This window comes from Carcharhinus amblyrhynchos, chromosome 3 (genome assembly GCF_965287045.1).
Source record: "Carcharhinus amblyrhynchos chromosome 3, sCarAmb.v2.hapA, whole genome shotgun sequence".
NCBI classification, from domain to species: domain Eukaryota; kingdom Metazoa; phylum Chordata; class Chondrichthyes; order Carcharhiniformes; family Carcharhinidae; genus Carcharhinus; species Carcharhinus amblyrhynchos.
The window spans coordinates 19841753-19985931 of NC_137326.1; the positions used below are offsets into that span (position 1 = coordinate 19841753).

The window sequence follows — 144179 nt, forward strand, 5'->3', positions numbered from 1 at the left end:
TTAAATTGAGGAGTGATAGATATAGATCAGATATCAGAGGTAGGTACTTGACTCAGTGAGTAACAAGGGCGTGGAATGCCCTGCCTGCAGTGAGCCTGTAGTGGACTCACCAACGTTAAGGCATTTAAATGGTCATTGGATAAACATATGGACGATATTGGAATAGTGTAGGTTAGATGGGCTTTAGATTGGTTTTACAGGTCGGCACAACAGCGAGGACCGAAGGGCCTGTACTGCGCTGTAATGTTCTATGTTCTATTCATCGCCAAGGGTACATGGTGGCACAGTGGTCAGCATTGCTGCCTCACAGTGCCAGGGACTTGGGTTCAATTCTGGTTTCCAGTGTGGAGTTTGCACGTTCTCCCCGTGTCTGCCTGGGTTTCCTTTGGGCACTTCTGTTTTCTCACACAGTCCAAAGATGTGCAGGTTAAGTGGATTGGCCTTGCTAAATTGACACGAGTGCTGGGGGACTAGCAGGGTAAATGTGTCGGGTTGCGGGAATAGGGCCTGAGTGGGACTGTTGTTGGTACAGACACAATGGGCTCAATGGCCTCCTTCTGTACTGTAGGGATTCTTTTCTATGATATGGATTATGAATGATGAGGTAACCAGGGCTAAAAGATCAGTAGGCAGCTGAGAGTTTTACTTCTAGAGACTGTGCAATTGTGACACAAAGACCTTAAACATTGATGTTCACAAGTGGGTGACGCCAGCCAACAATGGAGGCAAATGGTGACCTGATCTTTGAACCAGTCTGTGCCACCATGATGAGCAGTGGTTACAGCAGCTTGGCAACAGGCGCCAACTCTGAAAACAACCACACCTGATAACCACTTGATATGCAAAACCTGTGGCAGGACCTGCCTCTCCTGGATCTGTCTCTTCAGCCGTTGGCACCGTGTGAAACTACCCCATCGCCAATGAATTTGCTGCAGGTTCATTGTCTGACATAGATGGAAGGGTTCAGTGACAGTGCCAATGATGTTGAGGGAGTCACGCCTTGAAACTCATCCCATTTTGACATCACCACATGGAGCATTGAGGAAATCCAGCTATCCGAATCCGCTGCGGTGTGGTGGGATGGTGGGAGAGAGGGGGGACGATGGGAGAAAGGGGGGGGGGGGGGTGGGGGGCTGATGAGGGGAGGGGGTGGGTGGTGGTAGTGGCAGGGAAAGGGGGTGTTGGAGGTGTAGTGGAGGAGTGATGGTAGGAAGGGAGATGGGAATGTGGGGGCCTTCGCTTAGAGGGTTGATATTTGTAGAATTGGCAACACAGTTTGGAAACTCTAAATCTTATCTATGGTTTCTTTGAAACCAGCTCCCTAAAGGCAACACAGTATCAATGATTATGTCCAGTCTAACCCTTTGCGCTGTTAACCTGGGTATAAATGTAGTTGGAATTTCTGGGTGCCTAAACTGAAACGCTGCTTTTATATTTTAAAAATGTGACCAATTCTTGGCTGGGGGCAGTTAAAATCTATTACAGTACACAAACTGGGAGCACTAGCAGAGTGAATGGGGTACATGTTACAGCTCCAGGCAACCTGTAGTATAACTTCCGTATTGTAGCTGTGAATCATTGTCCACAATTAGCGGTCATGTAGTATAAATACATCCCGAGATCCTTTCCATCATCTCATCCTCCAGTACCGTCTTTCCCAGGACCCCAGCACGGGGGATCTCCTTCACCTCTTACCCTCCAATTTTAAAAACCCCATGATTAACCTCGGCTAATAGTTATTTACCTTGCCGTATCTTCCAATCTGCCCAACATTGGATGATGTTCCACATTGCACATTTGGCACTTAATGCAGGTTTCTAAGGGATAAACATATATAAATAAGCAAGTGGTTCAAGGGCAGCATTGATAGAATCTTGAGAGCAGGATATCTGGCTGCTCTTTCAGTCCGGCGCTGGTATGTAGCCTGGGGCATCCAAGGAAGGAGAGAAAATAAATAATAAGGTTGGAAAATGAAAATCTTCTGATGACCTGATCTTCCAGAGTCCTGGATCCTTCACTTAAAAGAGGTAGGCGACTTAAAAATCCGTTAATTAAAATCATTGTTTTGTCATTATATTTTGCTTTACTCAAAAGGTCTGTTTTTGAAAGGAAGCAAGTAATTTGGAGAAAAATCCTACTCAGTTTACAATCGCCCGCTTTCAGTCACCTTACCTGGCAAGGTTGAAGTCACCACATTAATCGTAATACTTTACAGGAATAGGGAAAGTGATTTATTTCTTGCAAGATTTATTAAAGGGGAGTGTGCATAAACACATCAGACCTGCCCAATTCATATATTAGAGGAATAAAAACAATGTTTAATTCAAATATCAGATTTTTCATATATGTTTAAAGTCCACATAAGGAATCTGGGACATGTTAAATGCATTTTTGAAAGAGGAAAACTAGAACAGGTCAAAGATGTGCGGGTTAGGGTGATTGGCCATGCTCAATTGACCCTACTGTCAGAAGGATTAGCAGGGTGAAGGGGTGGCGTCAGGAGAATAGGGCCTGTTTGGGATTGTGGTCGATACAGAGTCGATGGGCTTCTGTACTGTAGGGATTCTATAATTCTATGACTATCAATCACGTTAAGAAAGCTTTTTATTTGCAAGGGAAAGATCGTACTGAAAGCTCTTCTGGAAATTCTGAAGTGTTTTTATATAAGGCTCGTCAGGTCAATGCCCTGATGGCAAGCTCTCAAACCTCCTTCATAGAGTTAATATATAACCCATTGTATCATGTATCAGTGTGAGCATTACTTCTGTCCATAGTGCAGAACCTCTTACTAACAATTGGAATCACACAATGCAATTATTCATTGCTGTAGATAAATCCACCACGAGGCTCTTTACAAACTGACAGGAAGTTGACTCATTTAGAAAACGCTCCCTCAGGGTTGTGGAAAATCTTGTTGACCATATCCGAGAGGGTTAAAAAAAAGCGAAAGAAAAAAATAGCTTAGCAGGAAATGGTGGCATGGTGGTTAGCACTGCAGCCCCACAGCACCAGGGACCAGGGTTCAATTCCGGCCTCAGGTCACTGTCTGTCTGGAATTTGCACATTCTCCCTGTGTCTGTGTGGGTTTCCTCTGGGTGCTCTGGTTTCCTCCCACAGTCCAAAGATGTGCAGGTTAGGGTGATTGGCCATGTTAATTTGACCCTAGTGTTAGGAGGATTAGCAGTGTAAATGGGGATAGGGCTTGGGTGGGATTGTTGCCGGTGCATACTCGATGGGCTGAATGGCCTCCTTCTGCACTGTAGGGATTCTATGATAAAGCAAGGGCAAGTGAAATGAGGTGCATGCTGAGTGCTCACAACATTGACTGTAAGAGCCGTGTGCTCCCTCTACATCCAATCAAAGTGCAAACATTTATTTTGTTCTTACCATTTGAAGTTGAGAGTTTTATTAACGTATAAATGATTTCCATAACTCGTTCTGAAATATTCATCATGTATTAAATCTATTCATTCTTACTCATGGGGTCACGGTTAATGCACATGACCGATTTCAATCTTGTGGCCATTGAGATGAAGGAAGGCTACTCATGCAACCCATTCATCAGCCTAGGCCGATAAATTAATGGGTTCCCGACATCGCAAATGTATTTCAAGTTCCAACAGTTGGTGAGGTAATGAAGTAAAGTTCCAATTCATTTCTGTCACAAATCTGGCTGATATTATCTGTGAGGGTCCCAACCTGGGACACCAGTTTGTAACAATGTATAGTTTTGTTACAGGAATGGCGTGGGGAACCATGGGCGAGATCCAGTGAGAACGGTAACCAGGCCTGCAGTAGTATAACATTTATTAAAGTCTTTTTATCACTATAAGGAAAGACACATGCACATGAACAGGACAATAATGATCTAGGACAGTTATGTATGAGGTCTACAAAACACATCAACACAGTTTAAGTAGGCATGATCCTTTTTTGGATCTGAAAGAAATCTGAACTCTTTTAGGACTTCCCTCTTCCTAAACAACATCCAGTCCATTATATCTATATGGAGAGGCCAGCTTATTGTTAACACATTGTATCCGATTGAGTAGTTTTTTTGGGGAACATCTCTTCTTGATTCTGTGAAGATATGGCTTTAACTGTCTTCACAAAGGTTTCTGCACTCTTGCATCTGGTCTGCCAGCTAGAACCAGCTTACAGGCTGCTCGATGGAAACTGTCTCCCTGCTTCCACAAAAAGGTTGCCAATTATACCATCGTTCCCCTTTGATGGTTCTCTCTGTGTATTTGCTGCCTGTCCCCTCAGCTGCTGTAGCTCTAAAAGATTAACACATGAATGCCTTCCCAGGATGGTGCAATCATCCACAGAAAGTATTTTCACTTAGCAGAAAGGTCAGTCTGCAACTATCCTCGTTACTAGGATTCACATCCTGTGGAATACCTTTTGAAATGCTGATTGCTTTGAACTTGCTAGTACAATCTCCAGTACAAACTAAAATTATCCATGTGTTTTTTACCAATGGGAGCAAGACTTCTCCAATTCTAACATTTTTTTGCTGTAAATGTTTTGGGTTCATTCGGCATGAACTCCCATTTCGCCAGTCCATGGTTCAAGCCCCGTTGGCTGTTGATATGACACATGGATTGCCTTATCTTTAACTACTGTGTTTTGACATAAAATTTGCCACTTCCTCAAAGCAACCATGTGCTCTGTGACTTTTTGGCATTGGATTTAACAGCACTTCAGTGTAATTTAGATAAAAAAAAACTTAGTCACAAGCATGAATGGCATGGTTTATGGCCACAGGAGCAAACTCCATGGTCCAGAGGTTCACACTATTTTGTTTGGCTGGTTGACCTCATGGAGGAACACCTTTGCGCTTGAACCAGTTTCCAGCTGTGCATTCAGATTATTTGAAGATATATCAGGAGTTTATGGCCTGTGCAATCAGTAGGAGGAAATAACGGTATCTGATAACTTTGCAGTAAGTCATGATTTTATTGCGGACAAGCAAACAGCAATAATTGTGCAATTAGAACCAGATTCGGAAGCATTAAACACAATGTGTAACTTGAAATGACCCCAAATAATGACTCTTCACTTGGTCATCTTTTATCTTGTTAAAATGGTCCTCTTATCATCGTTCCATGCAGAATATATGATGAGAAACAATGAAATAGTTCATAAGGCGGGATGGGAAATTTCAATTTCTTCAGATTCATTGGTGAAATAAGCAAATCTGTTGACACTTGTGTTCCAGGGGACAGCACAGTGGAGTGGCACATTGGTTAGCATTATTGTCTCACAGCACCAGGGACCCGGGCTTTATTCCCGGCAGAGTCTGCATGTTCTCCCCGTGTCTGTGTGCGTTGCCTCCGGGTGCTCCGGTTTCGTCCCACAATCCGAAAGACGTGCTGGTTAGGTGCATTTTCAGTACTAAATTCTCCCTCAGTGTACCCGATCAGGCACCAGAGTGTGGCGACTAGGGGATTTTCACAGTTCATTGCAGTGTTAATGTAAGCCTATTTGTGATGACTAATAAATAAATTTTAAACTTCAAAAACTTTTCTAACAGTTTCTGATACCTACACCGGGATTTTCCGGCCGCTTTTGATCCGAGACCGGAAAATCCTGCCCGGGATCAACTGACCTTTGCATGGTCCGTGACCTGCCCGCTATGTTTCCCGTGACGAGCGGGGCGGAAAAATTCCACCCCTAGGCTTTACGGATTGAACGTATGGCATTCTGTCTGATTGAATGTGTTCTTGTTTACCACTAGCTGACTGTGTCTAATCAGTAGCCTCTAAAGTTGAGTGGGCGGTTCGCACTGAGTGTATAACTGTCTGGTGCCTAGCCATCAGTGGTAGTCTGCGTATGCACTCGCCGCCACACCAGCTCTGATTAACAAATAAATAAATACTTTGGGAGGCTTTATGAAAAAATGCAAATATTCCAACATATTGATCATGTCCGTCAGTGTTCAACTTCCCACAGCTTAGAAAAAGCTGAAGGGGTCAGTAGATTTACAAAAGCCTGAGTTTTTCCAGTCCATTAATTTTTTTTAAAATTCATTTTTTTATTCATGACTTGTGCATCACTTGCTGGCCAGTATTTATTGCCCATCACCATTGCATCCTTCGAGGGCAGTGAAAGTCAATCACATTGCTGTGTGGCTCTGGAATCACACCTAGGTTAGACTGATTAAGGGCGGCAGATTTCCTTCCCTAAAGGACATTAGTGAACCTGGTGGGTTTTTCTGACAATCAACAATGGTTTCGTGGTCATCAGTAGATTTTTAATTCCAGATAGTTATATTGAATTCAAATTCCACCATTTGCCTTGGCGGGATTTGAACCTCGCTTCCCAAAACATTAGCTGAGTTTCTGGATTAATAGTCTAGCAATAATACCATTCGGTCATCACACTCAATTAACCTTCAAATGCCTCTCCCCCAACATTTTAAAATTTAATGTTTACTTATTAGTGTCACATGTAGGCTTACATTAACATGGCAATGAAGTTACTGTGAACGTCCCCCAGTTGCCACACTTAGGCACCTGTGAGGGAGAATTTAACATGGCCAATGCATCTAACCAGCGTATCTTTCAGACTGTGGGAGGAAAGCGGAGCACTTAGAAGAAACTCACACAGACACAGGGATGGAGCAGGTTCATGTGAGGTTACATTCCTAGTACATCATAATTCTATACAGGTTAACTGATACATTAATGACTTGAAGTTAACAATTTTGAAAAGAAATATCTCCCTTGCCTCCTAAAGAAAGTGCTTTGGGTGCGGCACGGTGGCACAGTGGTTAGCACTGCTGCCTCACAGCGCCAGGAACCTTGCAGACAGTGACTGAAGCTGGGAGTTGAATCTGGGTTCCTGGCGCTGTGAGGCAGCAGTGCTAACCACTGTGCCACCGTGCCGCACCCAAAGCACTTTCTTTAGGAGGCAAGGGAGATATTTCTTTTCAAAATTGTTAACTTCAAGTCATTAATGTATCAGTTAACCTGTATAGAATTATGATGTACTGGGAATGTAACCTCACATGAACCTGCTCCATACCTGACTGGCTTCTCTCGTTAAGAAATGGCTGCCTCTTCTCTAAGTTTAGCTCACAGTTTGAAGGTGAAGACTGCTGGGATAGTCGGATTGAGGAAGTTGACACAGTTTTCCCGTGTCAGCGGGAAAAGTGGAGGTGACACAGGAGTTTGATCAACTCAACTTAATGAAGTCTGCACTTGGCAAAAAGAGTGGCTCGAATATTAAGCAAAGGATCTGAATCATGAAAATAATAATGAACCGGATCACTGGTACAGACAAGCTGGTGTGAGTGGTTAAGAAATAGCAGCACCAAGTCATGATTAAGTGCTGGATGAAGCAGGAAGTGCAAAAATAAACAGCGGGGTGTAATTAATGGTACTTTCCAACATACTTCTGATGCAGCATGAGCAATGCTATGGGTGAATGCATTCATTTATTATCAGTTTCGCGGAGCTCGGCTTGCTTTGCTTGGTTACAAATGTACATTTATGCCATGTTCTGTGAGGAATGTTGTGGCTTTGCAATGATGCTGCAGTTAGAATCCAAACACTGCTTGAATCTTGAATGAAAGACTGACCTGACCTTGGAGTAGAGGAGGCTGCGATTTGCTAAATCGTAGAGTGCAGAAGTGGCCCTTCGGCCCATCGAGTCTACACCGGCATGCGAGAAACGCCATATGGGGTGGGAGCGCGCTTGCCCCAAGGCCGGATATTCCCGCCTAAAGTCAATGGTCCTTTGCATGGTCCGCCCCTCCCTGCTATGATTCCAGTGGTGGGCGGGATGGGAAAATTCTGGTGCTGAACTCCTATCCAATCCCATTTGCCAGCAATAGAAATGCAGGAATCTCATTTCACTTCACCACTAACTCTGATCCAGGCACCTAGTTTACTGTAGTATTGCTGCAATTTTAGCTGTCTTATTCCCTGACAATGGCAGCCAATGTTAAGATTCATAGAATCATAGAAACTCGAAAGTGCAGAAGGAGACCATTCAGCCCATTGAGTCTGCGCCAACAGCAATCCCACCCATGCCCTACCCCTGTAACCCCACATATTTACCCTGCTAATCCTTTTAACCTCCACATCCTGGGCCACTAACGGGCAATTTAGCATGGCCAATCACCTAACCTGCACAGCTTTAGACTGAGGGAGGAAAATGGAGCACCCAGAGGAAATCCACGCAGACACGGAGAGAACATACTAACTCCACGCAGGCAATGACCCAAACCAGGAATCAAACACGGGTCCCTGGAGCTACAAGGCAGCAGTGCTAACCACTGTGCCACCGTGCCGCCCCGGTGCTGGAATCTAAGCACATATCTGTATTTGAAATCATCTCCATGTCTAAAATTAATGCTGGAAGTGCTCAGTAGGTCTTGGCTGTGTGTGTGGAGAGAAGCAGGGGATTTTCCACGGGTTTCATGGCTGTGGAGCAGCCCGTCATTGGCCAGTGGCGTGATCTTCTTGTCCTGCCATTGTCACAGGAATGCACCCCCTCGCCAATGTGAAACCAACAGCAGGAGTGCGCCTTTGACTGGACTGCGTTGTTGGTTAGATCCCGCCACCATGAATGGCTAAAAAGTTCTGTCTGGTCAATAATCTTCCATCAGAACCGAAGATCCACCTTTGTTTTCTGAGCTAACATAGCCAAGAATTCATAAACTTTGTCTGGAACCCCACCTATGCTGAAACTCACTTTTCCCCTTGGGGTGTGGAAGTTAGAACAGAAATTGGGGGGTCCACTCACTCCTAGCCCTCACTGTCCCAGCGCATCTAATCAAGTGAAAGTTGGCCAGTCAATGGCCAGCCAGCCGGGAGGAAATCAATTAGAGGAGCAAGGCAGTCTCCTCAACCAATAGCTCAGTAGGCCATGGATAGGAAGGCAATCATAGCTAGAAATGGAAAGGTTACCGGCCCTCAGCTGTTTAGTTATATTGAAAGTACAAAAAGGATTTGAAAAAGTCATTAAAAAGACTGACTAACGCTGTCGCATCCCCCTTATGAACTTTGACAGTAGCCACAGCAGAAAAGGCTCTAAGGGCGAAATCTTACAAAAATTGACAGTGTTGGGTCCAGCACAAAAGCCAGAGGTCAATGGACATTTCCATCGTCCGCCCCTCGCCCGCTCCGATTCCGTGGTGGGCGGGGCAGTGGAATTCTGGCGAGAGTGTTTCACCTGATCGTTGACAGAATGTGGAGGTAGGGCGTCCCTGGGAATTAAGACTCAGAGCCCAGGATGTTGCTGAGCGCCTGCCCATTGATGTGTCCCGGGGCTCGGTTGTCTCACAGCTGCAAAGCCAGCATTGGGAGTCTCAGGAAGGATGACAGCAGCCCTCCTCGGAGTGCAAGGCCGATTGGAGGAATCCCATCACCTTCTATCCGAGGGATTGTCGTTACCACCACTGCAGTCCAATGAGGCCAACGCTGAAGGTGGAGACCTTGGTGCAGGACTGGCATTCCATGGCAGGAGGTGTCCACACCATGGTGCGGGCACTGGTAGGAATCCACCAGAGGATGGCAGGGCTTCTGGATGTCACTCCAACTGTACCTCCATCCCTGATGACCTGAAGGGAAGAGGATCATCAGGAGTCTGGCATGGGGCCCTCCAGCCAGGGGACACTGGGTACCTCCAGTCCATCTGACACCACCCCCCCCTCCCAGTGAGCGACACACCTCCCACCCCTGAGACTGAGGAGGAAAGCAGTCTAACATTTGTGCAGCCTGAAAGCAGACCTGGAGCCTCAAGAACCCAGCTACCCAGTGGACATCTACCAAAGTCATCTCGGCAAAGGATGTGGAAGTCAACAGGCCACCTTAACCTCAGCCATGGATCTTGGGGAGATACCGAGACATGATGGTATGGTGAAGAAGATTAAGCCGCCAGAGGCACTTAGTGGGCATGGGTGAATATATTATTGCAGTAATGTCACCATTTAGTTCTGAATGTTTATTAATAAATTTCACTTTGTTCACCCACAGATCCTCCATCTTGTCTATCTGTGCCACCAAACTGGAGATACCACCACATTTACCCATTGCCTCATTCTTGTGTAGTGCTGTGTCCCTACCACCCTCTTGCCAGTCCCCACTAAGGACGGGCACACCTGAAGTTGCCCATATGGACAGGAACCCAGGAAGGTAGGACACAGGAAGTTTAGCCTGCATAGCAGTCTTCACAATCCCTTTAGAGGAAGGGTCACCCCAACATGAAGGGTAGAGAAGGCCTGAAATATAGAACTGAAAAACATCAGCGGTAGGAAAATTATTGGAAAGGATTCTTCGAGACAGGATTTATTCCCACTTGGAAATAAGTGGACGTATTAGTGAGAGACAACATGGTTTTGTGAAGGGGAGGTCGTGTCTCATGAACTTGATCAAGTTTTACAAGGAAGTGACAAAGATGATTGATGAGGGTAGAACAGTGGATATTGTCTACATGGACTTCAGTAAGGCCTTTGACAAGGTCCCTCATGGCAGACTGGTGCAGAGGATGAAGTTGCATGAGATCAGAGATGAGCTGGCAAGGTGGACACAAAACTGGCTTGGTCAAAGAAGACAGAGTTTAGTAATGGAAGGGTGTGTTTCTGAATGGAGGGCTGTGACAAGTGGTGTTCCTCAGGGATCAGTGCTGGGACCTTTGCTGTTTGTAATATATATAAATGATTTGGAGGAAAGTGTAACTGGATTGATTAGTCAGTTTGCAGACGACGCAAAGGTTGATGGATTTGCGGATAGCGATGAGGACTTCAGAGGATACAACAGGATATAGATCAGTTGGAGACTTGGGCAGAGAGATAGCAGACAGAGTTTAATCTGGATAAATGTGAGGTAATGCATTTTGGAAGGTCTAATACAGATAGGAAATATACAGTAAATGGCAGAACTCTTAAGAATATTGATAGGCAAAGGGATCTGGGTGTACAGGTATACAAGTCACTGAAAGTGGCAATGCAGGTGGAGAAGGTAGTGAAGAAGCTATACGGCATGCTTGCCTTCATTGGCCGGGTTATTAAGTTTAAAAATTGGCAAGTCATGTTGCAGCTTTATAGAACCTTAGTTAGTCTGCACTTGGAATACAGTGTTCAATTCTGGTCACCACACTACCAGAAGGATATGGAGGCTTTGGAGAGGGTACAGAAAAGATTTACCAGGAAGTTGCCTGGTGTGGAGGGCATTAGTTATGAGGAGAGGTTGGAGAAACAATCCCATCCAGGCCCTATTCCCATAACCCCATATATTTACCCTGCTAATCCCCTTGACACTACGGTCAATTTAGCATGGCCAATCAATCTAACCTGCACATCTTTGGACTGTGGGAGGAAACCGGAGCACCCGAGGGAAACCCATGCAGACATGGACAGAACATGCAAACTCCGCACAGGCAGCGACCCGAGGCTGGAAATGAACCTAGGTCCCTGGCGCTATGAGGCAGCAGTGCAAACCACTGTGCCACCATGCCACCCCTAAGTGGAATGTCATTGTTACGCCAAGGGGGATAAATGATGGCTGTGCACACCAGCTTGTGATAAACTGGTTTCTCCACACCTGTCTTTCTTAAATGCCAAGCTCACAGATGTTGAGTGTGGTTGGACTATTGATTTTAAGTTTTGGTAGATACCCAGTCACTAGGCAGTTTAAAATCATAAGGGTTTTGTATTTGAACATCTTTTTGAGAGAACAAATTCCACCCAGAGTCATTTATATTTTAAGAACTTTCCAGAAACCTGAGCTAATTCCCTGTCCATGCGCGAATCACAGAGAATCACCTGACCTCTTATGCCTCTGTGCAGAACATTGTCTACTTTTTAAAATCAACTTTGAAAATTCCACCTTAACTAAAATCGGCTGAAAATTAGGAATCGGATATCTTTATTGGCCATGATGTGTGAAATCACGTATGGAAAGCAAATAAAGAGAGAGAAAGAAAGATTACATTGGGAGAGAGAGCAGATAACTGAAAAGTAAAAAAAAAATAATTTTTAAAAGAATCTTGACGAATAATTAAAAGCAGAATGAATTAGATGTCACACTTGCAAAAGCTAATTTTGAGTGGCAGAGAGATTGTTTGGTAATAATCAAAACTTAACTGCCACTGAAAGAAAGCTTCACTAAAATGAACAAGTCTTAATTTTCTGAGCTGAGTTTGTTCCGTATTTACCATGTAAATAGAACAAAGATCAAAGAAAGTACAGCACAAGAACAGGCCCGTCAGCCCTCCAAGCCTGTGCTGATAATGATCCCTTAACTAAACTAAAAACAAACCTTCTGCCCCTATTCGGACCATTTCCCTCTATTCCCTCCCTATTCATGTACCCATCCAGATGCCTCTTAAGTGTTGCTATTGTGCCTGCTTCCACCACCTCCTCTGGCAGCATGTTCTAGGCATCCACCACACACTGCGTGAAAAACTTCCTTTGCATTTCTTTCTTAAACTTTCCCCTCTCACCTTAAACCTGTACCCCCTTGTAATTGACACTTCCACCCTGGGAAAAAAGCCTCTGACTATCCACTCTGTCTGTGCCTCTTGTAATTTTGTAAACCTCTATCAGGTCTCCCCTCAGCCTCCATCTTTCCAGCGTAAACAATCCTAGTTTATTCAATCTCTCCTTATAATCTACACCCTCAAGACCAGGCAACATCCTGGTGAACCTTCTTTGCACTCTCTCTAAAGCTTCCCCATCCTTCTGGTTGTGTGGTGACCAGAACTGTATGCAATACTCCAAATGCGGCCTAACCAAGGTTTTATATAGCTGCAACATTATTTACCTGGCCAATGAAAGCATGCCATATGCTTTCTTAATCATCTTGGCTGCCTGTGTTGCCACTTTTAGGGATCTGTGGATCTGCACGCCCAGATCCCTCTGTATATTAATGTTTCTAAGGATTCTGCCATTGACAGTACAAGTCCAGCAACTTCACACCGTTTAATCATTTCCAGTAGGGGAGCAGTGTGATACAATTTTGGTGCAGCTTACACATGAGTAGGTTTTTTTGTATAATAACTTTCAGATGTTTGTGCTGACCTGTGCCACTGCCTCTTCCCGAATTTGCTGCCCATTTTACACATCGATGAGTGAGCAGTGTTAGCATCACTGCTGCCTTGGCAGTAATTTCTACCTTATAGCTGCTGTTATCCTCTCTCCGCAGATGCTAGCTGACATGCTGAGTGTTTCCAGCTTTGGCTGTTCTTATTCTGTTATCTTTGTGGGATGGGAAGGCAGTGGCATAGTGATATTGTCACCACATTAGAATTCAGAGACCCAGGGTAATCCTCTGGGGACACAGGTTTGAATCCCACCTTGGCAGGTGAACTCAATAAAAATCTGAAATTAAGAGTGACTATGAAAGCAATTGCCGATTGTTGTATGAATTCATCCGGTTCACTAATGTCCTTAAGAACAAAGAACAAAGAAAATTACAACATAGTAATAGGCCCTTTGGCCCTCCAAGCCTGCACTGACCAACCATTCTGCCTGACTTAACTAAAACCTCCTATCTTTCCGGGGGCCATATTCCTCTATTCCCATTCTATTCATGTATTTGTCCAGACATCCCTTAAAAGTCACTACTGTATCCACAAAGGCAAGGAAATCTGCTGTCCTTACCCAGTCTGGCTGACATGTGACTCCAGAGCCACAGCAATGATTCTCAACTGCCCTCGGGCAACTAGGAATGGGCAATAAATGCTGGCCAGCCAGTGATGCCCATATCCCGTAAAATGAATAGGAATGTTAAAAAATCCACAGTAAGCATTGCCTGTTTATGACTGAGCATGATGCCATGTCATAAAGTCATTCAATCATCCACGAAGATAACAATTCTTTTTAATTTAATGTACTGACTTGTTCAATGTTGAAATGATGACTGTACAAGCTCAATCAACTTAACTAGCTACGTGACATTTATGAGGTTCTTTTAAAAATTTCCTACGGTAAAACAATAATTTGCGTAATCCAGATTGTGACTTGCCATGCCGGTGACTGTTCCTTGCCTCACCTGCCATCTACCTAGGTCGTCAAAGGTTATATTTGCTGTTCAAAGTTTGCCAAGTTATGAGTCATTGACAAAAGTAGTGATCGCATCAAAGATAAAACTCACATTGTTTGGAAAACCAGTTTCCCAGCCTCGAAGGAGCCCTTTAAACTAACACCGACAGCTCCACTGCCTGTTAATACATTTGGCTGAATTTATTGTCGAGAGTTTTTCAGAGTGATGCTTTTATTGTTGTCGGGCTTCTGGTTTGGGTACAATCAATTATTGCCCCCAACATTTGTGTGTCTTCCCCCTACCCCCTTCATGTCATTTCAAAGTCATTTGCTGGACGATGCTAAAAGTTGCCATGGACCAGCGCAAATTAGGCAATGTCGTAAAACATAATGTTAAAAAAATTGCTTTGAGAATAATCCTTTCCATATGTTTGAGTGGTAACATGCTGATATTTGACTAATGGAGCTGAAGATTGGTTTATCATGAGAAAAAAGGTATTGTTAAGCACCGTGTCAATCCATATCCATGACTCACTCGATTCAAAATGAATGAAAAATAACTTTTTAAAAATATGCAGAGCAATTTGCTTGTGATATCGGTGTACAGTAGTTAGCAGACTGTTTGAATAGTCAAATTAACAGCCTGATACCAGAAGCCAAAGGATCACCTGAAATTGAGCCTCGGATCTCATTTTCATAATATAAATGCATGTCATGTCTCTAAAGGCAGCTTTTCGTAATGGGAAGTTATTCCGTGTTCTCCCCTGTGGCCAGCAGCCCTCAGGAATGTTCGAGGAATCCAATCCCATCATTGGTCTCTGCTCAGTTGGCCCATCCCTGTCAGGGTGGCCAGGTGCACAGTTGATAATGATAGCAAGTTAGAGTCACAGAATCCTACAGTGCAGAAGGAGGCCATGCGGCCCATCAAACCTGCACCAACAACAATCCCACCTAGCCCCTATCCTCAGAACTCCTTGCATTTATCCTGCTAACCTCCCTGACATCAAAGGGAAATCTAGCATGGTCAATCCACTTAACGTGCACACCTTTGGAGTGTGGGAGGAAACCAGAGCACCTGGAGGAAACCCATGCAGACACAGGGAGAATGTGCAAACTCAACACAGTGACTGAGGCCAGAATTGAACCCAGGTTGACTGGTGCTCTGAGACAGCAATGCTAACCACTGTGCCACTGTGCCGCCCTAAAAGTTCTTCACAGGCAAAGATCATGGTATGGCTTGTCTCTGGTGGTTGACATGATCCTTGGAGATTGAAGAGAATAATTTTTGTTGCACAAGCTCCTGAGCAATGGCAGCATTTGAACTCCTGATTTGGAAGTGTCTCGGCATAAGCAGCCTCCTTTTGTTAGCTGTGCGTTTTGTCAGCAGCCTCATGCCTTGTAAGTTGCTTTGCTGGTTGCTGTGTGACAGGTATCCCTGTTGGCACACTGCTTGGTTAATGTCAGTCAGAGAGAGAGAGCACTGCCCTTTCAGCTGGCCTTTGAAGCATTTGCGAGATGCATCATGGCCTTGCTTACCAGAGTGTAGTTCACCAAAAAGCACTGCTTTTGGCATTCTGGATCCTACATGTCTAACCCAGCACAACTGGTGTTGCAAGAAATTGCATTCATATTGGCAAGATTGGCTTTGTTGAGGGCTTCATTGTTTTTAATGTTGTCCTACCTTCTGATGTTCATAATGAATCATAAACTGTGTTGGTAACAGTGCATCTGTTTTCTGTAGAGATCACATGACGTGTAGCAGAGTGGTATTGTCACTGGACTTGTAATCCAGAGACCATGGGAACTGGGTTCAAACCCCACCACAGCAGACAGTGAAATTTGAATTGAATAGCAATCTGGAGTTAAAAGTCTAATGGTGATCATGAAACCATTGTCGATTGTTGTAAAAACCCATTGGGCTCACTAATGTCCTTTAGGGAAGGAAATCCGTAATCCTTACCTGGTCTGGCCTGCATGTGACTCCAGAGCCACAACCATGTGATTGATGCTTAAATGCCCCTCAAGAGCAACTTGGAATGGGTAATAAATGCTATCCCAGCCAGCGACATCAGCATCCCATAAAACATTTTTTTAAGGAGAGGGGGGCAGTGATAACTGCTTGAGTTTCTGACTTTGTGAGGCAAAAGCTGATTCTTCTGATTCTTTATCAGTGCCCACTTTTGAAAGAATGCGTAAGTGGGCACCAGTACCCCAAATTTCCTTGATGCATTTGGCATTTGGCTGTTTTCTTAGGAAGGGGAACTGGGGAGAGTTGGGGAGGAGTGGTGGGACCTAACTACATTGAGTCTCCAACCCTTTTTCCACCATTGTTAGAAAGCTAGAAAGCCCAATAGGAAATGACATTTGTCATATTATGTGAAGTTTTGCCCCCTGTGGTGCTGGCCATCAAATATGTCTGTGCGAGCTGGAATTAAGTGTTCCAAGGGCCTTGTTATTTTTTTAAGACCAAATTTCCTCTGTTGCAATGGATCTTTAATTCATTGTCTTGGTCCATTTAACCCCTGGCCAGACTTTGCTGCTAATTTTCTTCACCAGACATTCACCTGTTGTGCTTCGATAGGAATAAGTTTCAATTAATAGTTCAGAAATTCTTTTAACCTAATCATCTGGAACAGAAACTATGGAGGACAGGGTTTTAATTAGCCTCAGACCTGCCACAAGAGGCTTCTCTGGTGTCCATAGTCTTTAGGTGAGGATAGGATCAGGCTCAAATGTGACGGTCTTTCTTATCAGATACGATATTGGCACTCACTGACCAAAATCAAATGTGAAGATTGTCAACAAAAGCAAGGACCTGAATATCCCCAGTGCTTGTGGAGTTGAATCCCAGCCATCTAAAGAGAATAGATACAAGGTACGCCACAGTATCAGAAGGATGTGGGGACTTTGGAGAGGGTACAGAAAGGTTTACCAAGATAAAGTTTAATATTTGTTTATCAGTGTCACAAGTAGGCTTACATTAACACTGCAATGAAGTTGCTATGAAAATCCTCTAGTCGCCACACTCTGCTACCTTTTCAGGTACACTGAGGAAGAATTTAGCATGGCCTATCCATCTAACCAGCACATCTTTTGGACTGTGGGAGGAAACTGGCGCATCTGGGGGAAACCCATGCCGACACAGGGAGAACATGCAGACTTCACACAGATGGTGACCCAAGCTGGGAATCAAATCCAGGGCCGCTGGTGCTGTGAGGCAGCAGTGCTAACCAATGTACCACCCTGTTGCCTGGTTTGGAGGGTACTGGCTATGAGGAGAGATTGGACAAACTTGGTTTGTTTTCATTTGAACCTCGGAAGCTGAAGGGCAGCCTGACAGAAGTTTATAAAATCATGAATCCTCTGGGACCTCCCCTGTAGCCAGTGAGGATACAAAGCTTTCTCAAGACCCTAGCAATTTCCTCTCTTGCCCCGCTCAGTATTTGGGATATATCCCATCAGGTCCTGGGGACTTGTCTACCTTAATAAGAGAGGGGATTAAGGGTTATGGGGAGAAAGCGGGAAAGTGGAACTGAGCAGCGACAGATCAGCCATGATCTTATTGAATGGCGGGGCAGGCTCGAAGGGCTAGATGGCCTACTCCTGCTCCTATTTCTTATGTTCTTATGTTCTTATGAGGGGCACAGATAGAATGGATAATCGGAGTCTTTTTCCCAGGATAGAAATATCAATTACTAGGGGACGCAGATTGAAGGTAAAAGTTTAAAGGAAATGAGAAAGGCAACTTTTTTTACACAGAGGGTGTAAGTGCCTGGCATGTGCTGCCAAAGGAGGTGGTACTAGCAGATACAACAGCAATGTTTAAGATACATGAGTAGACAGGGAATAGAGGGAAATGGACTGCGTAGATGAAAAAGGCCTTTAGTTTAAAAGGTATCATGTGTTGCCACAGGCTTTGTGGACTGAAGGGCCTGTTCCTTTGCTGTACTGTTCTTTATTCTCTGAGGTTAAAAGAGGTATGGGCGGTGGAAGATATTTAGACTAACCAGTGGTCTGAATATTCTACCCCTTATCTAAAAAGATGGATACAGTAAGAAGTCTCACAACACCAGGTTAAAGTCTAACAGGTTTATTTGGAATCACAAACTTTCGGAGCACTGCTCCTTCATCATGTGAGTGAAGGAGCAGTGCTCCAAAAACTCTTGATTCCAAATAAACCTGTTGGACTTTAACCTGGTGTTGTGAGACTTTTTACTGTGTCTACCCCAGTCCAACGCTGGTGTCTCCACATCCTGAAGGGATGGGGTAAGGAGACTGCAGAATAAAAAAATTCCTGATCTCTGAATAATTCAGAGTTGTTAAAGCAGTGGAATTGGTAAGAATGCATGCTTCACAATAGGGTAGTGGGCAAATATGGCTGGCCAAACCAGCAGGGCTGTAAATACTTTACATGATGATGGCCAGAGCAGCATCAGAGAAACCACAGGTATTTAAGCCAGCCTTCGAGTTCCATATGAACCATAAAATACTGCTACGGTAATGGTTGAAACTCAACAATTTGAAGCAAATGTGGATCTCTCACACAACATTGTCATTGGGACTTCACTGCTATCAAGAGGTTTTTGAGGAAGAGCAGCATTTGCCGTTATGAAGAATCTGACACTCTTTGTTACTTTCCCAGGTCTTTGTTGGTACCTTATGTTAAGGAAAAGCATCTCAGCTGGCAGAGTGTATATGTGCCTTGATATGATGCACTTTCAGCTTATAGCTGTGACGCCACAGTGACTCCTTGATCTTACTAAAACAAATCACTGAACAGCTCTCTAGGAAGTCGAATTTTTGTTAAAACACATACACAATACTATGGGAGGTTAAATGAGAAGCAAATCACCCAATCTCATAATGTAGGATTTTTTTATTCATTCACAGGATGTGGACATCACTGATTGGACCAGCATTCATTGCCCATCCCTAACTGCCCTCCATTTCAGAGCATTTGAGAGTCAACCACATTGCTATGTGGTCTGGAGTCACATGAAGGCCAGACCGGGTAAGGACAGCAGATTTCCTTCCCTAAAGGGCATTAGCGAACCCCAGATGGATTTTTCCAATATTGGTTCCATGGTCATCATTAGACTTTCAATTCAAGAATTTTATTCAATTCAAATTTCGCCCTGGCAGGGTTTGAACCTGGGTCCCCAGATCTTGCCCTGGATCTCTGGAGTTAAGACTCGCATTCTAACTGTTATCTTGTAATTGAGTTTGTGTCTATATATGCCCTGTTTGTGAACCCGACTCCCACTCACCTGCTGCAGGAGCAATACTGCAACAGATTGTGCTACCTGTTGGACTTTAACCTGGTGTTGTGAGACTTCTTACTGTGCCTACCCCAGTCCAACATCGGCATCTCCACATCATGAATACCTATTGACAACAACCTATTGACAATATCACTGTGCCACCGCCTCCCCTAATTGACATGGAAGGCCATTAAACAGGAGAAGAGGAATTTAGAACTGCTAAAACATGAGTGAGTATGGTGAAAATCAGACCGAAAATGTATTTAGTGTAACTTTAACATTTAACACAATTTTTGAGCTGTAGCGTTCTGCTAAGCTGACTGCCCATTGAAGCCCTGCTTAATATGAAATGGCAAACCCCCGCCAGAGTTTGTTTCCAAACCAGACACAGGCCAACATTAGAGATAGCTCCTCTAAAATATTGTCAACAGAAATGGTTTCAGGTAGCAAAGTGACATCATTGGATTAGGCCCAGTATTGGATTAGTCAATAGTGACTGTCCCTTGAACCTTTGGGAATTAGATTAAGACTGGCTCAGGCTTCTGGGGATTGGCTGACACACTGATAACAATGTAGATTGTATTACCGTCAGCTTCCTCTGAGACAGGCAGAGAAATCATCTTCCGTTTGGTGATATTACATTAAATTTAATCACAATCCTCACTGGACTGATACAACACTTGGACGTGTCTTTGTCCTGATTATATGGATGGTCTGATAAGGATAATGTGTTTTTTTTGTACACAGTCTTGTCTTTCTTAGCAGCCGTCAGCAATTTTTCTGCACTTTGGCATTCTCTGTGATAGTGTCTAATTGGTACGATTTTCTTTTTAATGAACGCAGAGTTCTTATTAATTAAAACTTCAGCGAGATGTACGGGTGAAACCCATGTCTTCCGGAGTGATAGGAGAGGTGAATCATGTTGCCATAGCAACCGCTTCTGTTTCTCTTGTCATCTTAGCAACTTTGGCACTTTGTAGGACAGGGCTGTGCATAGCAATGAAAATCTTCGCGCAATAGATCATGTCATTGACTGATTAATTAGGGCATGAATTTATAAAGTGATTAATGTATATGATTTCTTGGCTGCTAACAATGCCATTAGTCACGTTAGGAATCTATGCCAGACGTCATTCATTAAATCATTACACGTGTAAACTTGTTTAAGTCAGATTTATCCTTGATCAATGATTGCATTGAAACACTATTTGTGGAGTGCTTGGGAGACAATTTCGCATTCATATTTTGAGATATAATCACTGGAATCCCACTGCCCCGCCCACCACAGAATCAGAGTTGGCGAGGAGTGGACAACAGAAATGTTCGTTGACCTTGGGCAGGAATTTCCAGTCTCACTTGAGCAAGACCATAAAATACCCCCCCATTGGGCAGCACAGTGGTTAGCACTGCTGCCTCACAGCTCCAGGGACCTGGGTTCAATTCCGGGTCTGTGTGGAGTTTGCACATTCTCCCCATGATGGCATAGGTTTCATCCAGGTGCTCCGGTTTCCTCCCACTGTCCAAAGATGTGCGAGTTAGGTTGATTGGTCATGCTAAAATTAATCCCAATGTCAGGGGGATTAATAGAGTAAACATGTGGGGTTGCGAGAATGGGGCCTGGATGGGATTATGGTCAATGCAGACTCGATGGGCTGAATGGCCTCCTTCTTGCACTGTCGGGATTCTATGGGTTTGGGTGCCAGATTAGAACCCCAAGGTATATAATGAAGCTAGATTAGATGTCAACAATTTCTCTATTTTGGTGTAAATGAGTACTGGATGTTTTGCTTCAGATGTGATTCTGCTCACAAACTTGGGAGCTTTTATCAAAACAAACTTTATTTAACAACACAGTGTAATTATAACAAATTAATTAGCTTAGCAGCTTCAACAGTTGAACAATACTTTTAATTTATCACTATGTCCGTTCCAATCAAGCAATATTATTCTTATAGACTTAAAACACATCTTCAACATAATTAACAAATCACAGGTTTACTTGCTTTAACCTTTGTTAATAGTCTTGGAGCTTTCAGAGAGAGAGAATGGTTTTCAGCAGCTTGAAGAAGACCTTCAACCAATTCCCAGCCGGAACTACACTTTAAAATTAATTAGCAAAGCATACTTGCTATGACTTGGGTTAACAGGTTTGGAACATTCAGACAACTTCTGGAGAGACTGAGACAGAGAGCTTCTTCTTTCTACCAGCTCCAGGCAGCAACTGCCCTTTAGTTTAAAATTAAAATGAAACAGTTTTTTCCTACATTTCTTACATTACGTGACTTTGTCCCTATATATCCAACTCACCTTCCTACTTTAATAAAAAAAACCTCATTAAGCTTTCTACTAAAGAAACACTTACATGAATAAAATGAGTAATTATCCTGCTTTTTTAGCATCTGCTGCATTCCGCCAGACAAACTGACTGCTTACAACAAAACACTGCCTCATAAAGAAATCCCCCTTAAACATAAAATATATTAATCATAAAATATCATCACAAATGTTACATCTTATTTCACATTAAGTGAAATAAATAAACCAAACATGTCTCAAGCAATGTAAGGACTTGTTGAACACATCAAGTCTTTATTCCTGTAATCTATCCCACAATGAAATAGGACTTATTACATAAGAACATCAGAAATAGGAGCAGGATTAGGCCATCTAGCCCTTCGAGCCTGCCCCGCCATTCAATAAGATCATGGCTGATCTGTCGTGGCTCAGTTCCACATTCCTGCCCTCTCCCCATAACCCTTAATCCCCTCTCTTATCAAAAACCCATCAACCCACTTCTTAAAAATATTTAGCGAGGTAGCCTCCACCACTTCAATGGGCAGAGGATTCCAGAGATTCACCACCCTTTGAGTGAAGAAATTCTTCCTCAACTCCGTTCTAAACCGCCCCCCCTTTATCTTGAGGCTGTGCCCCCTATTCCTACAGTCCTTTCTGAGCGGGAAGAGTCTCTCCACCTCTATCCTATCCATCCCATTTATCATCTTATACGTCTCAATGAGATCTCCCCTCATTCTTCTAAACTCTAACGAGTACAAGCCTAGTTTATTCAGCCTCTCCTCATAGCTCAACCCCCTCAACTCCGGCATCAGCCTAGTAAACCTCCTCTGCATTCCCTCCAAGGCCAAAATATCCTTGCGTAAGTACAGCGCCCAAAACTGCACACAGTACTCCAGCTGCGGCCTCACCAATGCCCTATACAGCCGCAGCAAGACCTCCCTACTTTTATGTTCAATCCCCCTCGCTATGAAGGCCAGCATCCCATTCACCTTCCTGACCACCTGCTGCACCTGCAAGCTGGGTTTTTGCGACTCATGCACAAGGACCCCGAGGTCCCTCTGCACTGTCGCCTGCTGCAGTTTTTCTCCACGTAAGTAATAATCCTTCCCACCATTATTCCTACCAAAGTGGACCACCTTGCACTTGCCAACATTAAATTCCATTTGCCAGTTCCTGGCCCATTCGCCCAGCCTATCTAGATCCTTCTGTAGACTCCCCACACCCTCCGCGCAATTTGCCGTTCCACCAATCTTGGTGTCATCAGCAAATTTCGACACCATACACTCGGTTCCCTCCTCCAGATCATCTATATAAATGGTAAATAGCTGAGGCCCCAGCACCGACCCCTGGGGCACTCCACTAGTCACCAACCACCAATCCGAATAGCACCCATTGACCCCCACTCTCTGCCTCCTATTTGACAACCAATCCTCTACCCATGCTAACACCCTACCCCCAACTCCATGTCCCCTGGCCTTCTGCAATAACCTCTTGTGAGGTACTTTGTCAAACGCCTTCTGAAAATCAAGAAAGACCACATCCACCGGCTCTCCTCTATCCACCGCCCTAGACACATCCTCATAGAACTCCAGTAAATTTGTCAGACACGACTTCCCCTTAACGAAACCGTGCTGCGTCTGCTCTATCAAGCAATTCCCCTCAAGATGCCTCGCTATTTCCTCCTTGATGACGGATTCTAACATTTTACCTACAACAGACGTTAAACTAACCGGCCTATAATTCCCTGCCTTTTGCCTGGCACCCTTCTTAAACAACGGCGTAACATTAGCCGTTTTCCAATCTTCTGGCACTTCCCCGGAATCCAGCGACGTCTGGAAAATAACCACCAAGGCATCCACTATCACCTCCGCCATTTCTTTCAGAACCCTCGGATGCATTCCATCCGGTCCTGGGGACTTGTCCACAATCAGCCCCTCCAGTCTGTCGAGCACCGCCTCTCTAGTAACAGTAATGTCACCAAGACCCTCCAGTCCTACCACCTTTCCATCTCTAACACCCGGCAAATTATTCACGTCCTCCTCCATGAAGACCGAAACAAAAAAGTTATTCAAGACCTCAGCCATATCCCCATCCCCTACCACTAAGTCCCCCTTCTCATCCTCTAAGGGTCCAACGTTCACCCTAGCCAGCCTCTTCCTTTTTATATATTTATAAAAACTCTTGCTATCCTTTTTTATATTAAGCGCTAGCCCAGCTTCATAGTTTCTCCTACCCTTCTTTATCAAATTCTTTGTCAATATTTGTTGACATTTAAACCTCTCCCAATCCTTTTCTCGCCCACTACTCTTAGCTACTCTAAACGCCTCCGCTTTTAATTTAACACTTTCCTTCACCTCCTTTGTTATCCACGGCTTATTACCTGTCCTCCTACGGTCCTTTTTGACCATCGGAATAAATTTCTGCTGAGCACCAAGAAAGATCTCCTTAAAGATCCTCCACTGCTCCTCAGCAGACCTACCTTCCAACGCACTCCCCCAGTCCACATTCGCCAATTCCTCTCTCATCCTACCGTACTCCTCTCTGTTCAAACAAAGGACGCGTGTCCGGGAGCCCACTTTCTCCTCCTCCATCTGCACCAGAAACTCCACCATACAATGATCACTCTCCCCAAGAGAATCCTTCACCACAAGTTCCCTAATTCTACCCGCCTCATTACATAGCACCAGATCCAAGATAGCTCGCTCCCTCGTCGGCTCCAACACACACTGTTCAAGGAAATTATCCCGGCAGCATTCCAAGAACTCCTCCTCGAGCCCACCGCGTCCAACATGGGTCGACCAATCAATATGTAGATTGAAATCCCCCATAATTACGGCCATTCCATTCCTGCACGCCGCACTTATTTGCGCGTTAACAGCCCGCCCCACCTCCAGATCATTATTCGGGGGCCTATAGACGACACCCACCAGCGTCTTCCTCCCTTTGCTGTTCCTAATCTCTACCCACAACGATTCCACTTTCTGCTCTTTGGTTCCTATATCATCCCTTGCTACCACCCTGATGCTATCCTTAATCAGCAGAGCTACGCCACCCCCTCTTTCCTCCCGCCTATCCTTCCTAAACACTTGATATCCCTGGACATTCAGCTCCCAGTCCCTGTCACCTTGCAGCCACGTCTCTGTAATGGCCACCAGATCATATCCATTTGTGCTGATCTGCGCCACCAGCTCATCCACTTTATTCCGAATGCTTCGTGCATTCAGATAAAGCGCTTTCATCCCAGCCTTCACCTGGACCCTATTTGCCGGAACGCCACCAACCATACTCACGCCCCCTACTCCCTTTATTATTGGGACATCCTCGGCCTCTACCCTTACCTGTACCCTCTCCTCAACTTTAGGCCTCGTAACGTCACCTACCCTCGCACCCTCCCCCCCCTCTAATTAGTTTAAAGCCCTGTCTACAGTCCTCTTTACACGATTCGCCAGGACTCTGGTCCCAGCACGGTTCAGACCAACCCCATCCCACCTGAACAGGTCCCACCTACCCCAATACTGATGCCAATGCCCCATAAATGCAAACCCATTCCTCCCACACCAATCCCTGAGCCACCCATTCACTTCCTTAATCCTGTCAACCCTACGCCCGTCTGCACTTGGTTCAGGCAGTAGCCCAGAGATAACCACCTTGTCGGTTCTACTTTTTAATTCCATTCCCAGCTTTTCATACTCCCTCCCCAGATCCTCACTTCGCATTTTGCCTACGTCGTTGGCACCCACATGTACCACAACGACCGGATTCTCACCCTCCCACTCCAGGTTCCTCTGCAGCCCAGATGCGACATCCCGGACCCGAGCACCAGGCAGAAAACACACCCTTCTGTGCACTTTGTCATTGTGACAAAGGACAGTGTCAATACCCTTCACCCCACTATCCCCAATCACTACTACATTCCTTTTCACCTTCTCTTTGCCTATGCCCTGCTGCATCACTGTACCGTGTGCAGTTTGCTCACCGACCTCACCTCCCTCGTTCTCGTCCAGACTGGAAGCAAGAACCTCAAACCTGTTATGCAGATTGAGAGGCTGAGGCCTCCGCTCCCCACCCTCCTTCCTCCTCTCAGCAGCCCCCTCTTGTTGCTGACCCTTAGAGTTAGCCAGTCCAGGGGGGATGGATGTCACTTGCACCCCATTGACAATGGCACCCTCTCTCCCCCTGATGAGCCTCAGTGTCTGTAGCTCAGAGGCCAGCTCGTCTACCTTGAGCTGGAGCTCCTCCAGCAACCTGCACTTACTGCAGACATGGTCACTGGGAAGGACCCTGGGGTCCACCAGTTCCCACATCATACAGAAACCACACATCACATGCCCCTCCATTATTCACTGTAGTAGTATTGAAAATTTCCACACGAACTTACCTGGCCCCTTTTCTCCCCAGCCCTTTTGATCTTAAGCCCTAGTAGCTCACTCTGCTTCCCTCTCACTCCGCTGCCCGCTCCGATGCTGCCCGCTGTCTATACCAGGCCTCCTTTTAAACCTGGCGCTGATTTAAAGCCTGCTGCCCCACAACTCCCTTCTAACCACTCCCTCAGAATTCTTAAAGCGGTAAATACAAAAAGCCCGCAAAAATGCTTTTAAATGATTTAAACAGTTCTACAAGGTAAGTTCTTACTACAAAGTGCTTTAAACTTATTTAAACAGGTTTTTAACAGGTAGTTTCTTATCTGGCTCTCTGCTCCTTCTCGTCTGCTCCAGCAAACAATGGAAGGCTTCACCGTGTCAACAATATTTGTATACTTGAACATTTTCTAAATGACATGTAACTTTCTTTTCATTGCCACGTGTCCGATTCATAAGGGGACCCCTATTAAGCCATCTGACCATGAATGCCCATAAATCAATAACCGTATGGAAAACTCTAGAAGTGGAGACCAATGGCCATTGCTGAGTCAACATCAAGCAGTCTTCACCCTGCTTTCTCAATGCTGAGTACATCAATAAACAAAAAAAAGACTAAAGAAGAAGCTTGGCAGAAGTATATTCGAACTGCAACAAGCTTTTTGACAGTAAAATCCAATATGCATATGGCAAATCTACTAGTAAGTAGCCAATGAGCAGTAAACTCTACAAAATTCTGTAGTGGGATATGTTCTGTGTACCTGCATTTGGATGCAAGGGGATGGCCAAGTGGTATTATCATGCGACTATTAATTGAGGAAACTCTGCTAATGTTCTGGGGACCTGGGTTTGAATCCTGCCATGGCAGGTGGTGGAATTTTAATTCAATAAAAAAAATCTGGAATTAAGAATCTACTGATGGCCATGAAACCATTGTTCATTGTCTGAAAAACCTGTCTGGTTTACTAATGCCCTTTAGGGAAAGAAATCTGCCATCCTTACCTAGTCTGGGCTATCTTTGATTCCAGAGCCACAGCAATGTGGTTGATTCACAATTGTCCTCGGGCAACTTAAGATGGGCAATAAATGCTGGCCAGCCAGCATGTCCCACCAATGAATACAAAACAATGATGGTGTAAAGCAAATACCCAGTGTAAAAGATTAAGCAGATTCACAGTTGTATTATGAGTGATATTCCAAGTACAAAGAACAAAGAAAATTACAACCCAGGAGCAGGCCCTTCGGCCCGCCAAGCCTTGCTGTCTGAGTGAACTAAAATCCCCTTCTGGGGACCATATCCCTCTATTCCCATCCTATACATGTATTTGTCCAGACGCCCCTTAAAAGTCATTATCATATCTGCTTCCACTATCTCCCCTGGCAGCAAGTTCCAGGCACCCACCACCCTCTGTGTAAAAAACTTGCCTCGTGCATCTCCTTTAAACATTGCCCCGCGCACCTTAAACCGATGCCACCTAGTAATTGACTCTTCCATCCTAGAAAAAAGCTTCTGATTATCCACTCTGTCCATGCCTCTCATAATCCTTTCGGCTTTTATGAGGTTGCCCCTCAGCCTCTGTAGTTCCAGTGAGAATAAGCCAAGCTTCTCCAACCTGTCCTCATAGTTAATGCCCTCCATACCAGGCAACATTTTGGCAAATCTTTTCTGTACCCTCTCCAAAACCTCCACGTCCTTCTGGTAGTGTGGCAACCAGAACTGAGCACTATATTCCAAGTGGGGCCTAACTAAGGTTCTATAAAGCTGCAACATGACTTGCCAATTTTTTAAACTCAATGCCTCAGCAGATGAAGGCAAGTATGCTGTATGCCTCCTTAACTACCTTCTCCACCTGCATTGCCACTTTCAGTGACCTGCGTACCTATACTCCCAGACCCCTCTGCCTGTCAATACTTTTAAGGGTTCTGCCATTTACTGTATATTTCCCATCTGTATTAGTCATTCCAAAATGCATGACCTCATATATTCTCAGTCTTTTATGCCTGACTATTGATCCCTGCCCTGAACGTATGTCAGTTTATTATAATGGCTTCATTCCCAAGCCAAAGAACTGTACATGTGGAGCTTTTGCAATTGTGTTGGTTCAAAATGGGTGTAAAATTTAGCCCAGAATTTTAAGCATTGTAAATGTTACTTTTCTGACGTATTTTATGAGCAATTCCTTTTAATTATCCTCGCTGACACCTGCATTGATTTTTGTGTTTCTGTCAATGTATTTTTTTTATAACGTCAGAAAAACGCACATTAAAATTTGGCAAGCCTCCATCACTATGTGGTGTTAAACATGCTGTATTTAACATTCATTAATGTTCATTATGTGGCTTTAATTTCAGTTTTCCTACGTAAAAATGCTATGAGTTTGACACTTCCCTTAGACTGCAATTGTCTGCACTGAGTTTTATTGTGTACACTCATTTTTACATTCCAGTGTACGTTCATGAGATTAGCAGGTACTTAACAAGTAAATAGATATTGGCAATATCGATACAATTTTTGCACATAACTTCTCAGTTATGGGAAATTCCATGTTGGTTGTAAGAACAAAGAACAAAAAAAATTACGGCACAGGAACAGGTCCTACGCCCTCCCAGCCAGCACCGACCATGCTGCCTGACTTAACTAAAATCCCCTATGCTTCTGGGGACTATATCTCTCTATTCCCAATTCATTCATGTACTTGTCAAGATGCCCCTTAAAAGTCACTACCGTATCCACTTCCACTACCCGCCCTGGCAATGAGTTCCAAGCACCCACCACTCTCTCTGTAAAAAATCTGCCTCGTACATCTCTTTTAAAACTTGGCCCTCACATCTTAAACCTATGTCCCCTAATAATTGACTCCCACTCGGGGGAAAAAGCTTCTAACTATCCATTCTGTCCACGCCTCTCATAATCTTGTAGACTTCTATCAGGTCTCCCCTCAACTTCCGTCGCTCCAGTGAGAACAAATCAAGTTTCTCATAGCTAATGCCCTCCATACCAGGCAACATCCTGGTAGATCTTTTCTGTACCCACTCCAAAGCCTCCACATCCTTCTGGTAATGTGGCAACCAGAATTGAACACTATATTCCAAGTGCGGCCTAATTAAGGTTCTATAAAGCAGCTGCATGACTTGCCAATTTTTAAACTCAGTACCCCAGCCAATGAAGGCAAGCATGCCATATGCCTTCTGGACTACCTTCTCTGTCTACTTTGCCACTTTCAGTGACCTGTGCACCTGTACACCCAGATCCCTTTACCTATCAATACTCTTAAGGGTTTTGCCATTTACTGTATATTTCCTATCTGTATTAGACCTTCCAAAATGCATTACCTCACATTTGTCTAGATTAAACTCCATCTGCCATCTCCCTGCCCAAGTCTCCAACTGATCAATATCCTGCTGTATCCTCTGATGGTCCTCATCGCTATCCACAAATCCACCAATCTTTGTGACGTCCGCAAACTTACTAATCAATCCAGTTACATTTTCCTTCAAATCATTTATATATATTACAAACAGCAAAGGTCCCAGCACTGATCCCTGAGGAACATCACTTGTCACAGCCCTCTGTTCAAAAACGCACCCTTCCACTGCTACCTTCTCTTTTCTTTGACTGAGCCAGTTTTGTATCCAGTTTTATAGTTGAAGAAGTCTGCTTATTAACACAATAGTTTAATTGTCAAGGGTTTAGAATCTGTGATAGTTCTGAGATCATACAATCATAGAATCATACAGCACAGAAGAGGCCCTTCGGCCCATCGAGTCCGCACCTACAAGTTAGAAACACCTGAACTCCCACCTACTCCCATCTACCAGCACTCGCCCCATAGCCCTGAATGTTATGACATGCCAAGTGTTCATCCAGGTATGTTTTAAAGGATGTGAAGCAGCCCGCCTGTACCACCCTCCCAGGCAGCGCCCTCACATCCTCCCGAAACCTCCTGCCCCTCTCCTTTAACATATGTCTCCTCATGACTGACCCTTCAACTCAGGGGAACAGCTGCTCCTTATCCACTTTGTCCATGTCCCTCATATCTTGTACACCTCGATCAGGCCACCCCTCTTCTCTGCTCCAACGAGAACAACACAAGCCTACAGAACCTGTCTTCATAACTTCAATCCCAGGCAGCATCCTGGTGAACCTTCTCTGCATCCTTTCCAGTGCAATTATATCCTTCCACTGCAACAAAGGTGTGAAGTTCGACCAGGAGGTGGAATGCGTGGGGAGGAGTGAAGGTTTGGCTGGTGGTAGCCCGATGAAAACAAGCAGGTAATGTTGAAGGAAGGCTGTGCAAAGAGAGTTTGGGGGGGGCAGGGGTTGGTGGTGATAAGGCGAGGGCTCACAATGGCAGGCAGAGGAGCAAGAAGATGGACGAGGAAGATGAAGAATAGAAGGCAGAGGGAAGATCAAGGGAATGGAAGGTGGACCTGACAAGGCTACATGAAAAGTTCACAAACAAGGGGGGTGGGGGGATGGGGAGTCAAAGGAATGACATATTGTTTATGGGAAGGGGATGAATGAAGACTCCAGACGCAGTGGGTAGAGGTCCAAGTTGGGCATTGGTGCCTCACAGGTGATGGCTTGGGGAGGGTTGGGGGCTGGTTGAATCGAGGAACAGACTTCTTCTTGAGGCTGCTAGCCTTTTCCCTCTGGGTTTCTGATATCCTGTACGATTTGGTGAAGATAGGTGGGCTGGGGATAGTGATACGAGTGTACAGGACTGGTATTTAAAGATGGCACTGGGACCTTTGAGCCCACTAGCTGAGGGCGGGTGGATTAATCAGTTGCTGGCTTAACAGGCGATTAGGAGGGGAACTCGCCTGTGTATAATTAATGATGTTGAATCTAGTGCCATTCAACATCATTCTGGTCAGCGTGACATGGCACATGGCCTCAAACTGGGAGAATTGTGCCCTTTGTCACAGCAAAATACATAATCCCAGCGCTGTCTAAGAGTAATTTTGTTGCATGCACTGTATATGGCCTCGTACTTCTCATTTTGTCTCAGATGCTACCAATCTCAAATTTTCAGTGAAGGAATATTAATCGGTTGACTAATCACCTTGTGGTTAAGCCAGGCAGTGTTATTATGGATCAAGTGTTTTAATAAACAAAATAGAATTAGTTTTTAATCTTTGGCCTTTTGTATACCTTTGTCCAAAGATACTTTGAGCTGGGATTTATTCAGTGTGATATTAGTACTAGATTTAATTAGAATCACAGAGCAATACAGCATGGAAACAGGCCCTTCGACCCAACCAGTCCACGCCAACCATGGTGCCCTCTCAGCTAGTCCCAATTGTCCGCATTTGGCCCATATCCCTCTAATCCTTTCCCATCCATGTACTTATCCAAATGCTTTTTAAATGTTGCTATTGAAGCTGCCTCAACCACTTTCCCTGGCAGCTCATTCCGTATACACACCTCCCTCGGACGTTGCCCCTCAGGTCTCTTTTAAATCTTTCCCCAAATCTATGCTCCGTAGTTTTCAATTCCCCTACTCTGGGATAAAGACTGTGTGAGTTCATCCTATCTGTGCCCCTCATGATTTTATACACTTCAATAAGGCCATTCTCCTATGGGAAGTTTAAGATTAAAAATAAATGAATGACAAAAAGGCCAGCCCAGCATATCATTTCCTGTCCTTTTCATCACTTGATGCTTTCTATCATGATATCCTATTTGCCCAGGGTTTCGCTTATTTTTTAGATTTTGGTACTGATTCTATTTGCTTCTCTCCTAAGTACTGATGTGGCATGTTCTACTTTAGATCCAGAGACAAACCTGCTAGAAATAGATTCCAATCAATTTCAAGTTACAATTGCATAGATTAATTAATGTAATGACCTAGAAATGATTCTCTTGACCTTTTCCAAGCAAGTCCACTATTGAAAGTAAATTCTGGCTATGAATTAGAAAGAAACCATTTGCATTTATTTTGAACTTTCCACCATCCTCAGAGCTCCCTGACAGATTTGAGACATGGGCCATGTTGAACAAAGGATAACGTTTTGTGCACAGCAAGATCTCACATGCACCAATGTAGTAGATGGCAAGGTAATCTGTTTTTGTAAGGATTGTATCGACTGTGGTTTAACCTAACCCTTTTGTCTCTTGTGTCAGCAGGTCATTGGATCAAGCTACACTCTGGAGACTTGAGCACATACTCTCAGCTGATGCCTTGGTTCAGTGATGGGGGAGCCCTGCATGGCTGGAGATGATCAGAGCAGAAGAGTGATGTTGTAGGAAAACCCAAGAGAATGCAGTGAGAAATCTGAGTGTGAGCTTTGAGCTTGGAACTCTGGAGGTGAGGTCAGGATTCAAAAGTGACATGGGGCACATGGAAACAACTGAATGAGCACTGTTGAGTAAGAATTTAGTATTTTATCACTTATAGTTTCTAAGGTCTTTATTTTGTCGTCTATAATTTCTAAGGGCCAGATTCTCTCATAACAAGAACCAAGGAAGAAGCACCCCAGAATTATTGATATTATTTGATTTTATGTATCTCCCAAAAGGTCTAATTAAAGGGACAGAAGAGTTCAAAGCCTTGGTATGCTCCTCCTGCTGTATGTGGGAAACCAGAAACATTTTCAGTGCCCCTGGCCAGCATGTGTGCAGGAAGTGTCTCCAGCTTCAGTCCCTCAAAGCCCAGGTTTCAGAGTTGGAGCGGTGGCTGGGGACACTGAGGTGCGAGAGACTGCGAGATGGAGAGTATGGTGGATGGAGAGTATTGTGGATAGCACATGTGGTCACACTTCAGGCTAATACTTCACAGGCAGTAAGGGAATAGGTGACCACTAGATAGAGCATGAGGACCAGGTAGGCAGTGCAGAAATTCCCTGTGGCCAATCCCCTGCAAAATAGGTACACTGCTTTGGATACTGTTGTGGGGGGCATGGCCTCAGCAGAAAGCTGTTGCAACGTGTAGGCTCTGCTGCACGGAAGAGGAGTAAAAAGTGTGGGAATGCAGTAGTTATAGGGGGCTTCAATTGTAGGGGGAATAGATAGGTGTTTCTGTGGCTGCAAATAAGACTCAAGGATCGTATGTTGCCTCCCTGGGCCAGAATCAAGTGGCAGCAGTGACTAATGGGGTACTGCAGGGATCAGTGCCAGAACCCTATTATTCACAGTGTATATAATGTATTTATTTATTAGTCACAAGTAGACTTACATTCATACTGCAACGAAGTTACTGTGAAAATCCCCTAGTCTCAACATTCTGGCGCCTGTTCAGGCATACTGAGGGAGAACTTAGCATGACCAATCCACCTAACCTGCACATCTTTGGACTGTGGGAGGAAACCAGAATACCTGGAGGAAACCCACGCAGACACAGTGAGAATGTGCAGGCTCCACACAGACAGTGACCCAAGCCGGGTATTGAACCTGGGTCCCTGGCGCTGTCAGGCAGCAGTGTTAACCACTATGCCAAAATGAGGGAATTAAATGTAATATCTCCAAAATTTCAGATGATGCAAAGCAGGATGGGAGGATGGGGTAGGAAGAGGAAGTAGAGATGCTTCAGTGTGACAAGCGAGTGGGAGAATGCATGCAGTACAATGTGGATAAATATGTTGTTATCCGCTTGGGAGCAAAAACAGGAAGGCAGATTATTGTCTGAATGGCTATAGATTGAAAGAGGGGAAAGTGCAGCAAGACCTGGGTGTCCTTGTACACCAGTCTCTGAAAGTAAGCATGCAGCTGCAGCAGGCAATGAAAAAGGCAAATGGTATGTTGGCCTTTGTGTTGAGAGGATTCAAGTACAGGAGCAGGGATAACTTCTGCAATTATACAGGGCCTTGGGGAGACCACACCTTAGTTTTGGTTTCCTTACCTGAGGAAGGATGTTCTTGCTACGAAGGGAGTGCAGCGAAGGTTTACCAGACTGATTCCTGGGACGATGAGACTAATGTATGAAGGAGATAGAGTTGGTTAATATATTTGGTGGATTTTAGAAGATTGAGGTGGGGACTTCATAGAAACCTATCAAATTCTAACAGGTCTAGACAGGGATGTTGCAGGAAGGATGTTCCTGACCATGGGAAAGTCTAGAATCAGGGGTCACAGTCTGAGGATACGGGGTAAATCATTTAGGACTGAGATGAGGAGAAATTTCTTTACCCAGAGAATGGTAAACTTGTAGAGTTCTTTACCACAGAAAGAATTTAAGGCCAAAACGTTGCATGTTTTCAAGAAGGAGTGAGATATAGTTTTTGAGTGAAAAGAAATCAAAGAATATAGGGGGGAAAATAGGAACAAGTTACTCAGTTTGATGATCAATTATGATCCTAATAAATGGCAAAGTAGGCTCAAAGGGCCAAATGGCTCATTCCTCCTCCCATTTTCTATGTTTAATAGGAAAATTTCCTTGCTCTTTTTCGAAAAAAGTATCATGAAGCCACTTGCATCCAGTTGAGAGTACAGATGGTTTAAGTTCTTATTAGAAAGTCTCCGGTAATGCCCCTCAGCAGAAACTCTGGATAAATAAAGGATATAAATAATTCACTTTTCCTATACAGCTGAACCAAGGTTGGCTTAAATAAGATAGAACAAATTAAACTGTATGTTAAAGAAATTTGATTTGATTTATTTATTATTGTCACATGTATTGGTAAACAGTGAATAGCATTGTTTCCTTGGTGCTATACAAAGCATACCACTCATAGAGTACATGGGGGGAAGAAAAGGAGAGAGTGCAGAATGTAGTCATAGTTAGGATGTAGAGAAAGATCAGCTTAATATAAGGTACGTCCATTCAAAACTCTGATGGCAGCAGGGAAAAAACTGTTCTTGAATCAGCTGGTACATGATCTTAGACTTTTGTACCTTTTTCCTGACAGAATGATGTGTGGGGTCCATGATTATGCTGGCTGCTTTTCCAAGGCAGCAGGAAGTGTAAACAGTGTCAATGGATGGGAAGTTGGTTTGCATGTTGGACTGGGCCAATAAGTATTATATTTGAATAGAAATATCGCGATTTCTTAAAGATATTAATCAGGAGTGATGACATGACAGTAAAGGTGCAAGAAATATTGGAATGAGAAGTGACCACTTTACCCATCTAGCCATGGTATCATAGACTTTGCACAATTCTTTCTATTTTAAATATATCCAATACTGAAAGATTCTGCACCCCATTCCTTTCCATCCCATTCACAAAAATAAAACAAGCTAAACTGCAACCAGGCCTGTACCCTGTTTTGATTTTGCACTTGAAAAGGAAATATATTCTGCATTCAATTTTATTATCTCAGCCTGTATTTTTGCTGCGAGAGTCCAATCCCATTCTGAGCCAGATATCTGACCAGTGTTCGTATTTTAAAATATGGGCCTTGTCCCCCGGCAGTCTTTTTTTAAAATCTGTAATGAAATAAAATTTTGTCTCGTAACTTTTTCCTTTTGAAATACAAAACTGTACACCGGATCCCAATGAGTGGTTGGGTTAAATTGTGCTCTAGGTTGCTAAGTTTAAGTTCATTTATCAGTGTCACAAGTAGGCTTATGTTAACACTGCAATGAAGTTACTGTGAAAGTCCCCTAGTTGTCACACTCCAGCGCCTGTTCAGGCACACTGAGGGGGAATTTAGCATGGCCAATGCAAGTAACCAGCACACCTTTCAGACCGTGGGAGGAAATCGGAGCACCCATGGGAAACCCAAGCAGACACGGGGAGAATGTGCAGACTCCACACAGCCAGTGACCCAAGCTGGAATTCAAACCCGGATCTCTGGCGCTGAGAGGCTGCAGTGCTAACCACTGTGCCACATCATAGAATTCATAGAATTCTATGCAGAAGGTGGCCATTCGGCCTATCGAGCTTGTACTGACAACGATCCCATCCAGGCCCTATCTCCATAATCCTAAGTATTTACGCTGCTAATCCCCCTGATACCAATGGCCAATTTAGCATGGCCAATCAACCTACCCCACACATCTTTGGAGTGTGGGGGGAAACCGGAGTGCCTGAGGGAAACCCACGCAGACATGGGTAGAATGTGCAAATTCCACACAGGCAGTGACCCGAGACCAGAATTGATCCCTGGCACTATGAGACAGCAGTGCTAACCATTGTGCCACCACGTCGCCCCCTCAAAGCCTAAAACAAGTTTTTTTTGGTGTGGTCCGATCCTGTAATATGAAATCCAGCAAGCAGACTCCAGTCTTTGGCATATTGTTCCTATTTAATTTGAATGCCAGACTCTTGCCCCATGTGACTGATTTATCACTTCCTCACTTTCTTCTTCAACAAACAGGGTGAGGTTGTTTGGCCCCGGGCATCAGCAAGACTAATGAAGGCAGATCCATCTCCAGTCCGCCTGTTGTGTGGTAAGACAAGCTGCTTGAGCAGTAAATTGGTTGTAAAATCAAATAGAAGAACAACTCAGGACAAATTGATGATATTTCACCAGCTCAATTTTGTAAATGTACTGTGCAAAATGTATAATGTGCACAGTTTATAGTTTTGATTGTGTTGACAGCAGACAGCAAGGATCAAGGTAGCTGTCAAATTAAGCGTTAAAAATATTTTCTATCTGATGGGGGATAAAGGATCATTGTAATTCCATTTTTGTGCCTTGAACTGACATTGTTGTTATGTTATTTGACTGGCAAATATTCTTCCTGTAACACAGAAGCCCCAGGACTACTTGACTGTAGCCACCTGGATCACCATTTGCTACCAATACTGTAAGCAGATGGAATATGTTGCTCAGATTTAACTATGGCCCTTTATTTTCCCAACTGATTATCAATGTTAAAATGATGTTCCCAAGGGAGAATGTGATTCTAAGCCTTACGGGGAAGACCCCTTGGGCAGAGGAACCAGGTCTGGCAGTTGGATTCAATAATTGTTAATGTTATTTTCTAGTGTTGGGTAGCAGACAGTCATCGCAGTTGGTGATAGACCAAAATTCAATAGCTTCTTGCACTACACATTGTGGCTCATTGTACTCAATGTCTTCTATAGGTTCAAGAAATCATGCCAGGTTTCTTGGAATTAGCAACCAAATAGATTAGATTAGTGAATTCAGAAAGGGCAATAACTGTTAACTGGAAAGACTGAACATAAGATTGATTAGAATCCAGAAACCTGTTACACTGGAGGTCATTGTAGAGCCTGACCTAAATTTGAAAATGAAATTGTGTGATAATTGTAGCCAACAGTGCTTAGTCCACCTTTATCGAATGGATTAACTTAAGCACTCTGTGCTTTGGTCAAAAGATAAATTGTTATTTGACCTAACAGCTTTGTAAGAGCATCAGCAACAAACATAAGTAACTTTGCATCAATCTCAGCCAGACCTGTAACCTTAAGAAGCGGAGGGAGCCTTAAGCTCCTTCTGTATAGCAGATGGATCGGTGAGTGAAGAGATAATCTGTGAACAGGCTGGAATGATGGAGAGGGGAAATCTGTAGCGCTCAGATGATGCAGAAACGTTAATTTCAGCGATCTTTGGTTTCATCAAAGGTTCTTAGACGGGCGATGGTCTGGTGATAATATTCAATGGCTGCAGTCAGTTGACAAAACTGAATGAAGAATGTCCCCAATATAACCAGGATTGGTATTTAGATGGTCAGAATACTAATAGTGCTAACAAATGTGCTGCTGTAAGATCTGACTTGGATTACTTTTTGGGCAAGTGAGTGTTTGCTTTCTAAGCACTGAACATTGCTGTCTAAATATTAAAATCCTCATTGAACCATGGAGTTGCCATGAAGGAAGACCTTCTCAACTCTGGAATTGCTGAGAGGCTGTCAAAGGCTTTGGAAAGTGCTTTAGGGTTAGAATGGATTTGTGCCTGATGACACAATAGGCTGAAGGACCTCTTACTATGCTGTAAAACTCTTATGATTTCCTTAGCAATCGTACAACCTGATGGGACTAGCCTGATAACTGTAATGTTCTGGTGCGATCAGGAGCTTCACTGGTCTATTCATTGCTTTCAGTGGTCCCTTGTCTCCAGTTGATGGGTAGCTGAGCCACGCACACACTCTCACCATGCAAAGTACCTTACCACAGCAAGGAAGATGAGGACTCCCCACCCAAAACCTTCTGCTGCCATTTTATGAGGCCTCTCATCATCCACTTTGTGTTCAGAGGGCTGGTAAAATCCAGCTCCATACTTTTGGGTTATTAATCCAGGCCTCTGGTTTACATGGTCACTCACAGGACCACTACACTGCCTCATCACGGTCTCATGTACTGAAGTCTCTGGAGTTCGGTTTGAACCAGTGACATGGAGAGGCCATGCCATGGTGGTGTTGTCACTGGACTAGTAATCCAGAGACCCGAGATAACACTCTGGGAACCCGGGTTCGAATCCCACCAAGGCAGATGGTGAAGTCTGAATTCAATAAAAAAATCTGGATTTAAAAGTTTGCTGATGACCATGAATCTGTTGTCGATTGTCGTAAAAACTCATCTTGTTCACTGATGGAAATCTGCTATCCTTACCTGGTCTGGCCTACGTGTGACTCAGCAATGTGATTGTTTCTGAAATGGCTGCACAAACCACTCAGTTCCAAGGCGATTAGGGTTGGGCAATATATCATACATCCCCCTGAATGAATCAAAAAAAGCACACTTAAACTCCTGAGTCAAATCCAACTACTTCTAAAACAAGATAAGATTTTGCTTTATTCACATTATAGCAAAAGGCCATTCAGCCCAACTGGTCTAGGCCACTGTTTATGCCTAATGTGGGGTTGTTTCCATGTTATTTCTCCTCAGCCTGGAAGCATGCCCCTTTTTTTTCTCATAGATTTACTCATTGACTTCCACTTAAAGGTATCTGTGTCATTTGCCTCAACTGGGGTGGCATGTTAGCAGAACGGTTTGCACTGCTGCCTCACAGCGCCAGGGACTCAGGTTCGATCCTCGGCTTGGGTCACTGTCTGTGCGGAGTCTGCACATTTTCCCCATGTCTGTGTGGGCTTCTTCCGGGTGCTCTGGTTTCTTACCCACAGTTTGAACGACGTGCTGGTTAGGTGCATCAGCTGTGCTAAGTTCTCCCTCAGTGTACCTGAACGGGCACCGGAATGTGGCGACCAGGGGATTTTCACAGTAACTTCATTGCAGTGTTAATATAAGCCTACTTGTGTCACTAATAAATAAACTTAAAAACTTAACAGCTCCATTTGTTAGCAAGTTCCATATTTTTACCACTTTTGGAGTAAAGATGTTTTTTCTTTAATTTCTAATTGAATTCATTAGTGACTATCTTATATTTGAGGACCAACGTTTTGGACTCCCCTACAAGTGGAAGTATCGCCTCTACATTGGCCTATTGCATCCTCTTCCTAATTTTTAAGGCCTCGGTTGGATCACTCCTCAGCTTTATCTTTTTTAGAGAGAAGCAATATGAAGAGCAGAACAACGAACAGCGTGCGTGGTCTAACCAAAGTTCTATAAGCGTTTAAAATCATGTATCTGCTTTTGAATTTTGTTCCTCATTCTATTTCTGAGACTGGGGGTGCAATCCTCCCAGCCTCACCAGGGTGGACTTAGAGGCAGGACCGAATTGGGAACATTTTGGGTTGGCTCGGTTCCCTGACTCATTCCCACCACCACCTGCATTCAGAGGGGACGAGCTCTGAGTGATCGCGGCTAAATATAAGGAAGGCCCAAAGTTCTCTGGTGACACAACCCCACAATGCTCCCCGTCCCCTGCCAGGGAATGGTCCCGGCACAGTCCAAAGGCCTTTGGGTTTGCAGTAGCGGCTATTACCCAGGTCAGGGTCAGTTAAGGATCAGTTTGGTGTCAAGGTTGAAATGTCGCTGGAACTTTCCTGGTGTCCAGCTGGCAGCTCCTCAGAGATGGCCAGAGGATCAACTGCCCCTCAGCCCACAGGCCCCATTATTAAACCATATGGATCCAAAGGCCTTTGACTGGGCTGTGACACTCCCAGTTGATGTGTGTGGGTGGGGGGTGGGATGGAATTTCCCTCCACATTGATGGATGGAGAACTGTGAGTCTTCCTATGTTTAAATGTTCAGCAGGCTTTCAAGGGTCCCTCTATACTGAGGTGCTCGTTCACTCTCCTATCTACCTACCTCAGGCCCCATCCCCATAATCCTATGCAGTTAACCCACCGATGCCCCCTAACCTACACATCTTGGCAATCTAGCATGACCAATCAACCTAACCGATACATCTTTGGACAGTGGGAGGAAACTGGAGCACCCGAAGAAATCCACGCAGACATGGGGAGAACGTGTGAACTCTGCACAGACAGTCATCCAAGGTTGGAATTGAGCCCGGTTCCCTGAGGCTGTGAGGCAGTCGCGTTAACCACTCTGCCACTACTATGCTGCACGGCTGTTGTCACACTCCTGATCTACATGGGGCACCACAGTGGCACCATGGCTAGCACTGCTGCCTCACAGCGCCAGGGACCCGAGTTTGATTCTTGGCTTGGGTCACTATCTGTGTGGAGTTTGCATGTTCTCCCTCTGTCTTGGTGGGTTTCCTCCGGGTACTCCGGTTTCCTCCCACAGTCCAAAGATGTGCAGGTCAGGTTGATTGGCCATGCTAAATTGATTCTATTGTCAGATGGATTAGCAGGGTAAATACATGGGGTTACGGGAACAGGGCCTAGATGGGATTGTGGTTGGTACAGACCCGATGGGCCAAATGGCCTCCTTCTGTACAGTAGGGATTCTATGGTTCCATGTGGGTGTCAGAACCCAGAAATGGTTCCAATCTCTGCCATTTATGATCTAGTTCCCAAAGATCAGAACAGTCCAAGGATGACTGGAGTGTCACACTGTTGGAGGTGCTGTTTTGAAGATTAGTTGTTAAACCAAGGCCCTGCCTGCCCATCAGGTTGATGTGAAAGATCCCAGGACAATATTATGTTGCTGTTTTAATACATGTCCAAAAAAAATCCCTCAACCTCTTTCTTCAGTTCCTTTGTGATTATTTTAAATGTGTCTTCTCTGGCTGACTTCCCTACTTACCAAAACTCTTAGAATTTTGACCACTTTAATCAGATTACTTCTTGCCATTCTCAATGGTAACAAAACAAGTTTCAGTTTTGTCTGCCTTTCTCTCGTCTATACCGAGTTGAATTCATTTGGCTATCAAGTGTGTTGTTACAATTAGCCACAGTGCCAGGATGTACAATTGGGACAATTCACACCCTTCTCACCCCGAGTGTCCTTTCAAAACTTATCATCTAACACTGCTTTTTCAAAGAGAATTAGATGGTTGCTTGCAGGAGGATATTAATCACTGTAGTAAGATGGTGTGGCTACCATGGGGAAAAATTGTGGCAACACTTGAGGGGATGGGGTTCAGATGTGATGCACTTCATGGTCAAATAGCTGCCAGCACTCACTCTTAAGACTGACATTTGATAATGGCCAATTGCCCCAAATAGTATTAACATTCCTTAGTGTGGGAATCATAGAATCCCTGCAGTGCAGCCGGAGGCCTATCAGCCCATCGAGTCTGCACTGATTCTTACCCCATAACTCCATGTACTTGCCCTGCTAATCCTCTTGCTCTATATATCTTGGGACACAACAGGGCAACTTAGCTTAGCCAATCAACCTAACCTGCACATCTTTGGAGTGGGGGAGGAAACCGGAGAACCTGGCGGAAACCCATGCAGACACGGGGAGAACGTGCAAATTGCACCCAAGGCCAGAATCAAACCCAGGTCCCTGGTGCTGTGAGGCAGCAATGCTAACCACTGTGCCACCGCGCCACCCTAAAGTTATCAGGAGATGACATAAAGGCAAAGAGGATATTAAAAAAACTTATATCAACAATATCATCATTAGAAAGAAGGTTAATGATTTAAATATACAATAATAAAAGAGAGATAGTAGCCTGGTACATTTTTGTGTTCAGCAGTGTGGCTGTATATTTTTAAGACAGCATTTTCACAAAGGACTGAAAAATAATCTTGGCGATTTAATATTTGCTGAAACTATTGTGTGCAAGTATCCATCTAGTCCTGTTTCTTTTCATTTCCTGCTGTGCCAGGATTATAGTTAATCCTGCGATTCACTGCTAAAGCCATTAGCACTACCTGGCCATCTCTGTAATAGATTTCAAAGCATTGACAATCGAGGATTAACGTTAATTCACAAATGTAAAATGAGGAGGAGCAAGAGATCTCTGTTCGTAATGGTTCCGTGCAGCTGAATTCGATCTGAAGTAAAACAGGCAAGTTTTTAATTTGGTTTTTAGCAAGTGCTCATGTGTTGATCGGATTAACAACATCAGAATGAAAGACAAATTCATCAGGGGATTGTTGGGCACGAGTTTGTAACTACGAAGAAAAAAGTGGCAAAGAGATAACTTTTTGTCCTACAGCTGTCATAGCAAACCGCGATGAAGAAGGGTTATTTATTTATTAATGTCACAAATAGGCTTACATTAACATTGCAATGAAGTTACTGTGAAAATCCCCTAGTCGCCTGCCTCAATGCACGAGGGACATGGGTTCAATCTCTGGCTTGGATCACTGTCTGTGTGGGGTTTGCATATCTTTCCCGTGTCTGCGTGGGTTTCCTCCGAGTCCTCTGGTTTCCTCCCACAATCCAAAGATGTGTTGGTTAAGTGCATTGGCCGTGCTAAATTCTCCCTCAGTGTACCCAAGCAGGCACCGGAGTGTGGTGACTAGGGGATTTTCACAGTGACTTCATTGCAGTGTTAATGTAGGTCTACTTGTGACACTAATAAATAGGCTTTAAAATATTGTGGAGTATCCTATTGGAACCACAGTGAGAATCTAAACTTCCCACTTTGGGATTCTGGGTTTCAGATTTTAGTTCTTCTTTTCATTCTGAGCAGTGTTTTTCGTGAACATCGCAGAGTCCAGTGCATCCATTTCATCTTGTTTTAGAAATGTGTTATCCGAAAAACCTAAGTGATTTATTTGACTGTGGTAAGTCTGAATTATTCCCAAAGAAGCATATTTTCACTCTTGCAAAGAATTATTAAATTGGACGAAAAATATGCTGATGTTATTTTGTCTTGATGTGATTTAAAACAATTACTGCTGATCTGAATGTTGAAATAACTACACTGCTGCCCATATCTGGTTTAGCTCTGTGTTATGAAGGGAACAGTGACAGTGTAGAATGAAAGATTTATTGGTCCATTCTGTTTGTGTACATTTTTTATGAATGACTCACCCCAATACAAGGGCAGCACTGGTTCTGTCAAATACTTTGAAACTGGGATACACTTAGGAATCAGCACTAGCCAGTAAAAACTACTGAATGCAAGATATACAGTTTAAGAGTTTGCAACTCTCCTAGAAGGGACCATAACTTAGGATGTTTTTGTGTTAACATCCTGAGACATGGAAGGTATGCAAAGGTGATCTACCCAGAAAATATAACCAGAAAAGAACATTCATTTTGAAGTGTAGCCTTATTTTAATCGTCATTGTATGACTCCATGTAAATGTGAATGACTCTATTTACAATAATATTGCAACTGCACATCGTAGTTTTCTTCTTTTGTTTTAAATTGTTTGTAGAACATGGGCGTCATTGGCTCGCCAGCATTTATTGCCCATCCTTGGAGTTGAGAGTCATAGAGGTTTACAGCATTGAAACAGGCCCTTCGGCCCAACCTGTCCATGCTGCCCTTTTTTTTAAAACCACTAAGCTAGCCCCAATTGCCCGTATTTGGCCCATATCCCTCTATACCCATCTTACCCATGTAATTGTCTAAATGCTTTTTAAAAGACAAAAATTGCACCCGCCTCTACTACTTCTGGCAGCTTGTTCCAGGTGCTCACCACCCTCTGTGTGAAACAATTGCCCCTCTGGACTCTTTTGTATCTCTGCCTCTCACCTTAAACCTATGGTCTCTAGTTTTAGACTTCCCTTTGGGAAAAAGTATTGACTATCTAGCTGATCTACATCCCTCATTATTTTATAGACCGCTATAAGTTCACCCTTCAGCCTTCTACGCTCCAGAGGAAAAAGTTCCAATCTATCCAGCTTCTCCTCATAACTCATACTATCAAGTCCCGGTAGCATCCTAGTAAATCTCTTCCGCACTTTTCCTAGTTTATTAATATCCTTTCTATAATAGGGTGACCAGAACTGCACGCAGTATTCCAAGTGTCAACCACATTGCTGTACTCTGGAATCACAAGTAGACCAGATTGGGTAAGGACTTCCCTAAAGATCATTTGTGAACCAGGAGGGTTTTTCCAACAATCAACAATGGTTTCTTGGTCATCAGTAGATTCTCAATTCCGGATTTTTTTTATTGAATTCAAATTCCCCTACCTGCCATAGCAGGATTTGAACCCAGGTCCCCAGCATACTAGCCAAGTTTCTGGATTAATAACAAAAACAGAAAATCCTGGAAGATCTCAAGGTTTAACAGTATCTGTGGAGAGAGATTAGAGCCAATGTTTCGAGTCTGGATAACCCTTCATCAGAGCTGCCATTCAAACTCAAAACATTCGCTCTATTCTCTCTCCACGGATACTGTTAGGCCTGGGGAGATTTTTCAGCATTTTCTGTTTTTGTTTTAGATTCCAGCATTCACAGTATTTTGCTTTTATCTTTTCTGGATATACCACTGGACCATCGCCTCCCCAAATCCTAATAAATCCTAATCTCTCCTGATAGATGCTGATAGGCTTGCTGAGATTTTCCAGCATCCTCTCTTCTTGTTGCACATAGCAGTATGCCTACGGAATCTTTTGAATCCTAGAATCATAGGAACGCTACAGTGCTGAAAGAGGCCATTTGGCCCATCGAGTCTGTACCAACCACAATCCCACCCAGGCCTTACCCCCCTATCCCTATATATTTACCCACTAATCCCTCTAACCTACACATCTCAGGACATTAGGGCAATTGTTTTAGCATGGCCAATCAACCTAACTTGCACATCTTTGGACTGTGGGAGGGAAATGGAGCACCCGAAGGAAACCTACGTAGACATGAGGAGAATGTGCAAACTCCACACAGACAGTGACCCAAGCCGGGAATTGAACCCAGGTCCCTGGAACTGTGAATCAGTAGTGCTAACCACTGTGTTACCATACTGTCCCACCACTGTGCTACTGTGCCACCCCATTAAGATCCATTAAGTTTCTCTTTGATTGATTAAAGAAGGACAAGTTTCTCAAAATGCATTGCGTGTGAGGAATGGAAAGGGCAGAGTTGTCTGTAAACAAGCTTTGCATATGAGGGGCAGAGTTCAATTCTGCCTCGGGTCACTCTCTGTGCAGAGTTTGCACATTCTTCCTGTGTCTACGTGGGTGCTCTGGTTTCCTCCCACACTCCAAAGACGTGCAGCTTAAGTGAATTGGCCAGGCTAAATTAGGTGGGCATGTAGCTTCGGTGAATTAGCCACGGGAAATGTGCAGGGATATGGAAATAGGCCGGAGGTCGGCCTTGGTAAGATGCTGTTTCAGGGAGTTGGTGCAGACTTGATGGGCTGAATGGCCTTCTTCTGCACAGAATCTATTGTTCTATGTCATGGTATGATCATGGACTTTATAGATTTATCTTTAATAGTAAGTAAAGCAACAAAGTCTGTTGTACAAAGAATACTTCAAGAACCTATTAGAATTCTTGGAGGATGTAACAGTTAGCAAGTAAGGACAAGGCAGTGAATACTCCATATTTAGAAAAACATAATAAGATAAGTAACCTCAAAGAAGATTTATCGCTAAAATGAAAACTAATGGGGTCCACAAATGAACTTGTGAACTGTATTTTTAATTGAATAAAGTGTAACTGAGGGTTGTCAACAATGGCAATAGCTGTAGCTGTGACTTAAGGGGTGGGATTTTCCAGCCTCGCTCACCCCGAAACTGGAAAATCCCACTCGAAGTCAACAAACCTTTCCATGGCCCGCTCCTCGCTCGCTACAATTCCCGAGGCAGGCGGAGCAGGAAAATTTGCCCCATGGCATCCCTCAAGGGAGAACGATGAGAACCTTGCTTTTAGGAGTATTTCAGTACATGAAGGAAGGTGGAATGCCTGCTGAAGACAGAACATGCTTAAGGGAGGAGAGCAGTGTTTAGGGGTGCCGAGGCGCTCAGAAATTGTGAGTGGACACATTGGGTGGAATTTTCCCATCCTGCCCACCACAGGAATCATAGCAGGCGGGGCTGGCCATGCAGAGGTCCGTTGACACCCGAGCGGGAACTTCCCGCCTTGGGACGCTCGCAACCGGAAAATCCCGCCCATTATACCCAAGTACAAAAATAATGCTCATTAAACTTCTTAATAGGCTAAAGAATCTCATTTTATTTTAAGGTAGCTTGTGTGAAAAGACAGAGGCAGATTCCTGAGAAGGCAATCATCCACAGTCATGCTGCTAGGAATTATAAGCCTTCTGGCTTGACATTTACTTGGAGAAGGTGTATTGTAAAAGAAACAATTCAAGGGAGCATGATGTCTCGTGTTCCCACACGTAACTACCATTGCCAGTAATTCCTGGCATTATTCTTACCTGAAAGAAAAGAATAATAATTATGGAGGTGTGTTAACCGAGCATTCATGGAAGTAATGAAAACTCTTTATTAAAACAGTAGGCTGCATAGTTGTAATATAGATCTTCCATTTCACCAGCCCTGGCTCTGTAAAGCTTGTTTTCTCACAAATGAGTAGGGACATTCATTTGAGTAGAGGCCTTCAGCTGCGGCCTTCCTTCACCTCATCTGGGATGGGGAGGCAGTGGTAAAGTGGTATTGCCGCTAGACTACAATTCAGAGACACAGGGTAATGCTCTGGGAACCCTGGTTTGAATCCCATCATGGTAGCTGGAGACATTTGAATTCAGTAAAAAAAACCTAAACTTAAAAAGTGATGATGGAATGGTTGTCGATTGTTCTATGAATTCATCTGGTTCACTACTGTCCTTGAGCGAAGGAAATCTGCTGTCCTTGGGCGTCACAGTGGCACAGTGGTCAGCACTGCTGTCTCACAGCGCCAGGGACCCGGGTTCAATTCCCAGCGTGGGTCATTGCCTATGTGGAGTTTGCACATTCTCCCGATATCTGTGTGTGTTTTCCCTCGGGTACTCCGGGATTTCCCCCCATAGTCCGGATAGAATCATAGAATCCTACAGTGCAGAAGGAGGCCATTCAGCCTAATGAGTCTGCACTGACCACAATCCCACTCTGGCCCCATCCCCACAACCCAATACATTTACCCTACTAGTCCCCCTGACACCAAGGGGCAATTTAGCACGGCAGATTCACCTAACCTGCACATCTTTGGACTGTGGGAGGAAACTGGAGCACCAGAAGGAAACCCATGCAGACATGGGGAGAATATGCAAACTCCACACAAACAGTGACCCAAGCCGGGAATCGAACTTGGGTCTCTGGTGCTGTGAAGCAGCAGTGTTAACCACTGTGTCACCCTGTGTGTTGGTCAGGTTGATTGGCCATGCTGAATTGCCCCTTAGTGTCAGAGGGACTAGCAGGGTAAATACGTGGGGCTATGGGGATAGAGGCTGGGTGGGATTGTGGTCAGTGCAGACTCGAAGGGCTGGATGGCCTCCTTCTGAACTGTAGGGATTCTATGATCTAAGTGATAATTCATCACAAATGTGGGGTTGGAGATGTATTAGATGGGGGATGATCAAGAGGTGTTTGGGAAATGGGCTGGGGTATTTGGATGGCTTTTCAACAGGTATGATGGGCTGAATGGCCTCCTTTCACACAGTTATTATTTGACAGGAACCTCGATGTTGTGACCTAAGGTATTCAATTGTCGAAGGCATCACAGCCGAGCCTGTCTCTGTCCTCACTGCATACATTATCAGCAAGGGACACCAGCAAGAGCTCAAGGAACCCCATGAGTGGTGGTTTCCCTTTCTTTCCTCCCCCCCTAAACCATACCAGGGGCATTAAGGTCAATTGTAGCATTCTTTTTTCTTTGGCCAGGCTGGGATAAGTTGAACCAACGAGACCAGGGACTGATCCAGGGAGTCCCCAAGCTATTTTGGTAACTTAGGTCAAATATTATTTTGTAGTGAACTCAATAGGAGTAACCAAAACAAAATGGACGAAACCCTATTAAAACTGCAAATGGATGGGCATAGGGTTGGTGCCCATCGCAGGAGAAAGACAATTCGGGTCTGAAGAAGTTGAAAGCTCAGCCCCATATGATGGGGCAAGCAAACTGAAGTGAATAATCTCTCCTGCCTCTTTAAAAACAGCAACAACTTTCCTTCATGTAGCACCTAGAAACATCATAAAATATTCCAGGTGCTTCACAGGAGTGTTGACAAACACATTTCCACAATGACGTGCGGAGATGCTCAGACAGATGACCAAAGGCTTGGTCACAGATGTAGGTTTTACAGAATGTCTTATAGGAGGTTAAAGAGGTAAAGATGGAGATCACAGTATCACAGAATACTATAATACAGAGGAGGCCCTTTGGCCCACCGAGTCTGCACCAACACATGAAAAGCCTTGACCCTCCCACCTAATCCCACTTGCCAGCACTTGGTCCATAGCCTTGAATGTTAACAGAATCACAACAGGATGATCACAGACATTTTGTGTGTGTGGAGGAAGGGAGTGGGGTGGAATTGTCAAATTTAGAACCTAGCCATCTGAAAGTATGGATGTCAATGCAGAAACCATTAAAATAGACAGTTGGAGGAGTGGTGAGAATTTAAGGAGCGCAGAGAGTGGGAGAAATGAGAGAGATAGAAATGGGAGGGGAAATTGAGATGTTTGAAAACAAGCAGGAGATTTAAAAATTGAAGACATTGCTGGGCCAGGAGCTGATAAAGGTCAGAGGGCAGGGGGTGACCAGGACGTGACAAGAATTAGGAAAAGGGCAGCAGAGCTTTGGGTGAACTCGGATTTATAGAGGGTGCGAGATGAAAGGATAACTCAAAAGAACATTGGAATGGTCAAATGTGGAGGTGAAGCCATAGATGAGGGTCTCAGCAAAGAGAGGTAAGAGTAGAGTTAGGCGATGTTAGGGAAGTGGAACTAAGTGGTCTTAATGATGGAATGGATCTGTAGTTGATAGTTCACCAAGGTGCGGCACAGTGGCATACAGTTAGCACTGCTGCTTCATAGTACCAGGTACCCAGTTCAATTCCAGCCTTGAGTGACTGTGTGGAATTCTAAAGTGAAGGAGATTCCAACTGGGATTTTTTTCAGTCTATACAATGAAAATTGTACTACTTTCTCAGGAGGCTAAGAAAATTTGGCTTGTCCGCTAAGATTCTCACCAACTTTTACAGATACACCAGAGAAAGCATCCTATTTGGATGTATGACAGCTTGGTAGTCTTCTGCTCTGACCAAGACTGCAAGAGACGACAAAAAGTTGTGAACGAAACCCAATCCATCACTCAAATCAGCCTCCCATCCATTGACTTCATCTACACTTTCTGCAGCCAGCATAATTAAGGATCCTAGGCACCCCGGACATACTCCCTTCCATTAGGAGAAAAATACAAAAGTCTGTACCAATCGACTCAAGAACAACTTCCTCCCTGCAGTCACCAGACTTTTGAATGGACCTACCTCTCATTAAATTGATCTTTCTCCACACCCTAACTATATCTGTAACATTACACTCTGCACTATAGTCTTTCTTTCCCTATTTTCAATATGCGTTGTCTGTGTAGTGCACAAGAAACAATACTTTTCACTGTCTACTAAAACAAGTAATAATAATAAATCAAATCAAGTTTTCTCAAGAACGCTTAGGATGGACAATAAATGTTGGCCTTGCCAGCAATGCCTACATGCTATGAATGATTAAGAGAAATGAGAGAAACATTTTTTGAGGAGTGAACAGTTTGTGAAGGGGAAGGAGGATGAGGGTGGAGTGAGATACAGGGAAGTGGTCAGGGGTAGTCTTTTCTGTGTTGGAATGATGGGAGTAAGGAGGCCAAGAGAAATGTCAAGGGCAAGATGATGGCCGTGATTGTGGATAGGGAGGTTTATATGGAGGGAGAGATTAAGGGAGAACAGAAAGTCAATGAACTCAAAGGAGAGCAAAAATGCTGAGTTGAGATGCACAGAAGTCAGAAATACAGATTGAAGTCAGCAAGGATAGGAAACCATCCAATACAGGGGCTAAGGAAGGAAAGCAGAGAAGGCATCTCGGTGAGAAAATTGGCTTGGCTCATAGATGGGCAGTACAGAACAAGGATTTTAAATGATTGGTGAGAAGAATGGAATATATTTTGATTTGGCTGGCCAGCATTTATTGCCCATCCCTAGTTGCTCAAGGGCAGTTAACAGCCAACCACATTGCTGTGGCCCTGGAGTCTCATATAGGCCAGACCACGAAAGGATGGAAGATTTCCTTCCCTAAAGGACATTAGTGAGTCAGATGGATTTTTCCAACAATCAACAATAGTTTCATGGTCATCAGTAGATTCTTAATTTCAGATTTTTTGTTATTGAATTCAAATTCCACCGCCCGCCATGGTGGGATTCAAACCCAAGTCTCCAGAACATTAGCAGAGTTTCTGAATGAATAATCTAGTGACAATACACTAGGGTCCATGATATATTCATATGTAAAATCTGGCTGAGATAAAATGAAACAAACACTTGTGTAACTCAAATCTTCTAAAAATATGTTGTTTTTACAGCAAAGATGAATACCATCTCTTGGCTTATTCATCATCTCAGTGTTGTTTCACTGCACCTTGAGAAGGATTACTGCCATTTAAATTTACCGCACTGTAAACAAGCTAATTGTGTAAAAGCAAATGCTATACATCGGAACTTGGGAACTGCTGAGTGGAAATGGACCAAGGTACAATGTTAACTGAGTAAATATTGTAACTAATCTCTATCCATTAGCCTGCAACATTCCCAGGCAGGATGTAAAGAAAAAGCCCCATTGGTGAGAAGCAGAGGTGCAGAGTCACCCATTCCTCCCAAGCATGCTACACTTATCACAAGTCATGTCTCAAATTACTCATCTGCATTGTGATGGAGCTGTGTAACATGGTCATTACTGCTTCATCACAAGATAAGAAGATGCAGACTCTCATTCAGAATTCATCAAGTAATGGTCAGGTACCCCAGGAGCGTGGATAAGCCCAGTGGCATGTGGGTTTGTGAACCAAGGGCAAAGAACAATACAACACAGGAACAGGCCCTTCGCCCATCAAGCCTGCGCCAATATGTAGTTTCTATCCCTCTTTTTGCCTCCTGTTCATGTGTCTGTCAAAGTACGCCTTGAACGTTGTTAATGTGCCTGCCTCCACTGGCAGTGTGTTCCAAGCACCCACCACCCTTTGTGTGAAAAACTTCCCCCGCGCATCTCCGCTAAACTTATCACCTCTCACCTTAAACCTGGGCCCTCTTGTAGTCGACCCTTCCACTCTGGGGTAAAAGCCTTTGACTATCCACACTATCTATGTCTCAACATAGAAGGTGCGGAACATTATCCTGAGTTTGTTATTGGGTGCACTTCCTGTTGAGCTGTGGACGTGTGGCTTTGGCCTTCTCATCCATTAACGTAGAGACACCCAGCAAAGTGGGAGAGAAAGAACTACACAGAGGAACTGGCCGCGATCAAAGCAATTCATCAGAACATTCACTATAATTACCTTTTCACTAGTCAAGTCAGGCTCTGTATGTTATTTACTTGGAACAGGAAAAAAAAATTGATATTAAAAATCAGTCCCTGGTGTTACTTTTCTCAAAGAAACAGGTGCTGTAAAATACCCTGTCACCAAAGAATGGTACTTAATCTCCATTCTTAACTCCACATTTTGTCTCACCTGTGCAGAGTATATCTTGTGAATGAAGAGTATGTGCTCATTCACAGCACTCAGACAGAATGCATGAATAATTGATAAAGTCATGAAGCAGACTCTCCAGCAATGCTTCAGCGGTGGAATTCTGCCTGTACTCCGGCTATGTGACTCACTGTAATATGATGCTAAAGCAATGCAAATTGTACAGTCCCTTCCTGAAGACACAGGAGAGCACCTGGGTTTCACAGCAACAGTCACACTCACGTCAAAATAACTCCAAATCTTTGTGCTCAAAAATGAATGCAGACTCGTTTATAAGTACCTGTTCTTGTGACAGGAGTATAATTAGTTGACTCGCAGGGTAGGATAGAATTCTTAATGCATATCAAAAGTAGAGGCACAGCTTAGTATCTAGTAATGTGTTTGCTAAGGCTTGTTGGCCTGGTTGTTCTTACAGTCTGCAGCAAATCTGAGCACAGATTTGTATTCCAGCACTGGGAGTAACACAAATTATTCACATAGAAAAAAAATAATCTACTGTTTAAGCCGGATGCAAAGCCACCATTGCCAGAGAAGATTGGAAATCCAAGATGTTGGTAAGTATGGGATTATACTGCAAAACGTCTCTCGATCCCAAATGCACAAATTCCTTTGTTGCAATGTCCTTCCTCGTGGTGTTTTGACAAGGCTGAAACCCAACCCCAGTGAGAACAGGACTCTAGCCATATCTAAAAGGGGAGACAGATGCCGTTTTAGAAAGAAGCAACTCTAACTCCGCAGAATGGAAATAAATTCTATTTCGGGCGGATTTTTGTCTCCAATGACTTATTTAAAATGTAAAATTAGGAGGTGATTAAATCCACCTCCCTGCTTCATGTTACTTTATTTCCAGGCTTGTGAAGATGTGTTTACGTGGTGATCGCTGCTATTGCTGGATAAAAATGCTTTAAATAAAACAGAGCAAGCGATTCATAGGCTTATACAGGACGTGCTAATCTTGTGCAAGGAGAAGGTGGCAGCTAATACCAGGCTGCTGACAACTTCTTCAGCTTTGTGATTTAGATATTGGCCGCTTCCTTTCATGAGGTTAACTCCAATTCTGCATCATTCCTATTATTAGCCACCTATTGAAAAGAGGCCTTTCTTTTCATAGCTTCCATAGACATTAATTTTTTTTTTAATTCAAAACATTTTGCCTCAGTTCTCTTGAAATTCCAGTTGAATTCAGACTATTCATTCATTCCACTAATGACATCTATGCTCTGCAGGGCAACTATTTTGGTCTGTGACGGAAGTTGAACATCCAGAATGTAATGACTGGGCTTGGGCTGGGTGTGGCTCATCTGTTGACAGTTGAACATCCGATCTTTCCAGGCCAATGAAAAGGCATGTTGTCTCTTTCTATAAGGTGGATGATAGATAACATATTATGTCAACTGGCCAACTTGAAAAAAAAACTTTATCAGTAAAAGTAAACAGTGACTACCCATAAGTTACAGCCATTCACAACAGAGGAGAATGCAAGTTATCAGCAAATTATACTTGAACTATTTCAAACTGCAATCTAAATAATTCCTTCGCTGCTTAGTGCTTGCTAAATTCATAAGCTCTTATACTGTAGGTTTTAGACTGTGTACAAAATGTTGTGGATTTCAAAAAAGGCCTTGAGTTGGTTTTCAGCCAATGAGCAAGACTGATGCAGCCAACAACATAAGTCCAGAATGCACACAAAGATCTGTAATTAATTTCTCAACTGTATTTCTCTAATTTCTAGAGCCATTTTTAGAAGCAAAAATAGGTCTGTAATGGAAGCAGAGAAGTATAATGATGAAGAATGTGGTCACACAATAGCTGCCAGACACATAAGTAAATCCTGTAAAATGAATCTATACATCGTCATATTTTAAGCTTAATGTTTATTTATTAGTGTCACAAGTAGGCTGCCGCGAAGTTACTGTGAAAATCCCCTAGTTGCCACACTCCTGCACCTGTTTGGGTACACTGAGGGAGAACTTATTATGGCCAATTCATCTAACCAGCATGTTATTTGGACAGTGGGAGGAAATCAGAACAACTGAGGAAACCTATGCAGACATGGGGAGAATATGCAGACACCACACAGACAGTGACCCGATCTGGGAATTGAACCCAGGTCCCTGGCACTGTGAGGCAGCAGTACTAACCACTGTGCCGCTCATCATTTACTGAAATGTAATTTTCAATAAATACTTGAAGGCAAATTACTTTACTGCTATTTATGTCCACTCATTTTGCATTTCTGAGTATCATTTCAGATTAATGACTGGGGCTGTCCCTGAGTCATAAGTTGTGGCCTGGATATTTTGTGCAGACAGAGAGGTTCTCAGTCCCACTCCCGAACTTAGCCCCCATTGTTTCAACGGGGGTAATAATGGGGGATCCGGAGGGTGGAAGTTTGAGGTTTGCCCATCCATCATTCATAGTGGCAACTGCACATGTTGAAGTGCAACAGAGTTCAGTCAGATCCAGGTTTGGCTAATGGACTTGTGCACTTTAGAACTATCAGGAGTAAGATAGCGGAGTTCTTTGGAGAGGTATAGGGTACCTGTTATGGAGGGTCAAACATTAAACTTCAGTTTCATCAACATCATAGAATAATAGAATTCCTACAGTGCAGAAGGAGACATTCGGCCCATTGAGTCTGTACCGACTTTTCAACAAAGCATCCTACCCAGGCCCTATCCCTGTAAACCCACATATTTATCCCAGTAATCCCCCTAAATCTATAGATCTTGGGACACTAAGGGGCAGTTTAGCATGGCTGATTCACCTAAGCTGCATATCTTTGGAGTGTGGGAGGAAACCAGAGCACCTGGAGGAAACCCACGCAGACATGGGGAGAATGTGCAAACTCCAAACATACAGTCACACAAGGGTGGAATTGAACCTGGGTCCCTGGGCACTGTGATTTCCTATCTGGAACATCTGGAAATTTTTAAAAGTAAGTTTCAACTGTCAAAACAAAGACACTGACTTAAGATGAATGCAAGAGGTTACCTGACATTTCTGCAGATGCAAGTTGGCCAAGCTTCTGGAAGCTTCCAATGTGGATTACACATAGGCAATCCTAGGTACTCCTCCCATGGAATTTCACACAGGCTAATGTCAATAATTACTTCAAGGATTGACTGAAACCTAAAATGGCTAACACAATATGCATTACTTTCCAGCTGCATTGTCAGGATAAGACAATGGAGGTGATGATATTTTCCTCCTAGCTCAACATCTGAGAAGAATGGACCATTCAGAATTGATTGCTTGGACTTTAATAAATATTATCTAGGTGGTCACACAATGGCCAATGTTAGCAACTGGAGACAGTTTTGAGCAAAATAACCATAAAATACTGAGGATACTGAAACCTGAAACAAAAGACAGAAAATGCTTAATACCTCAGCAGGTCTGACAGCACCTGTGGAGAGAGAGAATAGACCCAATACTTTGAGTCTGGGTGACCCTTTGTCAGAGCTAGTTGTATTTGTGGGTGTAAGTAATGAGTTATAGCTTTAACTTTATGTTTAATTTACATTTCTGCATTTTTGTATTAGGAAAGAGGGGAACCTGAGTCTTGGTTTCACTTTAAAGAGTTACCGGTGCTGTTGTTTGTGTACCCGCATTTTAATGAGGTTTTGTGACCCTTGAAGTCAAGAGCTGTGTCATCAAAAGGGAGTTGGTGGATTATTTAGTTGGCAAAAAAACTGAAAGTAGAACAGAACTGTGCCATTGCCAAGCAAGGGGAGGAATAAAACAGTTTTAATTCAGTCAGAAGCATGTGCAAGGAGGAGCTGGATACAGGAAAGGCAACTGCAGAAAGCACATTTCCCAGAAAAACAGGACGAAATCCCAGAAACCAGAGAGTAGGACAAAAACAAAGACCCAGGAAGATTCTTAAGTTAAGAAACAAAAAAAGGAACCTGAACAAGGTTCTGTTCGGTGAAGTTAAATGAAGGAACAGAGGAAAAGGCTCCAAATTAAAGAGAAAAAGCTGCAGAGGGCAGAATCAAGACAAAGGGAGCTTGGGAGACGCCAGATGATTAAAGGAGAGAGCCAAAGACCTGTGAAGTAGTGGTGTTCTGCTGGTATGGCTGAGTGTCTGAGAGTGTGCATGTTAGGCAAACCTTGAATGTGCATGGCAATCCAGGAGAGAGAAACATCAAGAGGAGAGGTTAAAACACTGGAGGTGGATCCTTGTTGAATATGTCCACGTGAATGCATGGCTTGGGAGGAAATTCCAAGGCAAGTTCTTCAAGAATGAAGATTGGAAATCTGAATTAAGAGACGGTGAACTTGGCTCACAGCATGACAAGTATCTGGGAAGAGTAGATGAGAAATCAGTACAGGTTGCTGTGGATGGCATCTGTCACTTGTTTTCAGAGTGTGGTTTAAATGGACTGTACTTACTGTGAGTATTACTCATTAATGTCCTTTCAGGTAGGAAATCTGCTGCCCTTTCCTGATCTGGCCTACATGCAAGTCCAGAGCCGCAGCAAAGTGGTTGACTCTCAACTGTCCTCCAAGGGCAATTAGAGATGAGCAATAAATGTTGGCAAGTCAGTGATGCCCATGTCTCATGAACGAATGAATAAAAAAAAAGTATTTGACTTTGTAACTCATGTTATCCTTATGAAACTGTATTTATCTGCAAAAGTATTTTTGGAGTGAAGTAATAATTCAATATATTGCTGGCTGGATAAAATGGGACTTTTTCCCTGGAGCGTAGGAGGCTTAGGGTTAATCTTATAGAGATCAATAAAATATTGAGGGACATAGATCAGCTAGATAGTCAACATTTTTTCCCAGAAATATGGGAGTCTAAATCCAGAAGACATAGATTAAAAGTGAGAGGGGAGAGATACAAAAGGATCCAGAGAGGCAAATTTTCACTCAGAGGGTGGTGAACGTTTAGAATGAGCTGCCAAAGGCAGTAATGTAGGCAGGTACAATTTTGTCTTTAAAAAGCAGTCCAACAGTTACAGTTGTAAAATGGGTATAGCGGGATATGAGTCACATGTGGGCAATTGGGACCAGCTTAGTGATTAAAAAAAAGGGCGGCATGGACAAGTTTGTCCAAAGAGCCTGTTCCATGCTGTAAAACTCTATGATTCTTAGACTCTATGAGGACTAGGGAAACCTTTGGGAGAGGTAACGTGCCCTTAATTGGTAAAAGTAGACATGAAAATATGTATAAAGTGGATAATTTCACTGAGACTGTCAAGGGAATTTCAAACTGTCAATGGAACTGTCAAGAGAGCTGCCAAAACTCTTTGGAGCCCACAAAGGATTTAAATCTCCTGGCCTTTAAATTTTAAAAAAGCAGTCTGCAGGTTAAGAAAATCATTGCTTGCTTTTTCATTATTGTTGACATAAGTTTGAGTGTTATCATTCTAGAATTTGTGCTGCATGACTGATTTAACAGTGATGTTCCTGCCAATTCATAGGTGATTAACAGCTCCAACTGCCTATCACACATTAAATATGGGGCTGTGAATATAAATGCTACTTGTTATAAGGGATTAAGTGATCAAAGGAATATAAATTTAATGAATATTTTTATCAATGTGAATGTATTTTTAATATGGTGAAATGTAGACACAAATATATTTTCTCTCAACATGACTCCTGGGATTTTCCCAAGGTGGATAATGGGTGAATTTGCATCGTGGGTGTAGGAGAAAGGATGATAGGTGGGGAGGTATGGATTAGCATGAATTGGTACTGGGTTGGTATAAGGGTCATAAAGGGCCATGGGGAGTTGACTGGAGGGGCAAGGTTGGCATGGAGCATATGAGACATGATGATCATGGGGGCATAGGTTGGCATAGAGCGTATGAGCGGCGATGAGGGGTGCTGGCAGGAGATTAAAGGTTAATGGTTTTAAAATTGGTTGGAGGGTATGAGGGTCCATGTGGTAGGTGGGAGGCACAAGAGACATGGAAGCGGCCTGGGGAGAGTGTGTGGGGTGACGGGACATGAGGGGTGAGGATTGGAGAGCTATTTCTTGTTTTATTGATTTTGCTTTGAAATTGGTGCAAAGTGACCTTTTGCCCAGCCCATTTCTGTACCCTGCCCTGTGCTACCTTTGTACTCATTCCAGAGGAGGCAGGTATGATCCCCATAAAAACCAGCTCCCGTCAGGAATGAGAACTGCAAGTCCTGGGGCACGTCAGATTCATGGGGCTGTGAATTCTCCCAGCTCTAGTCAAGCCTGTGGCTTTGAACACGTAATTTATGATAACACACGAGTGCCATACCACAGGATTGCTGCATTACTCGAGATGCTGGCTTTTAACTGAAATTATTAAGCTGGCGTCCCATCTGCCAGTTCAGATAGCTACGAAACATCATGTGACATAATTCAGAGGAAAGCGAGGGTGATCCCGTGACACTTCTTAATTCACTATTTTAAAACTATTTGTGAGATTCTCTTAACATGAAAAGCTCTATATAAATTCAAGCTTTTGCTCTTCATTCACGCATTAGACACCTGCTGTGATGTTGAATTTGACATCCCAACTCCCTTATTCATCATTTCTGCTAGATTACTTATCTAGGCATTCATTCCCCTGATGTAACATTGTTTTATGTCAATAATAACAGGGAGGTCAATTGGAGTGATACATATAGAAAGCACAAACAGGACATTATATCAGGCTGCTTTTTATTTCATTTTGGTAAACGTATACCAGCATAATAATGCTAAAGCACACCGAGATTGACGTAAAGAAATGAACATTGGGTGATTAATGAAGCACAAAGAATTGAGGCTGTAGAGTTGTGGTGAAGAATAAAGATACCTTGGACAAGTCACACAGCCAATGAAGAGGTGCAAGTAAAACCCCACACCAAAAGAACTCCACTGTCCCAAACCAGGAAGAAACAGTTGGAAATTTATGAGCACAGAATAAGAGGTCACGATTTAGAAAATGTGATGCTGATGGAGAAGATTGATGGTAAAAGAGAGCGAGGTAGGCAAGGAATGATCTTTTTGAAGAACCCAGCAAACTGGATGAATGCACCACACCTGATCCACACCTCCAGGACAAGATGGAGGTCTATTGCCAACAATGCCCTCTTTAGTGTCCATCTTCAGCCTTTTGCAATGTTTGGGTGAAGTCCAATAAACACTGACGGAACAGCATCTCATCTTCTGTCTGGGCACTTTATAGCCTTCCGGACTGAACATTGAGTTCAACAGCTTCAGAGAACAAATACCTTCCTCCACCTTCACCCCATTTCCATTTATTTTGTTTAATTTCTTCTTTTCATCGCATTCATTCATTTTTATTATTTCGTATTCTTATTTTTAGTTTTCCACTTCTGAAATTCCGTTCTCCATCTTGTCTTCCATCCCCCTCAGGGCTATCTGCCACATCCCTCAGGTTGTCCCTTGACAATCTGCATCCTTCCTCTGCCATTCACACATTCCCATCCTTAACGGACGCTCTTAGCACCTTTCTCAATCTTAATCATCATCATTTACATTCCCTTTATCCTAAGCCAGTCCCTGCCAAACCAACTGCCCCCCAATACCCTCATAGTATAAATTTCATCTGATTTTCTATGTTTTCAGCTCTGACAAAGGGTTATCCTGATTCAAAACGTTGGCTCTATTCTCTCTCCACAGATGCTGTCAAACCTGCTGAGCATTTCCAACATTGCGTCCCTCTTGCTACCTGAAGAGAGAGCAGGGGAGATGATATGAGGTTAATGAAGTTGTATGGAGCTTTAGTTTGGAATCCAGTTCTTTTGTGTCTTCAATACTGTAAAATGCCTACCGTGCAGAAGGCCATTCGGCCCATCAAGTCTGCACCAACAACAATCCCACCCAGGCTCAATCCCCGTAACGCCACATATTTACCCTGCTAATCCTCCTGACACTAAGGGGCTATTTATCATGGCCAATCAACCTAATCCACACATCTTTGGACTGTGGGAGGAAACCGGAGCACTCGGAAGAAATCCATGCAGGCACGGGGAAAAGGTGCAAACTCTACACAGGCAGCCACCCGAGGCCAGAATTGAACCTGAGTCCCTGGCGCTGTGAGGTAGCAGTGCTTGGAATTAAAGTTAAGAACGTGGACACAAACATTCTGGATCACTTTTGTTGAGTGAAATGTCCAGCAATGGAGACAAACACCTGAATTGTTTCAGGTTTTTAAACATCAGATATTTAAATATTGTAAAAATTTGTTTTTGGAAAAAAATCCAGCAATTAATTAAGTGGGGAGCCAGATCATTATTTTGAGCTACCTCAGTGGCAAATATCCACCTCCAGCAGGCTATAAGTAAGTAAGGATGGATGCAGACTGCAAAATCCAGTGTAACATTATCTCCTCCATTTAGGGAACCCTGGGAGGAATGCTAGTAATTAATGAAGAATGGATTGCATGGTGTTGTATTGATGGACAGTGGTTATTTTAAAATTGGGAAACGACCTCTTGTCTAAGCTCAGGCAGCCACTGGTTCCACAAGGAGATAACCAGGCAGCCTCAAACCAGCAATTCTCATTGCATGGGTTCCTTGTGGAAGTGGTACTGGTGAGTTAAAGAGAAATGTCAGTTTGAATCATGTGTAATTATTGTGTTCACTACATATCAATAATAATCACATTGTTTCTATACGTTGCTTGGTGCATTTCCACCTTTGTCAGCTCATAATGGATAGATACAGGATACAATACATTTTTCTTATTTATTTGTTCACGGGATATGGGCATTTGTAGTCCATTCCTGAGGACAGTTAAGAATCAAATCAAACACATTGCTGTGGGTCTGGAGTCGCATGTAGGCTAGTCCAGGAAAGAATGGCAGATTTCCTTCCAGAGAGGAGATTAGTGAATCAGATGGCCTTGTACAACAGCCGACAATCATGGTCATCATTAGACTTTTAATTCCAGATTTTTATGACAATCAAGTTTCATTATCTGCCATGGTGGGATTTGAACCCGGGTCCATTACCCTGGGTCTCTGGATTACTAGTCCAGCGACAATTACACTATGCCACTGTCTCCCCTAATCTGATAACCCCAATTACTCTCCTGGGTAATCTATTGGAAAACTCTGATCTTAATCTGTGAACTCTGAAACAAGACACCGATTTATCCCATGTTTGTAGTTGGATTTGAACCTACAGATTTTAATGAGCCTCTTAAAGATGAAAATTGCCTCTCTGGGTACCATTTTTTTTAAAGAGTCTGACTTCTGAAATCAAGATCACCCTGCACATGGACTTTAGTTTCACTTTAACCTACCGCTGCTGCTCAAGTTAATGAAATTATTCCCTGGCCCCCTTTGTAAAGGAGGAACAGGAACATACAAGCTGTCCACTTTGAATATTTTTATTTATTTATTAGTGTCCCAATAGCAGTTTCCACAGCTATGGAAGGTTTAGATAAGACAATGTTGAGAAAGGACATTACTACAGCTGCAGGAGTCCAAAAGCAGGGGACATAAATATAAGATAGGAGTCTTATCTTATATTTAATAATAATATTTAATTGGGAATAGTGGAGAAATCTCTTTACAGGAAGAGTGATTAGACTGTGGTGTTGTTGAAGTGAAAGTATAAATATATTGAAGGCAAGCTTGGTAAATGTTTGAGGGTGAGAGGACTTGAAGAATACACTGATAGGATGAGATGTATTGAAGTGGGAAGAGGCTCTTATGGCACACCAATAGGTGATGGACTAATGGCGTTATGGCTAGACTCTTCATCCAGAAACTCAGCTTATGTTCTGGAAGGTGGAATTTGAATTCCATAAAAAATATCTGGAATTAAGGATCTACTGAAATCATTGTTGATTGCCAGAAAAGCCGACATGGTTCATCGATGCCCTTTAGGGAAGTAAATCTGTCATCTTTACCTGATCTGACCTATACCTGCCTCCAGAGCCACAGCAATGTGGTTGACTCTCAACCGCCCTCCAAAAACAACAGGGGATGGGCTATAAATGCTGACCTGCTAGTGACACCCATGTCCCATGAATGAATAAAAAGAAATAGGCACGAACCAGTTGAGCCAACTGGTTTGTTTCTGCGCTATATACTCTATGTAAATTTTTTAGACAGCAGTTAAAGTGGGATGACTTTATTCGTAATAGCATCTGCCCTGTTCAGTCTTAATTTACAAGTTATTCATTTACTACTGTACACAATCGACAAGCTAGAATGTTTCTTTATTGGGAATGTTTGGCACTTTAGAATGAGCTTTGTGCATGCACCATCTTCAGAGCTGTTTCCATTTACTAATTGACATGGTAGGATAACAGAGACCAGGACTGTTCTTTTGGCTCAGCGCCTCACGTTTTACATGTGGTGCGGCACCAAGATTAGCAAAGGATAAGAGAGTACTTCCATTTGGTGTCTGCACCTCACATCAATAACAGTGAGTGTTGTTGAGAGCAATGAGAGTCAGGAAGGGATCCTTCCTGCTTTTAATTGCTGCTAATGTGCGCACGCTTTGAAACGGATGACTCACACAAATCCACTTCTACACAGGGATTGGCAGGACAATGGAAAATATTCAATTCTGTTTGCAACTGAAGCTGATGGAGGGTGTTCAAATAACATTACTCATCTTGTGTCTAATGTACGCAGGCTTTAGACTTCCACTGGTTTCTGTGTATAAATAAAGTACATTATCCTGGAGATTACAGCACTTTTATCTTTTAAATCCCAGTTAATTGCTCCTCTGTTTGTTATGACAACTGTGCTTTACAATTCACAGTTGTGTCCATCCCTGCTAAAAGTCATCTACCAAAGGCTATGTCGCTGTAGACCTTTTCCTATTTTAGGCAATGGTTGCCCGGTAAAAGCAACCTCCCACTTACAAGAGATTTACTTGTTAACCCTATTAAGAACTGCGGGGTGCCCTGTCAGTTCTGTTATCATTTTCCCAATTGCCCAGTGTTTTCGCAAAAAAATAATGACAAGGGACTTTTAATTCTTATTTTTTTTACCAACTTGTCTCACCCCAGGGATTGTTAATTATAGTGAGGTCTTTCTGTGTTGCCAGGTCTCACACGACAGACTTTAAGGTATTGTAACACATTTCAGCAGTCGTGCTGTTAATAAAAGTAGACCGGAGTCGAGCCATTATAATTACTGTACATTTTCCATGTCGTTTCAGCATGTCGTGACTGAATTCACTGAGCAATAGTGTTGTGTGGGTGTACAATGAGGAGGAAATAAATGGAAAATTGGCATTTGTTCCAGTGAATGTGTTGGCGGATGGCAGACAGCAAGGGTGATGCTATAGTGGGATAAATAACATAAAAGGAATCTCTTATCTTCTTGGACATGTTAAAGAGGGAATTGCAAAATCAGTAACTGGCCTGCATATGATAGCAGGGAAATCTGATGCTATAGTTACACACACACACACACACACACACACACACACACACACACACACACACACACACACACACACACACACACACACACACACACGTAACTTGATGCTTAATTGTGACAAGCAGGGCAGGATTTTACACCCTTGTTCATCCCGAAATCGTAAAATCCCACCTCAGGTTAATGGACCTTCCCATTGTCCGCCCCTCGCCCGCTCTGATTCCTGAGGAGGGGATATTTCCTTCAACTAAATGGAATGGCATTAAAATAAGAAAGAAAATTATTTCATTCTAAAGACAGTCAAAATAGAGAGTGGTTAATAATCAGGCCTTTTAGTCTGCGTGATGTTTCACTGGGTCCCAGACCTTGCTAATTTATCACACTTTGTGACACGCAAAAGCTAGATGGATAGCTTTATTCCATAAGTGAAAGACATGGTCATCAGTATCTTCTGTCATAAGCTTTTAGGAACAGGCAGTTACTAATGTCTCACTGCAGTTAATTACATGGATACGTTTAATTCATGTTTTTCACAGTGCGAATGGCAAAGCATGATTTACAAGGTGGAAAAATACAGATTTATTTATTGCGACCGAGCGTGATTCAATGTGGTTAATTTTGGTATGACTTAAAAATACTCGAAAAAAACCAGTGAAATTGTGACGGTGTGCCGAGAGTGATGGTACATTAGGGATTAAATGATAGACAGATTTGGAAGAGGCGATGATATTATTTCCTGCTGAATATCTTGCAGCGTTATTGATCACCCATGGGGTGCTACAGGGACAGTTCACACTAACCCAATACCACACATAAAAGCACAGAACATAAAAACCAATATATCCTGCTGTGCTCAAGACCGCAAAAAACTACAAAAGGTCGTGAACACAGCCCAATCCATCATGCAAACTAGCCTCCCATTCACTGGCTCTGTCTACACTTCCCGCTGTCTCGGCAAAGCAGCCAGCATAATCAAGGACCTCACATACCCTGGACATTCTCCCTTCCACCTTCTTCCATCGGGTAAATGATACAAAAGTCTAGGGTCACGTACCACCTGACTCAAGAACAACTTCTTTCCTGCTGTCACCCGACTTTTGAATGGACCTACCTTGCATTAAGTTGATCTTTTTCTACACCCTAACTATGACTGTAACACTGCATTATACACTCTCTCCTTCTCTATGAATGGTATGCTTTGTCTGCACAGCACGAGAGAAACAATATTTTTCACTGTATACTAATACATGTGGTTAATATATGTGACAATAATAGATCAAATCAAGCTATGTTACAGTGGTCAGGTCTCAGCCTTTGTGCTGCTTGATGCCTTGTGCCACGGATGTTTTACAAATGGAGCAAAGCCCCCTGAGCGTCGGTTTCACTGATGGCAGGGTTTGGACTGCTGTGTGACTTGTGAAGGTTTTCAGAGCTGGCACAGTGGTTCATTTGCCTGGCCTTACAGAAACCAGCTGTGTGAGCACTCCTGCACCTGCTTTATCCCCAGTGTTGCCTTTTTCAATTTCTGTGACTAGTTGATAGAAAAAGCTGAAGACTATTAATAGGGCCATTCTTCTGGGCTCCATCACCTTCCCTGTGTTTCCCTTCTTAATGTGCCCATTGTTGTATTTTTATATCAAGCTAAGGACACTAATTGCTTATGGTTGGCACGGTGGCACTGTGGTTGGCATTGCTGGCAATTCCAGCTTGGGGTGACTGTCTGCGTGGAGTTTGTGTGGCTGCGTGGGTTTCCCCCGGGTGCTCCGGTTTCTTCCCATGTCCAAAGATGTGCAGGTTAGGTTGATTGGCCATGCTAAATTGCCTCTTAGTGTCAGGTGGATGGCAGGGCAAATACATGGGGTAATGGGGATCGGGCCTGAATGGGATTGTTGTCGATGGGTCAAATGGCCTCCTGTATTATAGGAATTCTATGAATAGGGATTGTGTAAACTCATTGTGAATTCATTCATTTAAACTAGCCACATGACAACAGTTATACAAGAAGGGAAAACTTGAAGAACTATGCTATGTCTGCTGTATCCTGCTCATTGGCTAGAGTGAAACGGAGATGGATTACAAGACACACTTCCCTTCAAGTGATGATTCGCTGCTATCTCTTAAAGGCTTATGATATCACCATTTTTAAATCATTTTGATTTACTGATCTAATCCTCTGGCCAGCTTTCTCTCTGGATCTGATCTCAGGGCAGAAAGTTTCATGGTGTTGAATGATCTCCTGGATGCACTGAATACTTTTTTCATTCTGGGAAGGTTGTAAGCAGTGTGTGCATTTTTCAAGCAGTTTACATGTGCGGATGTGAGCTCGGTGGCAAGTGTCACATTATAATATACATCTTTCAGCGTGGATTCCCTTTATTTGTAGCACCTCTTCTTTCTGTAGTGAGTGTCAAACACTGGATTAGCAGAGGCAATCAGTTTAACTTCGAAACAGAGCAGTCAACCTGACACACGCCTCCATACAGAGAACAGGATGAGGCAGAACTTGAACCATACACGTGTGGTTCTTTGGTCTGCAGTTGCAAAACACCATAAGATCATAAGATATAGGAGCAGAATTAGGCCATTCAACCCATGAGTCTGCTCTGCCATTGAATTATGGCTGATATGATTCTCATCCCCACTCTCCTGCCTTCTCCTCATAACCTTTGATCCCCTTATTGATCAAGAAGCTAGCTATCTCTGTCTTAAAGACACGCTATAATCTGGCCTTCACAGCCTTCTGCAGCAATGAGTTCCACAGATTCACCACTCTCTGGCTGAAGAAATTTCTCCTCATCTCAGTTTTAAAGGAGCTTCCCTTCACTCTGAGGTTGTGCCCTTGAATTCTAGCCCCTCCCACTGGTGGAAACATCTTCTCCACATCCACTCTATCTTGGCCTCTCAGTATCCTGTAAGCTTCAACTATCCCCTCATCCTTCTAAACTCCACCGAGTAGAGGCCCAGACTCTTCAACCGCCCCCTCATATGACAAACCCTTCATTCCTGGGATCTTTCTTGTGAATCTCCTCTGGATCCAAGGCTGGTTCTCAAGATCTCAGAGGCCAGTTCCCTCACCATCACTGGGTCAAAGGGAGCAGCAGCAGAGCTCAGAAGAAGCATCACACTTTGCAAGTGCACGTATGTCCACCAGCACAATAGACTCGCCTCGGTAGACCCTCACGTGCCATTAGATAGGATAGCACAGGGTGGGAAGGACAGCACTAGTGTGCAGGGAGAGGTGACAGTGGCAGAGGCAGGTTCTCCACAGGAGTAGAACTGAAACAGGCCTGTTCAGCTGGACACAACTGTAGGGCTTCAGGAATCACTGGATGGAATGCTCCAGCTGGACCAGTACATGGCAGAACAAAGGTGCGGAGAGTAGGAATGACAGACAGCCCTAGCATGGTGCTTCATTGGAACATTGCAAAAGGCCAAAGTCAGATATGTGTACAGGAGAGCAAGGTGGTGTGTTGAAATGGCAAGCAACAGGAAGGTCTGGGTCCTGCTTGCGGACGGACCAAAGGTGTTCTTCAAAGTGGTCACCCAGTCTAGGTTTGGTCTCTCCGATGTAAAGTAGACCACATAGGGAGCAGTGAATGCAACTCCTAAACTGGTTGAGGTGGATCTGGCTTACCTGTTGAGCCTGACCGGATAGAATAACTCCTCTTCCAGACCCACATACATTGGAAGATTCTAAGGGATTTGACCCTTCACCCAGCTGCTTGGCTTCTTGAAGCCTGGGAAACATAATCTATAGGTATTAATCCTAAAAATGACATTAAAATGAAGGCAGGCTGCCTCCTTAAATTTAAGAATTGTCCCCACCTATTGAATGTGGGCTGATCACCTTCCCCTCAATCCACCTTTATTAACACTTGAGTGTGGGATGGAGGTGGAATGGGATTGGGTTACCCACTTACTTTTAATCTTCCAGCTACACTGGGGGGAGTTGGGGGTGGGGGGGGGGGGGGAGTGTGCGTTAAGTGACGCCTTTTCTCCCTTGGCTCTGGATTCCTTTATAAAGGGATTCAGGGATTTATGGCAAGGGGTTATTCTGGCTCAACTATGGAGATACACAATGTTGTACACAATTTGATTTTTGCAGGAAAGCTTTTCCATTTACTACTGTTGTTTCTGCTGCAGCTTCAGGTCTGTAAAATTGTCATTTTCTCCATGGCAACCCTTCCTATGTCCATAGCTAGTAAGTTAAAGTTGCCATTCTTGAAGCATCTTGGTACCTTTGACCTTGAAGTACTTGACCTATGTAGTGCCACTTTTGATGATAAGCATGCAGCAGAATAGTATATTGGGGGAGGGGGGTGGGTACATTACTGCCATATGAAATCTGAGACACCATCTGGTGTACTGGGAGATGTGTTGGGCACCATCCCATGGGTAGAATGTATTGGCTTTTGAGGGAGTGTAGGCTAAATTTACCCAAATAATAATATGGGACTTCAAGGGGTAAATTACAAGGAGAGATTACAAAAACCTGGATTATATTACTTGGAGTTGGAAAAATTAAGCAGTGATTTGATCAGACATTAAGGGGGAACATGTAGGGTGTTTAGAGAGAAACTATTTCTGTTTGTTAGGGAACAAAGACGAAGACATATAATCTAAAACTTAGAGCCAAAGCTTTTAGGGGCGAAATGAGGGAAATACTTCTGCATACAAAGAGAAGTTTGGAAGTCTCCTCTGCAAATTAATGCTTGTTCAGCTGTTGACTTCACATCTGAGATGATTACATTTTTGTTAATCAAAATATTAAATGGTTAGGGGCAAAGATCGTCTCTGGCAAGTGTTAAGTTACAGTTCAACCATGACCTTCCTGAATTGTGGAACAGGATTAATGATTTGATTTGATTTATTATTGTTAGATGTATTTGTATAGAGTGAAAAGTATTGTTTCCTGCACGCTATACAGACAAAGCATACCGCGCATAGAGAAGGAAATGAGAGAGTGCAGAATGTGGTGTCACAGTCATAACTAGGGTGTAGAGAAAGATCAACACATATTAAGCTGATCTTTCTCTACACCCAAGCTATGACTGTAACATTACATTCTGCACTCTCTCCTTTCCTTCTCTATGAATGGTATGCTTTGTCTGTATAGCGTGCAAGAAACAATACTGTTCACTCTATACTAATACATCTGACAATAATAAATCAAAGTATGGTTAAATTATCCAGGTATGGGGCCTAATGGGTTAAATGCCTCCTATTCTTGTGTTCCAGTGAATGCACCACTCGCCTTCATATATTGTGGATAAGACACAAGGGGGCAAATTTTACTGTCCAGGAATCATAGCTGGTGAGGGGCAGACCATGGGAAGGTCCTTTGACCTCAAGCGGGATTTCCTGGTTTCAGATCGAACAAAACCAGAAAATCCTGCCCAAAGTTCCTTGGCATCAATTTGAGTGAGAATGGATAAACTCCGTGGGCGGGATTTTATGGCCTCGCTCATCCCAAAACCGTAAAATCCCGCCTGAGGTCAACAGACCTTCCCATGCTCCGCCCCTCGCACCCACTTATTCCTATGGCAGGCGGGATGGTAACATTCCGGCCAGCGTGTTTTGGTCTGAAACTGGAAAGGTAGGTGGGACTAGCCGAATAGCTTTTACAGAGAGCACAGTGATGGATGTGATCGACTGAAAATCCTTCCTTTTGTAACTTGGAAAAATGAGGCAGAATTGGACAGAGTTCGCACCTGGCAAACAGTGGGAGAATCAGACCGAGCCTGCATGGATTTATGAAAGGGAAATCATGCTTGACAAATCTACTGGGATTCTTCGAGGATGTAACTAGCGGAGTTGATTAAGGGGAGCCAGTGGATGTGGCTTATTTGGACTTTCGACATGGTGCCACATAAGAGATTAGTGTACAGAATTAAAGCGTATGAGATTGGGGGTATTCGAAAGAGATGGATGGAAAACTGGTTGGCATACAGGAAACGAAGAGTAGGAGTTAATGGGTTGTTTTCTGAATGGCAGGCAGTGACGAGTGGGGCGCCACTGCGATCCCCGCTATTCACAATATATATTAATGATTTTGATGAGAGAACAAAATGTACGGGGTGAGTCTCTTAAAAGATTCTAAGTGTTGAATTCACGTAAAAGCTGGAGTCAATCCCTCTGTTTTCAGTGGGACTTTAAAAACGAATCTCTCAAATTCTGTGTACTGCAGAGTGCACTAGCGTGAATCCTGTTAAAATTCAGTGAGTGGGGCCAATTCACACTGGAGACGCCAGCAGCATAGCGCTGAGCGAGCTACTGCACATGTGCCGATCTGTCATCACTGAGACTGATGCATGCACAGGAGACCCACATTGATAGCTTCCCCCATTTCTGGCCAGACGTGCCACCGCCTATCACTGCCCCCCCCCCAACAAGGTCCCCTTCGCTGGCCCCCCAAACATGCCTCGTCTACCCCTGCCCCCACACCTCAGCACCGATCTCCTGATTTCCCCCCCAATTTCTCTTTTCCAGCGGCAGTCCCAATCGTACACCCCCCCTCCAGCCCCCAGCAGTCTTGACCCCTCCAAGCAGGCCAGACCCTCTCCATTCCGATGGCCAGCCGCAATCGCTGGACTCCCTTCCTCTGTCGCTCAGCTTGAATGAAGAGTGGCAGCGGGAAGCCCCATCCCATCAAGCCCCGACCCCTTGGCATTACTTGATGCCTTGTAGGCAATGCCTAAGTGCCTCCTGAGCATTGGTACTTTGCCTCTTGGGTAGTGCCAGGTGGCGATGCCCAAGGGGCACCCTCCCCCAGTGGCTGATCCTATGGGGGGCCCTTCACTCCAGTGGGGTCAGGCCACCAGCTCTCTGTTAGTGGGGAGCTATAGTAAACTCCATTGGAGTGACTACTCCTGGCATGGGGGGAGAGGCGAGGGGGCCTGGAGATTTCAGAGCCAGGTCCGCTCATGCTATTTAAAATATATTTAAATTAGAAGCTGAATACATTATGCAGCATTGACGGTGCCGGAAATCCAGCACTGTGAGATGTGCGGAGGCCCAGACACCCAGCCCAAATGGTGTGAATTGGCCACCACCAGAAGCTCACGGCCCCCTGCACTGAAAACACAGTGCAGCAGGATTGGAGAATTGAGCCCGTAATATCTCCAAATTTGCTGATGATACAAGGCTGGGTGGGAGGGTGAGCTGTGGGGAGGATGCAGAAATGCTTCACTATGACTTGGGCAAGCCAAATGAGTGGGCAAGTACCTGGCAAATGCAGTATAATGTGGATTTAACTCGCCATTTAGATTGGTTCCACTGGTCGGCACAACATTGAGGGCCGAAGGGCCTGTGCTGCGCTGTAATGTTCTATGTTCTATCAGTGAGAGTGTGGTATTCCTCCCTGTGGTTCTGAGTGTTTGGCTTCAAAGCTTTGACTAAAGAAAATTTATATTTGGCGCCTTCATGAATCCTTTAAATGACATTAAGAGCAGTGAAATGAATGGTACTAAAAATTTAATGCAATAAGCTCCAGAACTTTACTTATCACTGATGACATGATCATTTAACTCGTGTGTAGTTTAATACTTAAATATCCAATATTTTCTGGTGAATGAAAAAGAACATTAAACCAGTGATAAACTTGTATAATAGTTTCGTTAAAGACAGCATGTCGCTCTGGTCAAGGTGTAAATATATCCCAACTGATGTTTTCATGATGTTGTTATGCTTGACCCCAGAACAACTCTTTCCTCATTGTGTAGCTGACTGATTTTTATTTGTTTACACTGTACCACCCATTTACTGCAGGACAGAAACTAGGCCAAAGATCTTTAAACAAATAAGATAAAGACTGTTTGCAGTTTATTCAACTATCCTTACCTGATAAGGCACACGACATGCATTTTTTTCTATTCATTTTTCACTTTGTCATGCTAGATATTCGTCATAAGTTTGTATCAATGATATTTTGATGCTGTTGTTCCTGATTGCGTAGGATTTTTCATTGGTGTACTCCAGACTGGAAGATGTGATGGTTAGATGCATTGGCCATGCTAAATTCTCCCCAACAGGTGCCGGAGTGTGGTGACTAGGAGATTTTCACAGTAACTTCTTTATAGTGTTAATGTAAGACTATTTGTGACACTGATAAATAAATAAATTAATTAATTAACCAGCCATCTTGTGTAGGGGCGGCACGGTGGCACAGTGGTTAGCACTGCTGCCTCACAGCCCCAGGGACTTGTGTTCAATTCCAGCCTCCGATCACTGTGTGCAGTTCAAAGAACAAAGAACAAAGATTTAATCCTAGCGCCAAACCCTTTTTTGCCTGACACCTGATTCTCCAGGTCATCGTGATTCTAGCCAACAGTTGGCAGGCCAGTGAATCCTTTCCCCGTAGTAGGTCAGCATTTACAAAGAACAAAGAACAAAAACAGCCTGGGAAACAGGCCCTTTGGCCCAACGAGCCCGCGCCGCCGTTTTAACATTACCCCCTCCACCCATGACCCTTATCTATTGTTTGCACATTCTCTTCCGCGTCTGCTTGGGTTTCCTCTGGGTGCTCTGGTTTCCTCCCACAATCCAAAAATGTGCGTGTTAGGTTGATTGGACATGCTAAATTGACCCTAATATCAGGAGATTAGCAGGGTAAATATGTGGGGCTGGGTGGAGGGGCCCTGGGTGTGATTGTGGTCGGTGCAGACACTGTGGGCAGAAGGTCTCCTTCTGCACTGTAGGGATTCTATGAATAATCTGCAAATGGGAAGAATGACATGAATTGAAGGGACAATGTTAGTTTTTACATGAATGCTGATGACTCTACCTCACCACTGCCTCTCCCTACCCTGCTACTCTTGCTAAACTATCAGACTGTTTATCTGATATCCAGTACTGGATCTGCAGAAATTTCCTCCAGTTAAATATTGGGGAGACTGAAGCCATTGTTTTCAGCCCCTACTCCAAACTCAATTCCCTATATCAATTCCATCTGTCTCCCTGGTAATACTCTGAGATTAGGCCAAATCTATGTACAAATTTGGTGACACCTTTGATCCTGAGATGAGATTCCGACCACACCTTCACACCATCATCTAGTTCCCCTTCCACAATATCACCCACTTTGCTCCTGTTTTCGCTAATTTGTAGCTGACACTCTCATCCCTGCCTTTGTTACCTCTGAACTCAATTTCCTCAATACCTTCTTGGCTGGTCTTACACATTCTAACCTCCATACCTTTGACATCAACCAAAGATCTGCTGCCTGTGTCTTAACATAAGAACATAAGAACATAAGAAATAGGAGCAGGAGTAGGCCATCTAGCCCTTCGAGCCTGCCCCGCCATTCAATAAGATCATGGCTGATCTGTCGTGGCTCAGTTCCACATTCCCGCCCTCTCCCCATAACCCTTAATCCCCTCTCTTATCAAAAACCCATCAACCCGCGTCTTAAAAATATTTAGCGAGGCAGCCTCCACCACTTCAACGGGCAGAGAATTCCAGAGATTCACCACCCTTTGAGTGAAGAAGTTCCTCCTCAACTCCGTTCTAAACCGCCCCCCCTTTATCTTGAGGCTGTGCCCCCTAGTCCTATTATCCTTTCTGAGCGGGAAGAGTCTCTCCACCTCTATCCTATCCATCCCATTCATCATCTTATACGTCTCAATGAGATCTCCCCTCATTCTTCTAAACTCTAACGAGTACAAGCCTAGTTTATTCAGCCTCTCCTCATAGCTCAAACCCCTCAACTCCGGTATCAGCCTAGTAAACCTCCTCTGCACTCCCTCCAAGGCCAAAATATCCTTGCGTAAGTACGGCGCCCAAAACTGCACACAGTACTCCAGCTGCGGCCTCACCAATGCCCTATACAGCTGCAGCAAGACCTCCCTACTTTTATATCGCTATGACCTCGCTATGAAGGCCAGCATCCCATTCGCCTTCCTGATCACCTGCTGCACCTGCAGACTGGGTTTTTGCGACTCATACACAAGGACCCCGAGGTCCCTCTGCACCGTCGCCTGTTGCAGTTTTTCGCCACGTAAGTGATAACCCTTCCTACCATTATTCCTACCAAAGTGGACCACCTTGCACTTGCCAACATTAAATTCCATTTGCCATTTCCTGGCCCGTTCGCCCAGCCTATCTAGATCCTTCTGTAGACTCTCCACACCCTCCGCACAATTTGCCTTTCCTCCAATCTTGGTGTCATCAGCAAATTTCGACACCCTACACTCGGTTCCCTCCTCCAAATCATCTATATAAATGGTAAATAGCTGAGGCCCCAGCACCGACCCCTGGGGCACTCCACTAGTCACCATCCGCCAATCCGAATAGCACCCATTGACCCCCACTCTCTGCCTCCTATTTGACAACCAGTCCTCTATCCACGCTAACACCCTACCCCCAACTCCATGCCCCCTGACCTTCTGTAATAACCTCTTGAGAGGTACCTTGTCAAACGCCTTCTGAAAATCAAGAAAGACCACATCCACCAGCTCTCCTCTATCCACCGCCATAGACACATCCTCATAGAACTCCAGTAAATTTGTCAGACACGACTTCCCTTTAAGGAAACCGTGCTGCGTCTGCTCTATCAAGCAATTCCCCTCAAGATGCCTCGCTATTTCCTCCTTGATGACGGATTCTAACATTTTACCTACAACAGACGTTAAACTAACAGGCCTATAATTCCCAGCCTTTTGCCTGGCACCCTTCTTAAACAATGGCGTAACATTAGCCGCTTTCCAATCTTCCGGCACTTCCTCGGAATCCAGCGACGTCTGGAAAATAACCACCAAGGCATCCACTATCACCTCCGCCATTTCTTTCAGAACCCTCGGATGCATTCCATCCGGTCCTGGGGACTTGTCCACGATCAGTCCCTCCAGTCTGTCGAGCACCTCCTGTCGAGTCACAGTCATGTCATCCAGACCCTCCAGTCCTACCACCTTTCCATTGCTAACACCCGGCAAATTATTCACGTCCTCCTCCGTGAAGACAGAAACAAAAAAGTTATTCAGGACCTCAGCCATATTCCCATCCCCTACCACTAAGTCCCCCTTCTCATCTTCAAACATGGTGGCACAGTGGCTAGCATTGCTGTTCCACAAAGCCAGGAGCCCAGGTCCGATTCCTGGCTCGGGTCACTGTTTGTGCAGAATCTGCACATTCTCCCCGTTTCTGCATGCGTTTCCTGAGGGGGCTCCAGTTTCCTCCCACAGCACTGGTTAGGTGGATTGGCCATGCTAAATTCTCCCTTAGTGTACCTGAACAGATGCTGGAGTGTGGCAACGAGGGGTTTTCACAGTAACTTCATTGTTAATAAAAGCCTACTTGTGACACAAATAAATAAAATAATAATAAATTCTGTTCAAATATTCCCCCTGTGCTCACTGACATACGTTGGCTCTTGGTAAAGCAAAACCTTGAGTGTAAGATTCTCATCCATTTTTTTCAAGTCCGTCTGTTGCTTTGTCCTTCACTGTTTCTGTAATCTCCTCCAACCCCACAACCCTCCAGGATATCCGTGCACTCTAAATCTGGTCTCCTAAATATTAATAAATATTTAATTGCTACACCATTGGTGGCTGTGCCTTTGGTTGACCTGGCTCCAAGCTTTGGAATGCTTTCATGATACCAACGTTTAAAGATGTACCATAGAAAGCATCCGTTCCGGATGCACCACAGGTTGGTCTGGTTCCTGCTCCAACCAAAACCGCAAGAAACGACAAAGGGTTATAAATGAAGCCCAGTCCATCTCGCAAACCAGCCTCCCATCCATTGACTCCACCTACACTTCCCACTGCCTCGGAAAAGCAGCCAGCATAATCAAGGACTCCACACACCCTGAATATACTCCCTTCACCTTCCTCTGGTGGAAAAAAGGTACAAAAATCTGAGATTGCCTACCAACTGACTCAAGAACAGTTTCTTCCCTGCTGCCATCAGACTTTTGAATGGACCTACCTTATACTCAGCTGACGTCTCACTGCATCCTATCGATGACTGTAACAGCATATGCTGCACCCTCTCATTTCCTTCTCTCCGATGTACTTGATGAACAATATGTTTTGTTTGTATAGCGTGCAAGAAGCAATACTTTTCACTCCATCCCAATACATGTGATAATAATCAATCAAATCAAATATACTTTCCTACCTTGCTTTTCTCCTTTGACACACTCCTTCAAGCCCACCTCTTTGAAAAAGCTTTTGGTCACTTGATCTAATATCTCTATAATTGGCTGTGTGTCATATTTTCTTTTATTCTGCTCTTGTGAAGCACTTTGGGACGTTTCATTACATTAAAGGCACTATCTAAGTATAAGTTGTTACAGTTTCTGAACCTGGATAGACAATCAGGGGCTATGTTGGTGAAATAAAATGACTGGTGGCATGTCTATGAAGATGCTCACTCCAGTCATTTCAGGCTAATTCTGCGACAGGTGGACATGGCATTTGGCACTGTTTCACTTTGCCATAGTTGGAAGCTCAAGAGTGAAGAATCTCTCATTTCAGGAGGAAAAAAAATCCCTCTTGCCTGTCGACATTAATAGCTAAAGCATTTCCCTTTCCTGGTAATTCACAGGCCTCCCCTCAAGTCAGAGTCAAATGTGAACCATTAAACTCTGTGTTCCCAATGGCAAAGTGAAAACCTGGCTCAACTCCAAGCTTGATCTAACTGTTCATTATTTTCAACATTTGATTCTATGACATCTGTGGAATGCAGCAAGGGTTTACTAGTGTTGGGTTGATATCTTGGAGATTTTTTTGCTTGTTTTCATAGATGAGGAAAAAATTCAAATATTTATTTTTGGATTTGATATCTGTGGCTGTTTATCATTATCGTGAACATACGTACAAATAAACATACATCTGAACATACATACAAACAAGTCACAAGGTGATTCAATACCTAAAGCCTGCTCTGCCATTTGATAAGAACGTAAGAACATAAGAACTCGAAGCAGGAGTAGGCCATTTGGCCCCTCGAGCCTGCTCTGCCATTCAATAAGATCATGGCTGATCTTTTCATGGCTCAACTCCTCTTACCTGCCTGATCACCATAACCCTTTATTCCTTTACTGTTCAAAAATCTATCTTTGCCTTAAAAACATTCAATGAGGTAGCCTTAATTGCTTCACTAGGCGGGGAATTCCACATATTCACAACCCTTTGGGTGATGAAGTTCCTTTTCAGCTCAGTCCTAAATCTGCTCCCCTTATTTTGAGGCTTAGTTCCCCCTTAGTTCCAGTTTCACTGGCCAGTGGAAACAACCTCCCTGCTTCTATCTTATCTATTCCCTTCATAATTGTAGCAGTTTCTATAAGATCTCCCCTGAATTCTAATGAATATAGTACCAGTCTACTCAGTCTGTCCTTATAACCCAACTGTCTCAACTCTGGAATCAACCTAGTGAATCTCCTCTGCACCCCCTCCAGTGCCAGTACATCCATTCTCAAGTCAGGAGACCAAAACTGTACACTGTACTCCAGGTGTGGCCCCACCAGCACGTTATACAGCTGCAACATAACCTCCCTGTTTTTAAACTCCGTTCCTCTAGTAATGAAGACAAAATTCCATTTGTCTTCTTAATTACCTGCTGCACCTGCAAATCAACTTCTTATGATTCATGCACAAGGACACCCAGGTCCCTCTGCACAGCAGCATGTTGCAATTTTTTACCATTTAAATAATACTCCATTTTGCCGTTATTCCTACCAAAATGGTTGACCTCACATTTACAATAAGATTGTGCCTGACCCAATACTTTCCAGCCTACGCACTATTCCCTTGGACTCCTTGGTCAATTAAAAAACTGCCAGACTCAGTCTAAAAATAGTCAATGACTCAACCTTCACTGCTGCCTGTGGAAGAGAATTTCTGATTAACGACTCTGAGGGAAAGAAAATCTCATCTCTGTCTTTAATGAGGGATCCCTTAACTTTAAATTGTGTCCTCTAAGTCTCTCCCATAAGGGGAATCACCCTCAGGATCTTTTACGTTTCAAATGATAGCCTCATTCCTCTCAACTCCAATAGGTACAGGCCCAATTTGTCCAAACATTCCCCATAAGAATGTTCCCGTTGAAAAGGAATTGGAATCTTCCATTCCGGTATTAGCCAATGTATTCCAGCAGGAACACAGGCTGTTGTATTTTTTTTTCAGGCCAATTCCACATTTCAAAAGATACTACATTGTGCAGAGGGTGGCACAGTGGTTAGCATTGCTGCCTCACAGCGCCAGGGACCCGGTTCGATTCCTGGCTTGGTCAATCTCTGAGTGAAGTTTGCACGTTCTCCCCCTGTCTGGGTGGGTTTCCTCCCACAATCCAAAAAATGTGCTAGTTAGGTGCATTGGCCATGCTAAATTCTCCTGCAGTGTACTCGAACGAGCGCTGGAATGTGGCGTCTGGGGGATTTTCACAGTAACTTGATTGCAGTGTAAATGTAGGCTTACTTGTGACTAATAAATAATAAATGAGAAATATAAGCAATATTGCATTGAATGCCTGTTATCGAGTCTATGAACTGATATTCAATTCCGTTGACTTCAATTGAATTGAACGTTGGGCGTGTCATATCACTAATGAGCAAGCACAATTCTGTCTGTTCTATAATCCTGGCAAGGTCTAATTTCATCCCTACTGTCTTCAATTCTTCATTCACTCTTTACAACAAAAAGCAATCCAGTTCCCGCCTTGAATTTATTAAGACTCTGGCTGCGGTGCTTTTTTTTCCTGGATTGTTTATTCTGCACATCCCTCATACATTTGACGATCAGACTTGAGGTTCAGAATGGCTGGCGCAGTGGCACAGTGATTAGCACTGCCACTTCAGAGCGCCAGAGACCCAGGTTCAATTCCAGCCTTGGGTCACTGCCTGTGTGGAGCACGTTCTCCCCGTGCCTGCGTGGGGTTTCCTCCAGGTGCTCCCATTTCCTCCCAGACCCAAAGATGTGGACTGGCCAAGCTGAATTGACCCTTAGTGTCCTAAGATGCATAGGTTAGGGGATTAGTGGGTCAATATTTGGGGATAGGGCCTGCATGGGATGCTCTGTTGGAGGGCAAAATTCAATGGCAAAATCTTAGCCTATACTTTCCATCAGGTTAGTTTTGTATCCAATCCTAGGCAAATCATTTTTCTACCAAGCTGACCAACTTTGGGTTACACATCTTCAGTGGTCTATGATTTATCGCACACTGCAACTCCAGACTGGCTATAAGAACCTTTCCGAGTTCATACTGTTGGCTCCCCTAAAAAAAAATGACCAGTTCTATCTCCGTTATTGTCAAGGAGCTCCAGTGGACTTTACTCATTGATCTTCCTCGGAACCAGGGACGAGCAAGTCTTCTTATATCCAGCCTGTGTCACCTGACATTTTGATGGCAAGGTGAAATTTGAAACTTAGATGGGTGAACTTGACACTCTCATTAAGGCAGAATACTTTCTTCTCTCTTCCCTTCTCATCTGCCTTCTCAAGAAATCATTTTGGATTGAAAAGGTTGTTTTCAAATTTTGCTGATAGGTATTTTAGCGGTTGGTTAATGTCTCAGCAGTGATTGCAGATTGGTGTTGGAATCTGCGACCTGCTGTGCTGTGCAGTAAGTGACAATGTTTCGAAACCGGACAGTCCCTGATGTTTTGCTCATTTGATTTGTTTGAAACAGAGATCAGCTCATTAAAAAGGAGACGAGTTTCCATCAAAGTTCGTAGATTTTTTTTTCGATGACAATGATCTAATAGGAAGTCATTTATCAATTTTATAATTTCCCTGTACTTGTAGCGTTCAAAAGTGAACTTCTTGCCACCTGGTTACTGGCTAAGCTTGTGTCCTCATTTGTGGATTAAATGAGGGATAGTTCCCCAGTGGCAGTAAGTTTACAGAGGCTCTTTTCATGAATGTGCGACACCAATTATTCTGCAATCTTTCACAAAATCTGGAGAATAATTGGAGCTCATCGCCAGTGGTGGCACATTCTATTTGCTGTCTGCAAGAGTGCAGCTCTGACAGACTTTAACCAGATACTTAAAGAGAAAATGTATTCAACTGAATTGTTACATACCTGGGTGTTTCTCAGCATTTTTGGCCTTTCCACGGTGAGTGACTCCACGTGTCCCTTCTCCCCCCAATCTTCCCAGCAGATCATAGAATCCAAACCATGCAGAAGGAGGTGATTCAGCCCATCATGTCAGCACCAACAACTATTTCACCCAGAACTCTTCCACACAAATTCACTCTGCTAGTCCCCCTGACACTAAGGGGCAATTAAGCATGGCCAATCAACCTAACCTGCACACTTTTAGACGGTAAGAGGAAACCGCAGCACCTGGAGGAAACCCACGCCGACATGGAGAGTCTGCAAACTCCACACAGTCACCCAAAGCTAGAATTGAACTCGGGTCCCTGGCGCTGTAAGGCAGCAGTGCTAAACTCTGTTCCGCTGTGCTGCCTAGGTTTCATGTGGGTTATTTAGGTTACCACTTACTTCCGTGGGACTATAATACTCTGTTGGGCAGGAAGAGTGGTAAAATCCTGACCCATGATCTAAAACAGTGGACTCATGGTGATGTGTGACATCATGGTGTTCTGTCCCAATAACATCAAAACTGGGAATAATGGATCTTGGACAACACTCTTCATTTAAATGGCACTGGAGTTTTGGGTTGAATTGAATTGAATTGACTCATTATTATCACATTTATAGGGACACAGTGAAAAGTATTGTTTCTTGTGAGCTATACAGACAAAACTTACTGTTCCTAGAATACATGGGGGAGAAGGAAAGGAGAGGGTTCAGAAGGAAAAGACAGGGTGCAGAATGTGAGTTGCATACAACAAACATTGCTTCTGGCTAGCTTCCAACCAGCAGTTGTGATGCATAATAAGAGGCTCCAGGAAATTTAAGGGTTTTTTTTCGCAATATATAAAACTAACAGGGCATGAAGGAAGGAAGTTTTAACAGAATACAAATGAAGCAATGAGGACAAGTTGTGAAGTTAGTTAAGTCACCTTGCCACTCACAACAGTAACATTGAAAAAAACTTTAAAAATATGGGTTCTAGCAATTATTGTGGCATTCTTTCTCAGCTTAGACAGCTTTGGTGAAGGATGTTCCTCAGGAATCTACTGTGGAACTATCTGATTCCATACCAGTCTGACGTGCGCTCCCAATGCATGTGAAATGCTATGAAGCAGATCTCCTTTCCCTAAGCACCTGCTGGCTAATTCCAACATAACATGATCCCTTAAAATAAATTCTAAATGGTTAAGTGAAGGTCAGTCACTGCAACCCAATATAACCATGGCTAAAAGCACGTGGTTTGTTTATGCTTTCAAGATAAGGAAATGCTACTGGGCCCATGAGTGCTTAGTGTTCTTTTTCAGATTTTTTTAACACCCAGCCTCCCACCTCCCCCACTCATCTCACTCCTGGAATAATATTGTGAGCAAGTGCAGCAATTCTCTGGAAAAAACAATTTTTTTACTCCCTCATAATCGGTAATGCAAGACTCTCACCTCCCGTACAAAGCTATCATTTGTGTTTTTTTAGAATTCCATCTAACCCCTTTTGCAAGGATTTCAGAAAGAAGTGTGCACTACCTCTGTTCCACAAGTTGATCACCCCTTGAGTAAAGTACTATCCCTGGACATCCAGCATCACATGTAGACAACCTTATCATAACGTATCAAATAGCTTGGTGGCATGGTGGGCAGCACAACAGTCCAGTAGTTTGCACTACTGCCTTACAGCACCAGGGACTCAGGTTCAATTCCAGTCTTGGGTCACTGTCTATGCAGAGCCTACACATTCTCCCTGTGTCTGTGTGGGTTTCCTTTGGGTGCTCCAGTTTCGTCCCAACTCCGAAGATTTGCAGGTTAAGTGCATTGGCCATGCTAAATTGCCCCTTAGTGTTCTAAGATCTGTATGTTAGATGGATTAACCATGATGAATATGTGGGGCTAAGAGGATAGGCTGAGGAAGAGACTTGATTGGCCAAATGGCCTCCTTCTTCACTGTAGGGATCTTATGATCCAATGAGTTGCATGATGCTATTAATCATTAAATATCTGGATCACATTCTCTTTATACATATCTGTCGGCTCACTGCATACAAACTCTATATTTCTTCATTTTATTCATCGATGGGACATGGGCATCACTGGCTGGCCAGTATTTTTTGCCCATCCTTACTTACCCAAGGGCACTTGAGAATCAACCACATTGCTATAGCTCTGGAATCACACGTTGGCCAGGTCAGATAAGGATTTCCTTCTCTAAAGGTATTAGTGAACCAGAAAGGTTTTTCTGACAATTGACAATGGTTTCACGGTCATCAGTAGGTTCTTAAGTCCAGAATTTTTTTGACTGAATTCAAATTTCATCATCTGTTGTGGTTGGATTCGAACCTGGGTTAGTTGAGTTTCTCGATTAATAGTCTAACGATAATACTGCCAGGCCAACATCTCCACTGTGCTGTGAATAATCTTGGTGCCCTATCTTGAAACCTTGCCAAAGTCATCATGTTCTTGCTGAGTTGGTGGTGGTGGTAAGAACAGGATTATGAATAAGTTTAAACCAGATCCTTATGTAACCTTATTATTGTAGTCCTTCCTGTTTAATGAATAATCTGGTTACTAGCTTCTCAATAATGAATTTGAATCTTGACAGAACAATAACTCCAAAAGCTTCCCTTCTCCCACATTATCTTTACTCACCATTAATCTGCCACACACGGTGTTTTTATTCTTAGCACTTAGAAACAATCTCTCAGTGGCCAGCATACCAAGCCACCTCAGATTTTTGAAGGTTTTAGTGAGATTGCCTCTTGTTCGACAAAATTCCCATGAATATGGACCCAACTTACTCAATCTCTTACCATAGGGCAATCCCCTCAGTCCAGGGATCAACTTAGCGAACCATCACTGCACTGTCTGCAATGCAAGTATATCCTTCTGAAATGAAGTGACCAAAACTGCACAGTATTCCAGATGTGGGGCAGGATTCTTCAGCTGCGCATATCCCAAGACCAGAAATTGCCATCTTTGAATGGTCCACTATGACTCCCGTGGTGGGCAATGCAGGACAATTCCGACCATGGTCTCACCAAAGCCCAATACAACTACAGCAAGACTTCCTTTGTCTTTGTATTCCAATACTTTTGCAATAAAGGCCAACATACTATTTGTTTCAATAAATATTAATGACAACTATTTAGCTATGAAAGGCACATCAATTGCCATTGTTTATTCCATTTTATAGTTGCTATCTTAACCTTTTCATGTGACTTATTAAATGAGTTTCTCATCATTTAAAAAAATTCTGCTTTTTATTCTTACAACCAAAGTGAATAACTTCGCATTTCCCTAAATCGTACCATAGTTGAGAATCCTGATTAATTCTAAATACCCAACATGGGAACAATTAGCAGCTAATGTTTTAGTATGTGGTTTGAGAATAATACAAAATATGTAAGTAACATCTTAATAATGTCTCTAAGAACATGCTATTAAAATAAAAGATGTATTAGTGGAAGATATCAGCACAAGTCAGGGCACAAACAATACAACAAAGTAAATTACCCAAGCATATCTAGGCAGGTGGAATAAATCCGATAGATAAAGGTGCCTTCAATAGTTTAAACTGGTTAGACAAATGCTGAATCATGAGAAGCCATTTTTGGGAGAGAGCTTCCGTAAAACGGACAAATGAATGACAGATCAATATTTGAAGGTGTCAAAATATGATTGATTAAAGGACATGCCATTGTTAGATTGACAGAACAGCGAATGAATGAAATTGCTTTTAATTAAGTGCTGGGCTGATTCATCTGATAACGAAAACTATAACCAATTCTTCTCTTGGCATGAAATCTGAGATCTTTTGTGAAAGCCTGCTAGCACATTAGCTGCGTTGTCTTGTCCTAATTGTATCTTTGTCTGAATATTGCTAATTTGTAATGTTTTTGACTCTAGCATTTCAATGTTTTAATAACAACTAGTTTAATTGAATAATTTCATTGAACTGAATAAACTTTTTTTGCTTTTGTGAAATGAAATGTTTAATGAAGCCTTAAAATTAATCAAGCCATCTAAAAGAATTTCTCACGCCACAAAAACTATCTGCCATCTTGTTGTCTACTCACCTAACCTGATTATACCTCTTTGCGGCCTCCGTCTATCCTCCCCACAGCTTACCTTTCCACCCAGCTTGATATCATCAGCAAACTTGGAGACATTACTCTCAGGGGGGCAATTTTTCCTGCCGTTTATGCCACACTCGCGCTTCAGCTAAGTCGGAGAATTTAACGGCCAGCCCAATCGCCGTTCATTGCGGCAGGATGGGACAATCCAGCTAGCGTGAACAGTGGTAAGATTCTGGCCTCAGACTCTGCACCCACGTTATTGGATGGTGTGGTTGTCACAGTTGAACAGTGTGTATGTGTAAGGTGTGAGATTTGGGTGTGAAGTTGATACCAGTAGTTAATGTTTAAGGATGAGGATAAACTATAAGAGTGAGATAAAGTCATGTTAATATAGACAATACTGGTGGCTGAGTGGGTGGGTGGTGGATTGAGCCTTGCACATGGCTAATGTTTCAGTTGTAACGATGTGGCATTTCACGATGAATTCACTGACCTTGACCGCTCCAATCTTTTAGCCAAAGGATTTTGTAAATTTTAGCGACTGAAAGAACGTAATCATACGTTTGCTGACAGAAGCTGTCTTGCCATTTATCCTTTTATGAAAACCGCACACTTCAAAAGAGATATGAAGTAATCCATTTCATTGTTTTGTGTTCTCGGCTAAAGCTTCAACATATACTTTAAGATGTGACATCACTGGTTCAGTAATAAACATGTGTACAAAGAATGTGTGTACCGTGTTACAATAAAGGGCAAATCTCCTTCACCCCACTGCTGAAAGCAGAAAAGACAGTGAGTGTTATGCTTAATGTTATCTAATGAATTCTGACATATTGGGCGAACTTTTCCCAAATAAAGTGTCACCAAAGTCTGATAACTGGAGTGTTTCACTCTGTTCTTTCTAGGGAGCTACCCACGCAATTTTCCCACACTCTTGTCATTATTTTTGAAATTAGGAGTTTCACACTGGCAAGGTGAGGGGAGGAGAGGGGGTGCACGGGGGACTAACTTCGCTGTGGAAGGCAGCTATAGAGTGCTAGGCATGCATGCTGATCAGTAACTGCTCAGTAACCCCGACCTCCAATCGGTGGTCCCAACCCTGATCCCCCATCCCCCAATGCATAGAATCATAGAACGCTACAGTGCAGATACAGGCCCTTTGGCCTATCGAGTCTACACTGACCACAATCTCACCCAGGCCCCTACCCCCCTATCCCTATATATTTTACCCACTAATCCCTCTAACCTATATACCTCAGGACACTAAGGGGCAATTTTAACATGGCCAATCAACCTAACCCACTCATCTTTGGACTGTGGGAGGAAACTGGAGCACCTGGAGGAAGCCCACGCAGACACGAGGAGAATGTGCAAACTCCACACAGACAGTGACCCGAGTCAGGAATCGAACCCAGGTCCCTGGAGCTGTGAAACAGCAGTGCTAACCGCTGTGCTACTATGTTGCCCATTGTGCTACCGTGCCGCCCCTTCCTTCTCCTCCTACTGATCTCCCCATCTTCCTTGCGTGGGTCAGCCCCTAAGAGGTCCCAGCCCTCAGATCCCACCCCCTTGGCACTGCTTGGTGCCCGGTGGGCATTGCCGAAGTGTCTAGTGGGCAGTGCCAGGATGCCTTGTTCACACTGTCCAAGGGGCACTGTCTCCTCTGCTGTTATATGTACTGTCTGACGCCAGAACTCTCCATTCACCTAACGAAGAGGGGAACCGCGAAAGCTTGTGAGTTTACTATCAAATAAATTGGTTGGACTTAAACCTGGTGTTGTCAGACTTCTTACTGTGTTCATTCATGTTGACGGCTCAAGTATTTAATACTGATCAAAATTCACTTCTTTTCACCAAATCGTGCAAACCTAAGCAGAGGGATTAGTAAAACTGTAACTCTTCTGGAATTTTCTTACATCTGATGCGCAGCTAATTCTGCCAACCAGGCTGCCATCCAGGTGGGTAACCTGGAAAAAAAAACACATGCCCGGGAGTTAAAATTCCCACTTCTGTGTAGCTTGAACATAACGTGTCCTTAAGCTCACCACAGTGGGACAGTGGTTAGCACTGCTGCTTCACAGCGCCAGGGACCTGGGTTCGATTCCTGGCTTGGGTCACTATCTGTGCGGACTTTACACATTCTCCTCATGTCTGCGTGGGTTTCCTCCGGGTGCTGCTGTTTCCTGCTACAGTCTGAAAGACATGCTGAACAGGGGCAGGAATGTGGTGACTAGGGGAATTTCACAGTAACTTCATTGCAGTGTTAATATAAGCCTTACTTGTGACTAATAATAAATAAATAATCCCCCAACTCTGCACCCCTCTACTCCATACCAATTCCAAGACCCTGCTTCACTACATATTGGGTCCAATGTAGTTTCTTTTCATTCATTCATGAGGCACGGTGTGATTGGCTGGGCCAGCATTTATTGCCTATCCCTAGTTGCCCTTGAGAAGGTGGTGGTGAGCTGCCTTCTTGAATCACTGCAGTCCACAAGCAGTGGCTAGACTCACAGTGCCATTAGGGATGGAATTCCACGGCTTTGACCCAACGACTGCGAAGAAATGGTGATATATTTCCAAGTCAGGACGGTGAATGGCTTGGAGGGGAATTTGCAGATGGTGGCATTCCCATGAATCTGCCGCTCGTCCTTTTAGATGGAAGTGGGTTTGGAAGGTGAAAAGCTGTAACTAATATTCAATCAGGAAAGGCCTAAAAAATATTTGTTATTCAAAAAAAAACTCTGAATTGTTTTTTTGAAACCGTAGCTATTTGCATAACATCTTTGAAGGAGCAAAATCTCCAAAGGTGCTTTACATGGGCACAATTAGAGGAAAATTGACAAACTGTCATTAAACTTAATGAAGAGGCTCCAATGTTGTTTGCCAAGAAAGCTTGGCTACATGGATTCTGTTCGATGTTATTTCCGCCTGCTTAGAAGCAGTTCAGTTGAATATAATTTACAATATAGTGATTAAAAAGAAATTAGACTGCTTTAAGCTGGTCCTTTCTCTGATTGCTTCAGCCGTCTCTTGGGCCATTGTCTTCTACAAATTAGTACATCATTTGTGAAGATCCTGGCTTTAGTTCCCGCATGCTGAAGAATATGCCTGCCAGGAGGCAATATCTGTTTACAGGGGGAGATATGGTTCGGTCACAGAAATGCATTAATCACAAATGTTACAATTTAAGAAGATAGATATTAATCACTTTTAGTTCAAAACATTTTCATTCCTTACTTAGTTGCTCTACAATTTGCATTTTTAACTCTTGCTGACCTCCAGATGTGACTGCAGAATGATCCTGTCAAAGTGAGCAGAGGGGACTGACACAGTGGTCAGCACTGCTGCCTCACTGCGCCAGGGATCCGGATTCGATTCTTGGCTTGAGTCACTGTCTGTGCAGAATCTGCATATTCTCCCCATGTCTGTGTGGGTTTCCTCCAGGTGCACTGGTTTCCTCCCACAGTCTGAAAGACGTGCTGGTTAGGCGCACTGGCTGTGCTAAATTCTCCCTCAATGGACCTGAACAGATGCCAGAGTGTGGTGACTAGGGGATTTTCACAGTAGCTTCATTGCAGTGTTAATGTAAGCCTACTTGTGACTCAAATAAATAAACCTCCTCCAGCAACATGAGGTTGCCCTCGTTTGCAATTGGTACTAACTACAGGAGTTGATATAATATTTATAGTGCTGTATCTTTAGTCAGTCTCCGCTGACGTTACATATGGGGCAGGTTATTTTCAGGTTTAGTAGCAATAATACAAAGGTGACAACAATCGGATGGCACTCAGAGCAATTAGCCTCTAACTGATCCAGGAAGGGACATGAACTACATCTTGTTGCCTTCAAAGGGACATGCCGTGGGTGTGACCTGAAAGTTAAAGCTCAAAATGCATCCATTTTCATGCCCGTTCCTGCAACTCATAAAACGAACAGAAACAAATTGGAGTCAGCCATTTGACCTATTTTGATTTGATTTGATTTGATTTATCATTGTCACATGTATTGGTATATAGTGAAAAGTATTGTTTCTTGCACACTATACAGACAAAGTATGCTGTACATAAACGAAGGAAAGGAGAGGGTGCAGAATGTAGTGTTACAATCATACTAGGATGTAGATAAAGATCAATTTAGTGCAAGGTAGGTCCATTCAAAAGTCTGATGGCAGCAGGGAGGAAGCTCTTCTTGAGCCAGTTAATACGTGACCTCAGACTTTTGTATCTTTTTCCCGACGGAGGAAGTTGGAAGAAAGTATGTCCTGAGTGCGTGGGGTCCTTGATTATGCTGGCTGCTTTTCCGGAGCAGCAGGAAGTGTAGACAGAGTCAATGGATGGGAGGCTGGTTTGCGTGATGGACTGGGTTTCATTTATGACCCTCTGTGGTTTCTTTGGCCTTGGACAAAGCAGGAGCCATACCGACCTGTGATACAACCAGAAAGAATGCTTTCTATGGTGCACCTGTAAAAGTTGGTGAGATTCATTTCTACCATTTGAAAAGGTCAAGGGTGATCTGACTGAGGTCAAAAGTCCACTTTCCCCTCATAATTCCCCCGTGGCTCACTTGTCAATCATAGATTTGTCCAGTCTGCAGAAACTAACAACCATCCGAGGGAGAGAAAATATCCGTCTTAATGGGAGACCTCTTATTTTTAAATCGTGCCCCCCCAGTTCTAGATTCCCCCACAATAAGGAACTCCCTTCAATTCTCATTAAAATATGCTTGAATGTAACATTGACTTTGATAGATGTGAGCAATCAGGACCCAAGAAAAGTGCTCAAAGCACACTGTCTGTGGGGAGTTTGCATGTTCTCTCCATATCTGCATGGGTTTTCTCTGGGTGCTCTGGTTTCCTCCCACGTTCCAAAAATGTGTGGGTTAGGCGGATTGGCCATACTAAATTGCCCCTTGGTGTAAGGGGGGCTAATAGGGTAAATATATGAGGTTATGGGGATAGGGCCTGGGTGGGTTTGTTGTTGGTGCAGACTCGATGGGCCAAATCGCACTGTAGGACTTCTGTGAATCTATATTTCTCCATAGAAGCATGAGAATTAAAATTTCAATGAATTTAACAATGTGGTCATTAACATCAGGCAAAGCATCTTTATGAATCTGCTACTGGGAAAGTTTTCAATTATTACCATGACTTCTACCATGAAGTGCATTCTAACGAACAGAAATCTCAGTGAAGATTTTGTTCTGATGTTCCAGCAATTGCTTTCGGAAGCTGACTTTATTTTTGGCTGCAACTGGAATATCTGATCTTAAATTGAAGTGTGTCCCTAAAAAAAATCCACGTGCAGGAAAATTAAATATGAGTCTGTAACCTTCAGGCAGAAGGATTGATTTCTGATAGGTTTATTCATCTTCTCTCCGATCCCTCAATCATATTTCTTACCATAATCACATCTCATTGTCCCTATGACCTGTAGCCTAACCCAATAGCATTCTCTAACCATTCATTCTATAAGCCAGCTGACACTTCTGGATGGGACTTTCTGGTCGAAAACATGCCCAAAAACTGGATATTTCCATCCCAGGTCAACCGATCTTTAGATGGTCCGTCACATTTTCTGTCCTACCTGCTACGATTCCCGCGGCAGGGGAGATGGGAAATTTTCACCTTCAATTTCTCTTTCAATCCCAACTGGCTAATTTTTCAAATTATGTTCACGATATTGGAATACTTTATCTCCTTAAACAACGTGCTTGAATTGGACTTGTCAGTATCTGTTACTGGGTGGGATTTTCCTGCCCTTTCCACCTGTGGGATCTTCCTCTCCTGTTAGCGGAGTTACCCTGCTGTGGCTTTCCTGGCGACAGAAGGGGAAGGGGTTGGATTTAATGGGAAACCCCATTGATAGCGGCGGGACTGGACGATGGTGAGACACCTCCCGCCACCAGTAAGCTCGCTGCAGTCGGGGCAAGTTAACCCCAGAAAATTTGTTTCAGATCATCCCACTGTCTCTCCTTTTACAAATAAAGCAAGCTGAGTCCACCTTATCCTTCCCTCGTAATGGAACTCCTCGTACTTAAACTCAGATTTGTTGCTCACACCTGCGAGCTTTCAAAGTGTGGGTGGCACGGTGCCACAGTAGTGCCAGGGACCCTGGTTCAGTTCCAGCCTCAGGTCACTGATTGTGTGGAGTCTGCACATTCTCCCCTTGACTGCATGAGTTTCGTTCGGATGCCCCAGTTTTCTCTCACACTCCAAAGATATGTGGGTAAGGTGGATTGGCCATGGCAAATTTCCCGTTAAGGCCAGGGAGACTAACAGGATAAATACATTTAAGTTTGTTTATTAGTGTTACGGATAGGCTTACATTAACACTGCAATGAAGTTACTGTGAAAATCCTCGAGGTGCCACACTCTGACGCCCGTTCGGGTACACTGAGGGGGAATTTAGCTTGGCCAATCCACCCAAACAGCATGTCTTTCGGATTGTGGGAGGAAACGCACACAGCCATGGGAAGAAGGTGCAGACTCCACACAGACAGCGACCCAAGCCGGCAATCGAATCCTGGCGCTGTGAGGCAGCAGTGCTAACCACTGTGCCACCGTGCCGCCCCTGCCTGTGCCACCATGACGCAGCATTATGAGTAGGATTGTTTTTGGTTCAGGCTTACTGGGCCGAATGGCCTCCATCTGCGCTGTAGGGATTATATGAAAGTTGACCATATCCTTTTAATGAATTAGAATTACACAACATGCTCCAGATGGGATTTTGCTTTGCGTAGCGTAACAATTGTATAAGGACACTAAAACGCTAAATTCATTACAAATGTACGGAAAATAGGAAATCAGACGATACTCAAAGGGACATCCAGTGGGATTGGTATCATTTTGTTTTGGAACACTTTCTCTATGCAGCCACCGAGGAGAAAAAATAGCTCTTTAAATTCCTGAAATCTGTCAACACATCCGCCCTGAAGTACTCAGCTATAATTTTAACAAATGCATGACAGCGCTGAGCAAATGATTTTTCTTTGTGCCACAATGCACAAAATTATACTAATGTTAGCGCTGGTATAAATGACATGAATATAATTTATTCCATAGTACGACCATTGAATGAAAGCCAAGCACCTTGCAAGAAGGTCTTATCCGTCTACTACTGTATATCGATAGCTCATTTCCTTGGTCTCATATTGATGTTACAGTAATCCTCCCTGCTGTTGGTATCAGGTTCTAGAATCCACTCTGAAAATAGCAACATCATTAAAATTCAAGATGTCAACAAGCCATTTCCTGCCAGTGAGGCCCTTAGTGCTGTGTTGCAGAAAATAATTCTCTGAGGGAAATTGGGCTGTACAGTGCACTTCTAATGGGCTGCAAATCCCATAATCACTCATTCCTCGTGGGTTGCACACAATGCTTTATTTAATTGTCTCAGATGTTAACTGACTTAATACATTTTGTGACATCCATTAGCATCTGTTTCTAATTTAATAAGAGTTAACTTTTGCACTGATTTCTCAGCGCACGTCAGACATCCGATGGCTTAATTATTAAAATAACATGGAGGAGATGGATATAGAATATCTGTGGATCAACAAATTGAACGTAACGCTGGCAATTTATGCTGCAGATGGTTACTTTTTGAGGTGGTCATTGGCCATTTCGTGGTGTATGAAATCCATTTGCTGAGGCATCCAGCAGACTTATCAATAAATAATGATTGTCTTAAGTGGGTGATGGGCATGCTACATTTTCCGAATTAATTGGATGTCCAGTAATGCTGATAATTTCAGGAAAATGTAATTTTCTCCACTCAAACATGGTTTTAACAAATTAAGGGTTTGGGCAGCCCTCCAGTGGAAACTTGCAATTCCCTTCAAGAAGGCAATGGATAAACATTAGGCAAGTCAACTGGGGCCTGTGTGGAAATCCTGGCAATGTGTGCTTTTTGATGACCCTTTCTGTGCTCTGAGGAGGAGGGAGTTTCTCATGGGATAATTTTGTGGTGAAATTTATTGTCTTCTTGAAGTGCGCAGGACAGGCAACTACTGGTATTATCACTAGGTTATTAATCCAGAAACTCAGCTCATGTTGTGGGGAACTTGGCTTCGAATCTCACCACAGCAGATGGTGGGACTGGAGTTAGACAAAAAAAAACCTGGAATTAAGAATCTATTGGTGACTGTGAAACCTTTGTCCATTGTTGGAAAAACCCATCTGTTTCACTAATGTCCTTCAGGAAAGGAAATCTGCCATCCTTACATGGTCTGGCCTACATGTGACGTTGACTCTTAACTGTCCTCCGGCAATTAGGGATGGGCAATAAATGCTGCTCAGCCAGCAATGCCCATGTCCCATGAATGAATAATAATAAAAAAATGACAAGACCTTTGAATTTCTGTGAAAAAATAATTGTGTAAATTCATTTGAGTTTAGGTTACTGTGTAGAAGGAGTGTCGCTTGTGGTGGCACGGTGGCACAGAGGTTAGCACTGCTGCCTCACAGCACCAGGGATCTGGGTTCGATTCCTGGTTGGATCACTGTCCATGCAGAGTTTGCACCTTGTCCCCGTGTCTGTGTGCGTTCCTCCGGGTGCTCCGGTTTCCTCCCACAGTCCAAAAGATGAATTGGTTAGGTGCATTGGCCGTGCTAAATTCTCCCTCAGTGTACCTGAACAGGCACTGGAGCGTGGCGACTAGGGAATTTTCACAGTAACTTCATTGCAGTGTTAATGTAAGCCTTACTTGTGATGCTAATAAATAAACCTTAAAACTTTTATGAACAAGTGCTCAGCAAATCTGTTTTTGCCTGGAAGCCTTAGATGTGTGTCATATGAAAACGCTTCACACATTAAAAGTGTATGATGGAGCCTGATTAATCTCCGAGGTTGCGTTTCTGTAACTCAATGCCTCACTGGCAGGTCTTGCTGATATCTTCAGTTTTAATGATGTTGTATGGTATCACTGTGGTGAAATGGATGTGTGGCATTTCTGGCTAACCGAAATAATAAGCTTTGCAGGGCAGGTGTTGCCTTATCCTGAAGCATAGCACTTGAGCTCACAGTGTCAAGAATAAATGAACCAAATTGTTCTCTTCAGGTTTCTGCTGCTAATGTACTGTGCTGTTAAATAATCCTCCGTTCTCATTTCAGATTTTTAGCAGCCACAGTTTTCATTTTACTTCCAACAAATGCGTGAGCATCTGCTAAGAGAATTCTGGCTTTGCAAGCCAGGGCTTACTCAAGACGTTTGCAAAAGAGAAAAAATAACTAAGCATGCATCGCAAGACTTGAAAAGAAAAATGAAGAACAGGTTGGTTTCTCATATAGGTATTTTACGATTTAATTTGATTTGATTCATTATTGTCACATGTATTGGTATATGGTGAAAAGTATTCTCTCTTGCGCGCCATTCAGACAAAGCATACCGTTCATAGTGTATATAGAGGAGAAGGAAAGGAGACGGTGCAGAATATAGTGTTATAATCAGAGTTAGCTTTGTGTATCAGGCAGCAGTCTACAATTTGGATGCTTTGCTATATTTTGGTAATCACTTCTCTTCTACCCCGATCAATAATTATATTAACAATAACGTGTGTTAATATCGCACCTTAAATGTACCAAAATACTTAACAATGGTGTGATCATTACAAAAGATGTGAATGTTAAATTACAGAAATAGGGTGGAATTTTCCCATTTTTTTCAGTGTCAGGATCTAACTGAATACCAGTAACTGTCCAGAAGCGCAGATCAGATTTTCAGGCATTCTAGAAATAAAGTGGCTGGGGTTTTCACCATCATTCTGGTGGAGTCTGACAGAGCTAGCAAGGCAGCTCCACTGAAATCAGGATGCCATCTCTAAAGGCATCCTGAGCAGAACACGAGCTAAATGTGCCACCCCCCATGTCCCCTCCCACATCACGGACTCGGAGGAACCCTCTCACAAGCACTGGGGACTCCCTTGACCACACCATCCGCACCCCCCCCCACCCCCAACTTACCCCTATCTTCCTACAACAGCAATAATGCCAACACCAGGGTCTACCCCGTGCCCAACAACGAGGCACTGCCTCACCACAACAGCAACATTGCCCCCCACCCACGCACAGTCACAGGCATCAGGTCTCTCCCCTTTCCCATTTGCAGGCATTGGGGAACCCCCTCCCCAGCCCAACGCAGTCTCGGGGACACTCTCTCCCTTTCCCACTCTCTCCCCCTCCCCACCACCCCCCTCTCCCCCCCCCCTCCAACTTCCACCACCATTAGGGGAACTCTCCACCTTCAAAGGAATCAGTCCTCCCCAACATACACAATGGGAACCCCTCACATGGGACTGCCCAGAAGGCTGACCGCTCCTCCAAAGGTGTAAATCTATATATGGAAAATTCTAGAAATGCAGCCAATCGGTGAGAGGGGTCAACATTCTGCAGACCACTCTGAGTAGAGGCTCAATTGACCCTGGAAGTATTAACCTTTTCGCTTTGGCTCTTATTCCTACACCCCATTCCTCGACCCATCCATGCAAATGTTCAGCCCTCATCAAACCCTGGCCCTTTATACCCTCCAAAGCAACTTAATGCCACCCCATGCCCCCCAGTCATCCCTATAGTCCCTCATAGGTCCAGTTCAACTGAATGCCAACTCATGTACCTACTGACCTTGCCCTTGCACCCTCCATGCCAACTCAGCACATACCTGCCAAGGAAAGACCTCAGCGTGTTGTGATGGAATAAAATAAAGTTCTACACATCTAATCACTTTTACTATATTAAAAATGTGTCATTCATGAAAACCAATTCAAAGCATTTAAATCCCCTCAAATACTTAAAGCTCTATAAAAACAGATAGCCTTGGGGCAAATGGGATCAAAGGTAATGGGGAAAAAGCAGGATTAGGCTATTGAGTTGGGTGATCAGCCATGATCGTGATGAATGGTGGAGCAGGTTCGAAGGACCAAATGGCCTCCTCCTGCTCCTATCTTCCATGTTTCTATGTATTCATAACCTCACAACAAAGATAGCTAGCTCATCCTTCAATACTATCTTTTAACTGTAAGTCAAACTTAGGATTCCCTAAAGATAATAGATTGTGAAAATCAGCCATAAATTAATAACGACATATTGATAGCCCTTAGAATAATGTTAATAAGTAATTATTGTAATTTTTAGAACAAATTAATTTTCAATTCTCACTGACAGACAGCCTGTTTTTTAAACGGTCAGGGATTTAAACAAATTCACAGCTTGATTCTTTCTTTTGTCATTGACACAGGCAGGCTGATTCTTTCAAGTTTTACAGGACTGGGGTTTTAAATAACTTCTCAGCTTGACAGCTGCCTTTCAAGACCATTTGTGACTACTCTAAAAATCTATGACTCCCACACTGTACATTAATGGCCTAGCAACAGTGAAAATAGTGTCTTGCTTGAACGTGGCACTAAACTCAAATGTACTTGTGGAGTTTGGGTTTCTCTCGTGTGTGAGTCATGCCCTGCATCCTTTCCTTTGTCAACAAAAATGAAGCCTGTTGGAAATGGTGGGAGGCTTCTGACTCGGGGGCTTGTCCACAATTTCTAAAAGTCTCACTCTAAGCTTTGGTCCAGTGCTAGAATGAAATGTTAAACTGAAATCCTAATTCCCCCTCTCAAATGGGATATAAAAGCTCCCCTGCTCTATTCAAAGAGCAAGATAGTTCTCCCGGTATTCTGGCCAACATTTTCTTCAAACTATCATCACTAAAAAAGTTACCTGGTGATTTATTTTATTACATCTGTCTCTCAGCTAAACTGGTGAACTGAGGCCATGTCTCCCTCTCAGGTTTGTGTGAAAGATCCCACGGCACTATTCTGAAGGAAAACAGGAGAGCTATCCCTAGTGTCCTGGCCAATACTTATCCCTCCTCAATCAATGTCTGGTCACGATTGCACTGCTGTTTGTGGACAATTTGACTGCTTGCAGTGCATGCGTTGGCTGTTGGGTTCCCAACATGACATCAGAAGTGTAAAGCGCTTTGGAATGTCTTGTGGTGATGAAAGGTGCTATACGGAATGACCAGCTGAAAAGAGCGAGGTCTGGTCTAAAACTGGACATATGATGACTCTAATTGAAGAAGCCCACTAATACTCTTTGGGGGATTGTCAGAATTGTTACAGTACAGGAGGCCATTCGGATCCCAGCTAAAGCAACACATGGGCTGGATTTCTCTGGCCATTCATGCCGGTGGGATTCTCCCATCCCGTCGGCAGTGCACCCCCTCCCGTGGGATTCCCGCCAGCGTGGGGTGACGTCAGTGGGAATTTTCATTGACAGCGGTAGGACCAGAGAATTCTGCCGCTAACAAACAACCCACCACTTCCCGCTGGTGGGAAACATGCAGTTCGGGGGCTGGAGAATGTCACCCACCAAATCCCACTCCCCCACCCTCGGCTCGGCCCTCCCCCTCTACCCACCCTTCACCCTGGAACACTACAACTTTTTTGTCTTTTCCAAGAATTGTCCTATTCTCTTTTGAGGAGCACAGTTAAATCCTCTTCCATCACTCTCAGGCAGTGCATTCCAGATCATAGAATCATAGAATCCTACAGTGCACAAGGAGGCCATTCGGTCCATCAAACCTGCACCGACCACAATCCCACGTAGACCCCATCCCCATAACCCCATGCATTTACCCGAGCTAGTCCCCCTGATACTAACGGGCAATTTAGCATGGCCAATCCACCTAACCCACACATCTTTGGACTGTGGGAGGAAACCGGAGCACCCGGAGGAAACCCACGCAGACACGGGGAGAATGTGCAAACTCTGCACAGACAGTGACCCAAGCTGGGAATCGAACCCGGTTGCCTGGCGCTGTGAGGCATAAGAACATAAGAAATAGGAGCAGGAGTAGGCCATCTAGCCCTTCGAGCCTGCCCCGCCATTCAATAAGATCATGGCTGATCTGTCGTGGCTCAGTTCCACTTTCCCGCCCTCTCCCCATAACCCTTAATCCCCTCGCTTATCAAAAACCCATCAACCCGCGTCTTAAAAATATTTAGCGAGGCAGCCTCCACCACTTCAACGGGCAGAGAATTCCAGAGATTCACCACCCTTTGAGTGAAGAAGTTCCTCCTCAACTCCGTTCTAAACCGCCCCCCGCTTTATCTTGAGGCTGTGCCCCCTAGTCCTACTGTCCTTTCTGAGCGGGAAGAGTCTCTCCACCTCTATCCTATCCATCCCATTCATCATCTTATATGTCTCAGTGAGATCTCCCCTCATTCTTCTAAACTCTAACGAGTACAAGCCTAGTTTATTCAGCCTCTCCTCATAGCTCAACCCCCTCAACTCCAGAATCAGCCTAGTAAACCTCCTCTGCACTCCCTCCAAGGCCAAAATATCCTTGCGTAGGTGCGGCGACCAAAACTGCACACAGTACTCCAGCTGCGGCCTCACCAATGCCCTATACAGCTGCAGCAAGACCTCCCTACTTTTATATTCAATCTCCCTCGCTATGAAGGCCAGCATCCCATTAGCCTTCCTGACCACCTGCTGCACCTGCAGGCTGGGTTTTTGCGACTCATGCACAAGGACCCCAAGGTCCCTCTGCACCGTCGCCTGCTGCAGTTTTTCGCCCCGTAAGTAATAGTCCTTCCTACCATTATTCCTACCAAAGTGGACCACCTTGCACTTGCCAACATTAAATTCCATTTGCCAGTTCCTGGCCCATTCGCCCAGCCTATCTAGATTGTTCTGCAGACTCTCCACACCCTCCGCACAATTTGCTGTTCCACCAACCTTGGTGTCATCAGCAAATTTCGACACCGTACACTCGGTTCCCTCCTCCAGATCATCTATATAAATGGTAAATAGCTGAGGCCCCAGCACCGACCCCTGGGGCACTCCACTAGTCACCAACCGCCAATCCGAATAGCACCCATTGACCCCCACTCTCTGCCTCCTATTTGACAACCAATCCTCTATCCACACTAACACCCTACCCCCAACTCCATGCCCTCTTGTGAGGCACTTTGTCAAACGCCTTCTGAAAATCAAGAAAGACCACATCCACCGGCTCTCCTCTATCCACCGCCATAGACACATCCTCATAGAACTCCAGTAAATTTGTCAGACACGACTTCCCCTTAACGAAACCGTGCTGCGTCTGCTCTATCAAGCAATTCCCCTCAAGATGCCTCGTTATTTCCTCCTTGATGATGGATTCTAACATCGTGGCAGCATCGTGCCATCCCACTCCTAACCACTCGCTGTGTAAAATAACTTTACCATTGCTTCTTTTGCCCATCACCTTAAGTCAGTGGCCCCTGGACAAAAATGCTGGACAATCCTTTAACTGTGTGATGAAAGAAAACCTCCTCAGCAAAACAATTGGCTTGGGTCATCCAGCGCATTCACCATTTCAAAGAGATGGCTGAACTATCTGACAGATGGATGTTAGCCTTGTATAGTCCTTGTATATTAAAGAATGGCTTTTTTCACCAGTTCTGTTTAGGTGAACAAAATTAGTGTTCCAGAGCTGTTGGGAAAGACAGTCATTCTTTGTCCTGTTCAGTTTCATCTCATATTTTGAATAATTTCCAAAGAGCCTATTTTTCACTTACAACAAAAAGAAAAATCAATGTGTCTTCCCTGTTTTTGTTTCAGACTGACATTTTCACACTTCATTCTCAGGGCTAATTTTCATTTCTGCTTCATGTCCCCATTTAAGTGACTGAAGGATTATTGTTGCATCAGTTAGAGTTATTAGACAGCTTTTATCGCTACTGTTTGTATAAGTGCCTTTATCGACATCAGGAGTTGAGGACAGCATTACTAATCCATGCTACCATAGGAATAAAATGAGCGCATTGGTCTTTTAGCCTCTTTCTGTTGCTGAAATAGTAAAAAGAATTGCTCATCGAAATTGTTCGCCGTGTGGGGTGTTGGGTGATTTGGACAGCACGGTAGCACAGTGGTTAGCACTGCTGCCTCACAATTCCGGCCTTGGGTGGCTGTGCAGAACCTGCACGTTCTCATCATTTTCCCGTGGGTTTCCTCCAGGTGCTCTGGCTTCGTCCCACAATCCAGAAATGTGAAGATTAGGGAGATTGGCCATGCTAAATTGCCCCTTAATGTCCAAAACTGTGCAAGTTAGGTGGATTGGCCGGGTTAAATTGCCCCTTAGTATCCAAAGATGTGCAGGTTACAAAGATTGGACAGGTTAAATTGCCCTTTGATATCCAAAGATGTGCAAGTTAGGTGGATTGGCCATGTTAAATTGCCGCTTAGTATCCAAAGATGTGCAAGTCACGTGGATTGGCCAGGTTAAATTGTCCTTTAATATCCACAGGTGTGCAAGTTAGGTGGATTGGCCATGTTAAATTGCCCCTTAATGTCCAATGGTGTGCACGTTAGATGGATTGACCATGTTAAATTGCCCTTAGTGTCCAACGATGTGCATGTTAGGTGGATCGGCCATGCTAAATTGTCCCTTAGTGTCAGAGGGATTAGTGGGGTAAATATGGGAGGTTACAGAGATTGTTGTTGATGCAGGCTCGATGGGCCAAAAGGCCTCCTTCTGCATTGTAGTGTTTGATGCCTCTATTTTTCTATGATTCTATTTTCTTGGTACTGAATTGCCTCTCAGTTCTGACAAATTCAAAGCAATCCAGATAACACTTAGCTTTCAGGAGATCCCTAAAACGGAGAAATTTGGTAAACATTTGGCTTGGCGTGACTTTCCAATGAAGAACATACTGTACAGTCACAGAAAAACATGCATTCTTCAGCTATTTGGATGAATCGTAAGAGAACAATTAAAAATAATTGAGGAAGACTGAGCCACTCAGAGATAATGACCCACATTCATAGAGTCATGGAATCATGCAGCGCAGAAAAGGCCCTTCAGTCCATCGATCCTGCACCAACAATATCTAAAACTAAAGCATGCTGATCCCATTTTCCTGCACTTGTCCCATATCCTTGACTATTATGATATTTGAAATACCCATCCAAATATTTTTTAAAGATTGTAAGGTTTCCAGCCTTCCCAGACAATGCATTCCAGATTCCCATCACCCTCTGAGCGAAAAAGTTTTTTCCCAAATCTCCTCTGAATCTCCTGCTCCTTACCCTAAAACCCTTGTGATTGACCCCTCAACTAAGAGGAACATTGCATTAAATGTTTTTCTTTCATCTTTTAATGGTGCTTCTATTCACAGGGTTGGCGGCCCTCCTGAAAACCTCCGGTGTCTGAAGGTCGATTGATCTCGCAGTCGCTGCTGCCAGTCATCTTGGAGAAAAGGACTTTTGCATTCCTGTTTGCGCCTCTGATGGCTTAAACCTGTGCCCTGTGTAAAATCTATTGAATGCTCATGTGACAGCACTCTCAAAAAGCCAGGGCAATTCATGGGTCCAGGATGAATGGTATCCACAGGAAGGGTTTCTTTAGCTGTCTTGCTCTCTTTTGAGCAGTAGACAACACCTAAATGGTCCAAGAATAAGTGAAATATTTGGAAAGATTGGCATTATTGTTTTCCATGGGGCGTAAAACACTTCCTCAATTCTTTGGGAACCCAATGTTTCAAATTCTCTCTCCGTCCCTCTGAAAGAAAACTCATTTTTTTGAATGTAATGGCCTAGCATCTCCCAATGTCATGTGTTTTGTGGTTTGCGTGCTGAAGATTACCTGCTGGTGGCACGATGGCACAGTGGTTAGCATTGCTGCCTCATAGCATTAGGGACCCAGATTCGATTTCTGTCTCGGGTCACTGCCTGTGCCAAGTCTGCAAGTTCTCCCTGTGTCTCCGTGGGGTTCCTGCAGGTGCTCTGGTTTCCCCCCACTGTCTGAAAGATGTGCTGGTTAGGTGCATTGGCCGTGCTAAATTCTCCCTCAGTGTACCCGAACAGGTGCCGGAGTATGGCGACTGCAGGATTTTCACAGTGTCTTCATTGTAGTGTTAATGTAAGCCTACTTGTGATACTAATAAATAGACTTAACTTACTTAAGATTAGCCTGTGTTTGTGCCTGCCACTGCCACAATTAGCATTGACTCTGGTCATCCCATTCTTATTCTTGCCGGAGGGAAAGCTGAAATTGAACCCATTCTTGTCACCTACCCATTGATGATCAAAGCAATTAGATACCTGACTTTTATTACTGATCACGAGGACAGCACGTTAGCGCAGTGGTTAGCACCGCTGCTTCACAGCTCCAGGGACCTAGGTTCGATTCCTAGCTTGGGTCACTGTGGTATTTGCACATTCTCCTCGTGTCTGCATGGGTTTCCTCTGGGTGCTCCAGTTTCCCTCCACAGTCCAAAGATGTGCGGGTTAGATTGATTTGCCATGCTAAAAATGCCCTTCAGTGTCCTGAGATGCGTAGGTTAGAGGGATTAGTGGGTAAAATATGTAGGGATATGGGGGTAGGGCCTGGGTGGGATTGTGGTTGGTGCACAGTGGCCTCTTCCTGTACTGTAGGGTTTCTATGGTTCTATGATTATGTACAAGACATTTGAAACATTCTGATCCAATGATCTCAGCTGTATATGATCCAATCACTGGAAATACATTGTCAACATCATCTGTAGCTGCTTCATTTGCCAAGCATGATGCAAGTAATGATTCAAGGCTGATTAAATAGATTAACAGATATTAAAACACTGATAGGAAGTGCCACTGCGCATGCTCAATTGATAATATAATTACAGCATCCTATTTTAGAAGTCAATAGTGCTCCAACATCTCCATACATTTTTATCTAAATCATCATTATTGTTCTATGAGTGCTTAGTGCAAGCAGTGTGGTTCACAGGTATTAAATACTGCATTGTATATATATTTTAATGAATAAGAAGTCCATGTAATCAAACCGCTTTACTCAGGATTAATTGGAGGTGCAGATTTATATCGATAAGTTGTTCCTCTGGCCCAACTTGTTACAGAAGCAGAAAATGCTGGAAACCTCAAAGCTCTGACGAAAGGTCATCCACGTTCGAAATGTTGGGGAGAATTCTGCCATCTTGCTTGCCCACCACAGGAACAATAGCAGGTAGGGGGATAGACCATGCAAAGGTCCATTGACCTCAGACGGGATTCTCCAGTTTTAGGGTGAGCAGGGCCAGAGAATCCCATTGGTTGGCTCTATTCTCTCTCCACAGATGCTGTCAGACCTGCTGAGATTTTCCAGTATTTTCTGGTTTTGTTTCCGACTCCAACAACCGCAGAACTTTATTTTTATCTTATTTTTTAAGTTGGTGTTTTCCTTATATTTTATGCACTATTTTCTACTTGGCTTTTCTCTCTTAACTTGTCTAAAAGATATCCTTGCCATTGCATAAAGTGTGGACATATTCCTTCTGTCTGCGAAGGACAGGGCCAGGCCATTTTTCAGCTGAATGAAAGCTTAGGAGGTGGGGCGGGCTGTTAACGCGCAAATAAGTGCGGTGTGCAGGAATGGGACGGCCGTAGTTATGGGGGATTTCAATCTGCATATTGATTGGTCGACCCATGTTGGACGCGGTGGGCTCGAGGAGGAGTTCTTGGAATGCTGCCGGGATAGTTTCCTGGAACAGTGTGTGTTGGAGCCGACAAGGGAGCGAGCTATCTTGGATCTGGTGCTATGTAATGAGGCGGGTAGAATTAGGGAACTTGCGGTGAAGGATCCTCTTGGGGAGAGTGATCATTGTATGGTAGAGTTTCTGGTGCAGATGGAGGAGGAGAAAGTGGGTTCCCAGACACGCGTCCTTTGTTTGAACAGAGGGGAGTACGGTAGGATGAGAGAGGAATTGGCGAATGTGGACTGGGGGAGCGCGTTGGAGGGAGGGTCTGCTGAGGAGCAGTGGAGGATCTTTAAGGAGATCTTTCTTGGTGCTCAGCGGAAATTTATTCCGATGGTCAAAAAGGACTGTAGGAGGAGAGGTGGATAACGAAGGAGGTGAAGGAAAGTGTTAAATTAAAAGCAGAGGCGTTTAGAGTAGCTAAGAGTAGTGGGCGAGAAGAGGATTGGGAGAGGTTTAAATGTCAACAAAGATTGACAAAGAAGTTGATAAAGGAGGGTAGGAGAAACTATGAAGCTGGGCTAGCGCTTAATATAAAAAAGGGTAGCAAGAGTTTTTATAAATATATAAAAAGGAAGAGGCTGGCTAGGGTGAACGTTGGTCCCTTAGAGGATGAGAAGGGAGACTTAGTGGTAGGGGTTGGGGATATGGCTGAGGTCTTGAATAACTTTTTTGTTTCGGTCTTCACAGAGGAGGACGTGAATAATTTGCCGGATGTTAGAGATGGAAAGGTGGTAGGACTGGAGGGTCTCAGTGACATTACCGTTACTAGAGAGGTGGTGCTTGACAGACTGGAGGGGCTGATTGTGGACAAGTCCCCAGGACCGGATGGAATGCATCCGAGGGTCCTGAAAGAAATGGCGGAGGTGATAGTGGATGCCTTGGTGGTTATTTTCCAGACGTCGCTGGATTCCGGGGAAGTGCCGGAAGATTGGAAAACGGCTAATGTTACACCATTGTTTAAGAAGGGTGCCAGGCAAAAGGCGGGGAATTATAGGCCTGTTAGTTTAACGTCTGTTGTAGGTAAAATGTTAGAATCCGTCATCAAGGAGGAAATAGCGAGGCATCTTGAGGGGAATTGCTTGATAGAGCAGACGCAGCACGGTTTCGTTAAAGGGAAGTCGTGTCTGACAAATTTACTGGAGTTCTATGAGGATGTGTCTATGGCGGTGGATAGAGGAGAGCCGGTGGATGTGGTCTTTCTTGATTTTCAGAAGGCGTTTGACAAGGTACCTCTCAAGAGGTTATTACAGAAGGTCAGGGGGCATGGAGTTGGGGGTAGGGTGTTAGCGTGGATAGAGGACTGGTTGTCAAATAGGAGGCAGAGAGTGGGGGTCAATGGGTGCTATTCGGATTGGCGGATGGTGACTAGTGGAGTGCCCCAGGGGTCGGTGCTGGGGCCTCAGCTATTTACCATTTATATAGATGATCTGGAGGAGGGAACCGAGTGTAGGGTGTCGAAATTTGCTGATGACACCAAAATTGGTGGAAAGGCAAATTGTGCGGAGGGTGGGGAGAGTCTACAGAAGGATCTAGATAGGCTGGGCGAATGGGCCAGGAAATGGCAAATGGAATTTAATGTTGGCAAGTGCGAGGTGGTCCACTTTGGTAGGAATAATGGTAGGAAGGATTATTGCTTACGTGGAGAAAAACTGCAGCAGGCAATGGTGCAGAGGGACCTCGGGGTCCTTGTGCATGAGTCGCAAAAACCCAGCTTGCAGGTGCAGCAGGTGATCAGGAAGGCGAATGGGATGCTGGCCTTCATCGCGAGGGGGATTGAATATAAAAGTAGGGAGGTCTTGCTGCGGCTGTATAGGGCATTGGTGAGGCCGCAGCTGGAGTACTGTGTGCAGTTTTGGGCGCCGTACTTACGCAAGGATATTTTGGCCTTGGAGGGAGTGCAGAGGAGGTTTACTAGGCTGATGCCGGAGTTGAGGGGGTTGAGCTATGAGGAGATGCTGAATAAACTAGGCTTGTACTCGTTAGAGTTTAGAAGAATGAGGGGAGATCTCATTGAGACGTATAAGATGATGAATGGGATGGATAGGATAGAGGTGGAGAGACTCTTCTCGCTCAGAAAGGATAGTAGGACTAGGGGGCATAGCCTCAAGATAAAGGGGGGGGCGGTTTAGAACAGAGTTGAGGAGGAACTTCTTCACTCAAAGGGTGGTGAATCTCTGGAATTCTCTGCCCGTTGAAGTGGTGGAGGCTACCTCGCTAAATATTTTTAAGACACGGGTTGATGGGTTTTTGATGAGAGAGGGGATTAAGGGTTATGGGGAGAGGGCGGGAATGTGGAACTGAGCCACGACAGATCAGCCATGATCTTATTGAATGGCAGGGCAGGCTCGAAGGGCTAGTTGGCCTACTCCTGCTCCTATTTCTTGTGTTTTTATGTTCTTAGGGAACAGCCTGGTTTATTCCCTAGGAAAATGCCTTGACCAATCAGATTTGGCCTACCCAATTTGAACTAAAGCTGAGTACTTAACAGTTCAATGCTGCACTTGGCATGGCAATGCCTCCACCAATCAGAGCCCACTTGCCCATCGATCAGCACTGTCTTCTCATGCAGGATACTTTGTTCTACTATTACAATTGTTCATCCATTGTGAGGTGTCCTGATGAGTGCAATACAAAAAACTTTGATGGCATGTCTCTTTTTTAAAGCAATGTTTAATATGTCTTCAATTGTTGCACAAAATATGCTTTATTATATATTTCCATTGGGGAATCACAAAGGAACCCTTCATAGAATGATGATGTTAAAGTGTTTGGCATATAAGAGCATTCGTATAGAGGGTTTGAAATTGAAAGAACTGAATTTACATTTTCTAGGTCTGGACTAGCTGGAGCTGATTAAATATTCCACTCTGTGAGGGGGAGGGGGAAAAGGGAGTGTTGGAATCAGATAAAAGCTCTTCAAAAATATGCATTAGGTGAATGATATGGACTATTCTCGTGAGCACAGTAATAGCATTACATATTGAGTTTTGACACCAGGTTCAGAAAACCGGAACATTTTGAGTCATCCAAAGTCAGACATGAAGCCAAGATTAACCTGAATGTTAACTGTATCAAAAAAAAGCCACAACTCTTGCTTTCTAGAGAATTGCTGCAGAGGTTTCAATAAACCACACATGACAGCCAACCTGTCACTATAACGTTCCTGACAACTCTGACATTTTGACTTGAAAAGGTAAAAGTGATAGAAACCGGGGTCTCTGGTGAAAATGAATTCATCATTCAGAAAGGAAGTGGTGTTGCACCATTACAAAGTCTGCAGCGGTACTTTCCACTGCAGTGCTGTTGAGATGCAGAAACAGTGAGATAAAAATCTAAAGTGGCAGGGCAACTCTGGAGCCAGACTCATGATTTGACTGTATGGCACAATAAGAGAGAATAATTGTGACCTACAGTTTGTTTGGAGTCCCCACCCTAAATACTAACCGACAATCAGCAGTAAAATTCCAGTGTTCTGAAACTCAGGTGTACTATTTCAATTGGTTGAATTTGCCAGTGGCGCGGTGGCACAGTGGTTAGCACTGGTGCCTCACAGCTCCAAGGACCCAGGTTCGATTCCTGGCTTGGGTCGCTGTCTGTGTAGCCTGCATGTTCTCCCCATATCTGCATGGGTTTCCTCCAGGTGCTCCGGTTTCCTCTCAGTCTGAAAGACGTGCTTGTTGGTTGCATTGGCCATGATAAATTCTGCCTCAGTGTACCCAAACAGGCACTGGAGTGTGGCGACAAGGGGAGTTTCACAGTAACTTCACTGCAGTGTTAATGTAAGCCTACTTGTGACACTAATAAATAAACTAACTAAAAACAAATTAAACTGAAAAAAGGCTAAAAACTATCTGCAGGAGAAGTGGAAGGATCCACCAGCAAGTTAAAAATTGCTTGTTTGACCAGAATCTTAATTCAGTTTTCACTTTCACTTTCGCTGCATGCATTCAGTGTGATATGCACAGGTACACACAGAGTGGAAATGTGTTCATATGTTAAAGCTCAATGTGCTCCTGTGCAGATCAAGGAGTAGAACAGCTATGGAATCACTGAAATCTTAAACTTCTGAGTAACTATAAAGTTCAGGTTTGTGCGATATTACGGTGAGATACCAGGAAATGTTGGTATTCAGAGGCGACTCGCTTTCCTTTACATGAATGCAGGTTCGGCAAGCAATTAATAAAGCAAATGGTATGTTAACCTTGATTACAATCACAGAATTGTTATGGCTCAGAAAGACATTATTTGGCCGATTGTGTCTGCATTGGGATTAGAATGAAAAGATCTTATAACAACTGTACAGTCAAAAGGTAAGACTATGTTTTGATTGCTGTGTACAGTTTTCCCAGAGTCATAGAATTCTGACAGTACAGAAGGAGGCCATTTGGCCCATTGGGTCTATACTGACTCTCCGACAGAACATCCCACCCAGACCCTATCCCTGCAGCCCCACACATTTACCCTGCTAATCCTCCTATCTTACATATCGTTGGACACGAAGGGACAATTTAGCAAGGCCAATCCACCTAAACCTGCACACCTTTGGACAATGGGAGGCAACCGGAGCACCTGGAGAAAACCCACACAGACATGTGCAAAATTCACACAAACAGTCACACAAGAATTGAACCCGGGTCCCTGGCGCTGTGAGGCTCCAGTGCTGATCACTGCTCCGCTAGTCTGCCAATCTTGGTAGGCATGCAAAAAACGTTCACTAGACTAGTTCCTGGTATGAGAGGATTGCTCTTTAAGGAATGATGGAACAGACTGGGAGTATATTCCCTGGAATTTAGAAGCATGAGAGATAGGCTCATTGAAATATGTAAAATTCTCAATGAGATTGACATGGTAGATGCTGAAATGGCCTATCTCTGTGCCCTGTAGTCTATGTCATGTTATTTACTATAATAGATGCAGGAGTTGGCCATTTGATCCTTCAAGCCTACACTACTGTTCAATACAACCATGCCTAAATGTCTACATCAGTTCCACCTTACCACCTTACTCTTATAGCTTTCCTTCCTCTTCAGGTGGCATGTTATACAATATTAATGATAATCGCTCCCCAACTTTCATGGTCTTTGATAATGGTCACGACATTGATGTTTTCTCAAATTTTCTACTCACTTGCCTTCTGAAGACACTGGTGTATTTCCTCCGTTGTGTCCTTCCAGCTCTGCTGACTTTAGTTTTACCAGTTGCCAACAGATGTTTCTGCTTCTTTCTGCTAAGTATATTCCCGAGGAATTGTAGTTGTCTCTTGGTGATCAGTTGTTAGAGTTCTTGTGTGACTGCTTTCCCCAAAACCTCTTCATTCATTGCAGCCTCATTACCCAGACCTGTTGGTGGGCAGGCTTCAGGCCATGTGACTGTTTTAATTTTAATCTAACTTTAAAGACAGAAGTATAATAATCTAATAAAACTCATAACATTACAGGGCACTGAATCTAAAGTGATATTTCTGGGAATCCCACTCTGGGAGAGGAGAAGGAGGAGGAAGAAGAGGAGGAGGGAAAGGGGGAGGAGAGAATGAGCAGAGCCAAGGTTGGAAGGAGAACAAGTCTGATGAATATGCGCTCAGAAAATTCCTTCGTTTCTCAGCTGTATTTCTGGGCCCAGGACAACTTACCTTCAAGTCTCTGAGGGACAGTATACAAGGCAGTTCACTTCAACAGGGAGGGATTGACAGACTTGCGTCACATCATAAGTTGAAATCAGTTGTATTGCCTGTGGCGGTGAAGATTACTGCAGCGCTAATTTTGTTTTATTCGTTCTTGGGACATGGGTGTTGCTGGCTGGCCAGCATTTACTGCCCATTCCCAGTTGGCCATAAACTGAGTGGTTTGCTAGGCTATTTTAGAGGCAATTAAAGGTCAACCACGTTACTGTGGTTCTGGAGTCACATGTAGGCCAAACCAAGTAAGGACAGCAGATTTCCTTCCCTAAAAGACATTAGGTGAAGTAGATGGGTTTTTCCGACAATTGACAATGATTTCATGGTTATCAGGAGATTCTTAATTCCAGCTATTTTGTGCTGAATTCAAATGCCACAATTTGCTGTGCTGGGATTTGAACTCAGGTCCCAGAACATTAGCTGAGTATCTGGATTAATAGTCTTGTGATAATAGCACTAGATCATCGCCTCTTCTGGCCTTTCTCACCTTTTAACTTACTGGAGTTCCCAAGCTCCAGGAAGCCTGGTCTCCATGGGTTAACAAGGAGGTATGAAGTCACCTTAAAAGAACTCAGTAGCCAATCCAATTCCTCAGAGTGGATTTCTCACCTATCGCTCGACCTGACTTTGTTAAAACTGGAAGGCAGAGGGTTGTTGGTTTGATGTTTGACTTTTTTTAACATCTGACCTCTTTATTGGGAGTTAACTGCCCCCTCCCCCTCCTTCTCCCTCCATGATTAAACATGTGTTGCCATGCAGGTTGTTTCAAATGCAAGGATTCCACTCTTCAGTGCAGTTGGTGTGTGATGCACAACAGAGTATGAGAAAGATCTTTACCCACTTTTCTAGCACTGCAACTAACATTCAAATGAACTCTGGTATATATGAAGCTACATAAACGCCTGAGAAAGAAAGTCATTGTAACTCCCGCTGAGAGGCTTGGATGAAAGGAGTTGGAAGGAGGCTCATGTGGAGCTTAGGCCCAGCATAGATCAATAATGCCAGAAGGCCTGCTCTTGGATGGTATATTCTATGTAATTTCAGATACGATTATAGTATTCAGAGGAGCAGAACAGACGGTTAAATAAGCACTGCATCAGGCCTGTTCTAAGTGCACAACAGATTCAAACATTAAAACAATTCAATGCAACCCCATTGCAGATGGTTTTTAAGAACCTATGCATGTGCAGATGAGCCAGACACCGATGCAAGTACAAGTAATGTAATGATTAGCAATAGAACCATGGGGCAGAGTTTAATGGGATCCCCCATAGGTTGGTCTGCTGATGGGGAAACCAATAAATTTCTATGGTGACTCTCCCATGACCTAACCACCCTGCAACACGGTGACACAGTGGTTAACACTGCTGACTCACAGTGCCAGGAATCCAGGTTCACTTCTCAGCTTGGGTCACTATCTGTGCGGAGTCTGCACATTCTCCCCGTGTCTGTGTGGGTTTCCTTCAGGTGCTCCAGTTTCCTTCCACAGTCCAAAAGATGTGCTGGTTAGGTGCATTGGCCATGCTAAATTCTCCCTCGGTGTACCTGAACAGGGTGCCAGAGTGTGGTGACTCGTGGATTTTCACAGTAACTTCATTGCAGTGTTAACGTAACACTAATAAATAAATACACTTAAAACTTTAACTGGATCCTGATCCTCAGAATGTTAAATGGCACCATCTGGAAGTGGGTCCATTTCCAACAGAATTCTCCAGTGGTGGGGTCAGGATTCCCGCCAACTGTGACATTTTGTACCAATGATTATGGGCAAACATCAGTTATCCAGCAGTATGGAAGCAGGGGTTAATACTCACTGGGATCAGCATTGGTGCTTCTTGGTGTCTGAAATAAAACTGAAGTGTTTGTCACAGCAATTAGCACCTATTGGTTCAAACCCAGTGTTGTCATTATAAATTCCTACAGGGGACCATTTTTAGTCAAAGAGCAAAATAAAATTGTTAAGGCTGCCATCTTGGAGTCATAGAAGCACATGGCACAGGAAAGGGCCCTTCGGCCCATTGTATCTGCACTAGTTAAAGACAAACCACCTAACTATTCTAATCCCAGCTTTTCTGCACTTGGCTTTGTATGCTTTGGCATCGTAATCGTATGTCTAAGTACTTAACTGTTATGAGGGTCTCTGCATCGACTGTCCTCTCAGTCAGTGAGTTCCGGACTCCCATTACCCTTGGGGTGAAAAGGGTTTACCTCACACCCCCTCCAAACCTTTTACCCCTTACCTTAAATCTGTGCCCCTTGATCATTGATTCCTCCGCCAAGGGGAGATGTTTCTTCACGTCCACTCTATATAAGCCCCTTATAACTTTAGACATCTCAAACATGTCCCCCTCAGTCTCTACTTTGAGGAAAACAATCCCAGTCTATCCAATCTATTTTCAAAACTACACTCTTTCCAGGGCTATCACATTTCTCCTTTGGATTGCGGAGCTGCACGTAACACTCCAACTGTGGCCTAATCAAAGTCCTATATAATTCCAGAAAACCTCCCAGCTCAATGCCTCGGCTAATGAAGGCAAGTATAGAATGTTCCTTCTTAACCACTTTATTCACCTGTCCTGCTCCCTTAAGAGAATCGTGTACATGCATACAAAGGTCCCTCTGGTCCTCGGTGCTTCCTGCCGTTCATCATGTCTCCCTTGCCTCGTTTGTCCTGCCCAAGTACATCATCGCTGATCAGCATTTGCCACTGATCAGCCTGTCTGACCAGCCCATCTATATTCTACTGTAATCTAAGACTATCCTCCTCACTATTTACCACCCTACCAATTTTCCTATCATCCGCAAACTTACTAGTCAACCTTCCTACCTTCAAGTCTAAAATCATTTAGATGAACCACAAACAGAAAGGTCCTCAACACTGATCCCTGTAGGACCCCATTGGACATAGTCTTCCAGTCAGAAAAAAAACACCCCTGGACAATCACTCTCTGTTTCTTGTCACTCAGCCAATTCTGCATCCAATTCTGCATTCAAATTTCCTTGGATCCCACGGGCTCTTTCCTTCACTATTAACTTTTATCTAACCCAACCCTCAACCCCCTCTTCCCTTCCCCCAACAAATCGCCCTTGACCTGGTCCATCTGCATCAACTGTTCAGCAGCCAAAATCAAAATACGTCTAATCAAATGATTTCAGAGATGAAACTTCCCATCAAAATGTGACATAATTCCACCCTGGACACCAGATGAGACTGGCCATCTGTCCCTTTGTTCCCATTGAATTCTGACCTTTGTTAACACATTCTGCTATCTTGTCTTTTGCCACTATGAGCACTTTTCAATAACCTCCATGTTACATTTGCAATGATTAATTGTAGTGATGCCTAAACTACAAAATACTTTCATGAAACCCCTTTGACCCCAATTAATCAGGACCTCTTTGAAAGCAGCATCCTTACTGAATAATTCCATATTTTAAAAGTTTGGAGAAGTATCTAATTTTTAAAAAAAGTGCTACGTGGAGTTTTGAAACATTTTTGATTTGGCAAAGGCTGACACCGTTACCATTAACACCCTTTGCTTATGTCTATGATCTTTGTCAATCTCTCCTTTGTTCTTACCCATCCCTGTCTTGCCCCACCTCCTCCACTTGCCTCTCAGCTATATAATTCATTACATTTCTATGTCTCTTCAGACCTGGAGAGGTGAGTGAAGCAGGTGAGTTTCTCTCCACAGAATTTTTAAAAAATTCATTTATGGGATGTGGACGTTGCTGGCTAGACCAGTCTTTATTGCCCATCCCTAGCTGCCCTTGAGAAAATGATAGTGAGCTGCCTTCTTGAACTGAGGTGTAGGTACACCTCAGGGACTGGCTGTGGACTTCGGTGGGATTGGAAAATCCCACCGGTGGCCAATGGCAAACCATCTCCACCACCAGAAAACGCACCAGAAGGCACATTACCAGAATTAAAGTATCCTGCTCTCTGGTTTGCAGTAGAATATGATTCTCAAAGAAATTGTCCTGAATATAGGCTATGAAGTCTTGGCAATCTGATCCTTCCAATCTATGCGAGGAGCAAAATCACCCATGATTATTGCGATCCCTTTCTTACAAACCACCATTATTTTTCCTGTAAATGTTGACCTACTGTGTAACTGCTATTAGGGTGCCTATTCTCCACCCTATTTAAATTCCAGCCTTGGTCACCTTGCAACTACATCTCTGAAATGGATCTGACCATTGATATTTATTTCTATTTGTGTTATCGATTCATCCATTTTGTTATGAATGTTGCATGCGTTCAGGTAGAGAGGATGGAATTTTCCCATCCCGCCCACCATGGGAATTGTAGCGGACTGGATAGGTACTATGCAGGCGTCCGTTGACCTCAAGTGGGATGTTCCGGCCTTGCAGCGAGAGTGATTGGAAAATCCTGCCTAGAGCCTTTAATTCTGTCTATTTACTGTTCTGGCAACTCCTGATTTTATCTGCTGTGCAACCTTATGTTTGTACACTCTGCTGTCTGTCCCTGCCTCACTCTGGTTACCGTTACCCCTATCGCTATCCTGCTCCCCAGTGACTTGTCCATTCTCTTTAACTTACCACATTTCCATCTCATGTGATCCCGCCCCCCCCCCCACTATTCATGTTTAAAACCCTCCTTAGACTGTACCTCATTTATTGGGCTCAATGCTACATTACAACGTGAAGCTCAAGCATTAGTCGATATAAATCTTCACTTGGTGGCTTCAAAGGGAATGCATGTAAAATGGAATCCAAATCTTTTTCAGTGTGATATCATTCTGCCCATTTTATTCCACCCCCCCCACCTCACCACTGACTTATGCCTATGCAATATTCCATGAGCCTAGAGCCTTCTGGTATCTCATTTAAGTGATCATCAATCAACTTAGGCAATTAGAGATTTATTCCCACTGCAACAACTTGTGTTTACATAGAGCCTTTAATGCAATAAAATGCCTCAAGATGCTTTACAGGATTATTATCAGGCAGAATTTGGCACTGAACAGATAAATTGAGATTAGGATAGATGGTCAAAAACAAGGTCCAACTGATGAGTTTTAATGAGTGTCTTAGAATCCTACAGTGCAGAAGGAGGCCATTTGACCCATCAAGTCTGCACCAACCACAATCCCACCCAGGCCCCATCCCCATAACCCCATGCATTTACCCTGCTAGTCTCCCTGACACTAAGGGGCAATTGAGCATGCCCAATCCACCTAATCCTCACATCTTTAGAGTGTGGGATGAAACCAGAGCACCTGGAGGAAACCCACGCAGACACAGGGAGAACGTGCAGACTCTGCAGAGATGCTGACCCAAACCGAGAATCAAACCTGGATCCTTGATGCTGTGAGGCAGCAGTGCTAACCACTGTGCCACCGTGCTGCCCAAAGAAGGAGAGGTGTAAAAAGACGCAGGAAGATTAGGAAGAGAATTCAAAAGCTTAGCTAGCTGAAGGCATTCCTTTGGTGAAACGGTTAAAATGGGACCTGCACAAGAGGCCAAATTTGGGATAATGCAGAGAGCCCAGAGATTTGTCGAGCTGATATACATGTAGAATATGGTGTTGCTGAGGGACAGCATATAGATGAGAAACAGGAGAGAACCAAGGATGGATCTTCGGGGAATTCCTGAAATAACAGTGTGGGAGTGAGAAGAGAAGCCAGTACAGGCTTTTCTCTGGCTATGATTGGATAGATAAACATGGAGCCAGGCAAAGGTAGTCCCATCCAGCTGGGTATTGGAGGGAGGTGTTGGAGGAGGCAAGTGTTGGCCTCATAGCTTCAATGCATCTTGGCTTTGGCAAATTTTAAGAGTCACCTTACCAGTGTACACCTTATTAGAAATATACTGAAGCTTATTAAGTATTGGTAACTTTAAAATACGGTGCTTATGGAAATCTGATTTGTATTCCAAGGGTTCATTTAGAACCACAAAATCATAGAATGCCTACAGTGCAAAAGGAGGCCATTTGGCCCATCGAATCCTCACTGACTTCGACAGAGCATCCCATCCAGGCCTTATCCTCATAGCCGCATGTATTTAGCTCACTAATCTCCCTAACTTACACATCTTTATTGTGGCCAATCCACTTAACCTGCACATCTTTATGACTTGCCAAGAGAGAACGAGAGCCAGGAAACATGGAGAGAGAGAGAGAGAGAGACCCACCTGACAAAAAAAAATGAATGACTGAATAGAACAAAAAACGCCTTGCATTGTAAATCAGTAGACATGCAGTCCTTTTGATCGTATTCTGATAATTGCATCTCTTTTCTTGCATCAATAATTGCCTCAGAAAGAAGCTGTGAATGGATTATAACTTGGAATGTGGTGTAAATGACTAACATACAATGTTCCCATGTTTATGGGCAAAGCCATCAGGTATCAGCATAAACAGCCTGTTACCTGTTTGTTGAGCGAGGGGAAATTCTGGTTTACTTCATGAAATTTGAGCTTTTATGAACTGGTGCTCCAATCCTTCTGGGTGAAATAACCGTCTCCCATGGCAGATCTCCTTCACTTCTTCCCACTTCACTGCGGTTGTACTGAATGCTTTCTTAATCTCTCATAGCTGAGTCACAGAATCCTTGCCTTAATCCTTGCCTCAGCTAGGCTTTTAAAAAGAAATGGGTGGCACAGTGCTTAGCATGGCTGCCTGACAGTGCCAGGGATCTGGGTTCAATTCCGGCCTCGTGTCACTGTCTATGCAGAGTCTGCATGTTCTCCCCATGTCTATGTGGGTTTCCTCTGGGTGCTCCAGTTTCTTCCTACAACCCAAAGATGTGCAAGTTAGGTTGATAGGCCATGCTAAATTGCCCAATGGTGTTGGCGGATTAGTAGGGTAAATATGTGGGGTTGTGGGGATAGGGCCTAGGTGCAGACTCAATGGGCCAAATGGCCTCCATCTGCACTGTAGGGATCCTATGAATCTATGATAACTCTTTGACAGCACAATGAACGCTTGCATCTCTTTAGCCTTTACATTCTCATGGCCACCAAGTGAAAATGATGTCAACTAAAACCAGCAAAGAGCGACATGGTGGCACAGTGGTCAGCACTGCTTCACAGCGTCAGTGACCCCGGTTCAGTGTGGAGTTTGCATGTTCTCCCTGTGTCTGTGTGGGTTTCCCCTGGGTGCAGGTTTGGTGGATTGGCCATGCTAAATTGCCCCTCAGTGTCAGGGGGATTAGTAGGGTAATTGTGTGGGGTTATGGGGATAGGGCCTGTGTGGGATTGCGGTCAGTGCAGACTCAATGGGCCTAATGGCCTCCTTCTGCACTGTCGGATTCCATAATTCTATGATCTGATATTGCATGTTTCTTCCATTAGACATCACTCAAAATGAATGCGTACTCACTATTAAACCAACGCTTTTACAATCATCTTGGGAAACAGATGCTTATTACATGAACGGAATACCAGACACCGAATGCCCCATTGAACATCTCTTCACTAGACTGTCTAGTACAAACTGATTGCATTCTGTGGGAGACAAATCAGACTGCTTCTGTTGCTCATCCACCACAGAGGTCTGTGTCTGATGGAAGAACAAGAAATGATTGGGTGTAAAGGCAGAAATTGAGATTTATGATTTCAGATTTTCTTTTTGATTTGATTTGATTTATTATTGTCACATGTATTAGTATACAGCGTTCCTTGCGAGCTATACAGACAAGGCATACCATTCATAGGGAAGGGAAGTAGAGAATGCAGAATGTAGTGTTAGTCATTGCTAGAGAAAGATCAACTTAGTGCGAGGTAGGTCCATTCAAAAGTCTGACAGCAGCAGGGAAGAAGCTGTTCTTGAGTCATTTGGTACATAACCTCAGACTTTTGTATCTTTTTTCCAATGGAAGAGAGTATGTCTGGGGCGCATGGGGTCCTTAATTATGACGGCTGCTTTGTCGAGGCAGTGGGAAGTGTAGACAGAGTCAATGGATGGGAGGCTGATTGGCATGATGGACTGGGCTTTGTTCACAACCCTTTGTAGTTTCTTGCAGTAGTGGTCAGAGCAGGAGCCATACCAAGCTGTGATACATCTGGAAAGGATGCTTTCTGTGGTGTATCTGTAAAAGTTGGTGAGAGTTGTAAGTAGAAATGCCAACTTCCTTAATCTCCTGAGAAAGTAGTACAATTTCCATTATCTTGACCTAAAAATATCCGAGTTGGAGTCTCCGTCGCTTTAGCATTCATTAGGTGCCCATGCTTCATTTCTGCTGTGTGCCAATTAGATCCATGTCTAGATTTAAAGGCTTGTGGAGGTTTCAGTTCAGGCATACACTGCAGCGATTATAATACAGTATCATAAACCATCAATCCCGATGAAAATACAATCATTTTATCTTCTCAACTGAAGGCAAATAGGCTTTGCAAAACAAAGAATGAGTGGGTGTACCATGCATTATTTCAAAGCTCTCATCATTACTGATAAAAGAAAATGCAAATTCTGACTTAGAAGACAGGACTGGCACTCGGTCATTCTGAACCTGAGCTCGTTCGACTATTAGAATGAGGTCGTTACTGATCTGCAACCTAACTCCATATGGTCACGTTTAACTCTTCCACGTCCATTAATAACTTTGGATAACAAAAACCCATCAATCCAGTAACTGATCCGAAAGGTGAAATCCCAGGTTTCAACCTTCCATGGACAATTTGGACAACCCTCAATCACTTAAGGATGGCCCAGGGAAGCTGTGGGCCAGAAATCTCCGACTGCTCACGGGTATATGGGGATAGGGCCTGGGTGGGATAATGGTCAGTGCAGACTCGACGGGCTGAATGGGTTTTCTGCTGGCGTGGGGGCTCCACTTTAGTGAAACTGGAAGATCCCGCTGGTGGGAAAGGCCAGAAAATGCCCCCCCCCCCCCCCCACCTCCCCCCCCCCCCCCACCTCCCCCCCCCCACCCCCCCGCCAGACTCCGCAGCCCCTGGAAACCATTTCTCTCGGCCTACCCTAACTGCTCCCTTTAATATCTTGAAAACTTTGATTGGATCATGACATAACCTTCTAAACTCTTTGAATAATGTCTCCTTGCAGTTTAACCCTTGGAGTACTGGTATCATTCTAGTAAATTTACACTGCACTCCTTCTAAGGCTTTCCTTCCTAAAGTGTGGTGCCCGGAACTACTTCAGGTGTTGGTTATTCAAGGCTTTGTATAGTTGAAGCATGATTTGTGTTCCATTGTATTCTCTTTCACCAGATATAAAAGCTAGCATTCAATTAGGTGTATTGGTTATGTTTTGTGCCCATTCATGGTACTTTAATGATTCATGTCCCTGGGAACCCAAGTCTCTTTGGGTCTCCACTATTTCCAGCTTTTCACCATTTAGAAATGGTTCTGTTCTATCCTTTTTAGATCTAAGAGAATGGCCTCATATTTACCTACATTGAAATCCATTTACCACACTTATGTCAGTTCACTTCATCTATCAATGTCCCATTATAATTGTACACTTCCGCCTACAGTGCTTGCAATGTTGCTTATCATTGCTTCATTGGAAAATTTGGAATATTAATTTATTTTTCATAGAAGAATGATCATAGATTGATGGAAACCCTACAGTGCAGAAGGAGGCCATTTCGCCCGTTGAGCCTGCGCTGACAACAGGCTGTATCCCTTAACCTCAAGTACTTACTTAGCGAATCTGCCTGACATTAAAGGGGATTATGATGTGAAGATGCTGGCATTGGACTGGGGTAAACACAGTAAGAATTCTGACAACACCAGGTTAAAGTCCAACAGGTTTATTTGGTACACAAGCTTGTGCTACCAAATAAACCTGTTGGCCTTTAACCTGGAGTTGTGAGACTTCTTATTAAGAGGGATTAGCAGATTACTGTTTTCCAATCAAACATTAAGTGCCACCAAGTAAAACTAACCCCTTCAACTGCTTATCATATAGAATCATAGAATCCCTACAGTGCAGGAGGAGATCATTTGCCTATCAAGCCTGCACCAACAATAATCGCACGCAGGCCCTAGCCCTATAACCATACATATTAACCCTGCTATTCCCCCTAACACTAAGGAGCAGTCTAACATGGCCAATCAACCTAACCCGCACATGTTTGGAGTGTGGAAGGAACCTCGGAGTACCTGGAGGAAACCCATGCAAGACATGGGGAGAACATGCAAACTCCACACAGACAGGTCGGAATTGAACCCCGATCTCTGGAGCTGTGAGGCAGTAGTGCTAACCACTGTACCATCCTGCCACCCACTTAAACTTCTAGCCAAACAGTATCACAGAATCCCTACAGTGCAGGAGAAGGCTATTTCACCTACCACCTTATCCCTGTAACCCCACACATTTACCGTGTCTAACCCATCTAACCTAGACATCTTGGGACATTAAAGATCAATTTAGCGTGGTTAATCCATCTAATGTGCACATCTTTGGACTGAGGGAAGAAACCAGAACACCTGGAGGAAACCCTCGCAGATGCGGGAAGACCAAACAAGATGATAAAAGGTATGGATAGAGTAGCTGTGGTGCAGATGTTTCCCCTGTGGGGCATTCTAGGATGAGAGGTCATAGTCTTAGAATAAGGGGTAGCAAATTTAAAACAGAGTTGAGGAGAAATTATTTCTCCCAAAGGGTTGTGAATCTGTGGGATTCGCTACCCCAGAGTACGGTGGATGCTGGGACAGATAGTAAATTTAAGGAGAAATTAGACAGATTTTTAATTGGTAATGGGTTGAAGGGTTATGGGGAGAAGGAAGGAAAATGGAGATGAGGGGAGTATCAGCCATGATTGAATGGTGGAGCAGACTCGATGGGCCGAATGGGCTAATTCTGCTCCTATATTTTATGAACTTATGAACATGCAAACTCCACACACTTGCACTGTGTGACAGCGGTGCTAACCACTGTGCCACTATGCTAATAAATATAATGACTAGTTCAGACCCTTATACAGGTCCTTGTGGCGCACCACAGGACACATCCTGCCAATGAGAGGACAATGTACAGCTTGTAACAAAAACATTTTGTTGCCCAACCCGCTTTCTCTGTTAGCTTGTTTTCCAAGTGTGTATTTGCAGAATGGAGGATATGGGTGGCTATTTTTGAGCGTTTGTCTCTGATTTGCAGGGCCAAGGTAGATTTTTAAAAGTCATTGATTTCAATATATACGGGCAGGAAATCTCTGGCTGTTCATGCCCTGCTGCCGCTGCCAGCGAGAATGGAAGATTTGATGCTCAGCCAAATCTGCATTCACTGCAGCGAGACTGGAGAATCCCAGCGGCAGGTGAGGTCGGCGAATCCGGCCCATGCTAAATATTCATAATACAAACTTTTATTTTTAATTGGACTATTTTCAGGAACTATGTAAAAAAAAACACAGGAAAAGGCGATGTAAGTAAATAACTTTAGTTTACTCTAATTTTCAATGGAGACAAGGAAAGGGGGAATCCAGTGTTTATACTATTTGATTAGTTACTATTTGAAGCAGGTCCCTTTCATGTTCCTGTTTTTGTTTTCGAAGAGGAGCATGGAATGGAATTGGGTGAATGTTTCATAAAGGGGTTGTCTCCCTTTTCAGATAGCTGACATCTGCTTGTGGGAGGAAATGATTCATTGCAGAGCAAGGAATAGCTCAGATTAATTGAGTTTTTTTGCACTACCTTTGTGTTCTGAAAGCCATTCCTGGATCTTTTAACTAGAACAGACTTGACTCTAAACACCTGGGACCAAAGCCCTGCATCTTCTAAAGGGCGCATTGTTCTAGCCAGGGGGAGAATTGCCAAGTTTGATTCATGTTGTCTTCCTCTGTCATGTTTGTTAGTGTCGATTTGAGCTATATTTTATGATCCCAGCCTTTAGGCAGCAGCACTGCAAGTTGAAGCTCGTTTGAAATAGAAATAGCTAACCCTAATGAATCTTAGAGGGATGGAATTAATTGTATGTGCCGAGTCGTGTTGCAGGACTAGTTTATGCCTTCCGAAAGGAATAAAAAATGACAGGGATCAGTGCTATGTTGAGCACAAGTGTTGTTCTTCAAACAAAAACTGTAATCGGAATCTGAAAGGTGCAGTTGTTTAAAGGTAATGGACCACATAGTTTTAAGTTTTAATGCTGATTTGCTAGTGCCACAAATAGGCTTACATTAACACCACAATGAAGTTACTGTGAAAATCCCCTAGTTGCCACACTTCAGTGCCTGTTCGGGTACACTAAGAGAGAATCCAGCATGGCCAATGTATCAAACCAGCATCTCTTTCAGGCTCTGAGAATACCTCCAGTTCAGAAGGAGGTGACTTGGCCCATTAAGCCTGCACTGACAACAGTCCCGCTCAGGCCCGATCCCCATAACTCCATGTATTTATCTAGCTAATCTCCCTGACTAAGCGGCAATTTAGCGTGACTAATCAGCCTAACCCGCACATCTTTGGATTGTGGGAGGAAACCAGTGCACCTGGAGGAAACCCACACAGGGAGAACATGCAAACTCTACACAGACAATGACCGAGACCGGGAATCGAAGGTGGGTTCCTGGTGCTGTGAGGCTAACTACTGTGCCATGGAGGATCAAAATATTTTAGTAGCTTTTACAAAGGCTGTGAAAGTTTAAAAAATCTTTTTCGGCCTGTCCAAAGGCTTCAAGAGGTCAAAATTAATGCTTGGCAAAACACAAGTAAAGGCAAAATTTGGAATCTACAGACAGGAAACAGGTCAGCACAACAGGAAAATTGCCTTATAGATGGAAGCAGTGCTGCATGAAGTGTATGTGAGGTGTATTTTTCCATGATACAGCCTATTGTCTGATGGGGGGGGAACCAGAGCCGATGGTTTGTCAAAGGTTTTCATGTTGCAAAATATGATCAGCCCTTAGTCAATCCAGTAAGCATTTAATTGCTTACCAGACATATCTATTATGCAGCAGGGTACACGTTCAAGCTGCAACTTGCAACTGATCGCTCTGGTACGTAGATATATAAGATAAGCTGTACAGAGCAAATCGTATAATGCAACCTATCCACATCCTATGGAGGCAGCTACAGGGTTGGTTATGGCTAAGATATGCCAAATACGCTATTAAGTTATATTTCTGAGAAACTCTGCAGTTTGTTTAACAATGTAACTCCCAGTAAAAGGGAAGAGGTGGAAACTGGAGGAAGACCTTTGACTGAGGCTTCTCTTAGACATATTTTTACACTTCCTGTGTGGATCTGTAAACCAGAACAACCAAATTTACCGCAAAACCTCTAAGTGAAGAAGTTACGAGATATAGTTCCATCTTTTGTGACTTGTAGTTTAACGTGAATCAGAATTAACATAAGTTGAACATGAAATAACAGGCATATCGTTGTCAGTATAAATTATAAATTGTAGATGAAAGAGTACAAAAGAGACTATCTCATGAAATTAGTAGACAGGCCACTCTGTTTGTATGGTCCAATTTCAGACACACAGGGGTGAATTTTACCATCCCACCCGCAGCTGGTGAGGGCGGACCATGGAAAGATCTGTTGATCTCGGGTAGGATTTTCTAGTTTTGGGGCGAGCAAAGCAGGAAAATCTCACCCATAGTTCTAACCAAAATTCCACCCACTTCCCTTCAAGGATTTAGCCAATCCTCTACTGGCAGCAGTTTCTGGTTTCCGCCCATGCAATCTTCCCTCTATATCACGCTTCTTCCCAGAACTTTCTCAGCTATCATCAGTTGTGGTAGTGTGGGACTACCAGAGCACTTTCTTTTTCAAGCTTTTTCCTTTTCCTCTTTGCGTCTGTGTGTCACATAACCTCACACTTTCACTTCCCCTCCTGTGGGTACTGCTTCCAGCTCAAAGGTCGCCAGGTCATAAGGACCATTATTTCTTATTATCGAAAAATTATAATTGATTCCTTTAGAAGGAATATAATATAAATTCATAAAAGCCCTTTTCAAACATTAAAAAAGCAGATGTTTTCCTGAAACATTTTAAATTAAACACAAATTTTACTTATTGTTTCTGCTTTTGGGTCAATGGTCATCACTGTGTTGCCTTTAAGAATATTGAGGGAATGGGGGGTGGTGAATGCTGAAGCCTTTCTTCAAACTTAGTGCTTGTGCCATCCTGCTCTCTTTATGTTTTGTTCCCTTTCTCATCCATTCACGCACACACTCACACAAATGTCACATTCAGACTCCTACAATGCAAGTAATTACATGTTCAATCCTCAGAGTATGTGGGTTTTGGTAGTGCTAAGAACAACAGCTGCCGTCCAAAACATTTTCATTTTTACTTTCATCTCCAGAAGAATAGAATTGAGAAACTGTGTTAAGCTTGCATCAAAACTTGATTAGACCACATTTAGAATCCTTTCGCAGCTCTAGCTTACAAATTACAGAAAGGCTATGGAAGCTCTGGAGTAGGTACAAAAGTAATTCATAAAGATGATACCAGAACAGAGGGGAGGGAGCGGCATGGTGGTAAAGTGGTTAGCACTACTGCCTCCCAGCACCAGGGACCCGGGTTTGATTCCCAGCTTGGGTCACTGTCCATGCAGAGTCTGCACGTTCTCCCCATGTCTGCGTGGGTTTCCTCTGTGCGCTCTGGTTTCCTCCCACAGTCTAAAAAGATGTGCTGGTTAGGTGCATTGGACATGCTGAATTTACCCTCAGTGTACCTGAACAGGCGCAGGACTGTGGCAACTAGGGGATTTTCACAGTAACTTCACTGCAGTGTTAATGTACTTGTGACACGAATAAGTAAACTTAAACAAACATACTCATCGGGAAAAATTAAACATGGGCTCTTTTCTCTAAAAGATATGGGACAATCTAGTAAAGACCTTTAAATTTATGAAAGTATATAATAAGATAGGCATTGGGTAAATGTTCTTACTTATGGATTACATCAAAATTAAAGGCCAGATGAAATAAGATCCAATGGGTTAATAAATCCAATGGGTTATTCAAGAGAAATGTACTCAAAGAGTGGTGAGAATATGAGAATGCTTGAAAGGAATGGCACAGATAGATTTAAAAACAGGTGGGATCACTGGTTTCCCAAGCTGGGGTTCGCCAAGTGTTTCGGGGTTCATTGTATAATGGAAGAAACTGAAGACTTTGTGTGCCAAAATTATGGGAAAATGACAACAGTTTGTTTGGCACTCACCAAATAACTGAGGTCCTTGTTCTTGGGTGAACCAACACTCATTGGCCAATCAACATGGTCAATGTCCAAAGGAGCCAGTCAGGTTTGCAGGCCATTCTGGTTGGCAGGCTAGTTGGCCAATGATTGCAGTTGTTCTGACAACAGAAATCAATGGCCCAGGAGAATGCACCTTGTCTCACCTCTCAAGCCTGGAAGGTCACCAGTGATTGGGGCACTGTACAGTAGCAGTGCTAACCACTGTGCCACAATGCCGCCCTAGGCTTTATGTAAGATCTGGATGACTTTTTTTAATGGTGTGAAGGTGTATCTTGAAGCCAGCCTCTTAATGTTTATTCTTTTCCTGTTCTAAGAGGCCTGAGAGACACCTATCATTGTCCTGGAGCGAGGGAGTATCTAGCAGCAGCTTACATGTTGGGTCCCACCCTTAGGATGTTTCTTGACTATTCGTCAAAATATATGACTGGAAAAGCCAGTGTGCACTTCTCCTGCCTGAGTGAAGTTACTGTGAAAATCTACCAAAAGAGGAATATCCGCCCTGTGTCTTGAGCACAGAATATTGCACTGACTTGGGCTGAATCCAGTGATTAGATTGGCATTCCTCCCTGGGAATTATTCCACACTGGCAGAACAGAGTCCATGGGACAGGAAACTGGCCTTCATTTTTTTCTGTAAATTAATTGGCAACATTGAACAGCTTTAAGTTAAAAGGTCTCCTAATCATAGAGAATTGAATAATTGAAACAGAAAAGTCAGAGAAAATGAAGGAAGTTAACTTGCTACTAATTGGATATTCTGATTAGTTGAAAGGGAATTACTGATGTTGGAAGTTTTTTTCCCCATTAAAGGGTTAAAACCTAACAGTTACACAAACTGACATGAGTATCATTAATTACTGGTAATGTTTTAATTTGGGGCGTAAAGATTGTGCACTAACTTTGGTAATGAATGTACTTATGTTAAATTCATCCCTGCAGCATTGGTAATATCAATGTTGTGGGTGCCAGCGTTTGTTAAAAATGGTATCTGCGGCACCTCCACCCATTTCCAGTGCAACCAATGCTGGATGCCACCTTCGTGAGGGTATTAATGTATGCTTTGCACACTTGTGCCAGAGGTATGCAGAGTTTGCAGATCATGGTGACAGTCAGAGTCTAACATTCATTTTAGATGTCTCTGTTCTGGTTCACGCTCTCTCTCGGCACTCACTGCTGAAGATGCATTCAGCAACATGAAGGAACCCCAACTAAATTGAAAGAGATTGTCAATGGCTTGGTGGTTGGTTGTGCCCTGTGCTCACGACTTGTTATCCTGATATCCTCCACTCTGTGTAATCTCCTAAATTTCACTGCTTTTAAAGTTTATTTATTAGTGTCACAAGTAAGCTTACATTAATACTGCAATGAAGTTACTGTGAAAGCCCCCTCGCCGCCACACTCCGGCGCCTGTTCGGGTACACTGAGGGAGAATTTAGCATAGCCAGTACACCTAACCAGCAAGTCTTTCGGACTGTGGGAGAAAACAGGAACACTTGGAGGAAACCCATTCAGACACGGGGAGAACGTGCTGACTCCACACAGGCAACAGGGAATCGAACCTGGGTCCCTGATGCTGTGAGGATTCTCCTATTATCCATACAAAGGGAAGCGCTGATTACAACAAATAGCAACAAATTGTAATGGATAACTGATACTTCAAACCAATTGTAATGGCATTTGCCGGATGTACATGCTGAGAAAATAATTATGCTGTGCCGCACCATTCCATGTAAAAATGGGGGAAAATATTTTTTAAGAAGATTGTACAGAGGGTTAACCGCTGCAGACTCCTTTCTTGAAGCAGATAGGCAGCTGACAAGCAGGCAGAGAATCATAAACCTTCAGCAATCTCTTCATGTTGAATGAGTCACTGAGAAAGCTAATATGCTGAGATAGAGGGGGAATGTGCAGCTGCAGTGAACTAACAAGAATCTACAGGTTACAGTAGTTTGCTGGCACCAGCCCACCTGAACTCTTTGCATTCTGGCAAAGCTGGCTCAGGAGCCGCAGCAGAAGGAAGCTTGAGTGATTTATGCCACCTCTTTCTTCCCTTCTCCTCCAAACTACCATTTTAGCTCCTGCCCCTAGAGAGCGAATGCAACTGTTTCCAGTCATCAGTCTACGATACGGGCAACACAAGGGCTTGATTACACACGGCGCATCCCACTGAATGGAGTGGTGCCAGGATTCAAGCAACAATTCACAGTTCACTGGCACATAAAGGCAGGGCACACACAGTGGTGGAGAACTGACAAAGGAGGCTGTAGAAACCGAGCACTGGGACTTGAATGGAATTTTCAGTAACCTCTGCATTCTTACATATTTAACACCAACTATGTCCGGGGGTTGCCGCTTTTACTGAATATGATACATTTTGCCATTGTTTTAAGTTTTGAAACAACGATGTGGCCTGTGCAGTCGCTACAGTTCATCCCACTGCGAGATAGAATAGAATGTATGTAGATTCATGGATAGGAAGGAGGGATTCACAAGGTAGCAGCACAGCTAAACTGGTTCAAATGCTGTCCTAAACCACAAGAGCAGTCTTTTATGTAAATCAACGAGTTGCACTAATCTCCTTCATCCGATGAATTATTCTGTGACCATTACATGAATAAAACTTTTGATCTTATTTTGGCTTCTGTATTTACATTTGTTGAATTACTTAATTAATCACTTGTAGCACTGTGGCTATATAATAGTAACTTGCGTGAATAGCTTCTATAATAGGTTCTCCCACCTCTGTTTAACCAATGTTTCTGTAAAGAAGGAGGGGGGGGCATTAATTGCAAGTTTGTGCCTCCATTCATCCCAATTGGAAATCATCAGTGATGCAGAACGTTTTTGTGCTTTGGACAAGAACGGCGGTGAAAGCAAGGGTACAGCACATCACTGCAATGTTGAATAATCTTCTTAGTAGCTGAGAGAGTCAGAAAGTCACAATCATGTCAACCACTCAGAGGGGTCGACCAACAGGATTTGTCATGTACCAATCTGGATTCAAATCTTCCCTTGGCAATCACTGAATGTGAGTCATTTGTCATCACTTAACCCTCCAGTTGCTTGGGTGCTTGACTTGTAAACTTTGTAAAGTCTTGGGAGAACTTATTGCTTTTGGCAAGTGTGATCTAGAGGGAGCGCACGGCTGATGGACGTTCATACATTTCAAACACAGATAATTGGGATGCCTCCAAACAACAGGTTGGAGCAGGCATTAGTGTCTGTTACAAAAATTGCTGACTTCAAAGGTTGCAATCTTTTACAAGAAAATACTTTGTTTTGTTTCTTTGGTGCGTGCATGTGTGTGTGTGTGTGTGTGTGTGTATGTGTGTGTGGGGGGGGGGGGTGCGGGGGAGGGGGGAGAGGGGAAAATTGTAAATAATCAATAGCTGCTTGGAACAGGTACAAGATAAGTCAACCATCAACCCAGGCTGTTTTGTTCATCACCAAAAATTCCCAGCAGAGTCATCCTGCTGGCTAATAGAACATGTCCACTATGTTAGAATGTAGACGTCCAAGGCAAGATAAAAATATAATGGCTGGATTTCTCACATCAGGGGACTAAGTCCCAGAGCAGGAGTGGGAACATAGAGTGTTTCCCATGGCAGAGGCAGGTGGGAAATCATGCCAAATCTCCTGGCCTGCCCTCGTTACTGATTTACCTGGGTGCTTTGCGTTGTATTCCGCAGTGGGGCAGGCCTGGTGACCTTCCTGTCCTTGTGCCATATTGAAAAGGTGCCCAACATCATCTGAACCACTAATGAGGAAAGAAAGTGGACCTCCTGAAAATAAAGGTGGATTTGCGGGGGAATTCTGAGACTGGAGAATAGATAGATAGATTCCCTCCAGTATGCTGAACCTGGAAGGTTCACCTTTAGATACTTCCCCAGCCACTATTCTGGCGCTCCGGGGTCTAGGATTGCCGTCAGCCTCCATTATGAACTCTGGAGGCAACCCTAGGCATTGTTCAGGTGAGCCATGACATATGACTGTCACGTTGTCCCAGACATGTTTTGTGGGTGGCATGTTATCTTGCTGGTGTTGTGGAGAATTGGGCATGGGTGGTTACACTTTCACCTGCATTCGATTGCTCCAGACTTCTCCATAGATTGCACCTCAGGGTTCTCTGTCACCATTCACTGGGGATTAAACACGTTGTACGAACTTTTATAGCCCCACGTACTGCCTCTCATTCATTTGGATAACTCCAGTTCAAATTGCAGGCCTTGATAAGTAAGATTACATGATAGTGTCTAACAGCACTTTGAGATGTGACTGTTTAGCAACATTCTGAGATGTTAGTATTTAGCAACAGCCTGAGAAGCTTATTCCAGTAACTCTGCCAAAAATAGGAGTGGCAATTAATATCTCTGAGTGAGACAGCAGGCTTGATTCACATACCAAACAAGTTGGGGTGGTGTAAACAAATGTTCACTTTGTGAGCTGTGTTTATCACCAGCCTTCAGCCTCACCTTGACCTCCCTTTCGGAAATTTAAGTACTAATGCCGTTGTAAGTACTAATAAGTATTTTTTATTTCCGAATCCAGTGCAGCGTTTTGCAAGTCCCACACCCGGTAAAACGTGTCATTAACATTGGTTCCTCAGAGTTATGGGAGTGTGATTCTGGTTGAAGCACACATTTATTTAAAACTCTTCCATGTTTTATTCATTTTTTAGGAGGTTGGTGTCTCTGGCTGGGCCTAACTCTGACTGCTGGGCTGGACCATGTTTAACTGCCTTCCATTGTAGAGGGCATTTTGAGTGTCAACCACATTGCTGTGGGTCTGGAGTCACATGTCAACCAGGTCAGGCAAATTTCCTTCCCTAAAGGGCATTGGTGAACCAGATGGATTTCTACAACAATCACTTCACAGTCATCAGACTTTTAATTCCAGATTTTTATTGGGCTCAGGTTATACCATCTGCCATGGCGGGATTTGAACCTGGGTCCCCAGAGCATTAACATGGGTCCCCGGATTACTAGTCCAGTGAAAATTGCACTTCGCCACACCCTCCCCAATGAGTGAAATGCTTTGTATCTGCACAGTGACCTAGCTGTAATCGGAAATCAATTGTGTGGGAAAAACAGGAATCCAAGCATCTTTTCTGGAGTATGATCAGTTGAATGCTAATGTCAACACTGAATATACGTCAAATAGGCAGATTACAAACCTATTGTAAGATACATGGGGACATTTTTATCTTTACTACCAGAACATTAAACATTGCCTGTAGATGGGAAGGGATTCATGTCAGTAAATTAACCCACTTCAGTTCATTTCTATTTGACCTCTGCCTAGGCTGTGGTTTTCTCTGCCTGATTTCCCTTTTTGCCGAGGTCAAGTTTATCACATGGATTGTAAAGACAAATAACCGTCCCATGTATTTCTGTATGAGATGCACCAAAATAGTTTGGGGCAAATTTTCTTGTTCCACTTGCCACGGGAATCATCGCGGGTGAGGGGTGGACAATGGAAAGGTCAACAAAGAACAAAGAACAAAATCAGCCCGGTCCATTGACATCGGGCAGAACTTTCCGGTTTTGGGGCAAGCGAGGCTGGAAAATCCCGCCCTTTATGCTTTTAGAGTCTTTAAACCAACCTCCCATCCATTGACTCTGTCTGCACTTCCCACTGCCTCGGAAAAGCAGCCAGCATAATCAAGGACCCAACACATCCCCAGCCATACTTTCTTCCACCTTCTGCCGTAGGGGAAAAGATACAAAAGTCTGAGGTCACGTACCAAACAACTCAAGAACAGCTTTTTCCCTGCTGCCATCAGACTTTTGAATGGACCTATCATATTAAGCTGATCTTAATCTTCACCTTATCTGTAACTGCAACAATATGTTCTGCGTCCTATTCTTTTGTTCTCACTTATGCACTCTACGAACGGTACGCTTTGTCTGTACAGAGCGCAAGAAACAATACTTTTCACTGTATCCCAATACATGTAACAATAATAAACCAAATCAAAACCATTCAAAACGGAGTCAAATGGCTCAGTCTCACTACTGTTCCTGCTGGTTTTATGAGTTACAGGAAATTTGAAAGTTGACATAGGCGTGTTGTATTCAAAAGGTAAGCTACATTAATAGATTGTCCAAAAAAAAACAAAGTGAAGATTGCAGGGTTAAGTTTTGGTCGATTATTTTAAATGACCAAGTTTAATTGTTACTGAATAACCTTTAACATCCGCGTATCATTCTTTGCAAGCAGATTGCAATTTTTCAATTCAGTTGAGGAATAGAACGAAATTCAATGAAACCTTCAGTAGATTGTTATCTAAATGCTTCAAGCTGTGGAAATTGAAATTTTTGTCTGTTTATGAAATTATATTTCAGCCAGTCATCTGGTCCCTTGACAAATGACATAATTAAACAAGGAAATTTGTTGTTTTTGGACCTTTGACATAATTTAGTTGCTTCCTTAAATTTTTCTAGTCGTACAAATTATGTTTGTTGCCATAACTTACTTCAGCCCTAAGCTTTTGGTGTTGTGTGGGCGTATTTTAATTCCTTTTTTCACTCTATTTCTCTTACAGTGCGATGGCAAATGACGGTAAGTGTTACATAATTTGACCTCAACTCAATTGTAAGCCTGTGAGTGGTGATTGTCCCTTTAAGGATCAGTCTGCAGAATAAGGGTCACAGTACCACGGGAACCAATTGGGGAACAGCGTGGAGGGCTCATCCTGGTAAGCGTGGTCTTCTGTACTCAGAGCCATCTTGGGAGCTGATTGCGGCCACGAGGCTGCAAGCCTCTGTATTGTTTAACCTGTAATTAAACTGTAACTAACCTGCATTTTTCATAGAATCATAGACTCCTACAGTGCAGAATGAGGCCATTTGGCCCATTGGGTCTGCACCGATCACCAACCCGGGCAAGAGTGAGTGTTGCTTTATTCACCAATTAGTGAACTAAATGTAAGGTTAACATGGCTGAGTCTCATCACTTCCCTCTTTTATCAGGGTAGCATGGTGGCACAGTGGTTAGCACTGATGTCTCACAGCGTCAGGGACCCAGGTTCAATTCTGGGTCACTGTCTGTGTGGAGTTTACACATCCTCCCCGTGTCTGCGTGGGTTTCCTCTGGGTGCTTTGGTTTCCTCCCACAATCCAAAGATGTGTGGGTTAGATGGATTACCCTTTAGTGTCCCAAGATGTATAGATTAGGGGAATTAGTGGGGTAAATATGTGGGGTTATCAGGATTGGACCTGGTTGGGATGCTCTGTTGGACTGTCAGTGCAGACTTGATGGGCCAAATGGCCTCTTTCAGCACTGTGGGGATTCTGTTTCTTCCAATAGTGGATTTGCAATTTTCCTTGTTGTTAGCCTGCCTTAGTTTTCAATTCTCCATCTCAACGTTTCATTCAGATACCATGTGCTGGGTCTCAAACCGCAACTAAAATCAGCATTGCATTCTTTCAGTTCAAGGTATGTCACGATTTGAATTAGATTCGAAGGGTTTGCTGACATTTAACACGAGCGCCCGGAACTTGATCGCATACCAGAAAGGCAAGACAATAGCTTCCTCTTCTGCCGCACGGGGTGAACCAGGATGATGCACGGGGTGGTGCAAAAGGAGCAGTTTCTCTGCACCTACTAACTTGTTGCTGTTGGGCAAATAACCTCCAGTGTCAGCAGCAGACCCCTTTCATTACAGTCAGTATGTATTATGGCAGTGAGTTAGACTGCTAATGACCTTAAAGTTTAACGCTTATTTATTAGTGCCACAAGTAGGCTTACATTAACACTGCAATGAAGTTATTGTAAAAATCCCCTAGTTGCCACACTCCAACACCTGTTCGGGTACACCGAGGGAGAATTTAGAATGGCCAATGCACCTAACCAGCAATTCTTTCAGACTGGGAGGAAACCAGAGCACCCGGAGGAAACCCACGCAGACACGGGAAGAACGTGCAGACTCCGCACAGACAGCGACTCAAGCCGGCAACTGAAACTGGATCCCTGGCGCTTGAGGCAACAATGCCACTGTGCCACTGTGCCGCCCTTAACTAACCGATAATTAACAATTCAAATATGGTAGGTAGGCTATTTTTCTGCCAAGCATATTATCATTTTCTAACATGATGATTTTGGGAAATGCAACCTGAAGTCATTGCGCCTGATAATACTTCAGTGTGGGACAGCCCAGTTTCAAAGAGCACTGTTTAGCCCTATGTATCAGATGACAAATTAATACAGTTTTACAAGTCAAGATCTTAATCTTGATATTCCTGAAAGACTAATTGAAAAATAGAAAATAGGTCCACAAGGACCACGTCCAGCTCCCTCTTGAACATTTCTAATGAACTGGTCCCAACAGCTTTCTGTGGTAGAGAATTCCACAGGTTCACAACTCTCTGAGTGAAGAAGGTCTTCCTCATCTCAGTCCTGAATGGCTTACCCTTTATTCTGAGATTGTGACCCCTAATTCTGGACTTCCCCAACAATGGGAGCATTCTTCCTGCCTCCAGCCTGTCCAGTCCCAGCAGGATTTTATATACTTCCAAGAGATCCCCTCTCATTCTTCTCAATTCCAGTTAGTACAAGGCCAGTTGATCCAATCTTTGTTCATATGTCAGTCCTGCCATTCCAGGAATCAGTCTGGTGAACCTTCACTGGACTCCCTATTGTCTACTAGTTTACGGGGGAGGAGTGGTGGGCTGCAGTTAGAGTTAGGCCAAGACAGTCTTGTGATGCTTCCCAGTTAAGAGTTCCCACTGAGGCTATGGTTTTAAGATTATACTGCATCTGTTAAACTTTTCTGTGTTCTTTGGTTTGTAATTTTGTCTCGTGTTGGGCACCCACAGATGCAGACATATATTAACGACGCTCTTCCATAAAGTGAATCTCTTAAACATGTTTCAATTATTCCCAATGAGACGGTTACCAAAGCAAAACTTTCTGGTGACCATTCTGATGATTTTACAAGATTTAGTTTTAACCTCGCCTCCTCTTCTGTCTGATGTTCCCTCCGGGTGCTGGGGGGAGATTTGCAGAAGGACAGAAAGTATCTGTGGCAGTTCAGGTTTTCGAATCATTGCTTCGATGTTAATGGCTGGACCAGATTCTCCTTGAAGGACAATACGCTCCTCGAGACCTGGGGTGTCTCAGTCATTCAGGATTACTTCTGTCAATCTGTAAGGCATGTTTGGTGTTAGAACACTGATGTTCCTTATCTTGGGGAACAAGAGAATAGTTGAAATGTACATTAAAATGAAAAAAACGTCAGAAATCTGAGGAGATCTCTTCCTTAATTCATTTGCGAAATGTGGGCATCATTGGATAGGCCAACAGTTATTTCCCATCCCTGGTTGCTCTCCAGAAGGTGATGGTGAGCTGCCTTCCTGAACTGCTACAGTCCCTAAGGAGTAAGTACACCCACAGTGCTGTTAGGGACAGAGTGCCAGCATTTTCCCTCAGAAAGATATCCTTTACGTTACGTTCAAGCATCACCCAAAGATGCTGGGAGTCAGGATTACACCTGAGATGGCAGCACAGTGGCACAGTGGTTAGCACTGCTGCCTCACAGCACCAGGGACCTGGGTTCAATTCCTGGCTTGAATCACTCTCTGTGTGGAGTCCACACATTCTCCCTGTGTCTGCATGGGTTTCCTCCAGGTGCTCTGGTTTCCTCCCACAGTCCCAATGACGTGCTGGTTAGGTGCATTGGCCGTGCTAAGTTCTCCCACACTGCACCCAAACAAGTGCTGGAATGTGGCGACGAGGTGACTTCATTGCAGTGTCAATGTGCAGGAAGAAGTCTCACAACACCAGGTTAAAGTCCAATGGGTTTACTTGGCATCATGAGCTTTTGAAGCACTTCTCCTTCATCAGGTGAGTGACCAGATGAAGGAGTAGCACTCCAAAAGCTGGTGATTCCAAACAAACCTGTTGGACTTTAACCTGGTGTTGTGAGGTTTCTTACCAGGCTCACCCCAGTCCAATGCCCGCATCTCCACATTAGTGTTAATATAAGCCTATTTGTGACTCTAATAAATAAACTTAAGATGTGCATTCCTTAATAATGATGCTGTATTCATTAATATGATGTGTTCATTTGTGACTCACCCCTTCAGTTAATTCATATAAACGTTCAAAATTATGCCTGGGTGGATGGTTACATCGAAGAAGGGAAAAGAATTCAGGAAACCAGAATAAAATGCAAAACCAACAATGACTGCATAGCCAAGAACTTCTGTAATCTGTGCCATTCACTCCATTATGGCAAAATCAGTTTCCATTAGTGCACACAAAATCATTTCCGTTTGATCTCCTTCGCAAAACGTCCAATTGAAAAGCTTACTAAAATGTTGGTGATTGTATTTTTTCTTTGAATTATATTTGAAATGTGCAGTATGGTAATGATGACACAATGTTCAGTGAAGACATTGTACAAATTGAATTTTTTCTAGGTAAATGTCCATCCCTGTTCTGGTAAATGATGTTGAGAAAATGCTGTTTCTTGGAAATTCCGAAATGAGAGGTGTTATCATAAAGGATGCAATCTTCCCTTACCCCCTAAAAGGATGCCACAATAGCATTTAATGACCTTTAATCTGGGTCCATAGGACTCTTAAATCGGCCTCGCAGGTGGAGGATGTGGTCAAGAAGGCGAACGGTGTACTAACTTTCATTAATTGAGGGACTGAGTTTAGGAGTCGGGAGGCTGCAACTTTTTAAGACCCTTGTCAGACCTCACTTGGAGTACTGTGCGCAGTTCTGGTCGCCTCACTATAGGAAGGATGTGAAAGCTATTGAGAGGGTGCAGAGGAGATTTACAAGGATGTTGCCTGGATTGGGTGGCATGCCTTATAAGGGTAGGTTGAGGGAGATAGGTCTTTTCTCCCTGGAGAGACGAAGGTTGAGAGGCGACCTGATAGAGGTTTATAAGATGTTGAGAGGTATAGATAGGGTGGATTCTCGGAGGCTATTTCCCAGGGCTGAAATGGTTGCTACAAGAGGACACAGGTTTAAGGCACTGGGGAGCAGGTACAGAGGGGATGTCAGGGGTAAGTTTTTCACTCAGAGGATGGTGAGTGAGTGGAATCGGCTGCCGTTGGTGGTGGTCGAGGCAAACTCGTTGGGGTCTTTTAAGAGACTTCTGCATGAGTACATGGGATTTAATGGGATTGAGAGTTATAGATAGGCCTGGTAGTTATTGGATATGATCGGCGCAACTTGTGGGCCAAAGGGTCTGTTTGTGCTGTAGTGTTCTCTGTTCTATGTTTAACAATGCAACCTTTGGCTACTCACAAATACTTGCAATATATGGATATAGTAGCATTGCCGTGGTCACTGCAGGAGGACCCTAGAAACCTAAAGTAATGAGTCATTGACATGAGCTTAAATTCCAGCTCAGGAAGTTAAAGTCTATGAAATAAATCTGAAATTACAAGCTGCAACATGTGACGCAGATTGTCATAAAAACCCAAACGATTCACTAATGGCTTTAGGAACGAAATAGTTTCTCATCCTTAACTGGCCAGGCCAATATGTGAGTCAGACCCACAGCATTGTGGTTAACTCTGAAATGCCTTCATTAAATGGCCCAGCAAATCACTCAGTTGCGGCAAACCACTCTGACAGAGCCCAGTCAGTGCAGCCTGGCATTGACCTAGGCACGGGATATGACAAAGACAAACCCATTCCACTCTGCTAAGTCCTCCTCTCTAACATCAGAGAGCTTGTGACAATATTGTTCCACAGACTAGTCATACTCACAAAATCATAATATTCAGCCAATGCCCCCAGAGTCCTCCATCGCCAGTGCTGAGTGTGCCCTGTCCCACTGCCAGGACAGACACCTTAGAGATGGCGGCACTGTGGTGTCCAGGAAGGAATCTTCAACATTGATTCTGAACTCTGAGTGCCATAAAGCTTCATGGCTTCAGGTTAAACATGGACAAGGAAGGCACCTGTGGATTGCCACCCTATATCAGCTGATGAATGGATGTTGAACATTGTTTGGAGGAAGCACTGAGGGTCACAAGGCCACAGGGTTTAGCCTGGTTGGGGGGAGCTGGGGGGTGGGGTTGGGGAGGGGTGGGGGGAAACGATGTATGTATCAAACTGGGCCTAAGGAAAGTAGTGAGAAACTACCAGGAAGGACAACCTACGACCTCATTCTCACCAATCCACCTACTGCAGATGTTCTGCCCAAGACTGTAATAATAGGGGTGAGCACCATTCATTCCTTCTGGAGATGAACCCCGTCTTCACACTGAACACACTTTGTGTTGTGCACCACAACAAACATGCTGAGTAGAACAGAGTCAGAGAGTTCAAAACCGCACATCCATGAAGCAGTGTAGACCAACAGGAGCAGCAGAATTATATTCCATCCCCATCTGTATCAAATGGCCTGCCAGACCCCTCACCCAATCACTAGTTTCAAGCCATTGGAAACAACTCTAATCCAATGATAAGGGAATGTATGGAGAAGCACCAGAAGACATGCCCCCCTCCCCTCAGAAAATGCAATTGTGCACTCTCCCCACCCCTCCACACTCATGGGAACACCACCAACTTTTCAACAAAGAGGGGCATCCTCCCACTCCCCCCCAAACAAAGAACAGGTACCTCCTCCCCTCACAACACACAGGCGTCAGGGTGACCCAATCCAACATCACCCACACACGTCTCCCCCCTCAGCTCCCCATTCCCTCAGACCTTCCACCTCAGCCCCCTTTCTCCCCAGACCCTCCACTCTGCCTCCCTTCCCTCAAATCTCTCACTCAGCCCCACCCTTCTCTGTTAGGACCCCCCCCCATTCAGCCCCCTTCTTCCCAGGCTCTCCACTCAGCCCCCTTCTCCCTCAAATCCCCCACTCAGCCCCACCCTTCTTGCTTAGCCGCCCCCCCCCCCACCACTCAGCCCCCCTTTTCGTCAGGTGCAGACCCCTCAGCTCCACCCTTCTCTCTTAGCTCCCCCCCCCCATCCCGCCAACCCCCTTTTTCTCAAACTTACCCACTTCTCCCTCAGAGCTCCCACTCAGCCCTTTTCCCCTTCAGGCCTCCCACCCAGCCTAGCTTTCCCTCAGGCCCTTATTCAGCCTCCCCTTCTTCCTCAGACCCCCCCCTCAGTCCAACTTTCTCCCTCAGACCTTCCACTCAGCCCTCCCCTCAAACTCCCCGCACAGCCCCCCTTCACCTTCAGACTCCCCAATCAGCCCCCCTTCTCCCTCAGACCTCCCCCCCCCACTCAGTCCCCCTTCCCCTTCAGACTCCCCACTTAGGCCCCCTTCTCCCTCAAATCCCCCACTGAGTTCCACCCTTCTCCCTCAGATGCTTGTCCCCGCTCAGCCCCCTTCCCCCTTAGCCCCAGTGGTGTTGACCTTTGCTGTTTGGTTGACTTAATATGAAGGCATCTGTACCATCGATTCCCAAACTGCTGCCAATGACTCTTTCTAACTCAATGGAAGATGCATAACACTATACATGACATGTTATCATCCCTGATCTCTGTTCTCTGCTTCCAGCCAGCACCTGATTGAAAGAATAATGTTTGGAGAAATGGTGACCTTTTTATAATTAGATGCTATTGTCAACACTTCAGAATGGCCAGTCTCCTGAACCATGTTCAAAGAATTTTACACAATTAAGCTACTCAAAAAGTTTCTTCACTCAAATAAAGTCAGCCTCAAATAGCTTTCCGCTATATTACCCCGGTGTAATTTTGCAAAGACTGACTGCAGGCTGCTTGAGAAATAAGCATGAAGATTTCCATCAGTTCAGTGAAGCATTAAGATTCCAGTAACGCATGTGAGAATATAAGTATATGTAAAATACAAATCGTAAAACTTTCTCAGGAGGCTAAGAAAATTTGGCATGTCCGCAACGACCCTCACCAATTTTTACAGATGCGCCATAGAAAGCATTCTTTCTGGATGTATCCAGTTCGGTCTGGCTCCTGCTCTGACAAAGACTGCAAGGAACTACAAAGAGTCATGAATGTTGCCCAGTCCATCACTCAAACCAGCCTCCCATCCATTGACTTGGTCTACCCTTCCCGCTGTCTTGGAAAAGCAGCCAGCATTATCAAGGACCCCATGCACCCCAGACATTCTCTCTTCCATCTTCTTCCATCACAAAAAAGATACAAAAGTCTAAGATCACATGCCAATTGACTCAAGATGTGGAGATACTGGCGTTGGGCTGGGGTAAACACAGTAAGAAGTCTCATAACACCAGGTTAAAGTCCAACAGGTTTATTTGGTAGCAAAAGCCACTGTTGGACTTTAACCTGGTGTTGTAAGACTTCTTACTAAATTGACTCAAGAGCAGCTTCTTCCCTGTTGCTGTCAGACTTTTGAATGGACCTTCCTTATATTAAGTTGATTTTTCTCTACACCCTAGCTATGAATGTAACACTATATTCTGCATCATCTCCTTTTCTTCTCCCGATGTACTGCCTTGTAGAGCAGTATTTTCACTCTATACCTATACATGTGACGATAATAAATAAAATAAAACCAAAGGGAAAATGGACAGTAAAGTCATGTTCTCAGATCAAAGAAATGAATGCACTTACAGAAGAAAGAAGCAACTGTATATATGTGATGATAGCTGGAATTTTACCATTCCGCCCGCCGCAGGAATTGGAGCAGGTGAAGGGCAGACCGTGTAAAGGTCTGTTGACCTCGGGCAGGATTTTACGGTTTGGAATGAGTGCAGCCATAAAATCCCGCCCCATGTGTTCTCAGCTGATGTTCCTGTGCATTATTGAGGGAGTATTGTAGTACCGAGGTGCTTACCTTTGAATGAGATGTTAAACGTAAGTGTCATCTGCCTTCTGAAGTGATTGTAAAAGCTGGCCATGGCATTCATTAAAGAATAGCACAGCTTCCAGCATTTATTTTCATAAACACTTAAATCACAGAAAGTGGTTTATCTTCAAGGAAGAATTTATGCCTTTTAAAGGGTTAATGCGAGGATTCTGGTTTCTGCTGTTCCTGGAATAGACAGAATTTTACAAGAAAAGGTAATTAAGCATCTTTAAAGAAGCTCAAAATCTCTTGACCCTGGCGGACTGTTTACAAAAGGGTCACATGGTGATTTATTGTGAAGAAAAACTAACAGGTCTTGGAAGCTGTGCTTAAAAGTTGAGAGACTGCTAAGGAGGAATGTAGAACTTGGATAAGGAAAACTATACCCTGCTGAAGCACCATACCCAGTACAAAGCAAAAAGTCAACTGAAGTGGCTCTGAAGTTCCTCTTCAATCTGAAATCAACTGGACTATGAGTCTTCCTTAAATTCCACCTGAAAAGTAGTGCAAGAACCATCCATTATTTTCCAGATCAGTGCTGTGAAACTGATTGTATAAACTGGACTAGGACTCCACAATTTCTCCTCTTTCCTTAAAGTGTCTGTGTGTGTGTGTGTGTGTAAGCATGTGTGTATTTAAATAGTAAATATTATACTTCCATATTTCACACTGTATGTTGATAAGCTTTGCCTTTCTACTTAAAAAGTTTCTTCTGACTATAAACTAATAAGTTTGTGTTATGTTTTTATTTATTTGATTTGATTTTGATTCACTGGGATATCGTGAAAAGTATTGTTTCTTGTGTGCTATCCACCCATGGTAAACTGTTTGTAGAGTACATAGGGAAGAAGGAAAGGAGAGGGTGCAGAATGTAGTGTTACAATTATAGGTAGGGTGTAGAGAAAGGTCAGCTTAATATAAGGTCAAAAGTCTTATTCAAAAGTCTGGTGGCAGCAGGGAAGAAGCTGTTCTGGAGTCGGTTGGTATGTAATCTCAAACTTTTGGAGGATCCCTCCCCTATATGTACATTTGTAATTCCCTGAACATCATGAACATTGAAAAGTATTGTTTCTAGGGCACTGTGCAAATAAAGGAAACCATTCATAGAGAAGGAAATGAGAGAGTGCAGAATGCAGTGTTACAGTCATAGCTAGGGTGTAGAGAAAGATCTGCTTAATATAAGGTAGATCCATTCAAAAGTCTGATGGCTGCAGGGAAGAAGCTTTTCTTGAGTCAGTTGGTACGTGACCTCAGGCTTTTGCCTCCTTTTCCCAAGAGAAGAAGGTGAAAGAAGCATGGGTATTTTTTGGTCATTCGGAGGTAAAGCACATGGTTGGCCATATAGCTCGCTGGAGTACTGGAACTAAAGGCCAACAATGTACTCCTTCCATCGCCGTCATATCAATGCTACAAAAGCATTTATTCCATTGCTGTTTGTAGAAGCAGATTGTGCCTAAACTGCCAGTTGGATTTCATTATATTTCAACAATGACAATACTTCACTGGTGGTAAACCCCTTGGGGTGTTCTGAGGTCAGTGAAGTTGCTATGTAAATGCAAATTGATTTCTTTCCGTGTGAGAAGAAGTAGGGTTAAACAGCATCCTCGCCGCGAGCAGATGAGATATAATTGCATTTCAGCAAACAGTTCAGCATTTAGGGGTTGTCACCTTGACGTAAGCATTGTGGAGAGGTTCAATCCCTTGATGTTTTGAGCGAAGGTTCGGTTTCCCTGTGACAGAATCAGCATCAGTGCAGTCATTGCTCTGTAATGAGAAGGACTGAAAAAGCTGGCAGTAGCACATCGGTGTGTGTCTCTCTAGATTTAACAGGGTTTGTCAGTTGACAACTTAAAAACATACTGACGTCAGGCTACCTTAGACAAGCAAGAAATGTAGATCAGCATTGAACAATGGTAGGCCTGGGGAAATGGATTTGGCTGCTAATGCGTCTTATGTAAGATAAGTAATGTAGTCATGGATTGCCAGCAGGCTGAGGAACAGTTTTTTGTGATAATTTTTACTGCATTGAAGTATTATTATTGAATACCTGTGACTGAATTGAGAAGTTGTGCTCCATGCATTTTAAGCTTTTCAGCAAACATTAAGTAACCCAGGAAAATGTTTTATCGGGCCTTTAGACCCCTTTGCTCTGTTTCTAAACCACATTGGGTTCCATTTTTATTGACTTCTGTGTTCCATTTCTCTTTCGCTTGCAACTCCACCTAAAAGCCTCATTATTAAAATAGACTTCATGGACTCAAGCCATCAAAAGAGCTTCTGACTGATTCTGTTGGGATGAAGCACTTACTTTTCTTTGTGCTTCTTTCTGCTGAGGTGAAACTATTCTACGGTCGGAGTTCCGTCCAAAGTTAGAACTTGTTTAAAGTAGGAAGTCACCAAATTGGATTCAGTTTTGCTGGATAAGGCTGACAAGGCCATTAAAGTCGAGAGGAGCTCTCCCACTGGGGGGTACAAGGACGAGTAAATATTCCATGAGCAGTAGGTGAGAAGGGGAAAAATATTTTTTCTTTGGTTACAATTGATCAGGAACTAAACTAGACCAGCCATATAAATATTATGGCTACAAGAGCAGGACAGAGGCTGGGAATTCTGTGGAGTCTAACTCAACTCCTGACATCCCAAAGCCTGTCCACAATCAACAAGGCACAAGTCAGAAGTGTGATGGAATATCTCCATTTGCCTGGTTCAGTGTGGCTCCAACAACACAAAATAAGCTTGAGGCCACGAAAGACGAAGCAACTTGCTTGATCAGGATCCCAAACATCTTAAACATTGACTTCATCCACTAGCAAGAAGGATAAGGGCAGCAGACACATGTGAACGTCACTATCTGCAGTTCCCTTTGAAGTCACACATCATCGTGATTTGGAATTATGACGCTGTTTCTTCACTGTCGCTGGGTCAAAACCCCTTCTTGCCAGAACTGTGACTTTTCCTACAGCACATGGACTGCAGCGACTCAGGAAAGTCTTTCATGGCCACCTTCTCAAGAGCAATTAGGGATGAATAATAAACACTGGCCTAACGAGTGATGCTCAAATCCCAAAAATGAATTGAACGAAAGATACTATCATGGCATAGGTTCAGTCATCCCTGAGTGAATTCTATGATCAATTTTTGGAAACATGAAAGATTGAGCTATAGTTGAGGCCAAATGAGACAATGTGTCAGACAAGTGTTCTTAAGATTGTTGATCGGGGGTGGAGGGGTCTTTTGGATAAGATTGTTGATCAGGTAACCAAGATGCTTTTAGGCTCCACCATCAATGATAGGTAGAAGGGAATAACTTGAAAACTTTGATTGAAGAAACGTCGTTGATTTGGAAGGATGGAATGAGTTAGGAAAGGAGATCGAATGAGAAAAAAATAGAAAGCAAAGAGAATGAGATATAAAGGAGCAGAAGAATGAATAGAATTAATATTGACAGTTATATTTTATGGATAAAAAAATTGAAGAGTTTTAATATAGAGTCAGTATTATAGTAATTATACCTCTTGCCGGAAGTGATTTTGCTATTGAAATGTTGCATTTTATTTCAGTGACTTTTATTCCTGTGTCTTCAGTATTTAATATTAGCATCACTCAGTGTCTGCCAATGCTGCGGGACAGCAAGGTTGTTAGCGCTGCTGCCTCACAGCACCAGGGACCCAGGTTCGATTCCCGGCTTGAGTCACTGTCTGTGCAGAATTTGCATGTTCCCCCCACCCCCCATGTCTGTGTGGGTTTCCTCTGGATGTTCCAGTGTCCTCCCATGGTCCAAGAGATGTGCTGGTTAGGTGTATTGGCCAAGCTAAATTCTCTCTCAGTGTAGCTGAACAGGTGCCGGAGTGTGGTAACTAGGGGATTTTCACAGTAACTTCATTGCAGTGCTAATGTAAGTCAACTTTTATTTGCATTTTATAGAATCTCTACAGTGATAAAGAAGCACCGACCAGAGTCCAACACAAGCCCTATCCCTATAACCCTATGCATTTACTCGAGCCTGTCCCCCTGACATTAGGGGACAATTTTACATGGCCAATCTGCCTAACGCGCACATCAATGGAGTGTAGGAGGAAACCGGAACACCACGTAGATACGGGGAGAATGTGCAAACTCCACACAGACAGTAACCCGGGATTTGAACCTGGGTCTTTGGCGCTGTGAGGCCGCAGTGCTAACTACTGTGCCACTATGTTGCCCCAAAATGCTTGTGACCAGTAAATAAACTTTATGAGCTGCAGAAATGCAAAACCAGCAGGTTGAGGAAGACATTAGGGCACAAAGAATTAGCAGCTTATGACTGGTTGAAAATAGACAGTGTCACATAAAATTAAAGCAAAGCCATTTTGTGTCAGATGGTTAAGAAGGTAGTACAAAGCATACAATCAGAGAGATTATTACTGTTTAACATACCACTTGTTGTGTTTTGCCTAACTGACAGTGATTACCTCCAGCGTTGCAAAATATTATTTAATTTGTCATCACTTTACATCTTTGCGTATTTTTGTAAGGCGTTAATTGATAAAATAGTCACATTGGTCATTTAATTATTACTTGCTGATTGTGTTGAGTGTGGTAGTGCTGGCACTCATGTGTTCAGTTAATACAAGCTAGCATAACATTGTCACTGGAATAACAATTTGTAATACAAATAATTATGGCCATCGTCACAACACTTATTCTGATGGTCACTTAACTTTCCAATGATTGTATCTGGCTTGCAATTCCTGCATTTCAAATGTGCAGCGTTGCCATGTGGAAAATTTTGATCTACAACCAAGCAAACATTTCGGCAGTAACACGCAACACCGCTCAATGCAAGGAGAATCTCTGTCAACCTGTGCAGAATTGCTACTTGTGAATTTCAATGAAGTTTTTAAAGTTTAAGCTTAAAGTTTATTTATTAGTATCACAAGCAGGCTTACATTAACACTGTAATGAAGTTACTGCAAAAATTCCCTAGTGGCCACACTCCAGCGCCTGTTTGGGTGCACTGAGAGAGAATTTAGCACGGCCAAAGCACCTAACCATGTCTTTCAGACTTTGAGAGGAAAGCGCCCATGGGAAACACACGGAGAGAACATGCAAACTCCACACACTTCCAAGGCAGGAATCGAACCCCTGGGTCCCTGGCGCTGTGAGGCAACAGTGCTAACCACTGTGCCACCATGCAATTAGAATCACAGAAGCCCTACAGAAGGAGACCAATCAGCCCATCGAGCCTGCACCGACAACAATTCCACTCATGCCCTACCTCCGTAAGCTCACATATTTTACTCTATTAGTTCCCCCGACACTAAGGGGCAATTTGGCCTGGCTAGTAAACCTAACCTGCACATCTCTGGACTGTAGGAGGAAACTGAAGCACCCGGAGGAAACCCATGCAGACACAGGGAGTATGTACAAACGCCACACAGATTGTGACCCAAGGCTGGAATTGAACCTAGGTTCCTGGCGCTGTGAGACAGCAGTGCTAACCACTGTGCCCTTGTGCCACCAATAATCTCCACAGCATAATGAGAGAGCACCTTTCAGGAGCTGAAGCCTGTGCAAGCAGCTATGGGGGCTAAATAGGATAGTCTTCAAAAACAACGCATCATTAACCAGTGCCAATTCAATGCAATCTTTGTGGACATCGCTTTGGAGATTTTAGGACGGTCATAGAATCTGAAAGAACACATGCGAGAGCCCAATTTCTTGGCAACAGTGTTTAAATTTATTTCTTAGCTGTTGAATTTTGGGGCTTTCAAAGATGTGGGTGGTATCAGTCAAAAAAACATATGCCGGTGTCAATCTTTAATGCAAATTTAAAGCTATATTTAGAAATACAAAGGACTGAGCAACCTGTTTTATATTGGGATTCCAGCTGTCCTTTAAAGGGCTGTATTCTATTTTGTGAATCAGGTCAATGTTTTGTCATGCTGGATGCTTGCTGATTCAAAAAGCATTGCTGAATGTGGATAGCACTTATCTGCTGGAGAAGATTGCTCTCTGTCAGTCAGATGGTTTTATAATCGACTAAATGAACATCCCTGCAATATAATGCCTTTCAGTGTAATAATTCTATTCAATACAAAAGCCCTTATTATCGTCACTTTGCCAGATCAGTGGAAGCGGTTTTTCTCACCCAGGCTGCATGCCCAATGAGACCCAATTCTATTGGAAACTTGATAAACATGGGGGCGCGATTAACGATTTGCTCCCGGTAAAGCACACAGCACTCACACTACATGTTACCTCCCTGTTACCGTAACTCCCATGTCCAGCCCCTTGTGACTTACTTTGGTGGCTGCAGGCAACTAAAAAGGGGGCCTAACAACATGCAAGGCTGGGACGTGCTCTAGCTCAACTCCAGCTTGTGAAGGCTGACTGTATGTGTGGAATTTGCATGTTCTCCCCGTGCCTGCACGGGTTTCCTCCGGTGCCTCGGATTCCTCCCACAGTCCAAACATATGCGGGTTTCATTGATTGACCATGTTGAATTGCCCCTTAGTGTCGAGGGGTTTAGTAGGATAAATAGATGGGGGTCATGGAAACAGGGCCTGGTTGGAATTGTTGTTGGTGTAGGCTGCATGGGCAGAATGGCCTCTTTCTGCACTATAAGGATCCTATGATTCCACATGATGGAGGCCATTTGTTGCACTGGAAAGGGGGTTATGTTATGGTACCATCGCTGAAAGATGTTTAAGAACCTTATGGCGGTTACAGCCTGTGAATAGATCTCTGCATAATATTTATTACTCATCATACCACCAAGCACACCACATCCCCATCAGTCCCGAGCACTCAAAGAACAAAGAAAATTATAGCACAGGAACAGGCCTTTCGGCCCTCCAAGCCTGCACCGACCATGCTGCCCACCTTAACTAAAACCCCCTACGCTTCCAGGGACCCTCTATTCCCAACTCATTCATGTACTTGTCAAGATGCCCCTTAAAAGTCACTGCCGTATCTGCTTCCACTACCTCCCCCGGCAACGAGTTCCAGGCACCCACCAC

General features: G+C 43.8%; 1 long non-coding RNA gene across 1 annotated transcript; it reads left to right on the forward strand.

Moving 5' to 3' along the window:
* The first annotated feature begins 41979 nt into the window (after positions 1-41979).
* On the forward strand, positions 41980-100449 carry LOC145341355 (uncharacterized). Its single transcript, XR_013886362.1, has 3 exons — positions 41980-42089; positions 92218-92377; positions 99261-100449. It is a non-coding gene; the product is annotated as an uncharacterized LOC145341355 (long non-coding RNA).
* The last annotated feature ends 43730 nt before the right edge of the window (positions 100450-144179 follow it).